This window comes from Anas platyrhynchos, chromosome 1 (genome assembly GCF_047663525.1).
Source record: "Anas platyrhynchos isolate ZD024472 breed Pekin duck chromosome 1, IASCAAS_PekinDuck_T2T, whole genome shotgun sequence".
Taxonomy (NCBI): Eukaryota; Metazoa; Chordata; class Aves; order Anseriformes; family Anatidae; genus Anas; species Anas platyrhynchos.
In genome coordinates this window covers 34927009-35071187 of record NC_092587.1, presented here as the reverse complement: position 1 = coordinate 35071187, position 144179 = coordinate 34927009, and the positions used below count along the sequence as shown (strand labels likewise).

Here is a 144179-nt window from a genome sequence, read left to right as displayed (position 1 = left end):
TTCAGGAGCATTGTGGGGAGGAGGAGGAGGAACAGGATGAAGAAAAGGCGAAATGACTGCAATTGCTAACCGTCCTGACTACTGGCATAAGGCAGACATGCTCCCTTCCTAGCTTTAACTTGTATTAGGACCACACGGCTCAGGCTGATGGAGGGAACAGACAGGCTATCTATCCTACAGCAGAAGGTAGAAGGCTACCGAAGGATAGGGCTGTGACTGTAGGAGGAGCGTGCTCTTGGGAAAACAATCTAGATGGATGTGATGTGGAAGGGAGGAACACAATCAAAACCAGACATCCCAATAACCACACAACATGTAACTATATAAGCAATAAAACATCTACAGATAACAACCCTGGAAGGAGTAACGAGCCAGGCCTTTAACTGGAAGGCTGGATAACGGGGAAGTTACCCTGCTGTAGCCATAAGGTGCCATGAACCACCAGCCTACTATTAGTCCTTCAAATTCTTTTGAACCTCAAAGCTTTGAAGTGAGAGAGCTAAAAAGTTTCATGTAGCTTCTCCAAGAAAACTTTAATTCTGATGGAAATGCTGATCCCTTCTATTCCTTTATGTGCACATCTTATATATAAAATTACAGAATATGCTCTCTGTGGTCTCTAGAGAGAGAAAATCAGACTCTTAAACAAAGACAGACAAATTATTGGGTGTTATATTCACAGAAGTGCTATGCTTCCTTTACCTCCACAGAATATTCTCCCATGCATGGCAGCTGGAAAAATTTATTAATACCAATAATGATTGTTTTTAGCAAGCAGCGTGTTAAGATGGAATTTCTATGGTTGAAATAGCTTTCAAGAAATGTGTAAATCACTCATTTTTAAGAAAAACAGATGACATATTTGGCCAAAAAAAGTCATGCAGATGATAAAGGACTATCCTGAATCATACTGAAGATCTGTGATAATCTTACATCCCTGGATTTAAGAACGGTTAATAGCCCAAACTGTAGCAGGACCAATATGGGTCAATACAAAACATGAAAATGAATATTTCATCTTTTTCAGAGATACCTAGGAATAAAACATATTCCCAAAGTAACTTCTAAGTGAACATATATTTTCCTAAATATCCTGAAAAATCTTCATTTTAGTTTTCTAAACCCAACAATGATATTGTCATTGAGTGTTAGCTGATTTGGATGGGTTGTCTCAGGATGGAAGCAGGACTAATAACTACAGCTGAAAACAAAACCAAAAAATATACTGCGAAGATTATGTTAAGTTCAAGAAACAGCTAAGCATCAAAACACATTTGTGGTGAATAGAGAGTCTTTGCTGTAGTCTCAGTGATCTTTTTTTGATTTTCAGGTCCTCCTATCTAGTATTATTTCTTTCAAGTAATGTTTATAATAAAGGCTTTTCATTCAACTGTCTTATAACAGTACTGGTGAAATTCCAAAAACACTCATTATTACAAATATTTTTACTAACAGACATGCCTCTAAAATTAAGTTTCATTGGTATCTAATTTTAGTCTGTTTTGGATAAGCTGCTATTTATTCATCACTAATAAATACAGCTGTATTTGTTTGCTGATTTTTGTGTTTGCACACAAAAGTCTGCAAACACAAATACACACAGAATATTAGCATTAGGTACTGAAAAACCCTGCTGTTTCCTATTAAAAAGACAGATTAATTTGCTACTGAAACCAACATACAAAAAAATCAGGGAATTAAATTTTTCATTTTCCATATTGCCCTCTAATCTGAGACGCAATTAGATATACTTTAACTACTGCTGAAAGCATCCATAGATGTTCACAAGAGATGGAAGTTCCTTATCCTTCCTAAACGATCTTCTACAATACCTAACCTGCCTTACAGCAAAAGAATTGTTCTCTGGAGCAATCTTTTACCATATTCTAAAGATTTAATGTGTCTTCCTAATAATATATTCTTTTGTTTGAACAAATTAATGGGTCAAATTGTCTAATCTCTGATCATCATTATTTATCCTTTCTGAACTTTCTCAACATGTCCACATCTACAATGTTCCATTCTTGGCAGATTATGCACATACACCTGTCTGCCTGCCATCCTTTTCACAAAGTATTATAAATAAAATATATTTATTAAGTTTCACTCAATTTATCTTGCGCAGAAACTTGTAAGGTAATTACAGGCTTCTAAGTGTACAGCAAGGTAAGAAATAATTTTCCAAAATTCATAAGTGGAGTAGTTTACGGCAGAACTCAAGAGACATATACCTAATAGTGTTCACCTTAACTGAAAAAATATATATATTGCTACGGTTCTGATTAATTTGATTACACGTCAATAACTTTATCAAATCCACAGCAAGCATCCTTGGGAGTACATACAGAATTTCTTGGCCTGACCAGCATAGCTATACCTTGTATTCAGAGCTCATCTTAGCTCTTTCTTGCTTTGACATTTCACCTCTTGAATGAACTCTTTTCTCCTACTGTCTGAAAGTATGCTTTTTTTAAAGTAGAAAAACTGGTTACGTTTTTTCCTTCATTCCTTAGAATCATCTTCAAATAACTAATGATACGGCTGTTTATGCTGAACTCTACTGGCACACTGTTTTACTACTTCAGTGAACAAATTACTTTCTAGTATTTTCCAGCTAAGAAAAAAAAAAGTGTTTACCTTTTAGTAAACAAAAAATCTTCAAATGTATTGGCTAGCTCTGGCCACATACTGTCAAATTTTCCAGAAGATGCATGCTGCCTTGCAACTGGTAGTCCAATGGAGAGAACTTTGAGAAGGGAGGAAACAGCTAGCTTCCATGTGCTTTCCGAAGGACAGGAATATTTCAGACTAAGAGGTATTCTCAGTGTCTGCAAAATACAAGTTCAAATAAAATTCACAGTTGCTCAGAGAAATCAAAGAATAAGACAGATTTCTGTAGATCTCACCAGACATTTACATAGGTGATAGCACACATCTCTATTTTTTCTGCTGGTATATGAGATGGTCTTTTAAAAATATAATTATAAAGACAACTTACCGCATGCCAGCTGGCTAAAGCATGGGTCTGTTAACAAATACAAGGTTAGAAGCCAGATCTGATCCATTACCAATTACACTATGAAACTACCTACTAATTTTCTGTATTACCATCCACCATTTCTGCCAACTCTGACAAATGGGCTCACCTAACATCTACAAGATTTCTGGCAGTTCTTTGTCGTAAGTATATTCTGAAGAGTTTAGCTCTGTCCCTAGAAAGTTCTCTCAAGTGCTCTCAAAGGTTTAAAAGAAAAAAATAATTGAAAAAAAAAAGCCACACTAAATTTAAGCTTTTCCTAAAATGCGAAAGTTGAACTATATACATAATCACTGCAAAACATCTGGTGATTGCTGACTGTTAAACCACAGGAAGTTTAAAAGCAAAGAGTTGATGAAATTCTGTAGATAAAGGCTGCTAGACAGCACAAATGTATAGCAGATTAAAACACAGCAAATTCTGGATAGAAAGACAGCTTCAGTATCTATAAAAGAAACCCAATAACATGTTTAAAACTTCAAGCTTATGTACTATTCGCATTATATCTACTCCTTCTAGCATTGTTAGTCAACAATGAACTAACAAGGAGCTGATACGAAGTTATCTTGGAAATCTATTTCTTTAATTTACATTTCAAATATACATTAACTAAATTTGGGCACTACATGGATGTCCCTAATACCTTCAGGGAAGCTTCTGATTTGAGGAAAGCAAAGGGAGAACTAGCTCTCAGGATTAAGTTAATTAGAATTATTTTTTGCAATAGTTATCAGAGCTAGGATATAACCCTAGAGATAAACTGAAAGTATTCTTCTGATGCTTTTGCTCATATGAGTCAAATCTAATTCTAATATCAACATGGGCTTCAGACACATGAAGAGTCATTTCAGAAGTCTTTTCATCTACTGCAGTAGGCCACAACATTATCAACTGTGAAATTTAGAGAAAAATAGCATTTATATTAGTTTCACCTAGCCCATTAAAACGGAAGTGGAAACCAAATGTATTAATTTTGAAATACAAGCATGTAATTCGTAACAGATTCCAAATAATACCATGTAACTATTTTAAACATATTCATGTTGCTAAATTTCTATACAGGAACAACCTGAAGTCAGCCAAGTCATTGGAAACAAACCTAGGACCCATATAGTTTTCCCAGACATTTAGCATTACTTCCATTATTTGCCAAATTTGTTGGTTAAAAACAGGGTAAAAAAATATGAGTTTGGCACTTTCCCCTTAAAGGCATATCTGTGCACCCATAACATTTTATAGCTACATTAATGGCACACAAAGCCATTAAAAGTAGATCAAAAGTACCAGCTAGAGCACACCTCCAGAAAAATATTTTTGCCAATTTTGTCTTCAGCCTTCAGTCGTATTTACTAAGAGGCCTACATTTCAGATTCAGGTGCATAATACTCTCGAAGATTACTACTGTTTGGCCAAAACCACATTTGTTTATTTTTGTATTAATATTGAAATACTGATGCTGTATCATCTAGCTGAAGACCAGTGCATGCAGCCCAATTAATAGTGTTTGTAGCATCACAAGAAATTATCTGCTGCCTATCTTCACAGAATATTTTTTTAAACTAAAGCTTTAAGCTTTCCAGAAAGCGTTTATCAACACTATCTCAAAATAAAATTATTTGTTTTCAAAATAAACCCATTAACTCAGAGCACATGCAGGACAAAGCTTTACCTTAATAATGTTCTGAAGAACTTTCTCGTTTACAACAGCTTTATGGCAAGCTGTCTTCTGGTATAAGTCCACAACCACTTCCAATGATCTCTCAGCAAATGGTACATAATTCAACGCTACCCATTCAGCCTAGGGAAAAAATAGTAAATTACTGAACTATTTGTGAGAAAATATTAATTAAGGAACAAAAGCTGTATGCTTTGCGTTGAACTCTCAGTTTAATGCATGCAGGGTTTGCTAAGAATATAGTCCAAGCAACAAAACTGCAAATACAGTGTGGTCTGACTATGAAAATGTACTCCACATTGAAGTAAAGTACATTTAAGTAGGAAAGATGTTGCAATCTAGGCAAGACAACTACATTAGGACAATCTTTAAGGAAATTTAACTCACCGGTGCAAATAGTTGTATCTAGTGTGATTCCATTGTGTTGCAGGATGAATAGAATAAGAAGAATTAATACATACATAACAGTTACCTCTTAGATTACACCGAATCAGATGCTCATGCTTAGTGAACAGCAGAGTACACAGATATAAAGAATTACCATGCCCCGCTTCTCTCCTGCATGTGCAATTCAAAAATGTGCAGTTTGAAGGAATTTTCTCCTTTCAAAACTATGGTGCCTTTCTATTTAATATAGTGTCAAATATAGGAGCAGATATTTTAGTTTAATTCACTGGACAAATTCAGACACATTCACTACGTCTGGTGTCCAGGCAAGAATTTTCCTACATGGAGGAATACAGAATATTAAAAAACAACCCAAAAAAAAAAAGTAGAATTGAAAGGGAGCAAAAGAAGATGATAAAAATACTAATAAATCAACTTACTACACAACATGCATAGCAAAATATTTACACATAGAATAAGTGCATCTGGCTAAACAACCTACATCTGAAGGTGAGTTGTGTTCACCAGCCAAGTGAAACAACTGAGACTTCTAATAAATTACCTGATTATATTTTGCATTTGCAATGTGCTTTGTTTCCAGCTGTCCATACTGGGGAGGCTTGCAGGAAAATTCGACAAAAGCCAATAGCTGGTCGAAGATTGCAGGATACATTATCTGCATATTTTCCGAGCCTACACATATAGCCTATAGCAAAAGAAAATACAAAAGCTTGAGCATCAGCATTTAAAAACCTGCCTCAATCCTAGGAGCTCCTACAAAAAAAATCCTTGTATCTGCCTCTTATCTACCTCTGTGAATTATAAGGATGACTATTAATTTAGCTCACAAATTATTTTGCTATACCAACATCATGCTAAAACTGTAACAATACAAGCAATATGAAATAATCTCATTGCATAAATACAGAATGATTACTACGGTATCATGCAGGAACTGGACCACTCAAGATTTATGCTGTATAGAAGAAAATGTACAGTTCTAATAGTTCAAGTTCTTATAGTTCTTATTTAACTTAAAATAAGTTTTGTTATTTTATTACAGAAAACTATGTGGAAAGATAGTAGTATTTACTAATGTATACATGGCCAAGTATCTCATTTTGTCTAATAAATGACACGTTTTCTTTACAAACTCTGCTTTGACATGACATATTTATAGGTCATATACAAGTCTTGACTACTGATTTCACTCAGCCACATCTTCAAGTTCTACTTCGAGCAGCATTTAAATCTCAGAAGTAATTCCTACAAAGTTTCCGTAAGTAGTTAAACTTGTGTCTTACAGAAAGAAACAAATAAAACCAGAATGATATCATTTTGGCATAGCTGAAACATAATCTTGTGTTAAAATGGAAAACATTTTAGGAAGGGTGTACTTAGAGGATGTCAAAGAAATACCATGTTGCCGTAGTATAATGATTTCCTGTTGCAAAATAAATCCCAAGGAAAAGGTAGGGCATCTATTTTCAAAGCCAGACACAAAGATTCTGTGAAGCTATTCCAACTATTTTCCGTCATTTTAAAAGTCCTGCTTTTCCTCACTAGGTCCTTCCTCTCAAAGCATCAAGAAACAGACTATTGCTCCACAGAAAGGTCGTGAGCTTGTACTGTCATTTTCCTCTGGGGAGGAGTCAACTCCTTTTTCCATTAACCAAAGTTCATTCATGACAAGTTGTGTCCAAACTCACTCCAGTGCCAGCAGCTCTGGAGCTGTTTAAGCACATCTTCCATGCTGGGGCTGTGTCGAGCCATTGCGGTTGAGTGGCTGGCAAATATCCTAAGTCCTCAGCTGTGAGAGGGAGCAAGCCGACAGGGGTCACAGACACTGCCATCTCTAGATCATCCTAAAAGCAAGCTGCAACTTCATGCAATCTGCAACCTGCACCGGAGCACTCCATGCATCATTAATGGCCTTTCCCTTTTCCGCAGCTTCCCGCAATTCAAAACATGTCTAATGCCCAAAAACTTAACCTACATTACAAAGATAGTGGAACGCTGCTCCTCCTAAGAAAGCTGTCCTTCTCGCAAGTCCAAGACTGTACTGACCTCATAAAAAAGGCACTTGAATGCTAGATGCTCCCCTGTGTGGCTGAATGCTGAAGGTTAATTGCTGCTCTGAAGTACTCGACACACTGCAAGACCATTTCAGCGGATATGCTGCTGCACCAAAGTCACTGCACTAAATCTTAACAGGTTAATGCAAGATAATATATGTAAGAAATTATTTTATATAACACCACGTGGATTAGAAAGGGAAAAAGAGCATCCAGAAATTCCTGTGTGAGTTTCATACAGATCTAACTTATGTACACATATCTTCAACATCACCATTACCCCCAGAAGACTCGCTTAACATCTGTAATGGCAAAACTTCAAAATAGGCTTGCTGTTCATTCATGCTTGTTAGATTTTTATTATTGTTATTATTACTCATTTTAGGATCAGAGCTTCTGCAGATGCTACTTTTTCTGTACTGGTGAACAAAAGCAATAACTACTACTTAAAGATTATGCACCAGTAGGTTCTTATTCTTAACATTTTATGAAACTGTCGTAAAAATTTTGTTTTACAAATAGAAGCATTTTCTATCCACTCTACTGAGGTATTTTCAGCTCTTAACATCACTTGTACAATACTAAAAGTAACTGACCTGGTACTCCATCCTTACTTTGAAAAGTCACCTATCTAGAGCTGATTTTCAAAGGTGTTTATGTTTCTGACTGACACCAGGTAACTTTTATCTAAGATTATGAAAAATGCAAAAGTGTGTGATCAAGGATGCTGAAAGTATTTTTAAGAGCTGCTTATAAAATAGAGTAGTATTTACTGCATTGAGTGCTTCTGTTTACATCCTTAAGAAAGGAGACACAAAAAGTAATGTTCAGGCAACAATAAAATGCACAGAAACCCTAACACATAATACTTGGCTGATCATTGTTAGCTGTTAAACAATGGATATGGTACTTTAGTTTTAGAAGTTTATGCTCTAAAGCATTCTAGTACAAACCTTCAAATTTTTGTATAGTTTGAGATTTATCTAACAGCTCCCAGTCCAACTACTGTCATAGACAACTGTTATTTTTACAGGTCTCAGTGGCTAAGCCTGTGCTAACTCTGTTGTACATGTAAATATATCCTTGAGCACTGTACCCACAGCTCAAGAGGTTTATGTTCATATTGCCTACAGAAGTAGAATTCAAATGTATCTGATAACCAAATATGTATCTCTGTTCCTCTGCCTGAGGAGCCAGCTGGCTCACTGCAGCGTTGACCTGGAGTGAATGTAGGTGGGCAGTGAGCACAATCACAGAATTCAGGCTTGGGCACAAATTTTAGCTGAGCTAATACAATGAAGCAGGCATTTAGACTACAACAGTGGAAGACTAGAAAACAAATTCTAATGAGGAATAAAAAAGAAGATGAACAAAGGGTCTAAAATGGACTCAATGCGTGGAAGTCTGAAACAAGAACTAAGCTTGCCTTCTGTTCCCGTGTTGTTGCGTTATCATGTCCTTTGCTAGTGCGATCACACAATAAAATCTCTATCAGGACAGCCAGGGGTTCAGTCTTAACATATCATTTTCCAGCTATTCCAGCTGCAGCGTTGTTCTAGAACTACTTACACAGTGAAAACTGACCCAAATCTTTCTATGTTGACAAATAACACAGCTTTAACCTGATCCCACACTCAAACATTGAAGAAGCAGACAAATATTTACATGCTCTTCTTTAACTATCCCACTGGAACCTGCGAGTACCCCTGAGCATTAATTCATTTCAACACAGGAAAAAGACACTGCGGCATCCAGCAAAACCACTTCACAGCCTTTGCTTCACACATAGCACTGGCTGACTGCCTTGCCACGTGAATTCTACTGGGTTACGCAGCCCAGAGGGAAGATCATGAGACTTCACAGAACTTGCTAACCTCCAAATATCTTTTAAGTTAGTTTTTAATGATCTTAGTGATGTTCTACTAGTAGTATTTGTATAGACACCCCAACTATGGGATGTACTGTTTGATATTAGTGTACCAATGACTTCCCATTTGTTTTTTCAAAAGCTTGGACCTGTAATGTTAACATGTTTCTGTTTCTCATAGGGCTTTGTTGCAGTTGTTTTTGCTGTTTTAGAAAACTTCAGCCAGAAGAGTTTAGCACCTTGACAAGAACAAGACTAGAAAAAAAATGTGCAGTTTTTCCTCATATTAAAATTTGTGGAAACCTTTTCTGTGAAAAGTGCCAGAAGCCTGGCTGAGCTGCTGGAATGGAAAGGATACAAAAAGGGTAAACCTGATTGGAATAGGGTGATGGTTTAGTGGATACAATTCATCTTAAAGCTTCATGTTACATATATTCCCACATACAACACAAGTTTAATACCAACTTTGAATCTTATAGTTCTGTTCTCAAAATACATTCATATTTCTTAAACCAACAAACTAAAGGTATGACTGCAAGATAATGATTTTGTCTTTCTTGTGGAGTTGCAATAAGTACAACACAAGCCAACCCTCACTAAGCAAAAAGAAAACAAGACACTGAACCGCTACTCATTAAGTAGGCACTATACATGCTTTGAGCTGAATGAGACAGGATCCTGTCTGACAAGATAATTTTTAAAAACGTATGTCCATGTAGTTAAGCAAAACAGTCTTAACATGAAAGCCCAAAGTGAATGAAGTCAGGTCACATGGACAGTTTTAATTCTGGCATTTCTCAAGTTTTTTTCTTAAAGCAATGCTTAATCTAAACACATGATCTCATTCATTATCAACTTTGTTTCTTTTGAATAAATGTTTTCTGAATGATCATATTTGCAAGGTCTTTTACAACTCCAGCAAAAGAAAGAATACTTTTATGTTTTTTTACTACCTAGTAAAAGGGCACCCTAATTTGCTGTCTACAAATTAATTTGCATGAAGGATGCTCTTTGAGGATGAGTTCTACGTTAAGAATTTTTTATGCAGAGATGTGGCATTTTCTGTAAATGACTAATTAATAAGAGTTAAGAAGGTAGTCTGCTAGAAACCTTTTTAGGCTTTATGCTTTGCATGTTCTCAAAATTCTCATGATCATCACTCTTCTAGACTCTGTTTATGGTAGTGCCAGGGCAACATAAGGAATACCATTTGGGAGATTATTTCCCCAGTTCCATGTACAGACACTCTTAACAGTACAATACTTAAACATTAGCTAGACCAGTAAATAGATATAAAGGTAGCACCACACTTAAGGTATTTCTGCAATCTAGCAAAAATGCATTCCATAAAGATTACACCACTCCTTTGAATGCAGAACACCTGGGTCGCACCAGGAATGGAATTCTGATTGTTATAAAACAGTACACTGTGCAAATTTAAATAAAGAAACACTAAGTCACCGCACTATACTTCCAAGAAGAAGAACAGAGACAACGTAGTTTACCTTTCACCACACATTTGAAGTCCCATTATTACCTTTTGTAAAACATCTAAAGCTGTAAGCACTGCTTCCTGTAAACTTGTCAGAACTGCTTCAGTATAGGATGGAAGGATGAAAGGGGAAGCGTCAGAACTGATCGGAACTGAAACAGCACCATGCAAAATGACACCCAGCTTTTGGAGATCATCCATGCTGAAACCAGTTTTGATGTGTTGGTAAAGGGCTGGGAATATTTGAATTAAAGCTGTAAGAAAAGGCTGGCTGGGAATGAAAGTCAATTTATCAAAATTAATCGGAGGCTTTGTACTTTCTGAACCAATCCTATACCAGCTGTTCCAAGCTGCCCACCAAAGATTCAAATCTTCAATCTCGTCTGTTACTACAGGTAGTTCAGATCCATTGTATCTTCCCATTCTTTCCCCTATGGAGTCAGTTCTCATGAACGATCTGCCAAGACTAGTGGCAGTTGTTGTCCCTACCACCACAGGTACAGAAACATTGATAGCAGGTGGTGTGTCAGGCTTCTCTGAGTCTCGGACAGGAGAAACGATTTGTAAGATTTCCTGGAAGCTTTTCAGAGCAGCCAAGGAAACTTCATTATTTTTGCTGAGTGCTGCTGATTGGATGTGATCAAGAAGAACATCCCAGGCTTGTGAAAAGTCTCCTATTAAAAACAGAAAAATGAAAAAAAAATCAACTTGGTACTGGCTTGCTATTTCACTCACCACCCCATTCCATTTCTGAAAGGCTGTTCATGTACTTGTTCCTCTAACGCAGAGAAATTTCATGAGGTTACAGGACAGCTTCAATGCCTTTCAAAATATATCAATTTGGTTGTAACTAAAGAGAATGAATGCAACAGACAAATACACAAATATGAAGATTGCAATAATAAGAGTGTTTATGCCAAAATTATTCAATATATCATATCACAGACTGGAAAAAAGCATAAGTTTTCTTTATTCAGGATAGTGAAAAAAGATGTTCTCATGCACAGCAGATGCCTGTTGATTTCAAAAAGTGTTTAGCATTCACAAGGAACAAAGGGTCAAATCTATGGTCATGTAATGCATTTTATAAGGAATTTCAAAATTCTGTGATCATTATCCTGTAGAGAAAGATTTCATTTTTGCAGTTTGAGGTTTTTGTTAACCTTTCATTAACCTGTGTAACTTTAACTATATTCTGGCAACCAACCAAACACAAAAATTATTATTGCTATTATTATTGCTATCATGCTACTGTAAGTTAAAGTTATTTGGCACGCAGCGTTGTGACTACTGAGATTTCATCTCAAGTACCATGACATGAAAGATGAAATCGGTATTTAGGATTTTTGGCTCTAAGGAGCACAAATTAAAATTCTATTTCTCATCACATTTGAGGTGAGACAACAGAAACGCACCTCCAAGCTAAGATTAAGATTCTTGCCTGATACTGTAATGGCAAAAATATCCAAAGCTGGAAGTTCATTACTGTATCTTTCAGTAATTTTAAACCATAAATTTTACCTAAAGGCTGCAGTAAATATCTCCGGGTGTTAAATATTCTTGCAACTCCAGCCAGTGTTAACACCCATGTCTCTGCCCATTGTTTCTCAGCTGTATCCCTTGAATGATGGATGAGGATGTTCCCTCCTCCTGATTCAATTTTCTCTTTGTCAGCTGTAGTAGAAGATTCTCGAACCCTATCCAAGAGGTGAAATAAAACCTGCAATAGTCAGAAAAAAATAAAAAAGGATCAACTTTTAAAATAACATTGTTGTATTCTCAGTAAAACAACAAAAATAGTAAATTTATTGTTATCCTTTATGTCACTGTGTCATCTTGGGAATTCCCTTACTCCACACAGTCCCTGCAACAGCTAAGAGTACTTATCAGCTAACTGATGTTTACTTAAGAAGAATTAGAAACAGCATGATCAGAACCACTGAGAACAGTGTCAGTACTAGTAACAGAAGGCTACTGTTAGAGATCTGTACTAATGTATGGATCTCAGATACCTCAACAACAGATGCAGTAGGCAACAGACTCAACCACAGCCCAATTTTTCCACAAGGCACAACCAACATGACTGTGATCCAGAACAAGTTTCTAGACTCTCTCAAAGAAGAGAGACAAAACAGAGGGCAAAGCAAAGTTCAATCTAATATAAGATCAATCCAATCAGATGACTCTCAAATGTCACCGTGTTTTCACACAACAGGAGGAGTCTTTCATCTGTGCTAGAAAGGAATAGCCCTTTTATACAAGTCCTGTGTAAGAAAGAAATGATCAAGATACGAAAATTACATTTTGAAAGAGGTTTTAAGGACAAGAGAAAAGTATAAAAAAATAAAATGAGAAGGCAGACTTCTGCAACCATATGTTATCTTTAAAAGAATGTTGTTAAACTAGCTAACGGATGTTGAAACAGTGTGCCAACAGTTGAATTAGAATTCTCATTAGAATTAGAATTCTCATTAGTTGAATGAGAATTACATTTTAAAAACCTTCAAAAGAAGCTCACACGACATACCTTCCATATCACTGTGTGCCACGTTGAATGTTGCAATAAAGTTCCGTGAGCACCAATAGTGGAAAACAATGTCTGCCCAGCACTCTTCCTAACTGCAGGTCGGGGATCCACACAGAGTTCTCCAAGTTTGGCATACAGACATAACCAAAGACAGTCAAATGGTGGTGCAGGATGAAAAGGTCTGTTCAGCACTACCCCCTTTTCTTCTGCCTGTTTCTGCAACACTGCTTCTTCTTTGTTTAGTTCCTTTTCAATTATTTCACCTCTTTGGAAAAAATAATCGGAAATATTCCACTAGAAAATAAATAAGACATGTTGTTGCACAATAAAAATATTACAACGCACTTAATGATCATGAAATAAATTGTTTCTCATTTTCACATTTAGAAGTATTTTATAAGGTTCCCTACACTGATGGAATAAAATAGCACATAAACGCTCTAAGGTACAGAAAGTAATTTTCTTAGCCTTAGCTTTTAAGCCACAATTATACATGAGATACTAGAAAAAGGAAAAGTTTGTATCAAACATGTGATACTGGTGAACATATTTACAACACAATACTATTTGTTTTATACAACCTTGGAGTCAGGAAGATTAAAGATAAACTGTGCTCATTCAATTTACATATGATTCCAAATGACTGCATGGGATGCCAGTAACAATTTGAAAAATGGGCTTAGGCTTTCATTTGTAGAACAGACTACAGACTGATTTTCATTTGGAATAAAAAAACTGGAAGCAGCATCACTGTAGGCTAACGTAAAACTCACCAACAAACCAATTGACGTTAAGCTAATATTTAGCTCTTGATTGTGAAGTCCAAAGCTTCCTGCAACTTCAACAACGATCTGTAGACAAGTGCATGGCATCGTTGGAAGAAAGTCTGTCACAACCAACTGAAGACACTGGAATGCAGTCCGTATTAAGGACTCTCTTAAAAAAACAAAACAAAAACAAAACACATACACACACTCTAATTTCAAGTTTCTTCAAGAGCACGGAAACTTTTTGAATACAGTACATCAGGAGATAGCAATATTAGAAAATATATATATATATATAAATTTTGAAATGGATTTACAAGATTTAAAATGTTTCAACTAAATTTTTTTGAGATGTGACTTTCCGTTTAAGCTTCAACTTAAAGTATGTACCTAAAGTATGCCAAACGGGTGGGAAAATGTATTTTTATTTATTAGGAAAGATGTATGCTAATATAAAGGTAGTCTTACATGCTTCAATATTATATCATGATAGTCAAAGTACTTTGAAAATATCTGCCATTAAATACGCATTTAATAAATACTCTGCCTTCAGAATTAAATTCTGAACACAAACAGATAAAATTAAAATGTAGTCTGGAAAAGGGTTGTGAGAAGGAGTTCTCCATGAAGGAAGACTATCCACAACCAAAATCTTGTTTAGTGAGAAACAAAATGAAGGAATCATAAAAGAGCAGTGGAGTATAGGTAAATACAAAATAGGGAAGACAAACTGCTACTGCTGTATTTAGATTGAAGTACAGTTTTTATAATGCTTAATATTTAACGTACAACAGAAAAATTCAAAGGTTTGTAACACATAAAATGAGTGTCCTTCAGAATATATATTCCAAGGGGAAAAAAAAAAAATCAAACAAAATCAGAGTAGAGATGTCAATTACTTATTTCAGAATCCTATATAAAAGAAACTTTCTTTTTTTTTTTTCCAATTAATTCAAAATGAACATCATAGGTGGACCACTGTATTGTAACAGCCAGACTGAGATGGAAGCCAGAGAAATGCACACAGAAGTTCACACAGACAATAAAAGTATAACTAATAATTCTACGTAATAATATGCATACTGCAAATAGGCACCCATCCCACCACATTAAGACCAAAGGATATATCCTTGCTAAACTTATGGAGGAAATTTTCACACACTACTTTCCTTTGCATTCATTACATGAGTCTATGAAGTGAAACACACCCAAAACTGCTGCAGTTCCCTCTCCACTACAAAACTCCACAGGTATGTGATCTTCAAGGACTCTACAGGAAAAGGAAAGGAGGCAGGAAATGAAAGTATAGTTACACAGCTCATTTTGAAGAACTGCAATAATGGGCAAGTAACCTCTTTTTCTATATTCAAATGTAAGGTCATTAGAACAAATTCAAAGAAGTTAATTTCCCAATTAATGTCCTCACATTACTATGCATTTCGAGAAAGGTTTCAAAGTTCTTCATGCAAGCTGGAACAGCAACACAGCTGATCAAAATATAAAATTCTCCTTAATGTTATGGATAGCCACCCAAAAGGTAAATACAAATGTAAGAAGCCTAAGTTTAGCTCTTGAAATATTCTGCAGTGCCTTATCTATCCTTAAAATAAACTGACAACCCACTGAAAAGGAAATTCTTCAAAGGAAGATTTCCTTTTGTTTTGCAGGCTAGCATTGTGCAATCAGAAGTGATTTCAGGATCAGTGGCTTTCAAAATGGCATTTTCTGTATTTATAGCAACCTCTCAAGACATTCTGGAATGCAAATAGGTCTCTACCCTGGTCTCCAGGAAGTTCTCTGAGCAGAGGGAAGACACTTGTGAATAAAGTCTGACAGTCAATAGCTTATACTTAGAGTATGGATAGTGCCCGCATTTTGAGATCACAGCTATAAGTAAAGCAAAATATTCATTTGTTTCCCAAGGAAAAGAAGGCTTGCTCAATCTTTTTTTCCTACAGTAGTTGATATGAGGTGGTCAAACAATGCTATGTGTTTGAAGAAAAGCATTCTATATTCTTTATAGGAAGGGAAGCATGGCTATCAAAAAGAGAACACTCGCAACCAAGTATGCCAATATCCTTGGGGATTTTGGCAAGTATTACCATCAGAGCAAGCAATACTGCTACAAGAGCAAAATCCTCCAAGCATCTGAAGAAAGGACAAGACTTAAGAGGTGCTCGTATGGCCAGAAGACAGAAACTAAGATGGATAGAAAAGAGATATATGCCAAAGTGAATTCTTTCAATACCCAAGTTATTTGATGACCTATCATAGTACACAGTGTCATGACTAATACCAAAGAAGGAATAATACAGTCCAAGCGTGTGGAAATAGTTCTTGATGCTTACAGTTCCAGGGTCAGATGTTCATTCCACTGCTCATTTCAAAAGAACTTCTTGCAACTTCACCTCTTACTTTCCCTTGTGGGCAAGAAGACCAGTCATGCTCCCTAGCTATAACAATTATTTTGGTCTTCTGAAAGAGTAAGTCAGTAAAATAAAAGCATACACTACATCAAAAATTACCAAAACTGTATGTCTGTTGAGTAAAATTATGCATAAGCTAAAAATGACAACAAAAACTATGCTATTATCAAAGTAGTTATTAAAGTATGAAAATAAAAAGGACTCTTTCTACTGTTGTCATTTTACATGATTTTAAAATTTTATTTTGACCACTTACCCCTGATCACTTCGGATTGCCCCCATGACTCCAAGGACCAATGGCCAACCAGGTCCTAAGCTGTCACCCTGACTCTGCAAAATCTGTAGCACACACTCCAACTGCTTGATCCTGATATCAGGATGACTAATATTTGACAGTTCCTTGAGTGGATTCAATAAAAGCAGCTGCAGTCTCTAAAAGTAAACAGTAAGTTTTATCAACCTTAATAAGCTTTAACTGGTTCTTAATTATTTTAATGCGTAATATGTGAAACCATGTAATACCAATCTAAGATTCTTAAGAAGATATTTAATGCTGAAAGTCAAGTGTCAGACTGGCCCTTCTAAAAAAGCTCTTTATAAAGGATCTCAGCAGGAAATCTGCATTTTTTCTTTGTTTTCCTACCAGGTCTTCAGGTTCCTCAGGGAGCAGGTATAGCATGCTGTCAGAGTTGCATAAAAGTCATGCAACTTTATGCTCATTCAGGAGGGCCAGACTCAGCTTCCTACTAAACAGACCTTGAAAATACTATCCACTGAACCTCAGTAAAAATATTAGAATGTTTTATTAATAATGCGTTGAATTGTTGTGATTTAGAAGGCTAGGCAATTTATTTTTTTACATGCCACTACATCACATACATACTTCAAAACATTCTGGAATTGTTTTGCACTCATGAGGGTGATCCACTATTTGTTCTAACAAACAGATATGATATGCAAGCATCACCACTCTTTGTTATGTATGAAATGAAATGTTATGTATGTTATGAAAAAGGAAGGAGAGGGTAGCTCATTAGAATGCATGAGGTGATTTCCGATAGTTATAACCGAATGTTACAGCTGTAGGCTTTATAAACTCAATGGTAAAATTGCTTTATGAATGCCTCCTATTCACTGAACTGGAGAAAACTTCCTCTAGGGAAGACTTTGATTTTATGTTCATTATAAGTTCCAGAAAAGGAGGAAAGCAGTTTTTCTGTAAACTTATTTTACCTGATTCTGTGATAATGGAGGATCATGGCTGAATGTCAGACCTGCTTTAATGAGAGAAGTTAACGCCTCTGCTCCCCATTCTCTCATTCTGGAGTTGGGATGCTGACAGACCTGAAAACACAACAGTGTTCTGTTTAAAGGCACTTTTGTTTAACCAGAATTTGAATATATATAATATTTAAAATTGGTATTTAAATTGTAGTGGACCTTAACATACAATATTTTAGTAAAATATTTTACAACAATACAATAAATCTCTAAATATTAAATTTAGGTTTAATAGTAAAAAAAAAAAAAATAATAAATTTTTTTTGAATGGACATACCTTCTGAATAAGGAAGCAAAAGGAAGCAGTGAAAGACACAGAAAGAAACAAATTGAAAACACCAGCTCAAGTCAATACACTCTCCAAAATCAACATACTAACTGCTGTTTCAGATACTGATGGACTAAAAGGTACCAAACAACTCTTCTTAGATTTAACTCACCCTTAAGCTACAATAGAATTCTAAAGTTTCATCTTTCACACACACAGCTTAACATACATAATCACATAAGGAAGCATGATATTAATCAACACAATAAGAGTCTACTTTTCAATGGTCCCAAATACAAAAAGTGACTACTTACTGAATATAAAATAAGTGTTTATACATCAGTATTTCAAAAACTTGACAAAACAACAGTGAATGCTATTTCACACTTAAGTTCAAATATCTTCATTCCTTTCTCTTTGTCTCCTTGTAATCTAAACCTAATATTTTTTCCCACAGTTTTTTTAGAACGGAACAAAATAAAAACACTGTGCAAACCCATTGCATAGATACACAGTATGAACTGTAATCCTGTATCTGTTGCCCTCAAATAAATAAAACATCTACAGTCTCATTGACCTCTATATCATTTTTGATATCCGCCCTTCCAGCTCTAGCTCTGATGGTGTGAGAACCCAGCACTTTTCAAAATCCAAGGCAGGATCATAAGGAAGGCAGGTGGTTTGGACTGGGTTGGTGGACTGTCTCCGTATTGGACACTAGCCAAACTGAAAAGCAGAGCTATGCAGAACAGGTAGCTTTGTGTTAAAAAAAATGAAGAAAAGAAATAGCTATTCTACTGATCTTTTTTTTGTTACTTTATGTAAGATGATAAAATTTTACTTCATTGTGCTCCGAATCTTATCAGATGATCACTTTAAGAGACAGGGAAGAAATTCTTCCCTCGGGCTGTTTTTAACTGAATTTGCAGCTGGTGCTCTCTCCTTCCTCACTGTACCACAATGACAAAGGTTTAAAAGTAAATAAGGCAGTACTTTAAAATAAATTGATATAGACTATGCATTTCCTACAAAACACTGACAAATACCCAAAATGGGTAACAGACTGAACCAGATTGCTTACTAGATGAAAACATGGTGTCCCAAGATGTGGATGGTGAACCTTATTGTCTTGGAGATGAAGAAAGGACAAGAGAAAGAGATGCCTGTGCTTTAAGTCTTTAAACCTTTAAGTAACCTTTCTTTTTTTGCCTAGATAAAAGATTATGTGGAGATGATCTCCATATAGAGGTGGCCAATCCTTCACACTGTTTGAAATAATAGAGTGGTTCGAAGGAAGCACCTGACACTCTGAAAAATGAAGAAGAAAATCTCTCTGCTTGCATTGGGCTTACATCACAAGATTTTGTGGGGGGTGGGAGGCTGCAGGGATGCCCTCTGTGAGAAGAGACCAGGAGTTGCCCTGTGGTGGGCACTGCCAGTTCCTGCCAGCTTCAGCAGGGACCCACTCCTGACCAAAGCTAAGCCAGTTGGCAATGCTGCTGGCACACCTCTGGGACAGTGTACATGTATTTAAGAAAGGGCAAAACACATTGTGCAGCAGCTGTAAGAGAGAAGTGAGAAAATGTGACAGAAAAAAACTCTGCAGATAACAAGATCAGTGAAGGAAGGCGCAGAGGTGCTGCAGGCAGGCAGCAGCAGTTCCCCTGCGGCCTGTGCAGGGAGAGGCCCCTGGTGGAGCAGGCTGTCCCCCTGCAGCCCATGGGTCCCACACGGAGCAGATCTCCATGCTGCAGCCCGTGGAGAACCTCATGCCAGAGCAGGTGAACACAACCTAAGGAAGCTGCAGCCCATGGAGAGGAGCCCATGGTGGAGCAGGCTCCTGACCAGAATGCAGCCCGTGGAGAGCAGCCCACACTTGAGGAGGTTTTCTGGAAGGAACTGCGGCCCACAGGGGGGCCCATGCTAGAGCAGTTCTGAAGAATTGCAGCCCGTGGGACTCAGTGGAGCAGTTTGTGAAGGACTGTATCCCAAGTCATTAGTGTGTACACCACACTGAAGCAAGGGAAGGGAGTGGGAAGGAAGGAGTGGCTGAGAAAGTGCTATGGACACAGCCCCCATTCCCTACACAGCTCGTGGCTGAGGAGGAGGTAGAAAAATCGGGAGAGCTTGGGAAAAGGGAGGGACTGGCCAGAAGGTGCTTTTAGTTTTGGTTCTCATTATTCCACTCTGCTATTAATTGGCAATAAATTAATCTTCCTCAAGTCAAGTCTGTTTTAACCATGACACTAAATGGTGAGCGACCTCCCTGTCCTTATCCTGACCCATGAGCTTTTTTCATCATATTTTCTCCCCTTGTCTTACTTAGAAGGGGGAGTGAGAAGGCAGTGTGTGGGCACTTCGTAGCCTGCCAAGGTTAACTCCCTACAGTCCTTTACTCTCTTTAAATCTAACCCTGTTCTTGTATCTCACTCTTCTAACTAGCCCTGTAGAGAATTAATAAACGTTACAATTACATTGTATATTATCTGTCCTCTGTTTTTAGTTTCAAGTTCAAATTCAGAATTTAAGATTTTTTCCTTGTTGAAAAACATTTTTCATGTAAGAGTCAAAATACTTACTCTACAAATTGAAATGGGATTATGACACCTATGTTGCCAGTAGTCTCTTTAAGAAACCATTTCAAATGTTAATTTACATTTATTAAAAACAAAAAAAAAACTTCATTAGTATACCTAATGGCTTCAATCCATCTGGTATGGACATAAAAACACATCTTAAAATCTCCCTAGACGAATCCCAAATAAAGCCTGTTTGTGTTACTGTAAGTAAAACACGTACATATAAAGATCAACAGCACCATAAAGACAGTCAGTAAGAAGTATAAAATACAGGAATTTAAACATTTAAATTAACTTTTAAACTCAAGCTGTGATGCAATCAAAGTGCAAAAACAACGTGCATAAAACAGAACACCCAAATAAATACACTTCAGATTAAAAGAAATATTTACTCTTTAAAAATGCATTGCCACAAGGTCTTCCTTATTACAAAAACTAAGTTCTAGTACAACTAGTAAAAACAATTAGTTACCTCCAGGAGATGACCCGTCAGAGGTCTCCAAAGGATCTCGATCCTGTGCATGTTAACTAGTCCTGTTTCCAGTAATTTAGCAACAGCAAAAAGCGATGGTTCCTTAGTAAAAGGGAATTTGAACACATGACTTTGAGGTAACTTAGGTAACGTCAGAGCCTTTCACTACATTCTGATTTGTAAATTAAGATGTAACTAGTCTCCACTGGAGTACTGCATTTCACAAGCTGTTGTGACAGCATTCACAGCCTAGGTAGTATGGCTGGGAAGCTTACACAGCCTCTGCAGTACTTCATGAGAAGCCACAAGGGGGTAGCAACAGCCTATCGCAAACAATACTTTTTTCATATATTTTTTAAATAGTTTTCTGCAAGTTTGTACAATAAGCCAGAGCCATAGTACTCCTTCCAAAACTCCCATTTTTACATAGTCCCCTCTCCAATCAGTTTTATAATGTATTTTACTAGCAAACCAGCCTTCTTTCCATCACAACCTTTAAAGTAAAAATTATATATGAACAAATAATATAAAACATTTAATTTAGGACTCCCCTTATGCTTTATCTTCCATCTGCTTCATGAATGCCCTGCAGGAGTATGGTACATTTCCCATTCATCAAATACACATGCAAATATTTATTATAAGCTCCAATAAATCAATAGACATATATTCAAAATTGACGGTTGCACTGGAATTATTCTTCTCATCATTCACATTTCTGCTGATATTTTATTCTCATTTTCAACTGATTTTAAACACACAAAAGATCTTATTTTAATTCATTATCTTTTCTTTGTCTTGTTACTGCAATTGTCAAATCTTATCAAGTATATTTTCTGTCATCATTATCTCTAGTGTAATAGATCGAGTGAAAACTTTCACAAATCCTCCTCTGAGATTAGATTATGACTAGAAGACACATTCAATTTTCTTCAATCACATGGTCTTTAAACTTTCTGAGGTAAGGATTATTTTCTGAGGCTGACAGGAATACTAAAATTTTCCCATGTAAATGAGAATTACCGTTTTACTTAATATCTAAATTGTTACGCTTTACCTGAACCATACCATTAAACAATTTTGAAAATTAGCATCTCACAGAACATACTGTGGCAGTCAGAATCCCTGTCCTCTGAAATTACAGGGACTTTTTAAATTTTATCCATCCATGACCTGATAAATGGAAATACATGACATTCCTTATTGAACAAAAACCACAGCAATAACATGATGAGAGTGTCTACAGGATTTAGTAATCATATGAGCCATTATAAACAATACATTCTTTGGTTCATATTTATTTTTTTTTATTCTGGAGTAAAAAATCCAATGTATTACTGTTTTAATATTAGAAATAGTTAGCTTAAAAGACAAATGCACAAGTCTTCTGCTTTTTTCACAAAAGCACATAAGAGGAAAATAGAGAACTCTTTTTATACCTTATTGTTTCCATAGGCCATATCCATGGCTTCCAGAGACAAGGAGCAAAGGGCATTTATTAAGTGATGTAAAGACACATCATCAAGGTACCTGAAAAATAACAGCTATCAAAACACAACCAAGTTTGATACACATACATTATTTTAATTATAGGATAAGATTTCTTACTGTGAGCTTTCAAAAAGCCTCGAAAGTATGTTGGATATAACTGGTAGATCCGTCATAACTGCTGTGGTCAGAACCTTGAAAAGAGACAGATAATTATCTTATAGGTTGCAACAGAAAATACCGCATAATCATTAACTATAAAATGTACAATCATGCTTACTGTGCTGGGTCCTTCCACAGCTCTTCCAGGTTTTAAGGCACCCCCAACACCAGGTTTCAGCCCCAGAATCCACACAAGATGCTGAAATGCAAAAGGATGATTTTCAGCAGAAAAGCTGAGGTGAAACAAACATTCTACTCAAGTTAGCTTACAGCCTTCCAATGAAACAGAATTCAAGGAAAATGCTACAGTACTTACTCAAGACAATTCAAAGTACACCATGAATAGATTTTATTTTATTTTTTTTGGTTAGTCACATAAAATCTCAAAACTAAAGTACAAAGACATGCAAATAAGAAACCATAAATATTTTGTATCATACCTGAAGAGTAGCCAGGACAAGTTGCCACGATGTACCAAGAACAGCTCCATGGCAGTGAGCTAAGTTGAGTAATGTCCTCATACACTGAATATTTTTTGAAGTCAGCTGGAAAGAAAAAAAAAATCAAAACACTTTTTTTATTATTATATAATAACAGTGTTTCTAGGTGAGCTGGTTTTGGCTGGGATAGAGTTAACTTTCTTCATAGTGGCTCACACACTGTTGTATTTTGATTTTGTGATGAAAACAGAGACACACTGAGATGCAGAAAGGAGCTGGTAAGAAGGACAGATCGTTTTCAAGTTGTACTTACCATTACTGTTCCCTGTGGCTGAAGAGCTAAGGGTTGCCCTACTGCTACAACTTGCTGATGAGACTCACTTGAGGGACTGATCATTTGAACATTCTGTCCCTGAATGGAATATGCTAGAGGAAAATGAAAAAAAAATCCAAATTTTAAAACCAGTACTAACTGCAGTAACAACAGCCACCACTCCTGAGTGATGGCAAACATACTCCTAAAAATGTTTTCACAGTATTAGTTTTAAGATAGCTTACACTTCATTGAAATACTTACCTGAAACCTTTAGTTATATTTAGATTATTATGTCATTACCTTATGGGATTAAAGGAACTAGTAGTAATTTCTCCCTCTCTTTTGCAATATATTAATATATTTGGTGTCAAGACTAAAATATTAGTGCTAAAATGCTAAGGTACGAGCCTCAGAATGTCTTAACTCAGTCATCCATGGTTATTAACTATAAATGGTATAACTGTGCTCTACCACTTTGCTAGTGCCCTCAGATTTAAGGTTTCACAAGTGCTACCTAGTGGAATATTCCCAATAAAGGACTATAGGCAACCCTTTTTATAATTCACTTGTTAAAAGAAGAGTAACCTAAGTAAAATAGTATTAAGTTCACTGCTTCAACTCCACAGAGATTAGTGTAGCTCAGTCACATGTACTGCTTCACAGACTTGTGATCTAATAATACACTTAGCTTGTGAGCTGAAGAAAAGGTTCCATTCTTTGTTCTGATACTATGGTATTTTTGTTTCACATTAAGAGGTCTAATATTAAGCCCATCTGCCTATTCACCACGTAGTTGCAATTCTGGCTACACAGAAACTAATTTTCAAAATCAGAAATAGCGTATATCCTCACATGGCATGCCCTGTGATTTACAGCATTATCTCAGAATATGGGAAGCACCAATTGAATCTCTTGGAAGCTCAATAGAGCTCAGAACTTAAGACCTTTTATTTACTCAGTAAGTACTCCCAATCACTATACAATTGTAGAAAAGACTGTAGCACACCACAAATGTAGGATCTTCTAGTCAGATACTAATTATTTGAGTTTCTTGACAGGGACTTTTTTGGAATTTGAATGCCTTAATTACATATTCTGAGAGATCTTTAGGATGACAGACAGATCTCCTTAGAATATGAACTTCTGATATATGCTAAGCATCCAGGGAAGTTTTAGGTTGACTAGAATGATACGTATCAGATGCTGCAAGACTAAATAGTTCTGGAAAGGAGGCTGTCTAGAACCTGACTATAGATTTTGAGTAAATTTAGTACAGCCAAGTGCTTTATGCCAAACAGTAATACTGTTGTGCATCTTTGTAATCATACCCTGATAAAAATATGGGTACAGATTTATGGACAATATACGGAACAAAATTAAACATATTTAAATAATAAAGAAAAATCCATATACTTACATTTGCTGGACAGAGCAGCAGTTGTGCTGTTTAATACAGTAAGGGCATAGTGAGGAGGCAAGGAACCTTTGCAAATGGCAGTGATAAAGGCATCTCTTGATGTTACAAGACCCAGTCTTCCACAAAGTGCAGCCATGGTCAATTCTGCTTTTAGAATATTTTCAGTAGCAGCTTCGTCAGTGCTGAAAAACAGTATACATTGTTCAGTAAAAATTAACCCATGGCACAGAAGGCAGCTAACCAAAAGTGAAATCAGTGAGAACTCATACTTTGAAACTGGCAACACTATAAATACTGAAGAGCAAGTGTAATCAATCAACAGAATTCTCCAGATCCATTTCCTATAAAACTGGTCCTTAGTTATGAATGACTTCGCAAAGGAAACTATAAGGAGATACTAATTTCAGAAATTAGTGTCTGATAGCAAAAGACTCTTTGAAAGCAACAATAAAGTTACAAAAGTTATTACTTAATAACCAGCGCTTCCAACTGAAAAATTGTACATTAAAACAAGTACTGAGGTATTATTTATGCTTTTATAAACATTAGTCACAACATGAGTAGTATCATTTCAACATGTTTTAACATTCATAGTAATAAAGGAATAAAATTCATTTAAATAGTTTAAATGCAAGTCTGAAAATCTGATTAATTTTTCTATATTGAAATATTTTAAAGGTTTATTTTAGTATTTTGGGGACCTCCATGTAGTTTACTTGTAACAGATCAGTCTAACCATCACTAACCCACAGATGCCTCTCTACTTATGCACTACAAACAGCTCTCTCAAACAGCTGTCAACCAATATAAAAACTCAGTTCAAAATACAACTTGGAATTGAAAAATCAAGACAAACGGAAGACCAAATACCTTGCATCAAGTAGGAGGGATAATGCAGCAAGAAGACCACACCAACAGGCATTGACCATTTCTTCCCAGACAGCTCTGTTAACTTGAATGAAATGCATATAATTGTTTATAGTAGAAATGCATAATTGAAAGTTAACAAAGACAAATATTATCATGAACATTCAATGTTTGCTACCAGAACTTTTCAAGTTTGTGTACACACATATATATGTATGCACAAACACACATACATGTGTACACACACACCATTACCACTTAAACAGTCATGTTTAAAGTAATATTGCTAAAGCAAAAAATGTCTCCAGTGCAATGCTTATTCTAAATTACATTTTAAAAATCCTATGAAGGTATATAGAACTATTTTTAATCTCTGTTTACAAAAACAAGCAGGTGTAAGTTCATAAATGCGGGACATTGGGTAAAAAAGAAATACACCACTGAAATTTTTCAGAGAAGGAAAAATCTCTCTCCACTCACATTTACATTTCCCCAGGTTCTTAGATATTTTTTTCACTTCTCTAGGATAAAACCACTATAACCTAACAGAGCTATAATCTGCCCATATGGATTCCCATACTCCTCCCTCCCTCTGTGAGGCTATGGCAAGCCCCCAGGCACAGCGTGTGCTGCCTGCAGCACCATGGAGAGCTCTGCACTGCTGAGGCCGCAGACCCTGCTCCAGATAAACCCATTTCCTCTCCCTTCTGCAGCTCTGATGCCTCGGTCCAAACTTCAACTCTAGAATCTCAGCTTCCTTGTACACAAGCCAAAATCACTCCATACCCAAGTCTTTTTGTACATACACATACAGAGTCCTCATATGCTATACAAATACGAGATGCAGTTGGTATTATTCCCACTTTTAAAGAAGGTAAGTTCTTCCTAAAATTCTTCCTAAATAAATACTTGCATCTTATTTAAAGTCTTTCAATTAAAACATTTTTCTTTTCATTTTGCTAGTAGAAATAAAATTTTCTGTAATATGGCCATAACAGCCACATTTCTTCCATTCAGGCTGTCCCTTAAGAGCTAAGGACACAGGAAGGCAGAACAGTAGTTCTGGAGAACAGAATGTCTATTATCTCCCTCACATCCCACTTACATGGTATTAATATTGTAGAACAGCATTAACACACCATGAGGAGTGTAGGGCTAAGGTGCAAGAGGACAGAAACAGTATATCAGGTCAAGTTTTTTAAGATAACTGCTGCTCTGTTACAAAACGAATGAACAAACCATTAAAAGTTTTGACATAAGATTTCAAAACAATAAATTCAAACAACAAAGCATCAACTCTCTTACTCCTGCTATACATAAAATTATTGTACGTTACATAGTATTTGCATTTTCAAGTACCTAGCTCTTTGTCTGATTGGTCAGATACAGACTGCAAGTCTTGCCGCTCTGAAGCTTGTGCTGGTAATGAAGTTGTCTCTGTCATGGTTTGATTGACTGTCTCTGCCTCTCCCAACTCTCCTTCAATCATGGTAGTGATACCACGGACAAGATCCAGTAAACAATGAAATGCCACCGACATGGCATAGCCTTCAGGAATTGTAGGTGGCTCTACTTTGTCCAGCATTTCCAAACTAAAAAATTGAAAGCATGACAAGCAATCATGTAATAGTGCAACTGTGAGTAAGAACAGCGACAAAAACAAACGTTCTCAAGAAAATCAACTACTTGACTATAAAGTCACTAATGAAGAGAGTAAATGAGACATTAAATAAAATAGTAGATAAAAGGGTACAAACACTGAATACAGTATTTAGACCTGCCAATAAATATTTTAAGACATTAACACACATAAGCAAGTATCACTGAATGAATTATTCTACTTTCATTATTGTTTCATTTATAAGGCTGTTCCAAAGAACAGAAGCACATAGGAACAACAGAGATGATAGGTCAGAAAGTCATGACAGTGTAAATATTGTTAGAACAAATTGATAACAAGTCAGATGTTTCACGGTCGTTACTTTCGAGCCCATACAATGAGTCCATACAAATGGAACAGCCTGCCATAGGAAGATAATATACGGCCAAATATCCATCACCTATATGCACGGGTAGACAATGTAAGCTACTTGTACAAAGAGGAAACGTTTACATGATTCACTGCTGTATTCATACAGTTAAAACATCATTATTCTGGAACTGCAGCCTCATTGCTACTTTTCTTCATATTTTACCTTAAAAGCCCATAAAGAACTGCTGGGTTACAAATCCAATAAAACTGTAGCTGCCACAGCAGCAGTGTCTGCACAAGGCAAAGTGTTCTGTTACAGAAACCACCTGCTACCCCAACAATTATTATTTCATGATTTACTTTACAAAATGTTGTTAGATGGACTAGGCGTTCCTAGTCTACATACTAGATACAACATACCAGACACTTTTATACTGTAGTGCCACTATTCCTTTCTGCCCAAAAAGCTTTCTTCAGGCTTAACGTCCTTAATGTTTGTCATTGCAGAGCCCACCAGAAGACATTCTAAAATTGTTATACACTATAGCAAGGCCTACAAGAGAAGAGTTATACAACAACAGTATGGTAGAAAAAAAAATAATCCAACAGATGCTAGAGCCATAGGGGATATTTGGATCAGAATCCAGAGCATTTGGACAAAACAGTTAAAAATCAGACCACCTCACCATACAAGAAAAGCCATAAAATACCTCAATGCCAGCTGAACGAACACCTCAATAATCACTAACATAAAACAAATCCTTAGACAAATTATAAATGAAAATATTTGTTACAAACAAAAAGATAATGGTACTTACTAGGTAGCTTTAGCACTGCCTTGTACTGTTACATTCAGGATAGGTATCCAAGTTCCTCTGTACTCGAAGGCAGGTAATACAGTTGCACCGCCCCCCATTCCAAGCACTCCAGGGTTTGTCTGTGCTGATCCAGTGCTCCCAGATGCATTGCTTCCTGTTGAGGAAACCAAAGTATTAAAATTAATCATTCTCACAGTGTAATTTCAGTGATCAGCAGACATCCTTTTTTTAAGTTGAGATGTAGATTAATCTGAGATGCCCTACTCAATACATCACCATCACCAATACAAAAAACTATTTCTGAGCTCCCCCTGCTGTCTACAACATAGTATTATGTGGAAGTAATCCGTTTAAAAGGTGTAGCGGATACTAACTGCTCTACTTTCAGTCAGAATAAAACGTTCTGTGAAAGGCATAGCAACAGCAGCATGCATAAATCACTGAATAAAGTGAATTTAAATAGACTCAATGAAATAATACATATATTATTGAAGTTTCAAACATATTTAAATAAAATTTAAGGACTATTTGAATAGTTGCATTTAGAAGTAGCAGAAAAGTAAGGCTAATCATTCCAAGAATGAAGCTTACTGCAAACTAAAGATTTCAGAAATGAAAAGCCACATGAAGAAACTCAAAGAGAACTCCAGTGTGTGAATTTGCACCATCCCAAGGTACAAATTAACGTCACCAGGGAGGAGCCAGCAATGTGCCAAACAACAGCTAGGGTGGAATAAATTTTGGTGCCAATGCAAGAAGCCAAAAATACAAAGCAAACAAACAAACACAGATGGAAAGACAAGGAAGTCTGTATATATACATTTCCTGTACATATAAAGAAATCTGTATGACTTTTTTTCATACAGAAGAGGTATACATACTAGGAGTAGGTACCACGTGCAGATGCCCAAAAAAAGTTTACTCACAGCACCTAACTTCAGAACAACTGCCATTTTGGTGTGCTCTCTTTTAATTATGTAAAGAGGCTAAACTACTAATCCAGACAATATGAATACATGCAAAAACATATGGGAATACACTTCAATACAGTAAAGCTTAACAGGTTAAAAGCCAATACCATACTGCTAAACTGGTCAACCAAGCACTGCCACTGACATGAACACAACTGCACTGGTGCTGTTTTCTGTGATCTCACCAAGCAGTCACACTTATAAACTATTTTTTTTTAAATCATCTTAACTCCTTACAGTGGTAAAAAGGCTTATACTAATGAAATAGTGGCACAAAACTTGACGCAGCTTTCACCTTCTCCCATGAAATGGCTACCCATTGCAAAACTGAGGCTCTAAAGTCAACCACAATTGAATAAAACAGCCTACTACTACAGGACTACCACTGCAGCCAGAAGATTCAGTTCAAAAATTAAGCATTGGTATGTTCTTTGTTAGAGGTGGCCACAGAAGGAAAAGAGGCACAGAAAAATGCATAAGAAAGAGAGATGAAAAATGCTCAGATGAGAGGAACTGAAAAGGTAAAGGAGAAACAAACTGGAACTATAATCCAGAAAAACAGTGACAGCACTAAGAGTGTGTCCCTTCTGCAGTGCTGTTTCATGCGAAGAAAAAATGTAAGTTTGGAGGAGAATGAGTATTTGGTGAATGGCTTCTTGTGTGTGTGCTGTGTGTCATATGATGAAAATACTCAGTTTTATGCTTTTCTAATTTACTTAAGTGCATTAAACTAACCTAGAAGTAATAGAATTCTTCTATCAGCTTCTATACAGATAACTATCAAACAACAACATAGATTTCTTCACGTAAGCAATGTTAACACCCACTTGTAATTCAAACTTCATGAGGGAACGCTGGGAGGTATGAGTCTAAACACAGACTTTTTAATGTTTGCTAATTTAGTAGTAGACATGAGAGATAATAAACATAATTAAAATATAATTATCTCTTTTAAGAAGGCATGTCAAAAGACACCCTTAGAAATTCTTATGTTGTTTGTTGCTGAGGTTTCTGCTTCCAGAACCCTGGGAATAAGCAGAAAGCCCTAATTGAGATGTGACTACCTGCAAAGGGATTAACAGGAAAACGATTCTTCCTTATGCCAAATATACTATGTGAAACACCACAACCCCGGCTGCAAGAAAAGATAATTAAGTTTAGTTTCAGTAAGCGAGTTTTTTCAGCTTACAGAAAAAGCTTATCCAGAAAGCACAGATCCATCTTTTTACTCTTTGGCTTCCTCAGTCCAATTTTGTCCCTAAAAATCCAGAAGAAATTGCTATCACCTCTCAAAAGAGGAAGAAAACACACTGTCTAACTAACCTCAGTTGCATGCAACCCTCAATGACATCCACCCAAAATCAGACGGAATTCAGTCAAGTTTATAATAGTCAGAAATTAGAAACATATCCCTCATAATTTCCCTCAGAGAAGTTGCAAACCAAGGAGCTTGTAGAAGCAGATAGAGATAGGTAGGGCTGCTACTCTGCTGGCTGTGAGCAGTCCTCTCCATGATACAGGTACACATGTAAAATCATTTTGTGTAACAGACCTGAAAACTAGTTTGTCTCGAGTTATCACCTAAATGAATGCTGCAGTAGAGAACTGTATCAAACCAAATAAATTCTAATTTGATCATTAAAAAATACATAAATAAATAAATAAATAAATAAATAAATAAATAAATAAATGAGAGTAAGGACAAAACTTTACCAGTTTGGTTTGGTGTCACTGATGTATTCCCTGTGCTTGGTACAAGAAATAGTGACTGGATGAAGGACCCCAGAGCATTCACAATATCACGGAAAACTTTTGTGGAATGTTGCTTCATATCATAGGATTGACAAAAGGACCTGAAAAGTATTTTGGAAATATAATAAACATTTGACAATTTGGAGACTAAAAGCACATTTTAACTGCAAATATTTAGGTGAATAATAAACTTCAGTTTTGAGTAAATGTTTCTTTGATGCTGGTGAGACAGAGAGGGTTTGGAATACACAAATAACTGTAATAACTTCCTGGATAATAAGTATTGCCTACCGATTTATACAAAATTATCTTGAAAAGTTTATTGCATGTAAATTTCAAGATTCTATATATTTACGATGTTTTAGGAAGCATTTTCCACCAGAAAAAAAAAAAAAAAAGATTTCTTAAAATGTAAGTAAAAGTGAAATTTGATGTATGTTATACCTTAATAGCTGAGGCTGCACACAAAGCCTGTGAATAGATTCTACTGCAACAGCTCTTAGCCACTGTGGCTTGTCTGCATCCAGAAATTTAACCAGCAATGACAGAAAGATCTCACATTCTGTTACCTAAAATGATATAGTTTATAGCCATTAGATTAAAAGAAAAAGCCTTCTGCAGCACATTTTCCCCCAAAATCTTCTGTTTCATCTTTGTGCAAATTTTGCACAGGATCTAAAAAATACCTTCACTAAGTATTTACTCAAAATTATGCAAAAAACATAACTAATAAACTGTTTTGCCAAGCTAATACATATGCAATTGTATTGAAAGAGTTAAATTCTTTAAAGATATTTCAACAAAATTCATAAACGTTCTACAGTAAACAAAAGAAAATGTAAAAAAAAAAAAAAAAAAAAGCTTTTTTTTAGCTTTTATAAAAAAAGCTTTTAAAAAAAAGCAAATACCTAAAATTTGGGAGGTACAGAACAGCTGAACACGTGTTTTTAATGAACATTCTGTAAACAGCTTTAGCAACAGGAATCAAAAATCTCTTAGCAATTATTGTCAAAACGCAGTAATCAATGCTATCTAAAGCCAGAGAAGCAATATGAGAAGATTAAAAAGGTTCCCAAAATCTTGACTGAAAAAAAGTGAAGTATAGAAGACAACAGTTAACCTACTCACAGAATTTGTATAAGCCCACATTTAATAAAATACTATGTGTAGAATACATGTAAACACAAACACACATAAGAGGAAGACAATATTTAGACCTTTCTTCCCTCAGTATAGGTCAACAGATCCCAGCAGGTAATTAATGCTATTATTCACCACAGTACTAGCATATATCGAGAAAAACAGAATTGCATAAAGAAAATTTGAACATAATCTTACCAGCAAACTGTAAAACTGCTTAATCAAAACAGAAACTACTCTCAGCAAGCGCATACAGATGGGGAAATATGGTTTTTCCACTGGTGCTGGGGAAGATGATGTGCTAGAACCTTGTCTGAATTTGATATTTGGGGAGAAGAGCTTTATAACAAGAGGGCATACCCTTTCTTTAAGAAGAAAACTGAATTCTTGATGCTGAAAGAAAAAAAAAAAAGCATTTTTCATAAATTATAAACAGACACACTTCAGTTGCCTTCAGTAGCTCTGATTATGCATGTTATTTACATTTACTGTTAAGATCAAGTACTCTGAAGTCACGTAAATCTTGGTATAAATTAAAAGTTCATGGAATTAAAAGGAAGAAAGACAACATTTTAAAGCTACCAAAAAACATGATGAAATCACACAGTCAAGTTCATACGTACACTCCTCTTCTTGTATTTTGCAAATTAAAATAGCCTGCTAAAACATCATTTATTATATATCAAACTTCTTAATTTCTCTAATGTCTGCTAAAATGGGTTACTGTAATATTATGGTGCCTTTATGTATCATAGATGCACACAAATCATGGTTGTGATTGCTACTTCTTTGCAAGTGTTGCAAAGGTACAGTTTTCATTGAGATACTACAAATTAAATTACAGAGCTATATCCATAAGTGTCACAAATGATACATGATAAGAAAATACAACTCTGGAGGGGATGCATCTGGCAAAATAAAAAGTTTAACTTAGTATTACATGTTCCACAAAATGCACAAAGTATGAATGATAGAAAAAAATGGACAAAATGCATGCAATACGTCTATCAAATAAAAAGAAAAATCAAGCATAAAAGCTACAGGTCCTTTTGAAGGTAGTATTCCCACTAAATTAAAGAGAAGTTAATGATGTGTAAATATTACTACATACGTAAAGAAAAGACTTCCTAACTTTCTCTGCAAGAACTACTCACTTGTAAAAACACTTGTGGAAAGTCATTGAGGACTGACTCAAGAAGTTCCAGGCCAAATGTTCGGGTCATTTCCGTCATACCCACAAGCCAGTAAGGAGCATCAGCATTAACTAACTGACAAAGATCCTTAAAAAGAAATACAATAACATTGACATCCTCTGCACAGTCCTTTACTGTGATAATTTTTGAGTCTACAAAAAAATCTGCTCTCTGACTCCTAGTAATTTTCCCACTTCAACATAATTTTTCCTCAAATATTTTACTTAAATTATTATGAAATAAAAATTGTTTGTTAATTGACTGGTATCCTTGTAGTAACTGTGTTTATTCTTGCCCTCAAAGATATCTCAAAATTAGTAAATTTGCTAAGACAAGAAGATTTTTATTGGTATGATGAATGTAAATTATTATTTTTCATTATACATTTTACATTAATATACAGTACCAACACAAGAACTAAGACTGTGGTAGCAGTGCTTGGCGAAGGCAAATAAGAATCTCAAAGTTAATGCCAACACACATGCTTAGCTTTTCCAGTCATCCCTCTCAGATACAGCATATCATTGTCAATTACAATAAACACACGTAAGAAGGCCTGAAGCTCTGGTTAAGGACCTTACCAATATGCCAACAGCAGATTCTGAGATTTCTTACAGAGATACAGAAGCAACCAATCATAACTGCAAATGTGTAAGTATATTCTGCCCAACTACCTGAAAAAGCATATATGCATCTTTAGCACATGGCTTCAGTGTACTGACAGATCTTCTGTTACTATTTCCTTGAACCGCAGCTGGCTGTTCGATCGTGTCTATATAAAAACAGAAGTCAGTTTTGTTAACAACAGAACTGTTCAAATTCAAGTACATATTAAGCATTCTTACAAAGAGACCCTAAAAGAATGGCCAGGCAATTCTTCAACAACTTACCATTTGTAGAGGAATAAGGATTAGATTGAATATCAAATATCACAAATACCAAGTAATTCTTTACAATGCACGTTCTCTTGAGAACTGCTACTGTCGCCCATTTCATGCTAGGTAATCTAAGCTACCCTCACTTTATATTATAAAATACTTTAGGTTGGAAGGGACCTTAAGGATCATCTAGTTCCAACTCCCCTTGCCATGGGCAGGGACACCTCCCACTAGACCAGGATGCTCAAAGCCCCATCCAGCCTGGCCTTGAACACTCCCAGGGACAGGGCATCCACAGCTGCTCTGGGAAACCTGTTCCATTGCCTCACCACCCTTGGAGAAAATAATTTCTTCCTAATATCTAATCTAAACCTACCCTCTTCTAGTTTAAAACCATTTCCCCATATCCTATCACTACACCCCCCAACAAAGAGTCCCTCCCCAGCTTTCCTGCAGGCCCCCTGTAGGTACAGGAAGGCCGCTGTAAGGTCTCCTTGGAGCCTTCTCTTCTCCAGGCTGAACAACGCCAGCTCCCTCTGCCTGTCTCCACAGGAGAGGTGCTCCACTTCGTGGACCTCCTCTGAACTTGTTCTAATACATCCATGTCCTTCTGGTGCTGGGGGCTCCAGAGCTGAACACAGCCCCCCAGGTGGGGTCTCACGAGAGCAGAGCAGAGGAGGGGAATCACCTCCTTCAAGGCCACTTGGCCTTGGCCTCACAAGGTTCATGCAGGCCCGCCTCTCAGGCCTGCTCAGGTCCCTCTGCAGGGCATTCCTTTCCTCCACTGTGTCAACTGCACCACACAGCTTGGTAGCATTGGCAAACTTGCTGAGGGTGCACTCGATCCCACTGTCCATGTCACCAACAAATATGTTAAACAGGGCTGGTCTTGATATTGTCCTCTGAGAAACACCATTCCTTACTGAACTCCAGCTGCACATTGAGCCATTGACCACAACTATTTGAGTGTGACCACCCAGCCAATTCCTTACCCACTGAGTGGTCCATCCGTCAACTCCATGTCTCCAATTTAGAGACAGGGACATCATGGGGGACAGTATCAAATGCTTTGCAAAAGTCCAGGTAAATGATGTCAGTTGCTCTTCCCTCACCCCAAAGTCCTTTGCAATACTAACCCAAAGACCATCTCTTACAATTTGAAAAAAAATATATATATATATTTTTCATATATATGTGTGTATATATATACATGTATATATACACATCTATCTATGTATACTGACTGACACAATGGCTGAGGATTTTATCACCTTTGAATACTAATAAATGTATAAAAGACCTTAAAAATGAATAATGTCTGATTGTTTTTATAAAGTTTATAGATTTTTTTACTACTACTTTATCTGAAAAAATATAAACATCTAACGTGTCCAAACAACAGGTTAATAAAAGCAAGCAGAGTAAGAAGTATGCCCACCTTTATATCGTTCATCTTCAGCAACCACTCTCTCAAATACAACAGTAACTACCTGTCGCACTGTGGCTGCTGCAGTGTTATTCGTGATATTATCTTTTGTGAAGTGCAATCGAAAACAAAGTACAATTGCCTGGAAAAAAAAAAAAAAAAGAAAACACACACCTTACAACACCGTATCTTTACCTTTTAGCTAGGAGTCAAGATAGCTGATTGGGGAATATTTTCCACTATAGCTTCTCCAAAGGTTGCCTAAAAAAAATCTTTAATAACTTTAAATCTGAAGAATCAGAATATGTTTATGGATTATCCTAGCTAAAAATCTCTTTAGCAATCCTTCCTAAAAGTAAACTAGAATTGGTATTAAAGACATTATGATGCACCAGTAACTACCATACAGAAAATACACCATAATCACTACCAAACAACTTGTATGAATACTAACGTCAAAAAAAAGACACTGGAATTATAAAGTTAATTGTAGAAAGGTCAGGCAACTCCAAAGCTAAAATTGACATAATCTTACACCATTCTTCTCCTATATTAAATTGCAATAGTTTAACAACCACGTTGGCTGCGCTGCTATTACTCTTCACTAAGGTGTATATTTTAATATGTCACTGTGCTGGCAGTGACCTGAATAGTGTTTCCCATTGGATTTAGTATTACCTCTAACACATTATAATTATTTATTTTATAATTTATTTTGAAATGTAATATCTGTATGTGTGGTGAAACCTGTATTTCTTGTTCTTTTGTCCTTATTTCATGTTCTTGCACAAACGTGAGCCACACCCAGCCATGCTCTGAGCCACACAATACGCACAACTTTCCTTTCTTGTGGACTCTGCTCATATGGCATCCCCCTCCCATCTTAGTCTGAAATTTTACAGTACATTACACACCTTTAGACTTTCAGAAGACATTGCACGACTGTGTAGTTTAACCTAACTGCAATGCCTATATTGAGGGCCTTTACAAGGTTTACCAGTAACTTAATTTCAATCAGTCAAGCTGAAACATGAATATGCAATACACGTCTGCCTCATAGTCATTTTCACCAAGAACTTTTCAACATGGGGGGAAAAAAAAAATGACACAACTTTCAAATACTTCTCAAAAAAATCCTGGGGGAGGGAAGCAACAAACCAATCCATGATTCTACTCATGTTAAGTAAGACTTATATTTGGTTAATGCAGAAGCACTAGTAATTCCATACCTTCATGAGAAGTATGAAGAAATAAGTAAGGGATATTGAAAAATGTGTTTGGGAGACACACACATATACATGTATATATATTTAAAAAAATAATAATAATTAAGTGAATTAGGATGTAGATGTCAAGAACCTAAGGGAGCAGGAGGAAGAGTACAGAGGAAGCGGAATTAGAATAAACAAGGGATGAAATGTGTAGTGATGTGTAGCACATTGCCACGAAAGATATGGGGTATGCAGAAGAGAAAGTTATGGTAGTCTTAAACAGCAATTGTCTCCTGAATTCAAACCTGGTAAAACAACATTATTGCAGGTTGCTAAAGAACATCTGCTACCCAGTTAAAGAACAAGAATCCCATTTTCTAAATGAATTCCATTTTCTTCAAAAATGATGTTTCTGCCCTAGAACATAGCATCTAATTTCGAAAATGAGCATCATTTGGAACAAAAGAAACAAGGTGGTGATAAAGAGCCTGACATAGTTTGCATACTCACCTCAAAATGAGCTGACTGACAAAACCTTCAGTCTTCACTAAGTTTCTATTTGGTATCTATTTTTCTATTTAATTTCTATTTTTTCATTTACACATTATTTTAATTTTCCATTATCATCCTGCGTTCAGCAGACATTTATAACCTGGCTTTGTTCTCTTTTCATGTTTTTATTTTCCTTGTTTAAGTATATTAATAATGCTTTTAATATCTACACATTTAACAACCTGGGTAGTTATTTCTCTAAAACTTGAAGCAAAGAAAAACTGAAATCACTCCAACAGAACATAACACCTTAAAAATATTCTTGAATTCTATTCTCTCAAAAAAAAACTCATATCTCTCATATTAAACTGACACACGGAATGCAGAGCATAACAAAGACAGTAATTCACAATGGTTTGTTTAAAAAAAAATCTTCCTAATGTTGGAGAGAAAACAAATAAAATGCAGTCTAGAAAAGGGACTTAAACAGAACTTTACAATTCACATATGGGTAAACAGTGTTGTTCCACGTCTTGTAATTTAAGATTAAAATGATCAGTATACTTATTTTTTGTCTTAGTTGTGACATAACATCTGAAATTGTATGTGTTTAAAATTTTCATGATGTTATTTCAGTTCAGACTGAAAGAGCAGTAACTGGACTACCTAGGTAAGAGATTCAGGCCAGAGTGGGGGGGCAGCTTCTTCTAATATTTGCTGCAGTAGTGCCAACTTACACTGTGGTATGTGCTAATTTCACAAATAGAAAATTTATAGATACAGAAATAGAAAAGTTAGTAGATCAGAAGAATAAGCATTAGTCCAGTGCTTTTTATTTGAAGTCCTCATTAGGTCAGGAATTTGTTGTTGTGAGGAAGTAAAAAACAGACCAAAAAGAAAGCTAGAAGAAATTCTGTTTCAGAGTCTAAACATAAAGCCAGTAGATAAAACAGAATCAAGATATCTCCCTCTTCTTCTATTATTTTCAAAAGCTTCATATGTAGAATTTCTCCCTGTTTTTTTCCTCTTGGATATAAGTACTCTAACTGCCAGTAACAAATTCTTACCTTGGACAGTGCTTCATCGTGCACAACTGTATTTGTTGTTAAAAGTACAAGAACTGTCTGAAGCAATTTAAGTTCTTCAAGGCTATTTTCCATCAGTTGCCAAAGCATATTAATAATGTTTCCTGCTGCAGCCTACAGAAAAACATTTTGTGCCAATAATTAATATGTTTATATTCTATTTGTATCATGTATACACACTTAAGAATAGCACTCTTGTAACTGTGTATCATAACTGAATTTGTCTGCTTGTCTATGCCATAGGACTACATTCACAATATAAAGCTAATTTCATTGTCAGTCTTCACAAAGTATTTTTTTTTTAATTGACAGCAGAAATCTCTTAATTTTTAGTCCAAATTAAAATAGATACTTTATTTTCTATTTGGAAACATAAAAGAGACTGTACAAAGGCATTTTACCCTCAAAATTCATTCATATCAAAGAAATATCAGTACAATTTTATACTATGCAAAAATACTATACTATACCAAAGATGTATTTTATTATTATTTTCACCAACTTCCTACCACACTCTATGTGCAGTACCATAATATATCAACTGACATTTAAAGTTGCAGGAAATGTACATCCATTTTATTTTATTTTTGAAAGTAATATGTAACAAACACAATATATAGTGTTATCACATTCAGCAACTTTTATGGACGTAATCTGAAGTGTGATGTTTATGAAGGACCATTCCATGTTCCATTCCTGCACTATAAGACTGGCTAAATAAGCCGTTTTGAACATTCATGAGTTCCTTCTAGAAATTAGTATTTTCCCCCACCACTTTTTTTAATAGTCAAAATTGTGGTTTTCTTTTAAATTACATTTTTTATAATCTAAATGAGCAATATAATTTGCAAGCGATGTTGATTGTAACAAAAACGGTCTCCTAAAAAAGTATTCACCATCAGTCTGGGGTCAGTATTTCTCATATTGAAATATTTATGTGTTTATATGAAGATTGACCTTACCTCTGAAACAACTTCATGGGACATGAGCCTTTGGATGGCTGCTAGACAAAGCTGAGTGATCTTTGGTTCCTTTGTTCCACAACCCATGAGAAAAGGCTGAACTACCTCTGAGCTGTTCTCTTTCAACGCTTATGAAAAGAGATATGGAAGCAGTCAATTTTTAACACTCTGAAGAATACAAAATTTGTTAATCATACTTATTAACAAAAAGCAACCTCCAGTCTTGGAAATTTGTGAGTTACTTTTGCACCACAGGGAAGAAAGACAACTGGCTGCCAAAGCTCACCTCCACAGTGACCCCAATGCTCTAATTCCAAGCACCTTCTCTCTCCTTTCTCAACATTTTGCCTTTCTTAGAGCAACTTTCTCTTTCCAAATCCAAAATGTCCACTTAGAATCCATTTGGTTTGTAACAAACAGTAAGGCTCTGCCTACCCCAAAGCTCTCTCCGTCCACTCTCCTTCTGGTAGCCTTTTCCTTCTGCTCTGTGCCACCTCAGAACCAAATTCAGAAGCAACACAATGCATGGCACAAAAAGTACCAAGTTCTCAGAAGGAAGAGGAAGAACAAAATACCATCAATAAGGCCAAAGGAGAAAGAGACTCGAATGTTTGTATGCTGGATACACACACCTAGCTGTGAATTCTTCAACTGGTGTTTCAGTGAAGAATGGCAGTTTCTTAAAATGAAGCATTTTCATGAGAAATTATGAGTTTCAGGATTTTTTTTTAAGAGAAAAAAAAATTGCAATTAACGTAACATTCCACATATGTTGTTGTTCATTCATGAAAACTATCGGAAGTTCAGCTGCTCATTTCAGATACTAAAAATTTCCTCACAGCTGAAAACTGATTGTGTTCTTACACTGAATGTCATCCAATGTGTTTTAGTCTATGTGTAATAATAAACATACATTTATGAAAAAAATAACGCTTTTTAGAGCACAGATCTTACCACAAACAAACAAAACATACATTCCCACATAAAAACGCAAAAATGATCAAGTAGGTATTATACTGAACAATTCGAAGTTTGGTTCTCATGAAGGTTTTTTATAAGGATCACTATAATCGACTTGAAAAAAATGACACAAATATCAGGGTAAAAACTACAAAAACATATTTTAATCATACTTTCAACTGAAGTTCTAGCACATGACTAACAAATTTCTTTGTAAACAATAGATTAAAATAGATATTTTTTTTTGTTATGTAGTAGCTCTCACAAGGTAATACTGACACATAGACAGTCCATAGTCATGTCAGACTTTTCATGACCAGCTGACAGAGGCTGACTTTGCACCAAATGCCTCACCAAAGACAATTAAAATGTGAACACAAACATGAATGAAGACATAATTTTAGGCATCTGTCGGTGTCTAGTGTGAACAAGAGAGCTAAGCTTCCTCTCGAGCCCATGACACACAGCTGAGAGAGCTTAGGAAGCTCAGGCTGGACTGGATACAAAAGCTTCCTTACTCATACAACTTTCCGACTTGCCACCACATCAGAAACTGACAAAAAGAAGAAAGCAAAAATTTTAAAAAGATACCAAAAATATTTTATAATTAATATAAGATTTTAAAATCATTATTTCAAAATCAAACTTGGTATTTTTCCTATAATCCACTAGAAGTAATCTCACAACAGGACATATATAAGCATTTTTACTTTATGAAGATGAAATAAATGTTTGGTCAATCTAGTTTGGTACCAACTGCTACATCAGTTTCAGTCTTAAAACATACAAAAATGTTCTTAATATCCATTTGTGCTTCCATTTCGCTATACCAATTATATATTTTTGCTATACCAATTATATATATTTTATTATTATTATTATTATTATTATTAGTTTGTTTTTGTTTTTTTTTCTCCTAAGAGAGGACAACAAGTTACATCAGTGACCTCAGAATTCCAGCAAGTTAAGCATGTCACCAGACATAGCATTAGTTCTCTACTGTCATTGTTCAGGTTTTTTGTTTGTTTTGTTTTTTTTATGAATGAAAAAAATGCTAACTACATTCTAGCTCAAACCTTACAAATGAAAACTAATGACGAAATTTGACCAACTACCAGAAGGTGTTCCCTCCGAAAGATAAAAGACTGCCAGTCCATGCCCCAAATCAATAACCTTTTGCATCTCTGCACTTCGAAGATTAAAGACAAACAAAACCAAAAAAGACAAAAAAACAACAAACAAAAAAATCCTTGCAGGATCACAAACTAGCTTTCTAAAATGTAAAGATCTTTATGGAGTAATACGCCAAAGAATGTCGCTACTTCCCAAATTGCTACCTACAGAATTCCCTTGTTCATTTATAGATTTTGATGCATAGCTGACATTACCTGGCATAGCTTTCCCACTTATGTCAGCATTCATGACAGCAGGAAAAACAAAGAAAATAAACAAATAAAAACGAGGCATTAAGGTGAAATATTGAAGGATGGGACTGCTACTTCAAGTAACTCTAAAAATTGCCTCCTTAACAATATCTGATTTACAAACCTCACAAGAAACAGTTTTACACCTATTTCATTTGGACCTTTACAATAATTTAACTCTGTAAGGATTTTGACAACAGCTAGGGTAGACACTCAGGCATACAGGAGTATTCAAATTTGGCCAAAGGCTTTACCAGCCATCGATTTACATACTACTTAATACAACTGAAGAAAGTCAAGAGATACTGTTTAAAGCACTTACAAAGCTGCAACTCTCCTGTCCCTCAAGGCAAGTTTGAGTACATCTCAAACTGGATGACCTTGTCTCAGATTAAGACAGATTTTTGCCTGCCAGGTACAAGTCTCCAAAGGCTAGACTCTCACAGCAAACACACAGATGAGGATCACACTGCAGAACGCTACACAGAGCTCTCAACAACAGCTGTGGTGAACGTAGACAGTGAGTAAGATATGGAGAATTTGAAGCCTAATAATTTCATGTTATTTTCCTAAGTGGATAATTACTTTTTGTAGAACCACTGCTGAAAATGGAGACCTTTCTCAGCATCAATATAGCTTGAGCATGATAGAGAGTAGAATTTTTCAACATTACCAGATTTTTTTGCTAGGTGCCAACACGCACCACTGATGTAGCACACGCTAAAAGGCATTTAGGATTGTAACACATAACAAAGACTCATCTTTAATGTTTTGATCTGTAACCCAAGTTTATTTTTCCCATTGTACTGCAAATAGTTACCTGCCAAAATATCAGTGTTCCGTGCAGCTATCGTTTTCACTTTTATTATTCCTGATTCAGCAGCCTGTAGGGGAAGGAAAATAAGTAGTTTAGATGCTATTTCACACATCAATATCTGCAAAGAAATAAACATATAAAATAAATAGAAATGTACAGTCTCAGAGAAAAAATATCTCTGTAGTGTTTTCAGCAAGCGGCACTAATGTAGAATTGAAACTCCTTTCCAGAATTGCACAGAAAGGGGTATAATCTGTGGGGTAGATATTTTAGAAGACATTGTTTTCATTGTATTATTTTTCCAGTATTATTTTTCCACACAAATTCTACCACTGCTCTTCAAGCCAGGTAAGAGCATTTTTGGTTTTAAAGCAAACATTCTTACTAAGATTTTTGGAAGGAAACCCAACTTCCCATGCACTTTGTGTCTGGAATTCCCCATACAAATTAACCCCACGCAGCAGCACGTCCAGCTTCTACAAGCCTTCCTAACAATATTCAATTTTGGCCACCATGCCACACCGACAGCGCCCTGACCTCCCCACGAGCACTACCTGAAATCCCAGCCGGACACCTGGGCAGGAGGGATGTGCGTGGGAGCTGAGCGCTAGCGCTGCACCAAAAGGCAGAGCAAGAAGGTCACGTAGCACCACGGGTTATCAGCAGCTCCCCACTTAGCCTCCATGAACACCCTCCAGAGTAAATCACTGAGTCCTGTTTCCTAACGCAGTCAAGTCAAACTGAAAATTTAGCACTGATGCTTGCTTTCCCTTTCAAAATCAATATTTCTGGCAAGTTTTATGTAAAAAAAAAATAAAATCAAAATATACTGCAAATGGCTCCTGTCCATTTTTTGTAATTCCATTAATACATCTTAAACCTCTGGAAACAATTAAAGAAATTTCAATGAGCACACTGTGCACCAAAAATAAATGCAACAGTTTTTCCCAAACGATAGGACACATGCTTCTGGAGAATATTTTTCTGCCAAATTTGAGAGTACACTTGCACATTCTAACACAGCTTCATGTTTCTGTGTACTTTACACACTAAGCCTTTCCACTTTCCTTCCACTGTTCAGGGAAGTGTGCTGTCACTGTATGAAACCAAGCAGAGAAGCAATCCATGGCGGTAGATATATGAAAGTGAACGTGTACGCAGCTCTACCAAGCAGTAACATTTCCCCTCCATTGAAACACTGTTCCAATGAGATTTCCCAAAAAGCCAGACTAAGATGACTGCATAAACTCAAACTCAAGTATTTTCATTAAGATTTTGTGTTTCTCAAAAGAGAAAAATTTTAAAAATGGAACTTAAATTTCCAGCACTTACTTTGTTTCCCAACATAACTATAGGAAGACTATACACAGCCTTACCACCACTTCAAGACACTTGTGAAATTCTGGGGAATTCCATTAGCTTTGCTGAGCAGTGTTTCTACTTAAAAAAATATTTATAGAATAGTATCAACAGTGCCTGAAGTAACAGGCAACACGCTCAAATGAGCACAAAGCAAGATGCAAACAGATCTTCCACATAATTAAAATGAGGAATGCCAAAGACTATTGTCATTTATTTCAATTATGTTAACTTAATGTGTTGAAGTGTCTAAGTTTTAAATCAATCCGTGTTCTACTTCACTTATAAATGTCAACTAATGGGGAGGGGGGGATCTTGTCACAACAAATTGCTCTTGTTCATTAATATGACGGATTCGTCACAGTCCAACTTCAATTATCTTCAAACTAAGCCTCATCACATCTACTGGTAAGTGATTTATTTCTTGCCAGTATTGACAAATTCCCTCTGAATCAAACAAACAATGAGCTTGCCACACGCATGGCACCTGCACATACTCCAAACGTGGCACAAAAAAGGAAAAAAAACGATTTACAACAGCACATCTCCCATTTATTTGTCTGTTACCTTTCATGTAAAATAGCATAGATTAAAAAAAAAAAAAAGGTAAAACAAAACAACCAAAACAACAGGTGTTAGAGCTTTTACTACTCTAAATATGACAGCTTTTCTCCTTAAGATACATGAATTTCTGTGATTATCTTGGTTATGCTTTCTTTTCCCATTTCTATTTAGAATTCCAAATCAAATTGTTCACTAACTTTGAATTGGAAACTAACTACACTGCACACAACCTATTAAAAACCAAACCAAAACAAAAAAACACTCTACTCCCCTACATATGTAAAAAATAACCATATAACATCTATGAAAAAGGACTTTAGTTGAAAAATAAACAATAGAAATAATGAGACTATAAGTTCTCTGGCTATCCTATACACATCAGTATAAAAGTGCTCTTGGATAGCCTCAGTTTAACTTGGCAAGAGAAAAGAGGTGTTAATAATAGGTACCATGTTTACAAATTTACTTCAGTTTGAGCATTACTGCAGTACTCTATGGGTGACTGCCCCATCAGAAAAGGACACCATAAAAACACCAATCAGGGAGATGGCCAGCACCAACCTGTGCATCTACTGGTATTTATGCAGTTAATCCACTTTCATGTAAACATAAGGCATCATTTTTTAAGAAGTCACAACTTAAAAAGTAACATAATCAGAGTTTCTGTTAGCACCATAATTAACAGCAGTCTAATGAGCAAGTCAATTACCTTTTAAGAAGCAGTAAATACATACGTAATTCCTGCAATGTAAAAAAGCTCAAATGCCCAAATGCCACTGTTGGGTTTTGTTTTGTGTTTCTGGTGCACTGGAAAACTGCAAACTGGAGCACTCGGTTTGGGCAGGAGAAATACCAATGAGGAGCAGAGATTCAAATGAGTCTCTTCTGGATACTTTGATTTGCTTTTAATCAGTCTATAATCTCACAGCAAAATCCATCAGGATCCTCTGGGCTCAAGCACTTGTCCCACCATCACTCTGCTTCCTTGCAACCTGCCACAGATTTGCTGATTACCTGGAAATCACCTTTCCCCAAAATCCAAGGCAAGTGGAGAATTTATCTACAAAAATCAAGGGTGTAAGAGTTTCTCAGATCCAAAAACTCCAGAAGAGAGGCCATAAGGAATAATGGCACGCAGTGCCCCTGAATACATAACTGTGTAATTGTTTAGGGTGGGGGGTCACTTCTCACAAGCAAAACCACCATAGAAGCCCTGCTGCAATGTGGCAACGCAGGTGAGCAAGGTGGGATGGGATCTGACAGCACTTTGTCTGCTCCACAGCGATCCCCACCCTCTTAATCTGGTGTAAGCGTGAATAAGCTACCCTGCCTTCACTGAGAAACAACACCGGTTGGCTACTTTTCCTAAGGGAAAGACAAGAAATTGTAATCCTGAATCTCCTTCTCATCAGTGGCCCTTTTCCCTTTGTCTTTTATGTTTCAGCAATCTTTAAAAGTTTTCAGAAAAGACTTTTAACAGGTTTTATGAAGAGTCAACTTGCTGATCTTCAAAGAAACTGGCGGCTCACAATTACAGCCAGAAGTCAGCACCTTTTTTATTTAAAACCAAAAATGGTATCACCACACAAACAGCCAGGCAAGTACTAATTTCTGCTAAGGACTGACTCAACTTTAAATATCTATATTTTACATGAGCTTCTCATTGGATAGTATTCTTACCAAAACACTATAAACCCCCAAATTCCCACCACAAGTGTACTGAATGGCTATCGATGTTTCGATTATATGCTCAGAGCAAACTGCTGTCTCCAGAGATATCAAAATTGCCACCCAAGTTTTCGATTCCTCTCTTTTGAAAGGAAAAGCGTTCAGTGCTTTCAGGTGTGATGGCCTGTGTTGGCATTCACATCATACTGTTTGCAAACCTTTTACTAAGATTGGATGAGAATAATATGTGTCATTACGGTCACTTTCACAGCCATTACGTGAAATAAAAAGAGCAATTTTTTCCTCTCTGTCGCTTTTTGCCTTTCTAACCAGAGCACTAACCCTATACCCAATAGCTTAGATAAGAGATTCTCCTGCCTAAAGTGCAGTTTCACATCAATGTTATTCCAGCTTGCTTTGCAAGAGCACATTCTGGACCATTACTGCACTGCACAACTATTATTTGGAAAAGGACACGCACACAAAAAGCTCCACAATAAACCAACTCCATGAGAGCACTCGAGTGTACCACTTCTGTGGGAAAAAGCACTGTACCTTCCTTCCACGTTTTTATCCTCCTCCTCAGCAGTACAATCCCTGCTCAGACCATTCCCTTTCACACACACTTACTCCATCTGTGATTTAAACTGGTGAAGTTAGTCCTGGTCTGACAAAGACTCTCACAGGGAATTATTATATTGGATGACTTCATGTGCTTGGATTAGAGCTCGCTCACATTTCACTGGTTTGGAGCAAAAGTACAGCAAGGCCTTTAATGCCATCTCCTATAGTATTCTTATAGTCGGATCAGACAGTGGACAGTAAAGCAAGTGGAAAACTGGCTAAATGGTTGAGCTTGAAGGGTTATTACAGGTGGTATGAAATCCATCTGGCAACTAGTTACTAGTGGTTCTCCTCGGGGACAGACAGTGGGGCTAACGCCATTTAACATCTTTATTAGCAGCCCAGGTAATGGAATAGGGTGTGCAGACAGGTATCCCCTCCCATATAGTGGAAGGTGGGTTTCTATTCAGAGGAACCCAGCCAGGCTGGTAGGAACCTCATGAAATTCAACATGGACCAACGCAAATTCCTGCACTTGGGAGAACAGCCCCACACACCCGTAGAGGCTAGGGGCTGACCAGCTAGACTGATTCTCCAGCCTTGCAAAAAATAACACAGGGGCTCGGTGTACAATGAAGAGGAACGTGAGCCAGCAGCAAGCCCTTGCCACAAAGGTGGCCAACTGCACCTTGGGCTGTATGAGCAAGTGCTGCCAGCAGGCTGAGGGATGGGGTCTCCCCCTCGCTCCTGCCCTTGTGAAAGTGTTGCTGGAGTACAACGCGCAGCTTCGGGCTCCCCACACAGACACTGACATGATGGGGTGAGATGGTCAGGGGGTGGAGAACAGTATATGAAGAGATGATGTGAGAGTTGCATTCGTTCAGCCTGGAGATGACAAAGTTAAGGGGAGAGCTTGTTAATGCCTACAACTCTTGTTAATGCCTACAACCACTAATGGGAGGCTGTGGACAATGTGCACCTGTTGCAATCACTGCTCAGAGGTGTACATCACTGGATATATGTACAAGAAGAGAAAGAAAGCAGGTAAAACTAAAAACAGTAATTATTTCAAGTCACTTCTAACTCTGTAATTCTCACACAAGTTTCTCACTATAAATTGAGGACTGCATTTCAATAAACTGCTTTCACTATAGCAAAACCTTCCTACAAAAGCAGCAGCAGCTAGTTTTTCAACTTTAACTTTGGAATCTGTGATTTGTATGAACCATTAAACAGCCCTCATTAAACAAGAAGTTATTATGAACTTGAAACTGGAAAGTATATCACCTTTATTTCACATTTAGAGACAAGAAATTGCAGCAGATGGTCAGTCCCTATTTATATACAAATTAATTTCTTTAACTGTTCACACTTAGCCTGGAAATAAAATTGTTCTGGTTTATTCTACATCATGATCTACTAGCACTCAATGAAGGCAATAATTAGTTTACATTTCCAGCCCCAAGAACAGGGACTACAGTTGGAGATATCAAACTAATTCATGCTAGACTTGACTCTGCTCAATGATGGTGCCAGTCTCAACTACAGGAACTCCAATGGCAAGAAAAGAATACAAGCACTACTTGATTCTACTATACACTTTCTCCACCAATTCAAGATATGATATTGCAGATTTTTTTTTATTATTATTAACAAAAAATTTCAACTCCAGTTTCTGTGCAACTATGTTAGTTGCCCTGATGTTAGAAGTAGCTATTTCACTTGACTGGAACCGTTACTCCTCTGGTCCATCAATCTTCTGAAATTGTCAGTTTGCAGCATCAGCAGCCAATTCGGGATCCTGAAGGTTAATCAGCAGTAATGCCAGGAGAGGTGCCAGCATTATCTAAATTGCTTCAGAGATGATACCTCTGGAGGTAACACACTTGACGTGAACGTAGAGGTAAAGATAATGCAACGCCAACATTTTCCATCAGGAGTTTTCATTGACAATCGAAATACACCTCAGCTTGAAAGCCATCACATATAAATCAATAGAACAAATCAGAGCGAATAACACACAACAATCCATTACTGAACAGCAATGATGGAGACAGAGGTGAAAAAAAAACAAACAACCAAGACTTGACACAGAAGAAATACACCTAGTTAGCAACAAATTCTTAAGTTACACTTCTCTCTTGCACAGTAACATAGAATCAGGATTTACCCCATATTTAGTTTTGTATTGTAAGTACAAATTACAGTAATATTACACCTATATATAGCGTACAGACATCTTCACAGTGCCCACGTCAAGCATTCATGCGTTTCTGAGAGACCCCTTAAGTAGAACACAAGTGACTATAAGTCACTGGAACACAGCACTTGAATTTTCATGATATACTTTTGTCACAACACTCATCAGCACATGAAAACCTGTTTCAGAGGTTTAGGAGTTTGAACTTGAAGTTCAAGCTAATTCTGCCTTCAGCTTGTCAATCAGAACAGACTGCACTAGGAAACCTCTGCGGCATCACCACAAATAGGAGATTCGATCACCTAGTCACTGCAGGCCCATGACAGCGATGGCTCTTTGCCTGGCACCTGGTGAAAAGAAACAACATTTAACATTTTGGGCTCAGGCAGAGAGCTCGAGTCACCAAGTATTTCCAATTTCTGCTACAGGTTTCCTGTTTAGCCTTCAGGAAGCCAAGGGATGTAGGCAGGGATTCAGTCAGGGATGAAGGTCACAAATTTAAGCATCTAGACTTGCACTGCACTGGAGATGGTTTAAGGAGAGGCTTCAAGAATTAAGGAGCACTCAGCTGGGACTAATCCAGCCGACCCCCTAGGACGGGCTCTGTGCAGTCACCTAAGCTTAGACCTCCGTATCTAAGACAGCTGCATGCAGACGGAAGGCCCGTGTTCTTCTGGACTACCTGCTGGAAGCCAAGCAAGAAACATCGTGTGGCAAAGATACATGAACGTGTTGGTGACAGACTAACCCAATCCCCTGGCCATGCTCCACGGACCGTATCTCCGTAACACAGAGACCCTGTACAGTTGGTGAAGGAAGCTTAGACACGCACAGCTAGGCACCTGCTCTGAAGTCTACCTTGAAAAGCTTACAAATAGACTGAGGCACGGAAAATATCGCTCGCATACTCATTCATTAAATTGTAAGGTATTACATGATGGGGGAAATGGGTCTATAATCATAGTGCCAGCCATTCTTGAGAACATGGTATTTCTTATCACAGATTAAAATGATGATATGAAACTTCAAATTTTCAAGTACTGAAACTCAGAACACATTTGAATAGATGGCAGTCCCCTAGAAACACAGCAGTACATTTTTTAAAATAATGTTGAAAAAGTATTACTGCATCTAGATCAATATTGAAGAAAAAAAACATTGCAAAATTGATGGATCCCAAACATGAAGCTGACCGAAGTGGCAACTGGTAAAGGTTAAGCATTACAGAGGAAACGTAGGAAATATCAGCACTCACCTGTTGCAAGTTATCAGCTCAGCTACTGGCTGGCAACCAAAGAATGCCACAGAAAAATTTCCAGTCACATGCACGAGACATATGTTTGAGTGCAAGCTACCAAATTTTGACAACATGCATTTTACAGCCCACTTGCTCTATTTCAAATGAACCTTCAAACTGTTAGATAAGTGAACACCCATTAAAGCAAACAAACAAAAAAATCACCTCTATAGAGTGCTTGCATCTTTCCGAACTAATGCCGTGAAGACATGAAAATTAACCGACCTTGAAAGCTCACTATAGTTTAGGTTCCCTGTGGACTGTAACTTCAGAATTATTTAATTCATTTTAGTAGCAAAATAAAGCACAAAACCCAACAACTTCATTACTACTGTAAGGAATGGTCTATGTACAAAGATCTGTTCTTTGCCTGGTCTGTGTGATTCTTGCCTTTTTACTGCAAGACCAGCACGAACACAGCTCTCAGAAACCCGTCAGTGCTCACAACGCATCAAAGTGCCTCAGAGACCCACATCACAAGGCATCCCAGCACACCTCTTTCTTCCTCAGCCTCCTCTGATTTGTGTCCTACACTACATTCAACAAACTTTCTGAAGTGTTGTTACTGTTACAGAACAAGCAAGTTTTAAAGTTTGACCATTAGCTTTTATTTTAAACTGTTCCTGACAGCTGCCTTAGGAACCTGAGTATCCCTTAACGTTAACACCCACTGAACCGCTCTGCATCTTTTTAACATGCATTTCCATTCTGCAATACAGACGTGGTTTCATAATTACCCACTGACATCAGAGAGACTCCCTAGCAAGGCAGGCTTCCAAACGAGTGTTTTGGTCTTAGCCCTAAGATGTGCTCATTATCAGCGTTTCTTTGCAGAAGCAGACGGATTTAACCCAGCGAAGGGAGCTGCCACGTGGATCTTGATGGGCAGGAGTGGACGACAGGGAAGAACTAAAGCTGTGTTCACAGGGCACAACAGACAGCCCCTCCAAAAGGAGGAAAAAAAAAAAAAAAAACACATCTATTTGCTCCACAATTAAAGAATTTTAACAAGTTTGTTTTATTCAGAAATTGCTCAAACCTTTTTAATTTTCACTCAAGTAACTTAATACTGTTGGTTGTCTGCAAGTAGGCTTATTAATAAAAGGAAAACGAAATTGCAAAATTGGATTCTGTTATTTTTCCTAGATACAGCAGATCTATTTACGACACTGTCCCCAAAATACGTCAGTATGCCAAAGGTGTACAAAACTCAATAAATAGTTCAACAACAGCAATCCTGCTCCATCTCAAACACAGGTCTGGAAGAGAAACAGCACAGAGGAGGATATCAAAAGCTACCTTTCAGGAGTCTCTGGAGGGCACTTCAACTGACCGAAGCATTCAAAGGGTAAAAAAAAAAAGCAATGCTGCTCTTCCAACAGCCACATAAGGCCGAGGGGAGTTGAACACTATTCCTTTTCCAGACATAGTGCTCCAAAGTACTCCAGCAGCGAACACCCTAAACACACAGACGCCACACGACCACCAAGCACGCTCCTGCCCCACCAGGGCAAGTGTGTTCATAACTGTGCAGAGCTGATCATATTTGTTAGCTATTTATTTATAAAAAAAAAAAAAAAAAGTCGGTTCACTTAAACAAACAAGCCAACCCACTTCAACCTAGCAACTACGAGCCTATTAAGACCTATGTACCAAGGCGTTAGATATGGCTGAAACAAATCTGGGCTTCAGGGCGACTAGAACTTTTAGTATGCTTATTTTACCCCTTTCTGCTCACTTAACTTCTGCTTAATAAAAATATTTTTCCTAACATTTCTAAAGTTTCTCGCCATGTGAAACCGCTTACCCAACTCAGATGCAACTTACTGAGGAGTATTTTCATCCAGTACACAAATCATATTCCAAAAGTTAAAAAGACTTGTTTTACTCAAGTTTTTTTTTTTTTTTTGTTAAATTCAGCCATGAAGTACATCACAGAATGGTTTGGGTTGGAAGGGACCTTAAAGCCCACCCAGCTCCAACCCCCTGCCATGGCAGGGACACCTCCCACCAGCCCAGGTTGCCCAAAGCCCCATCCAGCCTGGCCTTGAGCACCTCCAGGGATGGGGCACCCACAGCTGCTCTGGGCAGCCTGTGCCAGGGCCTCACCACCCTTACAGTAAAGAATTTATTTCTTAAATCACAAAGGATGACAGCACAAACTCTGATAAAGCCAGCTTCCCGCACGCCCAGCACAGGACACCGAAAGTTCAGTCACTAACAGGTTGAAACAGCCTGTCGAGCTCCGCAGGGGTACCACACACTTCAGTCCAGAGTCAGAAGCTAAGCACTGCAATGCTCTAACACGGAGCAAAGTTTAGAGCCCAGAGTATTAAAAACAAGAGAATTAAGAGCTACACAATTCTGTTCTCTAGGAGAAATGTCAGATTACTTAAGATAACAGGAGCGTGACTGATGCTGGTACTAAAGACTGCTTCAGCCTCTGTAATTTCAAACTCCAAAGATACTGCTTAATTCACACTCGCCCTGACAGTTTCTCTCCCATCCCAGGCTGGCGTCCACTTTTACAACTGGGAAATGGAAACAAACTGTGAAAATAAGAATACGTTTTTTTTTCCAGCAGCGTCATTCCTTGTACATCTGCCAGTATAAGCAGATTTGGCACACAACAGATGTTACCAGCAAATCACTCTTCGGTCACCACGTACACGTATAACTTTCATGCCTACTGCACTTCTGTAGTCAGTGCTGAAGTATCATGCAGGACTTCATGCACCTATCCAACAGAAGCAGGTGAGAACACCTATCAATGAACAGGTGAGGGTCTGGAATCAAGCAGTAATAACTATTTGCTGCACTTCTGAGAAACAGTAAGACTACGACATTAATTAGTCCCCAAATATTGCCAGCAACACAATTTCAAACCCAGGGATTCTTGGTGGAGCTCACATTTTACATCCCAAGTGACATCACCTGGGAAAACCAACTGTTGTGCTCACAGGCATGATTTGTCACACAGAGCAAAGATGAGGTGTGGACTCCATTTGCATGGAATAATAATGGATGTACACTCCATTATTTCTTAATTAAAAACAATATGCTAACTAGAGGGAAAGAAGTTTTCCTCATAATTGTGTCATGAGTTTAACACTGAGAGAGAGAAAATATACATATAAATTCAAGGTTTCTTGACAGATTATCAAACTGTCATCATCAACCTTAGAAGCTACTGTTAGGTGATCAGACTTACAACTACATGATTTCCACATAAATATGATTTACAAAAAAAAAACAACAAAAAACTCAACTTTACAGACTCAGAAGTAATTGAAAACTAGGAGATGAAAGCGCTGAAAACAGTGAAGAGCTCAAGTTCCATTTCCGACAGGGTTTGAGACCTTACTTCAGTCTTCTAACAGAGGATAAGATCTCAATGCTACAGACTTCAATAGCCGTCCCCTTCTGCTGGCACGCCCCAAAATCCCATAAAGCTCTTCAGCTGTGTCATCTGCTTGCCTGTTCAAAGAAACACTTCAGTGTTTTGGTCTCTTTGTACCTAATAAATACAGCATTAGTTCTGAATAACATATGCATTAGAAGCACCATGAAAAACTGAAACCTAAAGCCCTACTGAATTAAACAGACGCTAAATCATTTGAGCAACAAGTAGGTTTGAGAACTACACCACTACTTTTAGCAGCAGCAAAACTGTCAGCTACTTTCACTTTGCAGAATTTTAATAATATTAATAAAATAAATGAAGCAGACATCTGTGATTTCAGAAAGGGGTGACCGTACCAAATAGCTGTGAGCAAAGCTTTAGATTACCTCAAATACTGAAAGGACTATCAGAAGCAGTTTACCTGCATGAAGTAGCTATCAAATGTAACCAGCAACTACAGCAGAGCTCAAACCTATAGAAACACTCCTAGCCCAAAATTAAGCTATGACAGTAGGACAGCTTTTCAATGTTACACGGAAGCATACATATTAGCTGCAAGGTAAGCTCATAAACTACACTGGAGGCAGTGGTTGTAAGAAGAGTTTAATTACACTGAAAGTATAAGCTGAGATTATAACTAGTAGAAATTTACTTTAAAAAGCCTATGTTTAAATGCAGTTCAAAAAGCTGGTGCTGCTCCAAATCAGTTGGAAGAGCATGCCATTCCTCTGATGGCTCTAGCCAAATCTAATCACGAGCAGAACAAGTGCATGTAATTAAAATACCTGTCCAGCAGCTGCTGTTTGAGAGGAAAGAAGGATATTTGTTCCCTTAGAGGTGGGGGGAGGCTTCCAGATGCAAGGAAGTCGGAGCATTTCCTGCAACCGCTGTGCCGTCCTCCTGCAGGAACTGCTGCTCACCCAGACCTCCACAGGAGGCCACGACTCGGAGCGGCACAAACTCCCCCTCTCTGCAAACACCTTTCTGCACTGTTCTGTAAAGGAAACCTACCTGAACTCCAGGCAATGCAACAACTTCATTCAAAACACTTCATTAACAAAGAAAGCAACACAACTTTCCGCCGAAGTATAAACAAAAATACGAAAGTCATACTTGCACGTGAACTGTAAGTGTGCTAAACACAAACCAGGAACTGCACATGCAGTGGCTATCCTTACCCACAGCACAGCAAATATAATGAAGTGATATTAAAAACACTAACTTAAGGATTATCTTGCCCATCCCCTCCATAGATCTTGAAGACAGTAAACACCATCACAGGGGGGAAACTTGTTCAGAGACTGAACAACTTCTTTGGAGTCCCACAGTTTGGAGACCGTGGAAGAAGCACCCCAACCCGCCCCCAAAACACACAGATTTCTGTCCAACAGACTGCCACATTTCTTGCCTTCGTATGACAACATCCTATTCCTCAAATCACACGGGCAGTCCCCTGTGACTTATAACCACAGGTATCATGCCCTGCTACGGTGCGTGTGCCTCCGAGCCTTTCCCAGCGAGCACAGTCCATTCGTTTCAATTCATCTGCTGAAGCACGTAATGCTTTACGGGACATTAAATACGCTATCACTTAATTGGAGCAACTGTCAGATTACAGACATAATTACTTTCTTCCAAACTGGCAGAGGCTTTTTAATATTTTCCCAGTTTCCCCTGTGGTTTCAGGGTATAACCCCAGTCAATATATCAGCGTTTTTCCTTCAAAGATATTTTCCAAACCGACCAGTGACCGACTGGGAAGGAGCTGCGCTGCCTGCGTGAGGAGAGAGCCACGCAGTTACGATGTGTGCATCAAACGAGGGGAAACTGGACTTTTTTCCCTCTGCTTTCAAGCACCCCTCCTCCTTCAGCCCCCTGACCTCAGGACGAGAGCCGGCAGCGAGCCGGCACGGGCAGCAACTCTGACAGCTGAGCCCGGGCTCCGTGGGCTGCGGGCGGCTGCAGGGGGCACCCCCAGACCCCTGCCCGCCTCCCCCCGGCGACAACACCTTCCCCGGGGCCCCCTCCGGGGGTTTGGGGCCGGAGGATGCGAGGCCGCCAGCCCCAAACTTTATCCCCGGGCTCCTCCGGGGGCCGCCGCGATCGCTTCCCCCCGCCCGGCGCCGCCTCCCCCCTCCTGCCTCCTGCCCCCTGCCCCCGGCCCGCGGCCGTCAGGGCGGGCCCGGCCGCTCCTCACCTCCTTGACGGGGGGAAATTTCTTGCGGCACTCGAGGCTCAGGCCCCGCAGGTCGCCCTGCATGTTCTCCAGCAGCTTCTTCACGGCTTCGGGGCTGCTGGTCCCCGACATGGCGGCGCCAGGGCCGGGCGCTGCTGCTGCTGCTGACGGGGACCGGGCAGCGCCTGCGGCTCCGCGGCCCCGGCCGACACGTCCGCGCCCCACACCGGAACCCGCAGCCGCGGCCCCTTCCCTCCCTCCTCCCTCTTTCCTTCCTCCTCCTCCTCCTCCTCCTCTTTCTCCTCCTCCTCCTCCGAGCCACCGCCTCCCCGCTCCCACAATGCCGGGCGCCGGCAGCGCGCCGCGTCAGCCCGGGGGCGGGGAGAGCAGCGGGCCGCGGCCTCCTCCCGGCCGGGAATTTGGGGCAATTACGAGGTGTTTTGGTTCAAACGCTGTCCCCCGAAAACACACGCAGAAAGGTGTCCAGCCGCCAGCCGTTGGTTTTCGTAATGCTCCCCGCGAAACCTCAGGCGCCGCAGCGGGATGGGGCTGGCTTGGGGCTGCTCTCGGAGGGAGCGGTTAAATTTCACAAAATGTCCCTCTTGCAAGAGCGATTTCTCCACATTCTGCTTGCTGTGCGTCCTCAGCCTCAAAGGCTGTCTGCCTGCAGTGCAGGGCGATCCTGTTCTAATTCCCTACTTCCACGGAACCGAGAACTTCTTCACCTGTAGTCCATACTTCATACCATAAGAGTCCTGGAAAATTGTCAAGCAAAATGGGGGATAACATTTTACTTGAAATAATTCTATTTTAAATAATGGATTGTCTTCAAACTGTCCTGAAGCCTCCAGTTTTATCCAAACAGTGTTCTAAGATGGTGTTTCGTCTTCTGTGCCTGCCCCTTTCAATGAAAAAAGGAAAATAAATTGTCACAAATTTGAGCAGTTGGTGTTCATTTACTATGATCCACATTGCAAACCATACCATAAACAGGCTGCCAATGTTATTATTCTTAGTAAGCACATCCATCTGTAGATGCAAGTCTTCAGGTATGCAAAAAGTGCAGGATTGTTTGATAGCTAACTTGTTTTAAGATCAGTTCCTTCAGGTAAACAGTTCAGGATTTCACCAATACGTGCAGTCAAATAAAAACCAGGAGTCTACAGCATTTTAAAGATTCAAAATGCATCTATTCATGTATTCTCAAATACTTTGATTTTTATATGTTTAATTTTAAAACAAACAGAAAAGTCTTTTCAGTAGAACTATTTATGTGCCTAATGAGTAGGGATTTTCCTAAGGATTTTCCTAAGCGCTTACAGTTGGGGCTTCAGTCTCAGAGGCAGTTCACAGCCCAATCCAAATACCTCGATAAGAAGCCTGGATGGTTTGCTTGGAGAATGAGGAAATTAATTAAGTCAATTTATGACTGTGCATAGGTATTTCTTAAGTAAGTTTTAATTGTTTACTTCCTTTTTGTTGTTTGGACATTTCCACCTGGGTGTTTTGGACAATTGACTGGACACGGTTAGCTGTGGGCCTGTCAGTACTCACCGAGTCTGCCTGTCTGCCAGAGTACAAATGAATAATTTGTTGTGGAATAAGGGTCTGTAAACTGTTTTATAATACTGCCTTTCTAAAGAAAAGGGACTGGGCATTTTGGGTAGAATTTGAATGAACATCTTGAGCTAGGGTTTCACGCTTTTATTATTATCCCAATAATCAAAATGAGGGAGATGAGCAAGAATGTCATGTAGCCATAGGACCCTATTAACAATTGTGAGACAAGTAAGAAGAATTGAGATTAATCACATTTAAAGGAAGCAAATTAGTATGTATTAGATCGTATGTATGTACTTCCTGCAGACCTTGTTGTTAGCTTAATGAAACAAGAATACTGTAAACAGCCAGTTTAGGTGGGGGACTACTTTTACATTGTGAATGCCTGTTCAACTAACGTATATGGAAGATAGATGACTTTAATCAAAGCCATAGCAGTTGATTTTCCCTTCTTCACAGAATAATGCCTTACTTCTGAAGTAAAAGTACCGAAATAATAGACTATTACTGCATTGGAGTAAAATTGACAAGATGATGTTACACGTCTCTTAGGAGTAAAAGTTTTATGCGTTGTTTGTGTTGTAATTAATACTGTTTGTGTGAAATGATGGTTTCTTGAATAAAAAAAAACAAAACAGACTATTTAACAATGTTAATTATTTTTATAATGTCAGCTCATATCTGCTGATTATCTGTCTTTTCTTATTGCAGATGTGTATTGCCATAGAACTGGAAGCATGCCACAGGCCTATCGTATTTGCAACACCTTCATGGCAACCCTTTCACCTCTATTAAATGTACCATCTAAAAACAATTTTAAGCTTTTTTTTTTTTTTTTTTTTTTTTTTTTTTTTTTTTTTTCTGGCTGATATTCCATCCTTTTTGCTAGTCTTAATTTGTTTGATGCTCAGTGTTGCAGATCAGGAAAAAGAGGACCATATGCTACTCTTTTCACACACAGAAAATATGAATGCATTTGAGTCTTAAAATAATTTTCTCATTACATTACATTAGGTTTATTGGTCTGTTGAGATTAATGAAAAAAGTCTTTTCTGTAGCTCTCCAGTTGTCTATTACAATGTATGGTATTTAGCTTTTAGTTGTCCCCTGTCCTCTCTGCAAATTAACAGCACCCTCCTTTATCTACGTCAAATGAAAACTGGACATAAAATTGTAATAGTACCCAACACACAGAACAAGAATTCAGAATTATTCTTAAAAAATCCTGTGACAGTGTAATCTGAGGAAATTTTTCTGCTACTTAAATTAAGATTATTATTTTTTAATATCACATTTTCTGCTTATACATGGTGACACAATATAAGCAGAAAAGTGATTCAAATCACAAGTGGAGCACTTCTGAATTTGCTGTGACCTGTTGTAATTCCAGGCTTCAGGTAACTGGGCATAAAATAATTTTAATAAACAACATGTCTATTAATTAAAGTTTGCTTTTTTTTTCAGGTTAAGTACAGTCTTCTGTGTATGTTCTCTGAAGGCTGTTGTGTGTTTGACATTTATGTCTCAGTAATTTAGTTTAAAATTTGTTCTATTTTAATTCTTTCACTTCTTGTCCTTTACGTTTCTCCTGCATTATCATTTCACCTGCTGGCCTTGACACTCGGTCTGATCAGTGTAGGCAGCCAAATACAACAGGATTGCTCACAGGTTTGGAGGTGAATCGTGTAAGTGTGTGCAGCATTGTAACCTCCTTCAGACTCGCTGAATACCAGAACTGGGAGCTGCACAGTTCCTGAATCTCAGGCATGTCTCTTAAACATAAGATGATCTTTCTCACCGCTTTGATGTACGCCTTTTGTAAGCGCAGATTAATTAGTTAAGCTAAAGCAGAGTGGTTAAACTAAACAAGTCAGGATCTTTGATCTCACCTAATCAGGTGTGAATGCTGCTTACTGTAGTAGCATGTCATTGCAATCAATATTATTGCACATACTCCTAACCCTAAGTAAAAATACTAGCCTGTCTTGATATGTTTTAAATAAGTCAATTTCTTTTCAAGTACCTTTCGAATCAGAAAGTAGAGCAGGAGAATTGGGACTTTTCCAAGGGCATGTTTTGACTAGCAAGTTAAAAATGCTAGTTAACCAGTTAAGCTAACTTTGTGTTGTGCTGTAATTATCATATTGTTGTTTGCTTTGGTACTAAATTGTATTATTTTGTGATGGGCAGTGGGTGATTGAAATCGTTCCCTGTAGCTTTATTGCCCTAATTACCAACAAAAACGCTCATGAGACCTATTGTGATTCATTCAATTACATCTCAGCACCACTGCTCGTGTTCATTCCAAGTGATGTGCATGCGTCCTTCTGATTCAATTAAAGATGGGATGGCACTCAGCTGTATTAATTTCAGGTGTCTACTCCTAGTTCTAATCTGTCCTGATAGGCATTTACAGATTCAGACCTTGAATACAGGAACAGGGTTCTGTTGCCACAGTGTACAGAAGGAAAACTGACAGATTTCAACATGTTAATAGAAGTGGCTTCATGTTGATAGGATGAATTGTAGTCTTTCCTCTGACTTTGTTTTACCCATCCACCTGTGTGCTTTTGTAACTGCTGTGAATCTATATGTAGTCACAGTACTAAACCATCTTCAGGATATGAGATACCATAAACTTATACACCATAAAGTAAAGGTGTCTGTACTCATTTCCCGTGCTTTTGCCACTGCAGAGTTGAGTTATGATGACGAAAAGTTTGCCTCATAGTAGATTGAACATAGATACTGATATCAAAAGGCAAACTTAAATTTTAAATTCAAAGAGTGAGGGATGGGTTAATACAAAATACTTCTTGTTGGCCTTTCTAAAAAAAATAAAAAAAAAATAAAACGCATTTTATTGCTCTGTGTAAGCAGAAACAAGCCCTGAAGACGTGCAATACTATGGGAACACTGTATAATCTCATTAAATTAGGAACACTAGAAGTTGGGCAAAAGACTATCTCTGTTGTGGCCACAAATGGGTTAAAAGCTGATGAAATATCCTGCCCTCTGGTACCTGTGGTTGTTTTTTTTGTTTTGTTTTGTTTTGTTTTGTTTTGTTTTTTAATGGAGTAACAGACTTGTTCCTTTAGGATATGGCTGTATTGGGAAGATAGATCTTCCAGTACACTGAAAAATATTTTCCAGCATGAGCTCCCCTTCCTGTGAGTTTAGGCTGTTGCTTTTTGTACAAATATGAGTGTGTGTTTACAGGCTATTACAAACTTTGTTTATATATTTTCCTGTTAACATACATTTTATTTTCTTTAGTCAACTGAAAGAGCAATCCCAGCTGTCTGCCGGTGACTCATCCTCTTTGTCATTTGCAAGCTCTCAGTAATTATCTTATATTATCTTTATGGACACTAACAAAAATGTGAAGTGGGAATGCCCAGAATATTACACCTATGACATGCATTAGTGATTCCCTACCAAGTTACAGCACAGTTGCTTCAGTCACTACATACAAATCTCAACCAGAGGCTTAGATGCTTTCCTGACTCCTGTGTAACCAGACAGCAAAGCTCTTTTTCCACTTTTTTTTGCTTGAATCTTGTCCAAACTGATTTTCAGATCAATGTGGTTTTGTTTGCTTGTTTGTTTGTTTGCATTGCCCTTTTGAGGACTGGTAATTGAATCAGGTGAACCTGTTAACATCTTTTCTGAGAAAGAACTGCTGTCCACTGCTGGAATTAATTTATTGCTGTCTTAGAGCTAGCAGTGTAACAGCAGACAAACAGATGCACAATATTCACCAGATCTTTGCAGCAGCTCCCATCCCCTTGGTACTTACAACTGAGGATAAGTCAGAATAGATTAAGTAACTTTTCCTGCTCAAAGGTATGTGGCTGGTCTGGGAAAAACAAACAAACAAACAAACAAAAACTTTGCACATTAAACTGAATCTGTATATTCCAAAATAATATTATTAATTAGATAACTGATTTATCTGTTCAGGTAGCACCTGTGAGTTTTCCCTAGAAGACAAGAAGCAAGAGCCAGCATGGTATGTGACATGGTGGATTCATGTGTTTTCTTCCTGCCAAATGTGGAATGTAGAAATACAGAAACTGTGATGGAGACTTTACTTGACAGTTCATTACACTGAAAACTCTAACGCTGAACATCACTGCTACCAGCTGAGCAATTAGCACAGCATGAGGCGAGGAGTAGAGGATGAAGAAACTTCAGCAATGTTGCACTTCTGATGAGAATTTACTGCAACCTCATGTCTGTTGTCAGGAATTTCACTTTAGAAACAAAGGCACAGATCTGTTGAAGCAAAAATAATCCTGATTCTTGCTGCGTGACTTGATCCAGCCTCTTCTTTACTGGACAGTGGGTTCAGCTGCACTCTCTGGAGAAGTCTTTTCCTGAGCATCTCATTCTGACTGCAGAGTGTGTAACATGAAATTGCCTGTCAGCAGTGTCAGAAATACACATTGTGCTGCAGTCTGTTTGTTTTGCTGCTCTCGCATCTATTTGCCAAGAGTCTCCCTGCATCTTTTTAATCATTTCCTTTTTATTTCTGTTTCAGCATGTATGAGAAATACAGAAACATTTCCAGACGCCTTGTAGCCTACAGGCAATCTACTAATCACAAAGCAGCAGCAGAGAGTAGAAGGGTGTTCCCCTGTGTAAAAATAATTCTTTTTGGCTGCTGCAGCAGAGAGAAAAAGCCACTGTGTGCTTTCCCCAGGCTTTCATGAATCCTTAAAGAAAATTGTTCCATATTGCAGCCCCAGGGCTTCGGAATGATACTATTACTGCAGGAGGGTTTCCATCTACTGAATGGCATAGTAGGGCCTTTGCATTGGGGGTGGCCTCCATCTGTGTCGCCAATGTTGCAGCAATGTCTACAAATACAGAAATTATCTATAAAAATAGACAAACTCACCTAAGTAGGACAGAGGCCAGCACACTATGTAGATATTTTTTTTCTTCTGACAATGCCACAGCTGTGCTGTGGGCACGACCAGCAGGACTCAGCATGGTCATGTACTTCTGAGCACCTCCAGAACAGTTCATCCCAAATACAGTGTGAGCACTCAGTTATTTTACAGGTGGCTCTTTCTATACAGCAGGGTTAGAGATTTCTCATGGAAGAGATCTTGATGCAGAGCTGTTCAGTACAGAGGCATTGTTTGGTACAGAGTGCAGACCTCTTCTTAAAACAGCCCTTTCTACATGTTTCATTCAAAGGACTTTGCCCTTTATACAAATATTTGCATAGCTGCCTGTGTGGTTGTGTTTATAAGCAGCATCTGAAAGAAATTTTGTTACTCAGGTTGAGCCAAAAGAGATAAACAGAATGAACACACTTCTCAGGGAGTTTGGAAGACATCCAAAGAAATCCAATCTTGAAGAGCCAAAAGCTTCCTTTGTAGTACACCGACTACACCGATCACTTTCACACGTATTTGGGATATGCATAGCAGATGAAGCAGGGCTGTACCATAGCAGGTGTCTGTATCCTGGGCTGGGTGCAAGCAGGTGTATAGGTAGCCAAGTATGCCTACATGCAGTAAGTTCATAACAATTACTGGCATTTTGAGAGCATTTCCAGAAGTTGCGTGGGGTATTTCCCAAACGGGAGGCTATTTTTGGTATTAGTTCACAGGGCACTGTGGATGACCTTGTTCGCCTCCACCTGCTGATGTGTGGATGGGTTTTGGCTGGCCGCTAGCTTGAGCATAGGGAATACCTGGTCTGAACACTCCCTGCTCCAAGCAGAACCAAGTCCCGGAGCTACTGAAGGGATCACTTAGTGGGTTCTGTGGGGAGCTCATCTGAAACTTGTGCAGCCAGTCTGAGCCCTTATTTCCCCTTTGGCAGCATAGTCATCGGTAGATTCCTACGGCCATCTATTTTTAGGGGTCTTACACCTCTGCTCTTGTCTTACCTAACAAAATCTCACCATGATCTAAGATCTGATAAACTTATCAGTTTATATTATATTTATAGATATATCAGTTTATATTATAGTTATAGAATAACAGCATGAACCAAAACTAGACAAATTCTCCATGAAATGGCTGTGCTCCTGATCAGCCCAGTCACGCTTGGCATGCAGGATACGCAGGTGGGCTTGAATGTCTTACCTTGCTGGAGGCAAGATCATAGAAAGCCAGGACCAGCCTTACTGACAGAGTTACAGCAGTGTTTCAAAGCACTTGACACTTCTTTATTTTTTCCCTTGAAGACATTTGGAGCCTTCCATTGTAAACCTGTTTTTCAAAACTATCCAATACTTGGACACACAAACTGCAGTTTTCTAGGTTAAGATTAAGTGAGGACTCGTCACATAGTATGGTTCTTCTGTTACTGTCTTATTTAAAAAATAATCTCATAATGTACAAGAATCACTTGTATGTCAATCATTTTTTCCTTTCAAGTAGTTTTCTGTATCTTTCACTAAGAAGTTAAATCCATTGCTAGAAACCAAGTTACTTTTGTTTTATTTCTCTACAAGGCAACTCATAGCTATCAAAGATGTTGGTATTTGCCTGTCAGTGACTTATTTTTTTTTATTCACAGGATGCTATTTGTTTGTTTGTTTGTTTTGTTTTTAGAATGTATTTGAAACCCCAGGCCCATCCCTATAAATATTCTACAGCTACTTTCTCATTACATTCATTTTTTCTGTTCATGTGTGGTTTTTTGCTTAATCCTGCCCATATCTCATCTGTGATTCATTGCCTTTATATACATTCACAGTTTTGTACCATTTCTTCCTCTTTGCTATGAGCTTTTTTTTTTTTTTTTTTTTTTTTGCCTTTCTACTAATGTACAATCTAATTGGATTACTTAATATGTTTGTTCAGGAATGGAGTAATGGAGTATGTAAATTTAAATTTTTAGGTCTCATTTGTTTACTTTTTAACAGCACATTTGTTCATTTTTTTGGAAGATTTTATGGATTAAATAAATTAAGTTGGTGTGTCTATACAGGCTTTTTATTTCAAGGAAAGAATTACATGTCAGTCAAATTCTAATAATATTGTCAAATGCTACAGGGAAAACTGAGATATTATAATCCATCACACTTAATATTAAGGGAGTAATTTGCATCATAAAAATGAGGTCTCTAAATGACAATCGCAGCCTGAGCGTGATGTTAACCAAACAGAAATCCAAAGGCTGTAGAGAGAAGATGCTTCCCACAGTGTGTAATTCTACAAACTTCTTTGATTTATCTCTTAATCTTCACCATCTTATTTAAAATTATTACCGAAATGTGTAAGGTTACATTTCCTGAAGACAACATCTAAGTCATCATTTCCTATAACAGAAATCAACATGTATGTCTATTTTCCTCAAATTCTATAAAAACAAATTAATTGAACAATTCGGAATAAATGTTTTATGAAGAAACTTCTATTGTCTCCATCCCATCAGTTGATCTTGGTTATTGTTTATTGTGAGCATCAGAAATCCAAATATTTGTATTACATTTCATCAAAACATTTCCACTGACTTTATTGCCCGGAAGTGTACTGGGCTGGTCTTAAAAAAAAAAAAAAAAAAAAAAAAAAAAAAAAAAAAGTCCTGAAAAATGTCTGAATCTGTGTTTCTGTTCTACAAACTCTTGTGCATGAGATTATTTGTGTTTGAGCTGCTGCTTTGTGAGTGTCTGAGGGTGAAAAACTTGCATGTGCTAATAGGCTTAACAAAGTTGCACAGAAGTCTAACAAGAACTGCAAATAATTTTTTTTTGCCCACACTCCAAGTTTCTCCTGTTTCCAAATCCTTTCAGCATTTATAAATACACCACAGCTGCTTAAACTGCTATAAACCCCCTACTGTAGTCAGGAGTGTATTGGAAAACCTTGCTGTCCATAGTTCTTTGATTCCAGGGGGCAGGGTGGTGGCACCTGGTGCAGGAACGTCTGGAGCAAACCCTGGGGTGCTGCAGCATGGGGACAACCTAGGGAAGTGCTTGTGGAGGCAGGGTGCCTGCTATGAGATGCATGTCACAGCCTGTCCTAAGGGGATTTCAACACTTACCAGCTGATAAACACACAGAGACATGTTCATCCGTATTCATGTTTAAGAACTGGACATCTGAAGACTGAACGAGGCGCCGTCTCAGCTTACTGCTTATGATCCTTGTCACTCAGGGCCAAATTACCCAGGCCACCAGCCTCACCAAATAAATAGGTCATTCAGACACTGCATTTAATTCACTGAGCAGCTATTAGGTCATGCAGAATCAGTCAACACGAGACATTATGTGCTTTATTCGGTTTTGCAATGCAACCGCAGCGCAGCAGTGCTGGGTAGCTTTTATTGACCTGCTTGCTTGTGGCTGACACCAAGCTTGTGGAAGCTGCTGCTTCACCCTGGATGGGGGAGCAGAACTACAACGGGATCCAAGTGCCCATTCCTCTCTACAGCAAGTTGCAGAAGGAAACAGGCACTATGTGAGCACTCATAAACCACGTCTTCCTTCAATACCACCGAGGAACATCTGTCTGAGTCGGCAGAAGACACGTTGTTTGCAGTAGCTCTTAATAAGTATAGATGGTTCAGAGTTACTAATTGCTGTCCCTTCTGTCTGAGCATTTTCTCCTCAGTCGAGACACATTTACACAACACCCCCAGAGCATTTTGTGTTTTGTAGCTTCAACAGATGTTAAAAACAAGCAAAACTCATTTGAATTCTATCCCCATGCTTTTCATTGTGTTTTAGAGAATGGTTTCCTGCCCTCAGACCCAGCAGCAGACTTTGTTTTGATAGCATGATTTGTAGTTTTAAATTTTTATTTCTGAGGACCCGTGTATTTTTCACCATGGGCATGTCTGCATCTGTCATTGTTCATTAACGGAAATTTAACAAAAATAGCTGCAATGCTCATCCAGCATTACAACAAAAGAACAAAAATGAAGGTACATCTGCCAGTTGGGGAAGTAACCTGGCCAAGTGTTATCTTTGGAAAACAACAAAAAAACAAAGCTCTCATTGGTCATGCAGACAGGATTTGGTAGAGCTTGATGAGTATGATTTATATTAATAGCAATAGTGCGGGGAAAAAAATATCTTTTTGTATCCTGAAGTAAGAGTACGGGTTTTATTCCCCAAGAAACAAATACCTACAATGCCAGTGAGTGAAGGCCTTGACTCAAACTGCATTGAGCTCAGAGGAAATAAATGCCTGCAGGTTCGGGCCTCCATTCAGAGCACCTCATAGATCTTGTAAGAGGTGTCACTTGGTGTGAACAGGCAAGAACATTCCTCTGACAAGAATGTGCTGTTTGCAGGTGCAGGGATATTTAAACTAGGGTAGATGAGGCAGATGGAGGTCTCCATTCTGGCACGGGTAGGGCTGGTGCCATCCCAACTGCCTCTCTACTTGGTCTAAAAGAGGTGTCCAGCCCAGATTTAACACACACACCCACATTTACTCTGGAGTTGTATCTTTTTTTTTTTTTTTTTCAGTATAATGTCTCCCAGGTTACATCTTACCATTTAAAAGGTCAAAACTCACGTGGTGTATTTTCCTAGGATCCTTACCACAGACTTAGGAAGACTGAACCACCCTCTTATACCTGCTTATGTATCCAAGGAGAAGTTCTTATGCTAGTTTTTCACACTGGAGCTCACATGGAATTACTTGTCCCCTAGGGCTGCACGAGATTTCAGGTATTTGCTACTTTCTGGGGTAGTAGCAAATACAGGTTATCACCCACGTTCTATAGCCATGATCTGAGTATTTCATACACTGAATAAGAACATTAGTTTTAGATCAAATGCCACCAATGTCTCCAGTAATGCCCCTATTCCACAATGATTTCCTAAGGAAAACTGTTTGGAGACTGCTGCTTGGTTCCTACTGTTTGGAAACGTATTGGGTGATACCACACGATATGCAATGTGAAATTTGGTATGATAATTAAGTGCCAAGCACTTATTCCAGGTGCACTTGGATTATAATATTCATCAATGCTAATTTGCACTTAAGAACACCATAATATCTAAAAGAAAAAATAAAAATAAGAAATAATGAAAAGTTTCCCATTAAGTTACATTGACTGACGTGAATTCTTTATCATTTGAGCCTTGCGTCAGCTTTTTGATGATGTGGCCCAGGAGGACTGTTAATGCTGCCTGGCATACAGTAACCCAGTTCATTCCCTACCTAATGGGATACCTGGCTACAGATTTGTAACATTTGTTTTCTTCCAGTGTTTCCATGCTATTCCAATATTTCATTTTTTTCCTGTGAGATTGCTCCCTCTGGATGTTTTAGGAGCATGCGGTGCCCCTTCACCACTGGAAATAAGAAAATGGAGCTGTTTTCACAGTTTGTTTACCCAACCAAGGAAAAGAACGAAAAATCTGAAGGGAAAGAGCAGTTTGCCTGCACATTAAGAATATACTTATTCTGTCAAATATAGCTTTTGTATTAATTGTGTCTTACTACATTTGTAGTGATTTTCTTTGTCAAAGTAACTAGTATTTAAAAACAACGTGAAAACATACTCTGAAATTAGAGTCTGGTATCACAGATTAAGGCATAATTTTTGAGGAGTGTTGGTAGATCTGCCAATTAATTTCTTTGCCTGTCATACTGACTTTCCCCTGACAATTTCACTTTAAAAAATACATTGCACTTCATAGCAGAGGGTGAATTTGGTGGGAAGGCTATAAGGGGTTGAGTCTTCCCATTAGCAACTAGCTGTAGATGCAGAAGATGTTCGTGCATCATCTGTCATGGTAATATCTGACAAGTTTTCCTGTCTGTCATCTCAACTGTAAGTCACAAACATTACTTCAGTGCGCCAGGAAGACAGGCAGGGCTTCAGTTTTAATGGATGACAAAAAAGATCAAAGGACTGGTTGGCACTGAAGCACCCAGAATGCTGGCTGAAGCCAACTAAAACAAGAGGTCACGGGCAATGGCTCCTCACCTCTCCTTGCCCCTAGCCAGGCTTTAAATAATAAGTCACTGTCAAAAGACCCATGGAGCAACTGGGAATTGCAAGCTGTCTCCTGCCTCCTACTCTATTTTGTTTCCGTGACTCTCACATTAACAAGGTTTACTGTATGTTGCTTTTCTTTTTTTTTTTTTTTTTTTTTTTTTGATATCATGCTGATTCTTACAGCCATTGAAAAGCTTGCTGTCACTGTAACTGAAATAAAAGAAAGCACGCTGGAGGTTTTTTGTCAGAAATGATTTGTAAAAAGAAATGGCAGGAACCACTTTCATGTCCATTTATAAGACTAGATGAGTGCCAATAGCTTTTGATAGACATTGTAAAGAATAATGATCTTTCTGTAGTTATAATTTTAAGCATGTCCACACCAAATGAATTATGTGTGAATACATAATAATTTTACCAAACTAACAATTTGGCTAAATTCCCGGAAACCTTTGAGACATTCACATAGAAAAGTCATTGATTTTTATGTCTGGTTAGGAAGCTTACAAATTCAGTGTGTTAGAAGTCAAGTTAAACATAACAGAGTATCTCTTAGAAACTAAAATATCTAAGTATTTCTTTTCTAATTGACATTTTCCAAGAACTTCCAAAAGTTAGCCTGGGCATCTTATAAAATGTCCTAAAGTACAGAATCCTGCCTCCTCTCCCAGATTATGAAAGTGGCATTCTGAGAAGGCCTGCTGGGAACAGGCTTTAAAAGCAAAAAGTGAGCCTGTCTTTAACTTCCAAAGAAGACCCTCAAGTACCTGAACAAAGAACAAGATTCACAATAATGAACCCTAGCCTCACAGTTGCCATTGCTATAGGAAAATTGCATTAACTCAAGAAAGCTTCCTGGAAACTTTTCACCCAGCACGTTGAACATGTAGGTACACGTGTCTCTGTGTATCCTATTCTCTTTCCCAGATGATACAAATCATTTAGGGAGCATCAAGAATTAAAAAAGAGCAGGAGAAAAACAAGTTTCTTTATCCCAGGTCACACAAACTTAAAGCAACTATGATCTGGAAAGAACAGCTGGGTTAGAGTGGTAGCGTGCTTGAGCTGCTGTAATGACTTCTCACTTCTTGCTTCAGGTGGAAGGCAGTATGAAAAAATCAGTTTCCCAACCAGATGTCTAACAGCTAACTAAATAGGTAAAGAAATAAATATGCAGCCGCGTGCAAACTGCAGCAACATGCTCCAGATCTCTTCAATGACAACCACTCATACCTAGGACTTAAGAAAATCTTAAACTACGCAATAACCACCAAGAGTAGGCACCTATTTTAAGGGACCAAGGCTCTTTATTGTAGTTGTTGATGTCAGGTTGGGATCTTAAAAAAAGGAAGAACCTCACAGAAAATACAAATATTGTCATGGATATTTTTGTTTGCAAGACTGAGGAAAAATGGGGTATGAGCTATCTACATAGGCTCTTCTTAACCTTTTTATTGAGGACTAAGAAGTATGCATAGATACTGTTCACATGAATTATTTCAGTCACAGTCCTCTCCTCTCAGGCGAACTAACTAGGTTTGAATCAAGATTCTAATTTTCAAACTCAAATCGAGAGTTTCAGTATCTTAACATTCTGTCAGCCTCCAAACAAGCTGCAGAAACATTATACCTCGGTGGTCCAAAAAGGAAAATCCATGCAAGACCAACCAATACATCGGGGATGGGGAACTAAGTGTCCTTAGCCACATAAGCCCTCTTTGAGGTCTGAAGCACAGAGAAATCATTCAAATTAAATATAATATAAAATTGCTTTGAGGTTAACACAGTTATGTTAAACGAAGACAAAAGTTATCAGGGTATCCTGAAATGAAGCTGGGAGAGGAGAAAAGGAAGGATCATAAAATAGGTATGATAAAGCTTTTAGAAATGGTAACTGCTTTATCACTTGGTGTATATATAGAGAGAATACTGGGCAGGTAGAAGCAGAGAAGACTTACATTGTGTTGTAACAATCAGCATCTCTATCAAAAGCACATTAAAACAGGTATTTTACTGTTTTGGTATCATCTTTTGAAAGGGGCTGCTCTCTTTGCAGCCCTTTGCTATCAGTGGCAGATCCACAAAAGACATTCCCAGTGCTGATTTTTTTTCCTCCTTCGTTAATAATCTGAATGAGTTCGGGTGAAGGTGGTTAAGTTTCATCTAAAGTGTTTCTATAAGAACATCTGAATTACTGGACAAAGTAACTCTGATTTCGTGACACCTCCATCTAAAACCAGGGTTCTAATTTATTCTCTTCGGGGGAGATTTCCTATGGACTTGAGTTGGGACAACCCTCAATATCAATACAGGCTAGGTGACAAGTGGATTGGAAGCAGTCCTGCAGAGGACTTGAGGATAGTGGTGAATGAAAAACTGAGCATAAGTCATCAGCGGGCACTTACAGCACAGACAGCCAATTGTGTCCTGGGCTGCTCCAAAAGCAGCGTGGCCAGCAGGGCGAGGGTGATTATTATCCCCCTCTGCTCTGCTCTCATGAGACCCCACCTGGAGCCCTGTGTTCAGCTCTGGGGCCTCCAGCACCAGGAGGAGATGGACCTGTTAGAACTAGTCCAGAGGAGGGCCATGAGGATGCTCAGAGGGCTGGAGAATCTCTCTTATGGGGACAGGCTGAGGGAGTTGGGGTTGTTCAGCCTGGAGAGGAGAAGGATCCAGGGAGGCTTTATTGCAGTGCTTCAATATATGTAAGAAAAACTTTTCATCAGGGTCTGTAGTGACAGGGTATGTGGCAATGGCTTTAAACTGAAAGAAGGTAAATATAGATGGGATATAAGGAAGACATTTTTCACGATGAACATGGTGAGGCATAGGTTGCCCTGAGAAGCTGTGGGTGCCCCATCCTTGGAGTATTTAAGGCCAGGCTGAATGAGGCTTTGAGCAACCTGGTCTGGTGGGAGGTGCCCCATGGGTTGGATTAGATGGTCTAAGGTCCCTTCCAACCTTCATCCCATGAATCTTTGATGTGTGAACACGTTTTACATCTGGTGCTCAGGCAGTCTGGTACTATTTATTTGGCACATCCATGTACATGCAGCAGTGGAGCTTCTAGGAAAATTTTTTTCAAGTTACAGTATCAACAGAAATAAAATACAAACTCCTCTAAGGAAAGTAGAGGCTAACATGACATAAAAAAACAATGAATGAAAGGTGCCCTTCTGTAGGAAAGTAAATTTGTGTGTGGTATTCAAAGAGGTGGTTACTTCTCCAGCATTGCTTTCTCTACTAGACACATCATCCTCTCTCAAGTGTTTTTATTAACATTAGTAAGTTCTCCTGATAAGCTGTTTTCATTTTGTACTTAATTTTGTACTGGGCTGCTATATTCTACACATAAATATGAGGTTTTAAACAAAAAAAACATAGACCATTTTTTCCCCACCATGTCAGTTTGTCTAATCTTATATATATTGCCTCAATCCACAAACTAATTCAAGGTTAATAGTTAATCTTTCCCACTTGATAATTATTACAGTATTCTTTCATTTTATCACATCTTTTTTTTGCCTTATAAATGCTTTTTAGAACCAGATGACAGAAGAGAATGTTTCACACATACTATCTCATGGAAATGCTATTAATCTTATTCTGTGTTGGTAGTTAAACAGACATTTTGTAACTGATGATAACAGAAATCTTCTGATTAGACAAAGACTGCCCACTACACAAATACTGTGGTAAAAGTTTTTGTAAGAAACTGAAAGACTAAGTAAGGCCTTGAATAGCTTTATTGAAATCTGTATAAATAAACATGCGCATTTCAAATGTAAACCCAAGTGAACTCAAGTGCAGACAAAATTTTAACCTCTGTCATGCAGGAGGTTAGTTTACATTAAGAAAAAAAAAAACTCAAAGCAGCTTTAAAATACCAGGATGAAACACCAGTTTTAATATCAAGGTATAAAGCAAAGCCATGTCCAACATACCTCATTTATATCCTGGTCAAATGCAATTTTTTAAACTTTTTAATGCTAACATAAATAAATAATTTACCAAAATGTGCACTCACAGAGTGAACTTTTATTTACAATACACAATTTATAACCTATTGTATTTGATTAGTTCAAGTGAAGAACATCATACTTTTTGCTTTTTATTTTTTTTAATTATCTGTTTAAACAGTGGGACACAAAGCGATTCTCCAGGTAGTAGATATGTGAAATGTGCCCCTGCAGTTAAGGGTTCCTCTCAAAGGCAGTATTGTATACAAATCAACAATACATTCTTCCAACTAGATCAACGGGAAAGCAGCAAATTAAAAAAAAAAGTTTCAAACTGTCACACTTATTTTGGCATCCTGGACCCCTGAACATAGTCAACTAAAATCCAATTTGAAGTTTTTATGCCTTATATACTGTACAGGTTCTGACTTGAACATGCAAATGCCAATTCTCTTATTATAATGAGTTACCTTTTCAGGTATGCTGTAAGGCTATGGTGAATTCCATCAGGAACACACACAGAAAATCAACAGGCCTACCTTTAAAACCAATTTGTTCATTAACAATTTAAAGGCAGGTTATATTGAAAAAAATCTCACCTAAGCCCGATGCACAGTCATTACTATTGATACAGAATACTATTAAATCTGACCCTATTACAGAGTAGTTTGCAAGCTGTCAGACTATGAAAACTGGGGAGAGAACTTACAGCACAATTTTAAATTTTGGACTGACATCAGATTAAAATTATGCATATCTTATAAGCAAGATAACAGGAATTATGTCTGCAGCGTAGATTCCAACAAGCAACAAAGGATACTTACATTTAATTGAAAATCTTTTTGTTAATGCAGCATGACATCCAGAACCTGTTCCACAGCAGCAGTAAGGTGAACGTAATATTCTGGATGCTCAACTATATCACAAAAGGTTAAAACACCTTTTCAAGCTATTTCTTCTATCATGATCGAATTTCAAAAAAAATATTAATTTTTAGGGAGAAACAAAAATTTGATGTTTCAAGAAAACTACTGCTTATATATTTATGACATTTTTACTCGTAGTCTGTGTGACAGCCTAAGGTACATGAATGTATTAATCTAGGAACTAGACTTGGCAGTAGTATTCTTGCAGTACTAAGAAAATAAATGTCAGAAGTCCACAGATTTAACATTTTAGTTATTAACTCACATCCAAAACAAAAGAAAACATAATCCATCAGAACAGCAGCAGAAAACTTAAAAGGGGTTTATTTGTGATTTCCTATATATAGCTTGTGAATACAAGACTAAATGCATTAGAGACAATTTCTGTTAAAGGTTTTATTGTTTCACTTCAAGTACTGCACATGTTAAAATGTAATAAAGATTTACATTCTGTTATCTGAAATTCCCCATCTCAGATTTTTATTTTTAATTTGTTGGGCAATTTCACTCTTTCAATAGGTATCCCCAGTAAGAAAGTCTCTTTTATGGCTTCTAGTTCTTCCATTAATTAGTGTGCATACAATTTTCATTTTCTATATCATTATCATTTTCATTGCTGTCTTCATCACTTTCTAATGGGATGCCTGTGGCAGCTGAAGCACCTTGTTTAGTTTCCCGGTCAAGAGGAAAAAAGCCAGTTCCACTGATTGTGTCCTGTCTCTGGTAGAAGAGTACATATGCTGCTTTGGACTGTAAAAGAGAAGAGTATAATATGCTGATGAGACTCCAGACAAAACATTTAAAATCAGTCCTTCTTTTCTTTTTTCCTTCTAAGCCCATAAGGTAAAATTATATAGAAAAACAAAGCTTTCATAATAGGTTATTTTTGCATGTTGAAGCAAACAATTGTTATTTTGCATGGTCCTTTAAAATGAGACAAACTACTCCCTACAAATTTACTGCAGGGTTCATGACTAACACTTCGCTTTTCTTCCCTCAAGTTAGTATCATCAACAGTGTCAGTTTCAGAAAAATGAAAGGTACTTGCCACTATTTGGTCCTCACATGCAGTTGACACACTACTGTCATCAAAGTAGTACCATTTTCCGTCATCTTTATTTTTTGCAAAAGCAGTATCTAGAACAACAAAAGTGCAATGTTTAGGGAATTTTTACCTTCTTGGATTTACTGCAATCAGTTGCTACAGTTTGTAATTGTTAAACACTTGACTTCTAACCACTAAAAATCTGTTATCATTATTAGAAAATCTACACTTTCACACTTTTAATATTCTTTTAAATAACTCTTAACCAATAACATTCCCCTTCTAAAGAGAATGTATATAGAGAAAGGATGGTTGAAATAAAACTCCTCCGTCACTTTTTCATTTTTCTCTCTCCTTTCAAGGAGATGTACAATGTACAAAAATACAGATGAGTAAGACAAAATAAATTGTCTGACTACAGTAGTTCTTATGAAGCTCCTAACCCTTCTCTTTTCACAATATCAATAACTAGAAGCATAAAAGAACTACAATTATCCTTGAAAGCTCATTTCATACATTTTTTTTTTATTAGAACACCTGTGAAAACATTTCAAGGTAATGAAAAAACTATCCCTCAATCATTAAAAAATGCCATTGACTGGAAACGATCGATACTTAAATAAACATAAAAAGTTGCTACGTAAAATGATTATACTTGAAATAACTTACAATGCCCTCCTCCCATTCCTCCATAGTGGTTGGAGACAGCAATCAAGTTGTAGCGGCAAGGCCCTGCATTTGGATTAATAAGGAACTCTGACATGTCCAAGTCACTGTTAAAAAACACAAACAAAAATAAATACTAGTTATCTATCTATTTATCCATTTTGCATTTTAGTGGTCTTTAGTAAAACCCTTTACTTTATATTTTCCACAAAGCTTGCATATATCACACTGTACTGACAGTGCATCTCTTTCAGTCTGAAGAGTGGAACCAGAACCAGTAATCTTACCCAAATGCTTGGTAGAGCTCTCCATACTTATCTACTCTAATTGTATTTTTATAAAATTCATGCTTTTTATCATGTACAAGTATTTTATCATCAGTAGTTACTGGATCCACGCGTGGAAGCTGAGCACAAAAACATTCTGCACAATTGTTGGATTAAACATATGTCCTCCTCATGCTGTTACCCTTCTAGCATCAAAACACTTAGGTTTCTTACTTTATTGGAAAGTCAACCAATGTGTCCAACTTGTCCCTCATGTATCTGCTGTAGGAAAAGCGCTTCAAATGAACTACCAGTACTGGGGGAAGTGACCACAAGTCTAACTTTTTGGTAGCTTGCTGATGTTCTTTACAGTTTGGACAATACCTAAAAGAAAAACATACTAATTAAATAATTGCAGTCATTATATATGTTCAATACATTGCCATAGAGGAAGCCAGCAACATGGGAGGAACTGAATGAGCAAAAGCTTACACACACCGATACTGCTTCTACTTTAAAACATGAGATACTGCTGTGCAAGAAGGCTTACAGTGAAGCTTGACAGTGTTTAGAACACATTAGTAGCACCCCCCACTACAGCAATCTCTTCTCCTATAGTAGTCTCTGTAGTCTTTACTTAAAGCAGTTTTCTCACATTAAGACAAAAGGTCAAGAAAACTCACTATAAGAGAGTCCATAATTAACAGGCAACTGTAGTTCTTCCAAGTTTCAATTTTCAAATCCATCCATCTCCCATCCTATCCCCCTCACCACTAAAATGACTACTGTAACCTGCAAAAGCTCTCTAAATTTATTCTCTAATTAGGCAAGTGCTAAAAAGGCTGTGACTTATAACAGATGTTTCTGCTCCCTACTTGAATACTTGAATCTTTCAAGAACTAAGGCTCAAGGAAGAAAGCAAGTAAGAACCATGCATGAAAACAACTCTTCTGTAAAGCTGCCTATGCATATGTTCTACTTCTTGGTGTCTAACAAGTAAAGATCTAGGAAAAGAAGGTGAGCCCTTAATTAGGAAGGGCTGCAAAAGACTGCATTGCACTAATTGTAAGGGAAGGCTGTGACTGTGTTCTCATTTGTCTGAGAATATCTGCAATACAAATATTGCTGGACTAGGAGTGATGAGACCTGGGAAGACCAGACAAATGAAGAAAAAAAATGTGATGAATAACTTCTTGTGAAACGTATCTAGAAGCAGCTGTTCCACTTCAGCAGCACCAGTATTTTATTTTATTTTTAATTTCCAACACTCTACTTAAAACATGTTGCAAAAATGGAAGCACTTCATGGTACTTGAGCTATATGGTATCTCAAATAGCTTGTCCAGTGTTGTATAATCTACTCAACCTAAAAAAAATGGTAAGTTTTAAGTCAGCCTTCTCCCCTGCCCAAATAAAGGAGGATCTCTGGTTAAAAACATTTGGAATTCTCCAAAACAAATCCACAAAAGTGGCAGACCCTCTTTTCAAATCAAATTCTGAGCTTCAGGTGTCGAGGAAGACTCTTAACTGTTAGAACAATCCTGGGGAAGGATGATCTTATGGAAGCATCCTATAATTGTAAATATTCCAATATCCTTCCAATTCAGAATTTGGAACAACCATGAATCACAACAACAGTCTCTACCAAAAAGTTAATGGCATATGATCAGAACATGAATTTGAGATGTTCTACTGATTACAGACACCCCTCATTCTTTAAGCCTGTTAAGCACGTCCCTACTTCATACTTTACGCAAAACAATTTATATATTTGCATAAAACGACCTCTAGTATGCACCAACCTTTCTCATCTCAGAAAAGAATACTTTTTTAATCCACTCTATTACACCTGGCACAGTATTTATTAATTCACTGTGGATCACATTTTACAGACTATGATATCTTGTGGATCTCACCCTTCCTTCTAGTTCTAATAATCATCTCCCATACAAACATTATCTTCCATATACAGTGACAACTTTTAGTTATACAGTGAATTAATATAGAATATTATTTTTGAGTATAACCATGCTTGGAATTTAATACATGGAAAGATTCAAAGAGACCATAAGAAATCAACTAGGTATTTGTGATAATTGTTTTTGAATAAATTTGAGAAACACAAACCACAGAATGGGACAATTTTAATGTTTTGTCCTTACCATGGGTCTTCAGCACCTAGTTTTTCCTTTGTTGTGAACAGCTCAATGCAATCTTTTAATTTCACAAAAGGCTTTTTGGGAGGCTTATATTCCACACTCTCATGTTTTTCAAAATCCTAAAGAGAAGTATTTCTTGAGTTAAGAGAACAAATGAAACAAAACTCATTTTAGTGATGTCGTCTTACTATGAACAGTATCTACATAGCTCCTATATATGGAAAAACTGATCAGAAACCATTCAAGCAAAAGCAGTTTTCACAGTTTCATATTTATTTCTGAATTAGTAAACCTCAGATTTGGTAATTACTTACATGTGTAAATGAAGTTTGTTTATGGTAACATTTACTATCAATAACACAAAAACCTTAGATGCTTCTTTTGAAGAGTTTTACTACCTCTATGCCACATGAAGTAAGTTGTATCTTTCACATTTAAATTTTATTAGTGCTGGAAAGGGGAGCAACATGAGAAGCTTACCTCTGCTGCTCTATCATCAAAGTATCTCTTCTTCAGTTCAGGATCCCAATCCAAAGCAAGGAAAGATCTTTCTAAGATTAAAAAACATGTTTTATCTTAATTTTACTTCTTGTTTTACATCAGATTTTATCAACTTCGGGCAAACACTCAAAATGAATTAAACAAAGCTGACATGAATTTAAGATGAAAAACTGATGTATAGACAATTTCTGCATTTCTAAGAGTTAGTTACAAGAACAAATTATTTATACAGAATTTTGTCTTAAAAGGTTTATCAAATAGCATACAGAAAGAATGAAACATTGTTCTGTGAAGTGAGAAAAAAGCATCAGAATCAAATGTTACCCAACCTGTTCCCTGTGACTTACCGTCAAGCCTAGGTTGCCTGTCATCAAATCTAATATGCCTGGTATCATCTTTGATGTAATTTATGTCAGTATTGCCTAAATTATTGAACTGGAATGTAAACAATCGCTTTTTGTGTCCCGTGAGTGGTTGACCTTTGCAAGTATCCTCAGTACATAATCCATTTTCAGAGTCATTGTCACCTCCAACTGAGTCTTCTGACTGGCTGTTTTCATTCTCTGAAGGAAGTTCTTGATCCTGGCTGGATTCATCATCTTGTTCATCTGTCTCCATTTCACCTGAAACAATTGAGGAGGGAGAAATGAGGCAGAATAGCAGTAATTGAAAGACAATACATAATTAACTTCAATTTTAAATCAAACAAAAAACACCGTACAAGTTTAAGTATTCAGTCTTACTTGGAGAACCTTCTTCATGTATTCCATTTGGGCCATTACCATTGATACCATGGTCCTTACAGCAATGTAGGGATCCTTCAGTGTCTTCACTTTCAGTGCATGTTTTTACATATCGGCTAAAGGTAACAAATGAAAGCAACACTTAGATTCAGTGGATTTTTTTAAATACTTATATTGTTCAAGCCAGAGAGTTAAATGGTAACAGCAAATACTTTATACTGAACTGTATTCCTGAAATCCTGTCTAATTTAATCAGAATAAATAAACCTACTGCCTAACATGTCTATTGCTACAAGCACATCTGAAATTCTGTTGGTCTGTGATCTCACATTTTTGGCAGTTATTTTATAAAACTTGATTCTTCTATCAGTTTTAATCTGATGAGTAACAATCTCTTTAACTGTTAACTAACTATATTTTTAAAATAAGGAATATATGGGTTCATAATGGGGGAAAGTTACATCAAGAGAAAATAAAGCATAGATTTCAATTGGAGGTTATAGAACTAATTTCTTCCATTTAATGCCACTTAGTCCAGTCTAGTTTGAAAGAGTGCCTACCATATAGTTTTACAATATCAACTAGTATAGAAACTTGTATAGTAGATACAGGAGGCGTAACCACAGCAGGCTAATTGACAAAACACTTCTGTTTTACCAAGACCTAACGGATATGAATTACTTCTGTAAACTGACAAATACAGATCAACTCTCCACCTACCTCTTGATTTTTGGATGAGGTCAAGCTAACAAAAAAAAACAAATTAAAATCCACACTAATTCATATCTTAAGTGGCTAAAATTTGAGATTTAATACATTTAGCAGAAAACAAAAAAATTACTGAAATCTAATCAATCTGTTAGCAATGCATGTAAAAATAGGTACCTACTGACAATAACTATTAGCATTTTTCTTTTGTGTTTTTCTTTAAACAATAACCTTACCACATTCTTAGCAGCAGCAAGTTATACAGTTTATCTTCAGTGTTGTTTCTAGGCACTGCTATGAGAAAAGGTTGACCAAACAGTGAAGAACCACTATGGCTGTAGCTGGTGTGCCTGCACTTTTCCCTTAAGCAAACAGGAATTATAACTTGTTCTGTATCTTCTGTTCTATTGATAGCAATTTCAAACCTAAAAAGAAAAAAGAATTGCAAACAAAGGGTAACTATTATTTAAAAGATTACAAAGAAAAAAAATGAAGAAGCCATAATTAAGATAAAAAAAAAAAAGCCATGATTTGTCTTTATCTTATGTTTAGGTTTTAATCTTATGCAAATAACTAAAACTGCAAAGAAGTCATGAAGCATGCCATCTGTACTTACACATAAATGTCATCACGTTCCATAATACTACTCAAATTTTCATCCATGGCAAATATCCTGTGGAACCTGTGATTGTATATATCAGTAACAATCATCTAAAAGAAAAAGGAGTATGTATGATTAAATCAGGCTGACATACGTTGAAGTGTTCAATGTTGTTCCTTCATATAAGAAGTTTTTCTCACCTTATCTGCAGCAACACCTGACAGAACTGACAATGCTGTGCAAAGATCCAATATATTTCCAATTTTTGGAACAACTACTTTGTACTAAAAAAAATAAAATAAAAAACACTTTAATTCCTAATAGATCAAAGATACATGAGAAAACAAAACAAAAACCTTAATACATGTTCAGTATACTTCATACACATCTTTCATTCTTGAACTTAAGATACGAAGTATTTAAATCAACTAACAAATTCAGTAAGATGCTGAAAAATATAATAGTTACCTTCACAACTTACACAAAACTGCACACTTTGAATGCTTTTATTGGCCTATAAAGTGCTTTTTTAGATTTTATTTTCTCCATAAGAAGATTTAATAGCACCAATTACTTGTACTTCAACAAGTTATTTAGGCACCTAAATATTATGCACACTATTGACTATATTCTTTAATTTGGAACACAATACAAATTGTTTATAAAATACTACCAGAATTTATTTTTATTTTAACTTGTTCTATGAAAACATTTTGTCCTAAACTTCAAATGTAAGAAGAAAGGAAAGAGAACAAAAGTGAAGCATTATTTTGTGTACTCTTAAAACCAAAGCCAAAAATTTTTGGTAGGAAAATGCAGGATATCTTCCCCCTCCTCCCCCCCAACCTCGGGATGGTTATACTCTGGAATTCTTTCCTGATTACTAGTCTTAGCCACTGATTCTCCAAATATCTCAATGGCCTTTACTGAGAGTGCCACATGGATTGCTATTGTGTTAACAGCTTTTTCTTTGGTGCTTTCTGCCTGGAATGCAATGGCTAATGGCTGAACTACATAATTTCATTTGCAGAAACAGAACCTGATAATTAACAGTCAGAGAAAACTTCTCTGTGGCTTCTTAGTGCAGTACACTTGCAGTTGGTAATGAAACTCCAAATAGCTGAGTTATTTGCATAATAAATAAAGACGCAACTGATTAGATATAAACAAAATTAGAAGTAAGGCATTATAACTTTGTGATTAATTAACACATGCAGCATATATTTGGTATCTCATTAAATCTTACAGTTTGGAAAGAGCATGAGTTCAGGTGCACTTTTATGAGTCAATCTCTATTCATTCTTGCATTACCATCTCATGTCATACAGGGGTTATCTTCAAATACTGTGTATCACTTGTGCAAATCCATTCAGATTACACCCCACGTTTATTTATTTTTTTCCTTAATAAAATATATCCTGTTCTCATGACTTATTGAATTGCTGGCAGACTCATCTCCCATTAGTTAATATCTGCTCCTTTACCTTTGATTTTCCTAACTCATATTGCCTTTGAGAACACTAAAGCATTTTTGAAAGTCTGCCTAAAATGTGTATTATTTTATTTCATGTATCCTTCATACAGCCAAAACAATTTAATTATTATTTTGTTACCATTACTCTATGTACATTTTTTCATGCCATTCTTAGGTGTGCAATGCTATCCTTCAAAAAAAATAAGGCAACGGAAATTATTTTATTAACAAATCTCATCTAAAAATTTTTCCTTTGACAGTTAAGTCAAAGCATATTTTGACTATTAAGACAGTATGGGACAACCTAACTTTTTTTTTTTTTTTTTTTTTTTTTTTTCATCACATTACCAGTCCTCTGATATTTTTCTTTTGAGGCTAATAAACTCAGGAATTAAGTCTGGATTAAGTCCATGTATACATATATTTTAAAACTTATACATCCATTATAGCAACATTAAAATCAAAAGTGAAGAAAACATGTATTTTAAAGATTAAGAAACCATATTAACACAGCCATAAATAAATTACCAGTATCCTCCTTAGAATGGACAGAAATATAAGGACATATTTATAGTCTTCCTCAGATATTCTAAGTGGCATTTCAGAACATATGCCAGAAAACCAATAATTTGTTGGATTTGCTTATTGTACTTGTAAATTTTAGCAATATAAAGGAGCTTAGTTTCACTGTTAATGCTGCATGAATCAGGCATTTCATACATAAAGAGGCTTACCTGCATAGGCTTAGCTAGTGGATCCATTCTAACTAAATAAACTTCCAAAGTGCGTTCTTTTTTCATGGGTAATGGAAGCGTCAAATAACAAAATGGATCAAAAGTTACAGAAATCTTAGCACATTCAGGACAGACTAGGGTGGATTTAAAAAGGCCATGAAATATATCTACAATGATGGAATCATTTCTTTTTAAATGGTTTTCCCAGGCTTCTTCAGCAACTACCTGTAAATAAAACACATCTTGGGTTATGATATGCAGTAGCAAATGAATAGTAAGAATTACTAATAATGATATTGGTAGAACATTCTCAGTTACCACCAAGGCATTGAAATCTTACTCCAAAGGGCTCTGTAACGTATGTTACTACTACCAAGATCACAGTTTAAATGACATATGCTTTTCCTAGGACAGAGATCCTTTCAGTTTTGGGCATCACAAATCCTGAGAGAGAGTTCAAGAGGCTTGGGGCCGGACAAAAGAACATAAAACTAAAAATCCCATCTGTAGTTCCTCATACTACAAGAGAAATAACTTGTATGTTTGTAGCTCAATGCTAGAGGAGTTTCCCTGAACTAAGGGTGTTAAAGACGGAACAGTGCATACTACAGAGATAAAAATAAAGGAACAATAGAATGGAAATTGTTTTTCCAACTGAACTCAGCACTGAATTGAACAAAAAACATTTAAAACCTCTCTCATGTCTCTTCAAATGAAACAGAAGTGTACGTATATACTTGAGTAAGATTTCCACGTAAAGGTCTTGGCTTATTTTCTGAGGTCTCTTCCAGAAAAAGCAACTCCTCATCAATGTCCCAACCCTTCCGCACACACTTATGCAAAAGTATCTTGCAACTTATAGCTTTGACTAAAACCAAGAAGTCCAGCACCAAAAATACTACCTTGTCTGGTCTGCCATCTGCATCTTTTAACTGAATATAAGGCTTTTTCCTAATTCGATTCAAATCCTCATGTAAGCCATCCAAGAGAAAAGCCAGTAGTTCTTGACAATCCTGTTGCTGATAACCAGAAAATTGTGGTGCAAATCGTCCCACTTGTGTCTAAAAAGAAAACCAGGAATACTTCTAGCATCTTAATTATTATACAGAACAGCTACTTATGAGATGCTACAGCATAAAGTTGAAAAAACAAAACATTAAGAAGATAAGCTTTTCAATGGAAACAGGAAATCAAAACTAATTTACAAGGACCAAACCACAATGACAAATGATACCATTAACTGGTTGTTAAAAAGAAACTTGGATATATATTTAAATATATGAATGGACAATACACAGTTGAATATTGCTTCAAATTCTTATTATTGCATATTTTTGTAAGTTTTGCATGCTTAAATTACAGAAACAAACCTAACGTTTTCCATTCAGGTTCAATTCCATACTAACCTTAAATGCTCTTGGGGTAACATAACTGTATTTTCCTGACCACATTTGCTTGATGAGCTCTGCATAAGATTTTGCTATTTCACCTCGCATTCCCAAAGGATTGTCAAAATTCAACTCTTCTTGGTACTTATCATTGAGAAAATATTCTGTAAGAGGAGGTGTGTTGCTCAGACACTGTAAATAGAAGTACAGAATCTTTAGAATGACTTTATTAGTTCAAAAAAAAAAAATACTATGCTTGAAGTTTGCTAAAGTAGTCATAAAAAGTACTTTGAACTGTAATGCTTAGTGCCAGAAAGTAAAAAAATTATTATTTTTTTCTTTGTTCCCTCTCCTACCCCCCCCCACCCCCCCGAAATAATGATTTTAAACCAAGACTGGCTATGGCTATCATCACAAGTCATGTATGGATGATGTTTCTTGAATGCTTTATGTCAGAATTTATTATATACACTAAACCAACCAAGCAAAGTGTGACAACAATTTCTATCCAGGTTCAAAACAAACAGAAGGTGGTTCTTGACAAATGAATAACAGTATTATGAAACTCCTTGCTGAAAGATGTTATAAATGCACAAAGTTACGAGGTGTCAGAGACAATAAGAGTACTTGGAAAAGACTGCCAGTGGGGCTTTTTAAATCAAAATACACAATATTCAGAAAAAAAGTGAGCTGGAAATTGTTGGAAACACTTTTTAGCAGGGATAGGAAGGAAGTGAATGTGAGGATGTTTGCCTAATTCCTTCTCCTCCTAGGCATCTGCCTATGGATGCTGTTGAGAACAGTCAACTATGCTGAATGGACCCGACTCTTGATCAGAATTAGCGCAGCCCTTCCTATGTTTTTTTTATGTTTTGTGAAACGTTCTTTTAAATTTTGTGAAGCTGTTCTTTGCTAAAAGTACCTCGAGGAAAGCAAGGGCCTTAGTTTAGACTGAGATAATCATTTATCCTCTGTACCAGTTCCCATTTTCTGTCAGCACTTAGAAATAACAGGATGTAATCACTGCACTATCATTTACAATTTTAGGAAACCACTGAATTTGAATTTGTGTGCACTACTCCTTGCATTTTGAAAAAAAAAACCACACCACAAACAATGTTTCTATCACTCAGAAATGCCTCAGCATTATAGATTTGACTTAGCTTTTTCATCACATGTTATTAAGCTTTCTGCATTCTTTATTTTATTAAAGATTCTAAGAAAGATCAGATATTTCACCTGCCTTTCTGTAAAAAAAAAAAAAAAAAAAGGGGGGGGGAGGAGGGGACACAAAAATTTCAGTTCACATACATTACTGTGTAAGATACAACAATTGAGACTGGAAGAATTACAACTTTATTAAGCAGGGCAAAAAAAGTTATTCTATTTCCTGCCTGCTACACTTGTGAAATATTTCAAAGAAAAACCAGATGTATGCTATAGAGAGCTAAGTTTCATGGCCATTTCACGCTCCTTCCTCTATTTCCCTCATCACCTCAGGCTTTCACAACCCATGAACATTACAAAAAATATCCTTATGTTATGGGCCTTTGAGGACAGAGCATTGACAAAAGCTCATTTCTCTCTTGCCAAATGGCAAAGAGGTTTTATTCCTGTTAGTAGTCATCCCAAGATCCCCTGACGTCACAGACCTACGTCATCCGTTCTGAACTGATCCACGCTGCTAAGAGTTAGAGAAACATTTGGTCTCTCAAAGCCATAGAGAATTGGTCAGAGCTTTCAACAGATTATTTTTACTACCAACCTGAATGAGTGAGTTGACTTCCAAGTTCTGCCAGATACCTGGAAACAGTACAGTGCAAACCATGCTAAACTAACTATAAACTACAGCTCACGTAAAATTGCATGTTCTATCTGAGTGATACAACAAATCCTGCTGGTATTCTCCTCTGCTGGTTCTGATAGTCATCTGATTGCACAATAAACATATTTATCTCACTAACCTGTCCAAAAACTATTTTTCCTCCTCACTTTTCTTCTGGTCTGGTTTAGGAGATCAAATCAGTTCAGCTGATCAACTTAGTGTGAGGAATGTCCAGAACAAGGAACTAAATAATGCAGAAATAGCAAATTTTTCTATATATTTTTAGTAAAGCACTGCACTTAATGTGCTGGCAGTTTGTTGTTTCACCAAAAAAAAACCACAAATACATGTTTTTCCACTTTTCACCTGAAAAATTAGTTTTGTCTCTTTCTCAGAATATTAATTTATATTTGTACATATAAGGCAGGAAGATTACTATAGTATATTTCCCTTTTTCTTTGTAACTACTTCCACATTCCAACATAAATTGGCATTAATAGAAGAACTGGAATGCACAAATATCTACCTGAATGCAGTAGTTTCTGAGATGGAGAACTGCCATCTTATCTACAATCTCAGATACCACAAGTTTTAGAAGAGTAACTCCTAAAGGAACTAATACAGTTGGCCACATATCCACTGATGCATAACGTATCAACATCATTGACAAAGCTAAATAACTGCAAGCATGTTTACTTCTTGAAAAGGCTGGCAAAGGAGGCCTGTTTATGGTCATGACTAACCCCAGAAGGGAAAACAAAGCATCCAGAAGCCAATTTGAAAGGAAGCCTATATTCTTATTTTTTCCTTTTGATGTAATGTATTGTAGGTATCAAGGAAGCCCTATAGAAAGCATCAATTAAAAGGAGTTATTACAACCAAGGCAATCTACTAGACAGCAAAGTCACCAGATTTACACGCTCTGTTCAGCCTATTTTTTTTGTTTCAAAAACACGGAGATAGGTAAACTAGCATATATAACAATGGATGAAGAATAACAGAAAATAACAATAGCTAAACAAATATGGTAGAACTACAGAAAACTTTGTGAGCTAACAAGTTAACAGAATGGCACTTAATTTCAGGCACCAGTCTCCATAAGCTTTACTTAATCCACAAATTTTCTGTAAAGTGTTTACTCTCTGAACCCAAACTAGTACTTGAGCTGGGTGATCACAGGAAAAAAAAAGAATACAACAATGCAGAAACTCCAAGACCAATGACCAACTATAAGACAAGCCACAGAAGAAGTATCAGCCTTCAACATGACAAAGGTTAATACTGGAATTAAGAGTCCCACACTGCATATTAATTACTTCGAAAAAGGAAAAAAAAAATCTGTAGCAGAACAACCTGCAGATAGCGACTACTTACATCATCAGTATGAGAGGATCATAATCAACCTCTAAGAAATGTAGAGCAAACAATGCAACTGGACAAAACAATGCTTTGTGCACTTTGTGCATCAGCTGCATTATGCAACACTGTGCTCCTTGTTGATGTACGTGCACAGGAACAGCCCATAAATACTCTAAATTACTGAGTCAAAAAGGAGAGCTAAAAATTTATAAAGACATACAGAGTCTGCTGTTTAGAAAGCACAGGTGTAACTGGCAGTGTGTGGGAAGCATTAAGAAGCACAGGAAGCTGAACAATAAAGATTATTTTTAGTGCTTTACTGTGGTGGTTTTACCCAGCTGGGCAGCTGAGCTCCACCACAATTGCTCTCTCACTCCCCCTCCTCAAAAGGAACGGGGGAGACAATGTGATGAAAAGAACTTGAGATAAAGACAGTTCAACAATTATTGTCACAGGCAAAACAGACTCAGCACAAGGAGGCTAATGTAATTTATTACCTCTTACTAACAAGCTAGAGCAGTGAAGAACTAAAAGCAAACTAAAAACACCTTCCCCCATCTACCCTATTTTACCTCCTCTTCCCCGGCACCGCAGGGGACCAGGGAATGGGGGCTGTGGTAAAGTCTCTACACTTCATCTCTGCCACTCCTTCACAGTCCCTCTCTGCCCTTGCTCCCTGTGGGGTCCCTCCCACAGGATGCCGTCCTTCCCAACCTGAGCTTGCGGGGGCTGCCCACATGCAGCAGAAACTGGCCAGAAACTGGCTCTTACTATGATGCCTTTATGGGGCAACTGATTGACTCTTCTCACAAAGGCCAGCCCTGCAGCCCACCACTAACAAAACCCTGCCATGTAAGCCCAATGCATATTATTTCTGTAGTCTCACTGGAATATTTTAATTCCAACACTAAACTATTATCTTGTTAGTGATTCTACCTGTCATCCATGTCCGTCCAAACTTCCACATGGGTTGAAACTAAAAAGTCAAGCTATCCTGCTCTAAAACCATACCTTAAATACTGGAACACTCTTACACTTGCAAGGACCTGATTGTTTAACTGATAAAAAAGGAAAATGTATGAAGAAAGAGAGCCACCATGACGGTCAGTGGGGCTAGAGCACTTGCCCTGTGGGGAGATGCTGAAGCATCAAGGCTTGTTCAGCTTGGAGAAGAAACTGTTTCAGGGGGACCCAACAGCAACCTCCCAGTACCTACAGAGAGGCTAACGCGAAGATGGAACCAGGCTCCTCACAGTGTTAAATAGTGGGAGGACAATAAGCAATGGGCTTAGATCCTCAGTGTCTCTTTTTTCAATGTAAGGTAAGAAGTTTTCACCATGTGGACAGTAAACAGTGGAGCCAGTTGCCCAGAGAAGTTGTGCAGCCTCCCTTCTTGGAGGTTTTCAGAACCCAACCAGGTAAAACCTTTGGTAACACTCTGACCTCAAATCTGACCTTCCTTTGTGCTGGAGGTTGCACCAGTGTCCTCCTAAAGTCCCTTCTAATCTGCATTATCCTATGATACTAAGGTAACCAGGAAATACTTATTCACATCTCAGAGGGGATATTATATGGGAGTGATAATAAAACTTCAAAGCAAATTACCTATTATGCCAGTAAACTGTGGAAATGAGGAGACAATGAGATCATGAAATTAAGCTAAACATTGGGTATTCATATAGGTATCATGCTTCTTGAGCTGCCCTACTTAATACAAGTTTTACACAAGGGACACTAAAATTTCCTATTTCAGTTGCCTAATATGAGACCAAGAGCTGACTGACTGAAAAAGAGATCCCAGTTGTAGAAGAAAAGGTGAATTACTTTACACCTGTCTGTCCTACTTTTGTCTGAAGAGCTTAGTATCAGATGTGGTGACAAAAACATTCAGCTAATGCACTCTTTAACCCAGAGTCTGTATGCCTATGGCAACTGAGACAGAACAATAAAAACGTACTCATTTCACGTTTTGGTGAAAAGCATTGTTTTGTTTGGATAAAATCATTGCTGTAACATTGATAATCAGAAGGCTGGAGCACCTCTCCTACGAAGAAAGGCTGAAAGAGCTGGGGCTGTTCAGCCTAAAGAAGAGCAGGCTCTGGGGTGACCTCATTGTGGCTTTTCAGTACTTATAGGAGGCTTATAAAAAAGAGCGACTCTTTTCCTCAATGAGATAAAGACAGGACAAGGGGGAACAGTTTTAAACTGAAACAGGAGATTTAGGATTAGAGGTTAAGAGGAAACTCCACTTGTAAGGTGGTCAGGCAATGGAACAGGCTGTCCAGAGAAGCTGTGGATGCCCTATCTCTGGAGGTGTTCAAGGCCAGGTTGGATGGGGCTTTGGGCAACCTGATCTAGTGGGTGGTGCCCTTGGTTATGGCAGGGCTTGGAACTAGGTGATCTTTAAGGTCCCTTCTAACCCAAGCCATTCTATGAACCAACCTTAGAAGGAATGCCTTTCAGCTTTCTGAAGAAAGAAATTTCCTGAAATACTTCATTTCAAAATTCTCAACAGCTGCTGTTTAAAAGTATGCATAATCATAGTGATGGCAAAAATAAATAAATAAATATATATATAAACTTATAAAGTGTTTTTGTTTACAAAAATACTTTAATTCTTCTCCTGTTTTTGCTTCACAAAATGTAAACTGGGAATTCTCAGGTTTTCACAGCAAAAGAAAAAAAACTTTACCCACTGAGATCTTAATGCTATTATCACACAATAGGGCAAAGCAATACTTAGGAAAGATCCACAGGTGGCAGCACAGCAATACTTCAGAAAATACATTCTCAGTGCTGGGCGGATAGAATGAAGAGCAGAAAAAAGTGGGAATCAGCAGAAGTGGATAAACTGTTTCTGTTCAAGGAAGCTACACTGGATATACTTCAGCGCCGACTGAATGGAAGGGATCAAGACAGAGCTTTTGCAACAGAACATACATGAATGTAACTGGAAATTATTCCAGCACTTAAAACTCTACATCAAACTATTTAATGACAGAGTTAACCAGTTCCTTAATCATCTTTTGTCACCTTTCAATTGCTCCAGTATGCCCAGGTCTCTCCTGTACTGGGGAGCCCAGAACTGAACCCAGCACTCCAGGTGTGTCTCGTCAGGGCAAAGTGCTGAGAAGAGGACAAGGCTCACCTCCCTCGACCTCCTGGCAGTGCTCCTCCTAATACAGCACAGGAGGTCAGTGGGCTCCTTTGCCCCAAGGGCACATTGCTGGCTCATGCTTGGATTTTTGTTAAACAGGACCCTAGGTGCTTCCCTGCCAAGCTGCTTTCCAGATGGTGGGCCTCCGTTCCTCTCTCAGCATGTACTGGTGCCGAGGTTATTCCTTGCCACATGCATGACTTTGCATTTCCTTGTATGAAACTTGAGGAGGCTCCTGTCTGCCCATTTCTCCATCCCTCTGAATGGCAGCACACCCATCTGGTGTGTCAGCCTCTACTACCGGTTTTGTATCACATCTCAACAAATACAGCACACTCCATCATCCAGATCAAAGACTACAGCATCCAATATTCCCAAGCACAATTCCCTCGTTTCCAATCAACACACCCCCTCTTTGAGCCCATCCCCTCTTTGCTTCCAAGATCAAATGTGTTCACAGTGCTTTGGCCATAGGCATTACACATTACTAAGCAAGCACTAAATACCTTTAGCCCGAATAAACAAATGTTAACCCATTAACAGTAGAAGATAGAAGTAATGGCAAATTAACACGGGAAAATCTACGGTTTCTGTGTAACTGAAAACATAATTGGAAAAAATGCAAAATTTAAGTGGTTGCAAAAGGAAAAAGACAGCAGACTTTGCAGTGTATGAAACTGCAGCGTGTTAATAACATGTCATACTCCCAATAAAAAGCATTTTCATGGATTTCTTGGATAACATTAAACTCTGAAAAATCCTTTCCTTGAGAGATATAGTAGATAGAACTGAAAGATACGTCACACTTCCTTGCAAAGAAAGCTGCCGAGTAATGCATTTGAAATAAATGTACTGCCAAGGACAAATGAATGGTAGCAAGCCAAACTAAAAGCTGCATTGCTCAAAAAACACGAGTCCTTTTAATTTTCTTACCATGGCACTGTCTTGTGAATCAGCAAAATTCTGTTTATTCACTTACACTACAGTTTCTTATAATTCTTATTTAAACACTCAATTCTTTGGATAGAACTGAAAAGCAACGAAGGCTGGCTTGTTTTGGAATGTAAACATCAGAACGTATTTTCGAAATCCTGTTAACACAGTGGGATGCTGATGTAAAGTGTAATAAGCTGAATAAGATACCTAAGCACAACAACCCATGCTAATCATTCTCACCTCAAAGTTTTTATATCTACATGTATACAAATTCAAATTACAATCAAAATTAGCTTTGTTTTTAATCAGTCTAGCCTGATAGAGAAGTAAACTTTCATTAAAAAAATGTTTTGCTACGTACTAAGAATATTCTGAAGCCTCTAAGTTGATTCTGGCTCACTCACTAGACACAAAAACATATTCTTAATTTTTTACTTTAAAGTAAGTAGTATGATGATGCAATTCAATAATCAAGAGAGGTTACATATAGAATTTTATTCATAGAATCACAGAAGGGTTGAGGTTGGCAGGTACCTCTAGAGCTCATCTGGTCCAATACCCTGCAAGGACACCCAGAGCAGGCTGCCCAGGACCACTTCCAGGTGGCTTTTGAAGAGCTCCAAGGAGGAGGCTCTACAGCCTCTCTGGGCAGCCTGTGCCAGTGCTCAGTCACTTGCACAGTAAATAAGTGCTTTCTGATGTTTAGACAGAACCTCCTGTTTTCCAGTTTGTTCCCACTGCCTCTTGTCTCAGCACTGGGCACCACTGGTTCTGACTTCTCTGCATCCTCCCTTCAGGTATTTATACACATTGACAAGTGTAGCCCCAAACAATTACTGATGTCTGGGGCTTTTCCTGCCCACATGCAGGACTTCACACTTCTCCTTGCTGAACTTCATGAGCTGCTTTTCGGCACATTTATATAAACCGTGGAGGTCCCTCTGTGGGGGACCTCCGTGGAGGCTGTGAACAATGTGGAGCCAGACACTTCTCAGAGGTACACAGTGACAGGACTACATGCAGATGCATGCTGAATGGATGCATGCAGAAGACTGTACCTATGATCATTCTGAGATCCCTTCAAAGCCAAATTATTCTTTGATTTTATATACCAAAAAAAGGATAGAAAACCTTCATAGGCTATGCATCTCTGGAACATTTCCTTCTCTGAACAAATTTCAGCAACTTCATAAACTTAGATTATAAACGTATCTGAAACTACTACTTTCCTGAACAGGATAAAGAAGAAATTCAATGTAAGCCAGGAATCTCTGTGATGGTTATTGAGATTAAATCTGAAGTATCCTTGGTAAAGACCCAGGATCTTTACACTCAATAGGAAAAACTATGAAAGAGAACTTAAGTACACTTCACAGTTTTTTGACCTAAGACTGCTTTGGTGACAAAAACATGAGTTCCAGAATTAAACAGAAAGAAATTATTAGGTCCTTCTAATCATTAATGAATTTAATTTAGAGAAGAGAAGGCACTGGGGAGACCTCATAGAAAACTTCCTTTAAAAGGGGGCCTACAGGTAAGATGGGCAGAGACTCCTTAGTATGGCGACAAGGCAAGGGGTAATGTTTTTATACTAAATAAGGGCAGATTTAGACTAGAAATAAGGAAGAAATTCTTCACTATTGAGGGTGGTAAGGCACTGGAACAGGTTTCCCAGAAGCTGTGGATGCCTCATTCTTGGAAGTGTTCAAGGCCAGGCTGGATGGGGCTTTGGGCAACCTGGTCTGGTGGGAGGTGTCCCTGCCCATGGCAGGGGGTTGGAACTGGGTGGACTTTAAGGTCCCTTTGGACCCAAACCATTCTGTGATTGTCCTACTGCAGCTTCCACTTAAAAGAATTGTAGTCATTTCACTTTTTTCTTTCCTGTCCCGGTAGGAGTACAGGTATACTAATATTTCTATTGCAACCATAGCAAAGAAACTAGCTTTTAAATTCCTGTAAAATATCTCATCTATGACATCGTAACTATTCAAAGGACAAGGGTGATGCGGAAATATATTTGAAGGTTCTCTGCATGTTAACCTGTGCACTAGAAGTCTATAACAATTGATTAGAAATTAAGGCCTAGTAATCCACTGGTCATCTACTTTTTGACACTTTAGCCCTACAACCAATACACATGCACATTTCAAAATGAAAAAGTATTTTTCAAAACACGTCTGCATGGCAATCATTACAAAATCAATAAATCCCACTTAAATGTTCATTCATCTAAAACGCTGGTCAAATCTCTTTCTGACAGTGACGACTTTCTCCACTGCAAGAAACATGGGAAACAATGAACGCAGCTACATAAATCAATTTTCCCAATACACCAATACAGTTGTATTATTTCTCAGTATTAATCCTATCCTGCTTCTGAATGGAGTCTTTTAATGTTAGTTTCCAAATATGGCAAAATATAACAAAATATTTGTTTCCAAATAATAAGACAAGCTCATTTTATTCCAAAGTACATACCTGAATTGCTGAATTCATGAAACATGTATTCCCCAAGTTACTCAGGCCACATAGGCCTGGTTGCTCATTGTGTCTTCCTGGCTCTGAATAATCATAATTCTTATAAGCAGTATATGATGGGAGACAATAGTTTGAATTTTTCACACTGTAAAAAAACAAGACATCTTTTAAAAATGTAAACATGTACTCTATAGTACTTCCACACATACAAGTACATCAAATGATGACAAATTTTAAAACAACTTCTGTGAAAAAGAAAGGATTTTACAAAATGTTTAACACTGGTAATAACATTAATTTCAGTTTAAAAGCCACCTCTGCAAACAGCCAAAATCTAATGTACTGCAATAACTGCAATTATTACATCCCTACCCCTTTTTGACTGGAGCAGCTTCACAGCTTACTCTTTTCTTCGTTCCATCAAATTTAACACACTCAGACTTTAGACACCACCAGCAGCAATCAATCATTTATGTCTCTTTTGCATCCTGCTACTGCAAGAGAGCGAGGACAGTGGGAATGTGAATGCAGAGTTACAGGTGAGAGCTGAGATTTCCAAGGCCACTGTGGCATAGCTGCTTCACTGCATCAGGCGGTCTATAAATAGCTTCCATGCTAGGGCTGCACAATCCAGCATGCAAATGCAGGAAAGCCTTGAGAGGTAAAAGAATGCACAAAGTGCCTTGTAACAACTTCCTTATTGATCTCTATGATGTGTCTACTTGGAAAAACTGGACTGAATTAGATAAAACAACAAGATTCAAAGCAATTTGCTTCCAGGTGAAATCATGCAAATACTAAATACAGAAGAACCCCCCAAGAAGTGAAGTAAACATATTGGAGAACACTAGAAAAGCAGAAGACTCTTGTAAGAGGATGCTCTGCAATATCACAGATGTTTAAAAACAAACAGAAAGGTTAAACTCTTTCTTAAACAATTTCAGGCACTGACCATACTTGAATCTGCCTGATGGCTTTGGCTAAAGATCGAGAGCATTTCTGCAGTCACTGAGCGTTGTTCACATTAGAAGAAATGCAAAAAAAAAATAAATCTGAAAGCTAACTCTTAAGGATGACAAGGAAAAATACGCAGTGCAAATAATCAATCTTGATAAATAATTGAGATTTATAATTTTAGAAGTCTGAGGATGCAGCAGTTTCCCTTGGTATATACTCCAGCCATTATTCCTCTCATAGTGTAACACACTTTACATCCACCTGCATTCCAGCTGTCCCCACAGTGGATAATTACTCACTTCTCACAAACAAGAGTTGTTTTGTTTTAATCACAAGATTTATTGAAAATTTCAAACAGAAGGGGAAGAAATTTGCCTCATATTTTGATGGCCTCACAAATCTGTGTAGTTTATAGCTCTACTACTCCCCAGAGACATCGTTCCCAAACTTTTACATCTGACCATTTCTATTTAATAGTTAACTTTCTAATCCGTATATATCTATACCTCCCTTTTCAATACTTAACCATTTTCTTCACTGTCTGTCTTGCCCCAAAACTGGCTAAATGGCATTTTGTTTACTGGCCATCCTCCATGCAAAACCCCTGTAAAGCTAGATTTGCCTGTTCAATGTAAGACTTCTGTCCTTCATCCCAGTTTAGAGAGAGATTTTCTGAACTCCAGGGCCCCTTTACCCTTTTCAAGCATGTTTCTGTGGTCAGCCCTTCCCCATCATCAGACCTGGGTTCATCCAGGGAAAATTACCTTGTCTCCCCTTGGTAACTGCAGCCCAACTACTGCAACCAACCCCAACTCCCTTAAGCTGGCAGCCTCTGTTCCCCCAGGAAGAAAAAGCACAGTCTGGTCACTGGTGCAAAAGGAACGCGCTCCTCACAAGCTGCACACATGCAGGGTACGCATTAACCTCTGCTCTCACCCCTGCTTGCTTGCTACTGCTTTCTGCATATGACTCAAAGAGCATGAATTTCACATGGTTATCAGGAGACACCTCTCTGAGAACTTTAGGAGCTTTAGTAGGGGTAATAAACAGAAGCTATGAAATGCAACGGGTGTCTTTTGGTTATAGTGCATTCATGTGAAAGATTTCCCTAAATTAGCCGAGTAACATCATGATATTGTAATTTAAGATAATTGTAATGCAGACAGATCCCCGGTGTTGGTCTGCTGTAAGAAATATAAACTACCAGTGGTCACATAAAATGGAAAGCCATGCCTCTCTCATATTCTGTACTGGCCCACAGAAGTACATTTTAGGATTTTAGAGAATATGGTTACCATACTCATCCCTTGAGTCAGGTGTATTCATTTATTTTTCTTCTCAGGGGACAAATAAAGTCACAGAAAAATCATAGAAAAAATAAGGTTGGAAAAGACCTCCACGATCATCTGGTCCAACCTTACCCCTACCACTAATGTCACCCATGTCACCCTAAAGCATGTCCCTAAGCACCATGTCCAACCTTTCCTTGAACACCCCCGGGACAGTGACTCGACCACTTCCCTGGGCAACCTGTTCCAATGCCTGACTGCTCTTTCTGAGAAAAAATGTCTCCTAATTGTTTTAATTATTGAAGAGTAGTGCTCTTTGTTCAATTTTTTGTTTTAAGTGTTGAAGAGTAGGGGCATGGTGTTTCCCTATTTCCAGTCTCCAGGGACATTGCCTGAATGTCAGGACTTCTCCACTATGATGGGGAGAGGCTTGGCAGCTACCTCAGCCAGTTCCCTCAGGACCCTGGGATTCATGTCATCAGCTCCCATAGACTTGTACCTGTTTAGATGCATCAGGTGGTCTCAAACCTGCTCTTCACTTACAGCGGGTGGGACTTTGATCCCCCAGCCTCCATCTACAGGTTCAGGGAAATGAAAGACTTGGGAAGCCCGCCTACCAGCGCAACTGAGGCAAAGAAGCTGTTGAGTACCTCATCCTTCTCCATGTCTGTTACCAATTATTCAGATATAGAAACTCACCCCTAATATAAGAAATTAGCCACCCATAATCACTTACACGCTACTATTTTCACCCCTCAGTCTATTTTCACAAATGTTAAAGGTGCATGGTGGACCCTGGGGACTCCTCCTGTCACCCCAGCGCAGCAGCTCAAAGGAAGCCGGCTCCTGTCTTGTGCTCTTCGAAAAGGCTCTGTGAGGAAGGGATGCCACCTCTCGCACAAGGGCTGGGGGATGGATGGGAAAAAAGCACTCATGCAACCCCTGAGAATCGGCAAGTTCTTTACTGCCAGGACATCTTGCAGGTGAGGCTGCAGGATGTCTGTGGTGTTTGGTCACTTAAACTTGTTAAGTCCTTACAAATCACAAGTGAGGAATAAAGATAGGACATCAGCATTCCTCAAGAGGGAGAAGAAACATGAAGTTGGAGTTAGAATCGAACACGTCCTTTACAAACAACACACTGTATTGTAGAGTACAATGTGAGTGCATGTCTAATGACTTCCCTCTCCGCACTCCCAGTTGGATTACTAGTGTCTTATCCCTGTGCCCCACAGGATACCCGTTTATAAATCATATGCTGGATTCACCAGGGGGGTTAGGAGCTTCAGCTGAAAGTAGGGTCCTCTGGTGGGAGACCTTAGATACTCCTCATCCTCTTCGTAACACAACAGCATTGAAATGAGTAAGAGGAAGGAGACTGAAGCACTGAAAACTGGAAACTTTTGTTTAAAAAAGCTTTAGCAAAGCCAGGAACAGCAGTCAGGGTGTTTGATCAGCAGCCTTGTGCCCTCAGTAGGAAAGACCAAGCAAGCAAGGTTGGTCTTGTGCTAGGGCAACAAGAGCCACAGTGAAACACCCAACTGGATTTCATTTTAAATGGGAGCAAAAGAGGCAGGATAATGAGGAACTAAAAACTTCTCTCCCTCCAACTGGACATCTGAGTGCGACTGAACTCATCCTGGAGAGCATCCCCACCTTGATCAGACAAGAAACAAGCCACCAGCACCCTTCTGGGGCTCTCCCCAGCCTTGGGGACCAGGAGCCAGACATTTTGCCTGATTCACACACATCACTGTGGTTTTCTATAAAGAGCTCATCTACGTGTCTTGCTACAGCTCTCAGGCAGTGCCAAACACTTTCCCAAGCTGATACTAGGGCTGTCACCAGTAGGACAAAGTTTTGGCCCACCTCCTTCATAACAGGCTTCACAACTTGGAAATCAGTTCTGGGTCAATCAGAAAACTTTTGGTCATCAACACTTTGGTCATCATAAAGCTTTTGCAGACTTCAGAGAGATTCTTTAAATATTCATGCCCCCTTCACATCAAAGATCTTGCATCTCCCCTGCTAGCACCAGTTCCTGCATTGGACTAGCAAAGCTTGGAGGATGCGTGCATGCAGCAGGTGTAGCAGAAACAGCACTAAACAGCACTGAAAATAAGGATAAAAGGGAATCGCCTGCAAATAGCAGGACTTTTATTCTGCCACCACAAATACTGGCATTCCAGTGACCCTATTGATATCGCAAATGTTCTGGAAAGTCTTCCCAGCATAGGCTGCAGCCTAAAGGCCACAGGAACCCATCTGATTATTGCATGCAACCCTACAGTGTTAGGCCAAGAAATGCACCCCAGGCTCCCTGCATCAAACATTCACATCTCCTGACTGAGATAGAGCTCTTCTTCTCAAAAGGCACCTGATTCTTGATTAATAATCCTTTAACTCGTGAAATAACTGTACTACCTGATTTAGGAATTAGTTTGACAATCATAATGGGCATCAATGGACTGTAGAGGATAGCAGGAAGCCCATAAATCCCTTTTCTTTTTGAGTTAAATACCATACACATGCAGAAACTGTCAGGTTTCAGAGATATTTCATCAAAACACATCAAGGAAAATTCAGTGCCTACTATGTGCAGGAGACTAGGAGATTTCTCTTTATAGCTTTTATAGTCTGTAAACTTCACTTTTTCTAGAAGTTATTTTTGTTTAAACTACATTGTATTTCTTTTCATTCCTTTAAGACTGGACAAAAAAAACCAGCATTAATAACAGCCATTAGTAAACGGCTAAGAATGGAAAACAAGTAAAGATGCGAGGCAAGCCTACATCAACTATTCAAACAGAAATGCCCTAGAAAAAGTAACTTCTCATAATTTGACCCCACGTTTTCTTTTCCTGACAAACCTTTAGAAAGCTGCCTGTAATGAAGGAATAATGCATGGAAAAGCGAAGGGGTAGTACAAGAATGGGGGCAATCAAGTAAGGGCAAGAATGGAAAGAAAATCCTGATGGCTCTTAAAAGAAATCGCTGCTCAAAAAAGCAAGACCTGGAGGTGGAATCTTAGACCCCTGAACAGTTAGCCAGAATTCTTAGAGTAGTGAAAATGGTGATAAAATATCATTGAGAAACCTACCTATCTGTAAGCTTATACATTTTGAGTTGAAACTACTTTTATACACCGCCTTTAAACCTCCCAGAAAACTTTAGATTACGACACAGTAATGCAGAGCACCCATTGTATAGCTGGAGTTCTGTGAAGTGTAGCTTTACTACAGAAAAGTTTGGAACAGCATCGCTAGCTTTGGAAATGACACAATTTGACAGTGCAGTGCTCCAAAAAAAATGTGAGTAGCAAGAATGAACTCAGAAGATGAAAAGTTTGGAGTACTTACAGAGCCCTATAATATTTCAACCATTTTAACGTATTGCCAATGTTTTTTTGTGACCAGCCACTTTAACAAATGCATAGCTAGGTTCTATCAGTTTTTGGAGATGCCTGAAGCAGCAGAAGTGCATGTCACTATGCAAATACTACTACTGTCTTTCATATTTTTCATGATCATCTGGAGAAAGATGATAAAAGGTAGCATTCTCACCTATAGTTACGAACATCATGTTCCCCATACTATTTGCTTGCATGTCAGGTGCTACAAGAAGAAAGTGTTTCCACGGATGATATGCAATTAACATTTATACATCTTTAAATTTATACTTTCCCACCTAGAATACTGCATACAGCTCTGAGGCCCCCAGCATTAGAAGGCCATGGGCCTGTTGGAGTGAGTCCAGAGGAGGGCCACAAAGATGATCAAAGGGCTGGAGCACATTTCCTATGAAGACAGCCTGAGGGAGTTGGGGTTGTTCACAGCCTGGAGAAGGTTCCAGGGAGACCTTACAGTGGCCTTCCTGCATCTAAAGGGGGTCTATGAGAAAGCTGGAGAGGGACTCTATCAGGAAGCATAGTGACAGGACAAGGGGTTAACAGCTTTAACCTAAAAGAGGAAAGATTTGGATTAGATGTTAGGAGGAAATTCTTCACTCAGAAGGTGGTGAGGCCCTGGCACAGGCTGCCCAGAGCAGCTGTGGCTGCCCCATCCCTGGAGGTGCTCAAGGCCAGGCTGGATGGGGCTTTGGGCAACCCGGTCTGGTGGGAGGTGTCCCTGCCATGGCAGGGGGTTGGAGCTGGGTGGGCTTTAAGGTCCCTTCCAACCCAAACCATTCTTTGAGTCTATGATCAGTAATTTAAAACAAAACAAACAACCAAACCAAAACCTTGTGCTATATTCTACTTTATAGAAATGCATACCATATAAAGAAACATAATACTTTTCAGAGTGTTAACAAGATGTTATTAACATGGCCACTCTATAATGACTGCAATAACAGACTTGTAAAGTACTATCATCTCTATTGCTACGCATACCCTGCTGTTTGCTTTTTCTGCCTCACAGATCAGCTGTGTCAGCTAAAATTATCTTCAAAAACAAATGCTGGTATTTTCTTAGAGTCACAGTGTCTTATATCCATATAGAGGTGCCAATGGATCCTAGAAAGCCACGAATGCCTTATTTTGCTTTTGTTTTGAAGATAATGTGAAATGTAAAAGACAATCAAGGCATAAACATGAAAATAAATTCTGGGCAACACTGACCTAAGTAGTTATTTAAGAAAGCAATGAAAAGATGATAGCATAAATTAAAGGAAAAGTACTTTTTTAGAAAAGGAGGTATTTGGGAGAAGAGTAGAAAATAGGAGAAAACTGCTGCTCTTAACCCAGAATTATATAATTAAATACATGTACTTTTTGAAGACAAAAATTCTTCATGTAACAGTACATAGCATATTAATAGATGACTTCTCTATTACTGACCTGGTCTGTCTTGAATATATATTCTGACAGAAGTTCTACTACAGATTTTCATGTATTATCTATTTTAGCAAATTGTAAATCTGTGGATTTTATTTTTTTTTTAATTCATCATAAATAGATTATTTCATTACAAGGAAAAATACATGCTTCTGAATTGAGTATCTGCTTTACATAACTGTCAGATATACAGTGGTTTGCGTTACAGCAGAAAAATGGCTGGTGTTTCCTAACACTACGGAGCACACACACCTATTCTAATTTAAGTTTTCTGATGTTATATTTAAGGCACTTCAAATAACCAATACCTCATCAAATCTCAATTTTATATCACTTCCTTTTAAACATGTATTTCTGTTGAAGATCTTCAAATTAAAAAATAAAAACAAAACCACAACCAAAAACCACAACCACAGCTCCCATTTTGGCTTCAAAAGAAACCAAAAATTAAAATCAGCTAAAGCAAGTGGGGAAACTGTCTTTAAAAGCTGCAAGAGCTGGCAACAGGTTTCAAACCTGCTTCCTAGAAATAACTAAAGCATCACTAGAGAGATGCTAAATATAAATAAAGAAAAAAATGCTGACAATTTAAAATGGGACATCACTAAGAAATAGTGACTGCTGAGCTTCGCTTTTGGCATTACAACTATCTTTTGCATATGCAATGGGGGAGAGAGTTCAGTTCTCAGCTAGAGGCTCAGCTCTAGTCGAATGTTTTTTTCAGACAACAATAGGTACCATATACTTTTTATTTACTACACACTCACACAGAGTACAACAGACTGCAGTTAATTACATGGATTTCAAACTGAGACTTGGGGCTTCTCAGAATTGGTAGAAACACAAGTGACATGTCACCCCTTATGAAAAATCACTTCTCATAAATGCAGTATTTAACTGGAAGATACTGTATTTAATATTTAATTAAATATTTAATATTTATATCACCTTTTTAATACTTAACATCTTCATGTTTGATCACATAATGCATGATTGGAAAAATATTTTCATTTTGAAGGTATGGTAAGAATAAGCCTCTTTAATTTCCCCCAGCTTACATTAGAGATGAGTGCCTTCTGGCGTCAAGTATTTGAAAGATGCTCTATCAAGTATCTGTTAAAGTGAAATAATTCCATGTTTTTCTATATTCACCAACTTTTTACAGTTGCCACATATAAAAAAATGCACACAAGGTTGGCCACTGGATTATGAAAGCTCTTCTTTTAGATTTTTATCACAATCCTTACAAAATTTCTACTTTGTCACAGAAAGGAGAAAACTTTTAAAAGTGAGAAGTCTCTTTTGCTAAGCTTCTGTACATTGCAATACTTAAGCACGTCAACTGCAAACAGATCTCTGAAGTCTCCTAGCACTAAGACACGGAATTTATGCTGCTGATAGTTAATCAATGCCTATAATTACTGCGACAATAATTACTATGACAACCATTACAGCTAAAACAATTCAGCCACCGTGGTCTCAAATCACAGTGTACTATCATACATCCTGCTATAACAATTTAGAAACAAATAAGGGAAAACCTTATTATCACAACTATAAGCAGTTCATACTTTTTTTGTTCCCCATCTAAAACTAGACCGTATAATAATGTATTTTGGAATGATAAAAATCTAAATAAAATCTTTATATATTTTCTTACAGTGCTCAGCATTATATTTAGCATCTGAGGGCTAAGAGTTACCAAACATTTTAATTGAGTTTTGTTTCCTGCTATCATGCTTTACAACACCTACACTGCAAAACAGTGACCAGTAACAATTCATAATCCAAATACTGTCCAAACAAATCAAAATTCTTAAGCTAGGTAACATGGAAATCTGTTTATATCCCACTAAGGTGATTCAATTAAATAAAGGTTTTAAGATATGTTTGCTTACTTTCTGTTGTTCATGTTGTTATAATTATTTGATAGAGATGGAGAGATCTTTGGTAAAGTTGAAAAATTGGATGCACCTGGGGACCTTTAAAAATATGAAAATGGTAAATTAGATAAAAATGCTGAGATATTAAAAACCTTGAAAGCAAGCTAACAAAAGAACAGTGCATATAAACAAGCATGGAAAAGAAATATTTTTTTTTAAAAATGGGCAAAGCACTAAAAATACTCAATATACATCTCTCAGAAACCATTTTCTAAAACTTAAAAAGCTTTACAGTTTCATATTATGTTGAAGAAACAGTGCTATTAAAACAAAAAGCAAACAAAAATCACAGACCTCTGTGCTAAAAAAATGCTTTCAGTTTACAGTAAGACAACAGATATTCTGATGTTCTACAACCTAGAATGCAAGGCTTCCAACATAAAAAAAATTATGGATTTTTCATTTAACCATAAATGGATGTTGAGACGTTACATCAAAATGCTTAAGAGACATATTCCAAGGTTAGTTTAACAGCAGCATGAAACCATTTCATTAAATTTGCCCTATTAACATTGTTAAAAGAAGCCCAGGATATTATGTGGAATATTAAGCAAGCCTTGAAAGCTCTTTAGCTAAAAGTAGTATCATCAACGCTCATCCCCACTGGTTAAATAATTTTTTCTTAACTATAAGAATACTGAATATTTCAATCATAAAAAAAAAAAACTTAATTTAACAATTAAATACAATACACAGCAACGTTGCTGACTTTTTCTGCTGGTTTTTTCCTTTTCTAGATCTTACAGAAAACCATGGAAAAGGCTCAATGGTTTTTAGGCATCTTCATGCATTTTTTTTTTTCTGTGGGCCCTGTGCAACTCCAGCTGGGTTGGATAAAGCTCCAGCTGTCCTTGGAAAGCTTTGAAATACATCTCACAACATTAAGACAAGAAATTCTGCATGCTCAGGATATTTTAAGCACATTTGAAGCACTAAGCACTGCAAGGAGATAGACATATTTACACAAGGAATTTTTCCAAGTACATTTTCACATTTATTTTAAACTTTTTATTAATAAACCTCTTCCAAAAGAAAAGCTCTATTACCACATGAAGAAAAATGTTACTTAAAAGCTTTCCTGTAGATTTCCATTATCAATCTAAATCCTTTGAGCATTATCTTCAAAGAAGTAAAATACACAGACTATGTCCACAAGATAAAAATCCGAAGTCAGTTTAGCCCTATTTGAATTCAAGACAAAAGTTAAATTATGCACGTTCGTTATTTTAAAGAAGCTATTTGAACCAAGTCATTTTGAATGGAAACCTGAATTTTCAGAACAAATTTGAAGCCTTTTCTGCAATTTAAGCCAAATTCTAATTCAATATTGTTTAAAAGTTCAAAACTTGATGCATAATAATTGTTGTCTAATGGTTCAAAGAAACCAGAATAAATTGCACAAATAAAAATCTGGTTTCCAGCCAAAAACTAAAAATAATTTGTTTCTTAGAGAAAATGACAGTTGTTTTACTCCTTGCTGTAATGCTCTGCCAGAATGATAAAATACCTAGTTAAAACTCAGCATTTGTTATCAAATATGAAGCCATGACATGTAAAACAGTAAGAGATTCTACAACCCTGAGGTGTGCAGCCTTTCTATTTGCTTACAGCTGCTTACATTGCACAAAGATGAGCGGAATTCATTCATAGCTCTTAAGAACTTTTAATAGATTTTAATACTTGTCAGAAAACTTGACAAGAATATTGGCAGAAATCCCCCCATTCACTAAAAAGATGAAAACAAGAATAACAAAAAACCTCAAAAGGACAATAAGCACTACAGCTGAAAGTACTGCCCTACCTTCCTTTCTTTAACATTATACAAAAAGAATGACAAAAGTACACATTACTGAAAAACAAACAAACAAAAACCAACCCTGCAACAACCTAGGAATTTCCTAAGCAAAAATGAGCCACCAAGCATACAACAAAAATTCAATTCTGTTTTAAATACAAGGTTCTAAGACAAAGTATATATTTTTTTTTTAGGAGTGTGCAAAATTCAATATACATGTATATTAGTGTTACTGTGGTATTCAACTACCACCAAAGATGCCTAAAGAATATATGTGAGCCAGAACATAAAATGGAAAGCAAAGGTCTCAGGAAAAGGAAGGGGAAAAAAAATATTTCCTCTTAAGTTGAGAATTTCTCAACTGTATACTTAGTAATCAACGTTTCTGGTAAAAATAAAAAATTCATTCCAAATATACTAGATTAAATGATTAAAGTTAGTGCAATAACTCTTTCCTGCATTTAGATATAAAATAAACCCTACATTTTCTGTGACTGAAGTGGCATTATTTGCATTACTGCACTATTTGTATTTATTGAGGGCTTTTTGACATCAGAATATAGAAGTTATGTATATGATAAAAATATTTGTAATATAAAGCAAGAAATAAAGCAAGAGCTCCAAAGTAATTTTCAAGTCTCTAAATATTTCAATGTTTGATGTAAAAATCATTCCATCAGATTGACTGCTCACATGTATTTAACCTCTGCTTCAACAGTGGTATGTGCTTTAGTTTCTTGTAATCAACTATACAAAAATTGGACTTCGTTATTGAGTCGAAAAGTATCCTACATAATTTTCTTATCTGTATCATTGCTAGTTAAATTATATTATGAAAATTGTATGTGATCAGCAAATACTTAATATTATGCTGAAGTTTCAAGGATAATTTAATATGTTGCAAGTTGTATGGACTTCTTAAAAGCATGTATCATGGTTCAAGCCACCATCTTAGGATTGATTTTGATCTTATTATAGGACACAATTACAAAGAGATAGTTGAAACAAGCAATATTTTGGTCTTTTTTCACTCAACTTCACCCTACTGCAAGAAAAAAAAACAGCATTAACGAGTTGTTTCAGCATTCTTTCTTGTTAAACAAAAAAATAAAAAGAAATATGACAATATTTATCATTCCTATCTCAAAATTTTGTAGGTATCTATTTAACATAGTAACATAGTCAACAATTGAACTCAAAATTGTTGAGGAATGTTCTTTTATACACTCTGGTGGGCAGCTAGCCTATGCTTTCCAGACTACACTCTCTTCCATGGCCAAGCTACCAGAAAGATTCTGAGTAGCAAAACCAGAGCAATTCTTGCTCTGAATTTCTGTTTAGTACGCATAGAAGACAAGAGTTTTGGCTAGAATTCCTTGCCTAAAGCATTTTGGACTTATTGGCAGAGTACATTTTATGTTATGTTTCATGTTTAATGTATTAGATTGTATCAGCAAAATGAAGCAAGTTCCCTGAAAAGCCAAAGACCTATTCTCCATTGCCTGTGTATCAGCTACAAAGCCATCTTAACTCCCATTGTTAATGTGAACCATGACTTCAGTCTTCTACAGGCATATTTTCAAGAAGCACTTTGCAAAGAACTTACTCTGTTCATTCATATTTACAAGCACATCTTTGCAGACATACACACGTGGCTCCTTGAAAACACATAATCAAGCAAGCAATAGAAGACGACCATCAAAATTAAAAAGGGAAAAAGAGTTGAGAAAAAAAATAAATAACCCAAGCACAGATCTCATTTACCAGTTATTCTGAAAAAAATAAAACATCAGGAGTGAGTGATCAAATCACAGTATTCCTGTAAGAGCAGAGGCTCTGCAACACTTGAGGGGAATAAAGCCAGCCAGAGTGTACCTGGGGGACAGGTCTGATGAAGAAAGAGGCAGAAGATACAGATACTATAAAGGTAGGAAAGAATAGCCTGTGTACCTCATGTTCCTCTCTTCACAGCCCCCATGCAATCATAACCTGTTCTTCACTAAAGCTTGGGTTTCAGAGAGACCCTTTTAGAGGTTTCTGAGTTTTGTACTGCCCCTGATTTCAACACATTTCAAAGTGATTTTTAAACCTCTGTAAGGCACAAGCATATATTACTTCTTTAGATATTTCACTTCTGGTTAAAAACGCTAGGACACTGCCTAGCAAAACACAAAATGCATATGTTCTGCAGCAGAATGGTATGTATTAGTAAATGCAAGATTTTCCATACTTCTTTTGATAGTAATTTTCTTATCTTTATTGCTAATAACTGAACCTCCTTTCACAAGGAAAACGCTGGAACTGCATAAAAACATACAGTCTGAGATTGTAACTGGCATTCTGTTGGTATGACTGGAAGACTGCTACGTAAGTATTTGTTAGTAATTTGAAATGCAAGTGTAATAGTCAAATTCTCTCTATAACAAAAATAATAAAATATATTAATTATTATACATATACAATATAATATATATATTATATATATTAATTAATTTTAATATAATAAAAAGCAATTCCCTTTAAGAAAAAAAACCTTTAGCAGGAACACAGAAAAATCTGATTGCCTCAAACCAAATCTACCAGCAGTGTTCTAAGTAACTGTAATTTTATTACGTTAGATCACATTTCTGCACATAAATTCTAAGACAACATCCAGCAAAACAAGGTAAACTAGTGAACAACATTAAATTACTTAGGCTTCAAAAAAGTTTCATGCTAGACTTGTCTTTCATTGGCTTATCACAAGAGCTGTCTTAATTAAATGGTATCACCACAAGTTGTACCCTCTTTGCCCAGTTCATTTAAATCAGTAGAACAATTCAGAGCTGACACAAAGAGTAGAGACACCAAAAAGAACAAGACAAAATTCAAGTATTAAAATTCAGATCAAAAGCAAGTGTCAATGACCTTTGCAGGTCCCTTCTAACTTGAGATATGTTATGACTACCTCTGCATGGCATGGGACAAGCAGCCACCTTATTTCTCCACTCTCAAAACAGACTGCGTGGTAGGGCAATAAATTATAATGTAAAATGATTCAGTACTGCTTTAAAAATGATATAATAGGCTATAATGAAGATACTAACTAATCACTTGAACAAATGACAAGCAAATACATAATCTCATACCTAATCCAGATCTGTGAAGGACTTGTACAACTTCTCTTTTCCTGAACTAATCCTGATCAGTTGAAGATGGTCAACAGTCAACAGCACAACAGTCACAAACCTGTTCCTTTTTGGCAGACAGCAGTTGGTATTAGCATCCAGAGCTCACCACAGAAAGTCAAAGACATTGAAACTAGTTTGATACATAACAGTTCCCCTACCAGCATGAGAAGGGCAAGGAGGTAAAGGACCTTACAAACTTATTAACAGGATACAGAGAAGTTTCTGTAATCCCCAGCAACAACACACGCTAGGGGAGGAATGGAGGCCCACCATCTGGAAAGCAGCTTGGTGGAGAAGCACCTAGGGTCCTGGTGAACAGAAAACTGAGCGTGAGCCAGCAATGTGCCCTTGGGGCAAAGGAGCCCACTGACCTCCTGTGCTGTATTAGGAGGAGCACTGCCAGGAGGTCGAGGGAGGTGAGCCTTGTCCTCTTCTCAGCACTTTGCCCTGACGAGACACACCTGGAGTGCTGGCTTCAGTTCTGGGCTCCCCAGCACAGGAGAGACCTGGGCATATATTGATCTGGGTATATATTGAAATACATGAAATTCCATCTGAACATAAGGTTATGATCACAAAAAAAAGAAAGTGATTAAACAATCACTTTTTTATAGCGTGAGTGGACAAACACTGGAGTTGGTTGATCAGACCAGCTGTGGATTCCCCCCCTCCCCCCCCCCCCCCCCCCCGAAGATATTCCAGCCCTGACTGGACACAGTCCTGGGGAACCTGCTCTAGCTGCCCCAGCTTTGAGGATGGGGACTGGACAAGATCATCTTGTGAACTCCTTCCGTCCTCACAGACTCTGAAGGTGTGGTTATAACTAGGCTGACATGGAATTTAATATCTTAAAGCTAGCTTTAGTATTTTTATCCTACCTCAGTTTGGACTATTCTCGTCTTACAAAAAAACACACTACCAACAATTAATTCAGTTAATTGTATTTCTTTGGGAGTATGAAAGATTGATATTCTAACAGGCAGCAACCAAAAAAAAAAAAAACCAAAAAAACCTGAGTTCAGAGCATGCATTTGTTAGAGCCTCTCAACCCTGTATTAACTGGTATTAATGACCATGTTTGTTAAACTAACATGAAAACGTCTCTGTTGTACATTACCAATGTTTGATGTTTACCCACAGGGGCTCAGACACATGGTTATTGCAGTTGAACAAGTTATTATGCATCAGCAAACCGCAGGCTAGCTCTTGACTCACAGAAAAGCTCTTGCTTTTACAATTTAAGACCTAAGAGTAAGTCCCCAGTTGCCAGCTCTGTTCTCCACAATTATCTTTCTCCCAGCAATGTCAGCAGAAAGGCACACCTGTCTGTGCATCAACTGCTTCGGGGAAAAACACTAAAACCTGTGGTTTTAGATACTTTTCATTCCAATACACAAGCAGTTTTTCTTTTGAAGAATTATGGGTATTTGCTTCCTAAAAACTTAGGATACGCAAGCATTAAATTATTTCGGAGGGGATAGCTATTTATCTTTTATTCCTTTTTGTTTCTGTAAAAAACAAAGATCCAGCTCAGAAACAAAACAAAACAACAACAAAAATCAATCGAGAGCCTTTAGTGATTCTCCAAGATAAAAGCATGTCTCATTTGGAAAGAGGAAAGAACTTCTTAAGAAAAAAATATGACTGTTTCCAGTTTCAAATTTTTGTATGGTCAAAAAGATCAATGTATCCCCTTTTACATAGAAACATATTAAAGCTAACAGCACTCCATCTGTAAATTATGCGAAGAAGTAGCTAGCTATTGGAAGAGTTAACTCTACAGTGATGTCTAAAAAAAACACAGGCCAGAATTAAATTTATTACTTTTATTGTCTACAGATATATATGATAAACAGGAAATACTTAGGCTTTTGCCATGTAAGAAGCATATTTGAATTTAAGAACCAGATGGATTTAAGTTAATTAATGCTTGTTTATTAATTTTTCTATGAAAACAGCATACAACACCTTTCTAAAATTAGAAAACAAGTTTTTACTAAATAGTCTCTTTCTATGTTTCTCTAACTTGCTTTTATATATATATCTGCATATAAACAGGTAAGAAGTTCTTAACAACAACTTAATAGAAAGCTTATCCTGGCTATTCATTTGTTACCCAACGGAACTTCAAAACTTAAGTTCATTTCTTCTCCTTGTCTCGTTTTGGAATCACAGATTGTATCAAGATTTTAATTGTTGCAGTTTTTCCTGAAAAAAATATAGTTTGGTTTTGTAGTAAAGTTGCTTCAGTTATGCAAACTACAGCCTGAGATTTTTGTTATCTTAGTTTAAAACATGTCAATGACAATAAACTACTAAAATATTTTTCCACACACATCCCAACCCCCGCAACCGTGAAATGATCTTCAGCAGAAGGATACAAACAGTTAGTTTAACACAATTTTCTGCAGAACTATCCATTAATGCTGAATAATAGCTATTTTAAGGAACAGATGACAGTAAAGACATTTGAGGAGAAGTCACTATGAGCTCCCTAGAAACAGTTTCACAGAAGCCAAACTTCCTGAGCAACAAAATCCCAGTAGCTGATAGCGTTGATATAAACAGAACCTTGCAGAGTGCCAAAAATCCAGCTGTTCTCAAGGCAGAAGACTGACTCTGTACACATTCTAAAAAATGTACACCAACCACATTCATATACTTCCAGAAAAAAAAAAAATCCATTTTACAAGCAGTGTTAAACTATGAGACAGTAGCAGGTATCAGTAGACTTAAGAGGTGAGGTTTTTTTTTTTTTTTGTGTGTTTGTTTTTAAAATAGGAGATTTTGCAATTGCTTCCAAAATAACCTAAGTTCAGAAGTCAGAACAACAGTACACATATAACAAATCTAAGCACTGATAAGCTTGGACATAGAGCTGAAATTCTCAACTGCACAGCAGAGTCTCTCATCCTACATAAAAACAATCTCAAGCCTAAAATCAATTTCTCCAAGTTCCTTTATAAGAAAAAAACAATTGTTTTGGTAATAAAAAGCTCACTAATAAGTGAGCTTGTAATCACTTATACTGATTCATTATGAGAAAATCATAATTATTTTCCAAGGTGTTCTTCTCTATAGCAAATTGATGTAACAGTTTTGCCTCTTTCAAAATAAGTATGTTGTTGCTGCAGAAAAAGATGATCACGCATTTAACATGCTTCTTAAGGAAAAAAAAGCCTCCCTTCCATCACCTACATTAGGTATAAAAGCTGCCAATGGAAGCAATCAATGTAGAGACTGTTTGTTATGCTTCTGCTATGAAGAAAAAGGCAGGGAAAATGTGCAAAACACTTTACTATCTGATTTTCAACTGTCACCACACAGGCTGTGCTGCCATTCAGAGGGACCTCTGCAGGCTGGAGAAATGGGCGGAGAGGAGCCTCATCAAGTTTCATAGAAGGAAATGCAAAGTCATGCACGTGGCAAGGAATAACCCCGGCACCAGTACGCACTGAGGGAGGAATGGTTAGAGCCAGGACTACTCAGTCTCGAGAAGAGAAAGGCTCTGGGGGGGATCTTACCAACACGTATAAATACCTGGTGGTATAAGAGACCTCAGTGGTGGACACTGAAAGGACATTTCTTGCAGATGCTCCAAACCAGATGGACACAGACTCAAGCAGCCTGTTTCAATGGACCATTCTTTGAGCAGATGTTAGGACTAGGCCTGCTCCCAACCTCGGCTATTCTGTGATTTTATGAAAAGCTCAGGTGATGTTTTGGAAACAATCCTGGCCTTTTCAAGCGCTAGAAATATTTCACACTTTCCAGAACTCTACATTTTGACCTTTTAAAATATGGCATTTTATCATCTGGCCTCAGAAATTATATTTGCAATCTGTACTCTTCTAAAAGAGGCACTACAAAGAGCTACTCCCTGCTCTCAGTGAATGCATGTCCTCAATGACAGGACTGTAAGAAGGTGCATGGAGGCATACTACTGCTGATGACAAACTAATATTAACAATCCCAGTGTATCTCACACAGAAGACTCAAAAGCAAGTGTATTATACTTTTACCCCTCTAAACATTTTTCACAAGGTTTTAGACAGATGTAAAAACCTTGGCTCAGTACTACCTGTTTATAACTTCTATGTGAATCTACTAAATATTGCAAACGCTCCATTATTACAGTGCATCTGAATACCAAATTTCAATGTTTGTGACAGTTGCCAAATCTCAAAAACATACCCCCATTTCACCCTCATTTTCCGATTTACTTATAAGCCTTCTCTGACACCAGAACTTTCTATAGCCATTTTACTTGTCCCCAAGGAAGGATTTTCCAGATGATATACATTAATTTACATGCAGTTTCTCAACGCCTTCTAAAAAGTGTAATGAAAATTTGGCAGAATCAAAGCAGTTACCAGTACCGAGAATATCTTGCTATCAAAACTTTCAAAAGAAGCCATGATACTCAGTTACCTAAATGCATATAAACTTCAAAATCTACATTTAAAATTTGACTCAGAACTTACATTTTAACTAGATGCTTTCTGAAGTCAGAGATTAAACTTCAGTTATTTAGCATCCTGTTCTTTCTGGTGCTCTACATTCTCAATTCTTTTTGTCATAACATCTTGCTAAGCAAGATGATACTGTTCATATTAAGCTTAAATTGAACAACTCAAACTTCATTAAGCAACTTAATATAAGCTGTTGCTCCCAATAAGTGCTTGAGATAAAATGCCAAGAAGATTAAGAATCTCCGTCCTTCAAATGATAAGCAAAGATTCTACAAAAATGTCTTAAAAACAGCGAATCTCATTACATATATTCAGAATTAAAAAAAAAAAAGAAATAAAAGGAACTTAAAAAAGAACATCTCAGTAAAAGATATGCTTGAGAACCTATCTACAAAGGGGAATAAACAGTTAACTATTTGTAAGGCTGGTATCCTGCAAGTTTACTAGAAGTTCCAACTGTTCATCAAAATCTGTGTATATGACAGAGAATATGATTTATATCCTAGAAATAAAATTTACAAAAGTATCTAGCTAAATGAAAAAAGTCACACTTAAGTCTTCTTCTATTTACTTGCTGTTATCAAGGTGCTGGTCATAATGACCACAGAAAAAAACAGAAAAGAATAATAACATCATAATCTGTAAATTGATGACAGCCCAACAAAGAACAAAAGCAACATCCTGGCAATGCAGAATGAAATTTAAGTAATATTTGTGTGTAAGTATTATGTGCTCTGAAGATAAAAGGACAAGATAATAATGAAAACATTTACACTTAAGAAAAATACTGATAAAATGCATGCATCTATGTTATCCTAGCAAATACACTTGAAATAGAAATTTAAAATAAGCCAAGTTTGACAATTTCCTACTACACTTTTTTTTTTTTCCCTATTTTTAAACAGGACAAAGTGTATCACTGGCCTAAAGCAACAAAATTATGCAATGCATATGCAGGAAGTCACCATTTTTATGTTATGTTCTATAATGTGCAGCACTTGAAACAAATACAGTATTCTGCATTTTTTTCAGCTGAAACATCTAAATGTTGATTTTAAAAATAGAACACCACTTTTAAAACCAGCTGTGTTTTAGAGCAAATGAACATGGGAAAATAGTTAAGCTATAGCGAACGTGGCAAACTCACAACTTACTTAGGAGTTGAAGGACCTCTTGGCCATGTTCCATCCTCATTCTTCTGTTCTATCACCAGTACCTACCATAAGAAAAATAAATCATAAAAACACTTTGGGCAACCTTCAGCACATCCCTTAACATACCTCAACAGTTTTTGAGTAAAATGGTAAGATCTTAAAGAGGTCAGAAGACCAATCTAAACAGAATCTATGAATCTGTAGAAATCATGTCTCTACAACAGCCCTGTTAAAGAATGGAACCAAAGGAATTTTGCCTCACATAACACAGGTAAGTAAAAAACAAACAAACAAACAAAAACAACATTTTTCCACCTTGATATTCTGAAAATCATAGTCTTGAGGGTTTTTTTGTTTGTTTTAAGAAGCATTTATCTAATACTGAGTTTCCAAACAGGTCAGTTGTCTAATGAAATTCATTTAACTCAAGTTGTTATTGGTACAAACGGGAGCACAGAACACTCAGTCCCAAACACAGGCAAGTGCCATTTGAAACGCCTTTGGGTATTTGAGATATCTGCCCTATGCTGGCAGGCATGACACAGGACCTACAAAAAGCTCATGCCTTTCTGGCTTGACAGCTGGGATAGCCGAGATCATCTGAAATGGCAACTAGATTCCAGTATTTGAACTGAATCTAACTCTTCGTTTTCAAATGAAAATAATTCTCCCTAATTTTATGCCGATATTTCAGGACACTAACTGCCAAGCTATATCTTTGTGTGTCTACACACAGACATGCATACACATATGCACTTGTCCTCAAAACCTTACACAAATCATGCTGCCATTTGAAGATGAAATCATATTTTCAATCTGAATACATTAAGACATGCCATTGAAAACCAGCTTTCTACCATGAATAATTTTCTGTCTGGAAGATGGATGTTTGCTGTCTTTGGTCTTGAATGCTAAAAAACAAGTTCTGCCAATATTTCCTTTTGGTTCTCAGAGACCACTAAATTAAAGGAAGATGCAGATGTAAAAGTTCAATGGAATCCTTAAAAGCTCACTTCAAAAACAAATTGAAAAATTCAAAACAATTTATAGTTTATAATTACATGGAAAAAAGTAACTATTATATTAGATAGACTAATAGGATAACTATCCTTAAATTAGGAGTCTTGACAATAAAATTAACAATCTTGTGTGTCAGCAAGTACAACTGACCCAAACACATGCTCTGACATGGTATTTAGCATTTTCAGAAACCATAGTTAAACTCTATTTTGAAAAATATTTGTTCTGCTGAAAGTACAGATGTCACCTGCAGATCTTTTTATGGCTATATTAGACCACGCGTGCTTCACAGTTAATGTTTCACTGGAATAGAGGCTATTTGCATGTTATATCTCTGAGGCAAATCTTTATTGGGTCCTTACAGCAGGAGCTCTGCATTGTGAAAATTAACTGTGTGAAGGTTTAAGTGCGCGTGGCATGAAGTTAAAGGGCACAATAGTTCAAGCTGTTATTTTGGTGCACTGATTACTTACCTTCCATGCCATAAAAGAAAACTGAAGCACAGCATAAAAACTGCTGTTGAGTAGGCCAAAGCCAAGTATTTCAAGGTAAAAGGAAATATTTTAACACAATCTTGTCTACAACTACTGCCATCAAATCTTATCAACTCATATTTTGCACCATGATCGCATGAACCACAGCTGCTGAAAAAAAGCCAACTTGATTTGAAGACTAAGAATCAATGTAATCTGGAAAGATATTCTGATGATAAAATTCTTTAATCAGATCACATTTATATTTGTATAGCTTTATTCTCATTTGTAAAGTTAAAAGCATTATCTTGTAAAAATACCTTTATAGGAAGATTTTTTTAAAGTAATGATGTAGTCTCATGCAAAAACAGGCTTTTGAGCTCTTATCTCTATAGTTTTTATCTGAAAAAGATTTCATTTTTTCTTAACTTCTTTCTGAAATCTAGACACTGGAATTTGAGTCTTCTATTATCCTAAATTTAGGTTTCATTATAGAAACATATCCTGGATCCTAGGAACATTTTATTTCAGGTTTTTACTAAGTTCAAGTCAGCAATGTAACATTCATTTACTTCTAATTTAACAGGAGTGATAAACTCATCTTTAATTATGAAAATACACCTAAATACTACTTTTATTCTAAGTTGTTAAAAAAAAAATCCTCTACCCCTGACACCATCTATTAGGACAGGAGTTAAACTGCACTTAAAAAGATGGAAAATGTATTGGAACGAACTACATTTTCATGAGCAAAAAATAAATGCATAAAAAAAAAGGAAATGATATTACATATTACCTGTCCCTGATATAAACCAGCATCTTGTATGGTACTATCTGGTTTATTCAATGGTTCAAAAGTATTACTCATGTATTTGTTCCACAATCTGGTCTCCTTTTCACCTGGAATATTGAAGATTTTTCTTATCTCTTTTTCAATTGTATCTGTTTTGAAAAGGAGAAAACAGAAGGTTAGCATTTAAATAGATAAACACTATTAAGTCAAATAAAACATCAGAATTACTATTTTTTTAATACTGAAAATACAGATCAAACTGTAGAAATGGCCATACAACTACATCATGCTGTAGCAAAAGCAGGAAGTTGCCAGTTAGCATGCCTTTAAGATAGAAATAGTCAGAGGTGTATTTTATTCCCTCCTGAATCTCCTAGGAAAGCATACCAAATAAAGAAAAGTGCGTAAGTAACAGATGACAGGAGGTACCCCTAGGTACTGCCTACTCATTTCTCAAAGTGTGGTACCACAGGAGTGTGGGTGAATAGGGAATAATTAGACGTGAAATTGGTAACAACAACAACAAAAGGGGCTGAGAGGGCAAGTCCTTCTGTTCCTCTTCTTAAATCAATACGATGTTTTTTTTAAACCTTCTACTACCCACATTCCAGTGGAATTAGCACTGACCACCACAAACACATACTAAATTTAACTCTCACACTCACAGAAATTAAAGACTACTCTGCAAAACTGAAGTACAGAAATATATTCTAGAAGAACCATTAAAGATTTGATGTTCCTGAAATATTTGTAATGAAATGGTCTGCCATCTCCTACTCTACTTGCCAGAAACATAATTTTGAGGTAGCCTATTGCGTACAAATGGAGTTTAAGTTCATAATTAGCTCCATTCTCCTTATGCAAAGTCAAATTTACGAAAGAGTGCTTTAATTTGAACTAGTATGTGCAGTGCTACATCAACAGCAACCTCACTTCGATGTTTTTAAATTGGTAAATTCATAAAGCCCCGTGGCAGTCAAGCCTTGTAACAACTAGCACAGAAAACAAAACAAGAGTCATGAAACATACAGTTGCCTTCCTGATGATCACTGAAAACACTACTATTCTCAGGATAAAAACATCAGTGCTGAAACACCAGAATTCCCCTTGCCCTCTTAAGATTCTCTTCTACTATCACTGTGCTAAATATGAAAAGTCAAAATAAGACCTGATGCTTAGAAGTATCTTTTAAAAATCCAGCCATTGATTTGTGAAATTCACGACAAGCTGTCAATGATATTTGTGATATTGCAGACAATTGAATACAATTTCCTTCTAAACTAGTCAACTTATATTTTAGGATTAAAGCAACTGTTTAACTGGATCATCTGTTTCTGTAAGAGATATATGCAAGGTAGGAGCTATAAGCAATGCTTTTTGTTGGCTTTTTGGTCAGAACCAGTTCAACCAATGCTTTCAAATAACTTATCTTTGAATGTGAGAATGAATCTAGCTGGCACAATCTTAAAAAAAATATATATCTAGATTTTTCAATGGTGTTTACTAGAATAATTACAAAAGATACTTTTTCATTAACTTATTAATAACCATGAAAATTAAATATTTGAGCATTTCAGCTCTTACTCTTAGTAAGTATTAAATTAGTATCTCCTATTCCAGCTTCAGAGAACTGTTATGGGACAGGAAGCATCAGTCCCATCAGATGAGATACAACATCCACTATGTCTGAGACCATGGGAAGAGTGCATTCCCACCAAGTACCACTGAACTGCTGGCTTATGGCCTAGGATGTATGTGCCTGTTCAAGTACAAATATGAACAAAAAGGAAAAAAGAGAACAGATGCACAATCTAAGCACTATTCTGCAGCACTATGTAGAACAGTCAGGGTGAGATGATTGAGTTCAGAGGATCCTAATCCAAGTACACCCTGGCTTCTAAGGGCTAGTGCTATTACACGCACTGTCTGAAGGAAACTGCAGCAAGATGTTAATCTGTACTAAGCAGCAGTAATCTCAGCTTCCTAAAGAAGGAAAAGGCTGGTAGTCACTGATTCCACAACAAACTGTCCTCAAGGACAGTCCTTTTATTCTTTTCCATTCCATTCTTTTATTCTGCAGAAAATAAATGACAAAGACAAGTCATAAAGCCATTTACTGGCAACAATCCCCCAAAAAACATAGATTCAGGGCCTCTGGTGTAACCTTCTATGAAGTTTATCAGCTCAGTTTTGGAATTGTTTTAAGGCACTGCAGATGCAACTTGACTCTTATTCATCCGTAAATGAGGCTACAGACAGTCTTTCTGTCATTTTCTCATTTGTAAAAGTCTTAACTAAAGGTAGAAGAAGTCTACAGATTAGGTGGTAACTGAACTGTTTTTACACATTTATAAAAAAACTCCTCAAGAGTTCATTAACTCATTTTCACTCAGAAGTCCTAATGATCAGCAACAACCAGACTGAAGTGCTTCCTGAACTGTGTCTAACTCCCTTTCTTTTTATACTAAAACAATCAAAATAAAAAAGGCTTGGTCATCAGTCTTTAAGATGTGGTGCCTCCAAGGTCAGAGTCCTCAACTGTAGGAGATCTCCAAGAAGGTCCAAAGAACACATTGGATATGTCCAATACAATACCAAGAAAGTGACTGTCATCATCAGGTCTGTCCTCTATAATTATTTTTTTCCTACCTTGTACTAACTTGCTGACATACAGTCTAACTTGTTTTTCTGCTCAAGTAGAAACTTAAAGGAACTGCAGGAATAACACACATTTGAAGATCAGCAGGTGAATGTTATATTGTGCTTAGAGTATTTAAGGTTCTCCAAAACCTTCTCTGTTTATAAAAACTAAGGAAGGTCTTGTCCTGACCTTTAATAAATAATATAAGTAATTATGATGGGTAGAGATACTAAAACTTCTTGAAAAGACCTAAGTACTTTTTCTCCACTCACCTCAGTGAAATTGATACTGACTTCTGCACTACAACACTTCTGCAGCCCATCATCACTGGCATATGCAAGCAAGGGTGAACAATATTCAAGGTTTTGTAAAATTCCTCTTGCATATTATTTATTGATACAATAAGCATCTCTGCTCTGCTACAAGCTCTATGAATACTAGAACTACCTTAAATATATTTAATGTAAGGACAGAAAAAAAAATCACGTTATTAAGAGATAAGAGAAATGCAGGGATCAGTTATTCTTTCACTCTTAAAACTGGTCTTGATTTTTTCTGGTTCTTTTTCTGTGATATAAACTCTTTTGGATGTCCTGGCTAGGATGGCACAGCTTTCTGCTCTCCTTAAGAAGATTCAGCTTCAGTAAAGAGATGCTTTTAAGGCTTCCAAGAGCTTCTCATCCACATCTCAGGAAACCAAATAAGGTCAGTGTCTCAAACAGGGTTGCCAGTGAGCCTGATCATTACTTATTACCCTTTATGAGAATTTTTCTCATAATTATCATTCTCTCTATGCTAAGAAAAAATGAACACACATCCAAGTAATTCCAGAATGGTTGTTCCAAAATGTCTTGTTTCTGATTAGAGAAAGCAAATATCAGAAACTCATCCATTACGTATAATTCCAATGCTAGAATTTAATTCAATATAGCTGTAAACTAGTTTGTATTTGGTCCTCAGGGAAAGATAACATGAAATTGTTTTTTCTAAGTTTCTAGGTTTGCTTAGAGACTAATGAAGTACATCTTGCCAATATAAACCAGATCCCAAAAAGGCCAATTAACACACAACATCGAAGCCTTGTTTCAAGGACAGATTTTACATTTTTTTTTATTCTATTACAAGCAGATGATTATCTGTTTATCTTGAAGATTAAAACCTAATGAGGGAAAATTATTCTGTTTTTAAAACATGCATTCTGCAAAAAAACTAAAGGGTGGCAAGTATAAACTACTACAATTTAAAGCTGAAAAGACTATGCTGATGTCAAGTAATTAAGAGTAATGGCTGGGCTTGACTTTATGCCCTTGGCATAAAGCCCAATTTTAACTGCACAAATATACTTTGAAAGAATCTTGTCTCAGAAAGACATAAAAAAAATAAATATACTAAAAAAGTGAGCTTATGTGATCAACTATATCTTTGTATACATTCTGATTGCTATTTTCAGAGACAAATATGTTTTTAATATGGTTTCAAAAACTGACACAATGTTTAAAGAGCAGGCAAAATAAAGACACAGATTTAATACAGGACTCAGTTACTCTATGAAAGCGTGTCTGGCCTGCCACTTCACAGCCCAAACAAGTTTACTTTTGTAAGTCACCTTTACGCATTAATTTACAAATCCAATTCATTCTTGTGTTTTGTAATATACCCTTCTCTTTATGCATGACTAATGAAATACATCTATGGAAACATATGAAAAATTGCACTTCTTATACACCAAAAGCCAAGAAAAAGCACAACGGAATTCAATTAAGGCAATGAAAAACATTTGCACTTTTCAGAAATCGAGCAGAGTATTCTCTAGAGTTAACACAGCTGTCTAGATAAAATACATTTTATTTTTTTGAATTGTATTAAAAATACTATTACAATTGTTTAATTTCTCATTTTGACCCAAACAAGACTAGTCTCATTCTTTGTAATGGTTACAATGCCCATCTATCATTTTATATAGAGATTTATTTATTCAGAACTCACTACAATGTACTATTTAAACAAGTAAGAATCATATAATGTTAAAATAGTTCCCATACCTATTGTATCAGCTTTACTAAATCTTCGCGTGACAACATTGTTCATATTTCCATTTTCACAAAGCTTTAATTCTGTTAGATATACTTCTACTTTGCAGTGCTTTACAAACATACCCTGTTCAACAACCTGAAAAACAGATTAACATGAAGTGTCAGTCCAAACATATTTTTATAAACACACACCAAAACATTTGAGACCTCTTAAAAAAACTAAGTTCAGGAAAAGCAAGACACTTAATAAATGTCAAAAACTAGAACTGAAATTCTACTGTAACTTTTTAGAAATACAGTATACTGAAAAGTAAAAATTTTCTCACAACCTTTGTGTCTTATCTGTGTATAACACCACAATTTTCACAGTCTTAAGTACAGTGGAAATCACAAATACTCATACTTATCTAATGGTAAGATACTTAATCAAAAGATAAACACCAAAAGTTATTTTTTATTTCAGAACAAATTCATTGTATGCTGTTTCATCAAAACATGGAGAACTAGTTTTCACACTTAATGAATACTTTTCAAAACCAATACACACTACTAAATTCTGGATATTGCATAGCTGATTTTTAAACAAATCTTGTATTTAGAGAATACCTACAAATATCAGCTATGTTCTGATAATGAATACATTCATTTGAAATTTCAGCTACTCATTACAGTTGTTTGTAATTGTTCACTTTAGTAACTCCTATTACAAACTAGTAAAGTATACAGGAATTCCTCTTTTATAAAAGTAAAACATAGAAAAAAATATTCAGGGTCACCTCTTAAATGTTTTTCCTTTTGATCTTCCAAAGTGTAACTGCAGTACTTAGTCATGTAGACTGTTCCCAAAATAACCATCACCCTGATATGTGATACATCTGACAAATATGGTTAAAAAAAAAAAAGCTACCAGCTAATAGCTAGAAGAGATCTGCTGTACAAATATAACTTGTAATATAACTTGTATGTATGTGCTATAGGAACAAAAAAAATAGTGAACAATTCCACTGTTGTTCAGTTGTTTGCCTTAACTATCATGGCTGGCAGTCATTACATTTAAATAAAAAAGGTGTCTGAAATTGAGCAGCTTACTCAGGTTTTCAGCTACTAGTATAACAACAAAATAGTTGCAGTAAACAAAACTGAACAATATCACTAAGACATTTCTGAGAATAAGATTTACAACTTAGTAGATGTATTACTATATTTAAGTTAATGTTATTTGACATGGATAAAGCACAACTTTGTATCAATTTAAAATTTGAATTCACATTTCAACAAACACCTTCCTCGTGTCCCCCTCCTACCCTAAAAAGTAGGGGGTAACAAAGGAGATGAAAGAAAAGCATCAAATTATCATGCTATTACTATGAAAAAAAAACATTGAGACAGATAGGAGAAAGAACTGATGAAACAAATGAAAAGAGCATCAAAAAAAAAACCAACCCAATTTGAACTGGAATATGTATCTCAGATGACAACTTCTGTTCATACTGGCAGAACATAATGAACCTATGCCAGTCTACCTGGCGACTCATTACACCACATGCATTTTCCAGTCACTTCCTTCCAAGTACAAAGCAAGATACTTTCATTACCTTCTCTCTCCTTCCATTTCCCTCTAAAATCTTAAAATTGCTGAACATTTACAATGATGATATAAAAGCATTCAGTTTCCTGAAACTCATCGTCAGGAACAACAGTACTAAATTGATAATACATATATATCTTTAAAGTAGAGCCATTCTGATGGATTTCAGCTCTTACAGAACTAAAGGAAAATGGAGACATTCTGGGCTTGTTTCTGTAAAAAAGAATGTCTCTATGTCTCTTAATGTACTAAAGAAAATGTTAAAACAAAATTTCCTTGCTGACCAAATGGATCTTGAAGACAAAAATTATTCTATAGCTAAATCTGACAATTGTTTGAAAGGAACACATCTGAAGTAAGCAGACAGCATGCATGTATTTATACCATATTCAAGTCAAAGAGGGAAAAAAATTTATTACACCAAAAAGCATATTGAACTATGTTCTAATTATAATAGATTCTTTCAGCAACTTTTAAAGAATTGAAATAAAGATCTCCATAATTTAAAGAATATGCCCTAAAGATCAATTTAAAATACATTTGGGTATGTTTGCCATTTCTAAAGCTTGGTAATTCACTCCAGTGATGAAGCAAATTAAATCACTATTCTGAAAATATTGAGAAATAACCCAAACAGAAATAATTATCTCATCAATAAACTGGTAAAACATTATATTACCAATATTAACAATAAGGATGACAGGTTCTAGAGCAAAGTCAAATATGTTAATTTTTGACAGTCTCATACTGATACAGGGTCACAGTATCCAGTGTACCATGGACTAGTTATATTCAGATAACTTTTTGTTTTGTTTAGCTTTTTGCTTAAACAAAAAACTACCATAGGAAGTTGCTGAACACAGAAGATTCTGCTCATCAGGAGAGAAGCAACCAATCACTCTGCCAGTGTTAACACTATTAGAACTAGACTTTTCACTAATACAGCCAATACAGTTTTAGGGTTTTATACTTAATTACAAAATCATTTGCATTAATAGACTTACAAGCTTCTAAAGCAAGATCTTCTTGAAAAATTAGTGGGCTTATTTCCAGAAAAAAAGCATTATATTCTTTGCATCTTTTTTTTCTCAGTTTTCAAAATCTGAGTCTCTAAAATGTGAATAAAAATTAGGTATGTATAAGCAACGAAAGCAGGATTTGTCTATATAGTCATCGCAGGCCAGGGCTTAAAACCTTCTAGTAAATACAACTCCTAATGAATTCCTGTGGAATTCCTGCATTTTGCAGGACTACATTTGAATCACATTAATCCCAGTGGGTAAGTTAGGAGTACCTTGCGAGCTATTGGCTCTTGACCTTCCATCAGCGTGTACCAGCTAACTAGCCTATTCCAGCCTTCAGTTGGCAAAAGGATGTAGTCCAGCTCATCAATGAGATGTTCCTTGAGAGACTGAGAATCACCATCTGTAAGAGAAAGATATTTTTACTTCAGTACATTAATTCTGCTAAGCTTTTAAAGAAACGTTATTTTTTCATATAAATAGCAAACAGTATTTTCTGAGTCACGGTTATGTCGTTCAAAGCAAAACTTTTGGAACTATTCCGGCATGCTATCCAGTACACGGATATCATACCTATTACAGGTAGTATTCCTGTTCTCATGAACGCAAAAGAAAACCACATGCAATCATGAGCACCTATCTTGTGATTGCACACAGCTTTCAGAAAATCCAATCCATTTCCCCACCTTTGTACATATTTCCACATCACCACGGACACTTCCATTTCATGTTACTGCCACATCTTTAACTGAATAGGAAAGAATGGGTAGCTACAGCAGATTGCGGCAAAGTTCGAAGTTATTCACTCCATGACAAACTGGGAAAATGGCCTGGTACAATCCTCCTATTTAAAGGATCCTACGTGCTTTGGAAACACAGTCCCTACCAAATTCTTCACAGGGACAGTGAGGCAGCACTTGAACAACATACAGCTTGGCAACCTCTTACATAAGTGGCATGCTTTTAGCTTTGGTTCAATGCTTATTACAGTAGCAAGAGAGCAGCTATTCTATATGTGTAAGAAGTGATTCTGGATCTGCACCGCTGCAAGCCTCAGACAATGAAGGCAGCTGTCTATCCGTTTGGAAGTATACAGCTACAGGGCAGCAAACACCCCTCTATACACAGTGAGATCAAACAGGGAGACCCAGACATTTATCTCCAAAGAATGAAGCAGGATAACAAGCTTAATTAAGTATGAAGATATACATGAAGAATAGACTGTAATAAGTAGACAATCTATTTTCATTGTCCTACAGGAATAAATTGTAGAAAGTACACAATTAAAACTGAGTGTAAAAGGCTAAATAACCTCAAATTGCTTCAAATATTGTCTCTCCTCTTGGAAATATTTTTGTAAATAGTATTTCTAAACAAAATGAAGATGGTTACCTACGTTTTTCTATAAGGACAAAAATAAGATCTGAATATTATGTGCACATGAAAAGCACTAACGACTTCTCTTGTGTCTCCTCTGCACAGATTTAACAAACAACATAAGGCATCCTCACTTAAAAAAGATCTCTGAGCATCAAAAAACATAGCATTTTAAAAAAGTAATCATCCTTTAATAATAACTATCTTTTTTGTGTGAATAAGAATTTAGTAAAACTAGTTTTAACAATAACTTTTCTAAAGGAGGTCAACACTATTAAGGACATTTAAGAGATGCATATTCACTTTCTTGTGGGAGGAGTGAACAAGATTCCAGCTCACCAAGACTCTAGGAATCTCCCTACTCCACTGTATATGCCACAGCTTCAGTTAGCTTAAAGCATTTGTGGCTTTATGGGAAAATGAGGGAAACAGGAACACTTCTTGCTTGAGTCACTAGAATGGTGAAAACACAGGAAAAGAAGGATGCAAAGCACTCTTCTACTTCTTTTAGTTTACTGCTGGTTCTGACTCCTTCTTTCTCTCTCCAGCCAAGTACTTTGCCATGTGAGCAAAACATCATAGAAACAGATTGTTCTCAGTTCATGCATTTTTAAGTGTGTGATATTTGTTACTAACATTTAGCTCGGAGATGACAAAAGGATACTGTTTTGATAATACATAAACTATCTAGACTAAAGATGACTTGGCGAGCAGTCAGAGGGTACAAATGGTTTGCATGCATTTTTCTGCAACAGAAGTCATAAATTACTTAGTAGGAAGAGCTAAACAAAGGAAACCCAACAACACATCCCCTAAATACAACCAGGCAGCTATTAATATTATGAAGTTATTTAGAAGAGGGGATAATGAAGTTCAGAAATTGCTAAAGTATTTGTTGCAATTTTAGCAGGAAAAATCACGGGCTTCAACATATTATCTTTGCTTAACTACCTTGCTCCTAACTACTTCAAAACTCTTCAGGATTTTTACTTCTCAAAACCAATGTATGATTTCAGCTACTTTTTCTTAATTTTTCCATATTTTTGAGTAGCAATAGCAAAGATCGAAACACTGTTACAGACAAGTTGTCAGATACCGTTTAATCTGTTGAAGTATGTGCAAGAAGTGATTCTAGATTTGCTTACACAAAGACAGACTTTTATATTGTGGTATCAGTAAATCTGGTATGTACTTCCTATCTGGTTCAATTATAGAAATCATTATGGCTGCTGCACCCGTGTCCTCTTTTTGTCCAAGAGCTCTGCAAGACTCAGTATGTCAGTCAGAGAAGAGATGGTAAGTATTAGGGATATCAACAGGAGCCCAACACAGAGGGCAACGAAAGGAAAGGGGAAGAAAACCTCAGATTGTGGATTCCACTTTGGGAGCCATAATACATACATTGTTGAAGCAAAAAGTAAAATGGAATTTCACATGAACATCTCAGTGAATACACAGGAAAATCAAAACACAATTATTTATGGAAATAAATATAATTAATGTGACCTAATAAATGAGATGTCAACCAACATGCCTGTTGAAAAAAAGACTTTCTTCTTTCCTTCAGTCTATTTCAAACTATCTGCGAAAGTAACAACTTCCAAGAGCTTCAAATTTTGATTCAAAACTGTCTTCACTGATTAGGAAAATCTATATTCAGGAGTTATATCCAAGAAACATTTGCTGAAACAACTTATGACTTACACTAGCAATTCTTACTTGGCCCACTCCATGCTATGCTTCTGGTGGTTGGTAGTACCATAAGACCATTTTACTGTAACTGGGAGTAGATTGCAGAGAGAAACCCATAAACATGTATTTGGGTCCAAATATCTCTTTAAAAAATTCATAGTGCATTTCTGTACTGACCTGATATTGCTAAAAGGGTATGTAAGTAGAAGATAACATTTGGATTCCATTCCATCCTTCCGGAGCCTCCGGCATATTCCTATTATAATTTTTGCAGATCCTCATTCCCCCAAAGAATCCCTCTGACACTGACAATTCAGTCCCTCATGTGGAACAGTTTTCTAATTATAAACAATCAGCTATTCTAGATAACTACTTCCTTGTTGCTTGCTTTGCTCATCTAATGTTGACTATATAATTCTTCTTTTGAAGATGGTGTACTTTCATCATATCTGAGTATCCTGGAATTAACTGCAGTCTCTACCTGTTAATTTACACTGCTGTCTCTTCATCTATATGTTCTGGAAATAAGGGATCAGCATTTAAGTAATATGAGCACAACATGCTACATCAGTTTTCTGAAATTATTTTCTTGAATTTAGTGATAGTTTTCCTTACCACTGCGTTGTACTGAAGAGCTTGAGAAAGCAAGCCCATTTTAGATGAGTAAATCAGGTTCAAAGAGAATACTATGATAACAACCAGTGTATACAACATACAGCTTTATTAAGTGTCAAAGACAGGATTAAAAAACATAAGCATTTTCAGGTTCTATTTATACTACACTAAAAACCTAGTACAGTGTATTGCTGCTATGCAGTACGTGAAGAACAGCTCCTACTTGGTGATTGCTAATGCCCTTAATTTTAAAACTTCACACAGGAACAATAGCTGCCAGACAGTAACTGGATGTATGGTATCACTGCCAATGCAGAGCTACATTTTTAGAACCATGCCTAAGCAAACAATGAAGTTCATAAACCCCAAGGTTGTGTTTATTTTGAAAAGGGTGTGTCAAAATGATACTAAGAAAAGTCTGTCAGGAATTTTTAGCAAAAATGGCTAATACGACTTTAGATCTGGATGGCTAACCCCAACACAGACTTCATGTTCAAAGTAACTTCAAGCATAATATGAACACATATTAGATTAAGTTATCAATAATCCTGCACAGTGCCTTGCACATCTAGAAGTCACCTTTTTTTTTTTTTTCAAAGTGGTTAGACACTGAAGAAAGAATAAGCTGTTGCTGCCTCACTGAGGATAAAAAAGGATGTTGCTACATCTGATTTCACCGACAACTGGCACCTGAACATGACTGCCTCACTACCAGATTTACTACAAGATTGTACAAAAGAGCTAGATCCTCATACTTCAGAAAAAAAGTCACTCACCTGGAGCAAAAAGACCTTCAAGATTATGAGTGAAGAGAGCGTATGACAATACAGCACCTCCTTCAAAGGCACTGATACTAGTCACTGTCAGACATGCACTCACAGTGACAACTAGTGCAACATGGTATGACAAATCCCATTAAAAAGGCAATTGTTTTTAACATAACTTGTGAAATAAAGAGATATGAATTATGGTTGAGAAGTTTTGAATTAAGGAAGTCATAGTTCATCATAAACCCTATCAAGTTTTAAAAATTTGCACTACTACTCATAAATTATGTAGTACTATTATATTTTCTGTAACTACAAAGATGAAGACCAGTTAGGTATTGGATTTTGTATCCACTACGTTTTACAGATTAAATAATTGTAGCTTTAATGCCATTTCAATACTAGACACCGAATATAAAATTTGACCTGAGGACTAATTTTTTAAAGTATCTGGGAGATAATTCTGAGACCTACGCCCACAAATCTGACAGTTCAGCAAGAGTCAGCCAGAACTGTGCAATTAAAACAGTGACAGAGTTTAAGCATACTTAAAAGACCAAAAAGCATCAGGAAACTACCCTCAGTCATTTCTGACCACTTTATATTATCACTAAATTATATAACACCTTTTCCTTAAATATTCAAGAATCAAAGTAAGGGTTTAGGGCTCGTTTACAAAAATAAATTTTATACTTCAACTTAAAACGTTATCTTCGACCAACTATTTTAGGTCAGCTTAAAAAAAATCTTGGTTAACTCAGGCTAGCTATTTGTCAACTCAACTAAATTTCATCTCCCGAGGTATTCCAAGCCAGCATAACAAACTAGTGATTTTTATATTATTAAATATTTGTTACCATTGCAACTGAGTTCCTATAATTTTATAAATAAAGTTTTATTTCACTAGGGAAAGCTACTCTAGTTCTCTTGTCACTGTCTGAAAACAAACAAACAAAAAACAACGAAGGTTCACCTTCATAAATGCTGTAATTTACAGCAATTTATTAATTTACACTATTGACTATAAAAAATGAACATTCTGTGACAAATTTACACTAAGCATTAGTATTGGCTTATGACACGAACAGAATCAGTTACCTTTGAGAAGTCCAGAATTATCAATAGGACCAGGGTACACATTCTGATCTCCCATCTGGTATTTGTCCCAGCTGTCAAAACCAACATATTTTTTCCACTGTTTGAACCAGCGACTATCCACTAGATACCTGAAATGGAAGAAGACAGGTAAGCTCATTATTGGCAAAATCTGAAGAAAAGTTACAGTATTTTAACATAATTAAGAAGTTACACATAATAACATAATTTTAGAGGGAGAATTTGAGTGGCATCTCAAGTGGATGTTTCTACCACAGCTGCTAGACTATTACACCTTTCATGTATAGTCACTTCAGGTATTAAAAAAGGAAGTTAAAATTCAAAGATGAGTGTGATCTGTATGCCAAATCACTCCTATTAATGCACCTGTATATGTCAGCCTCTGAAAATGAAGAATGTTTTTGTGCTTGCTAAACATTATCAGCATCTCCTACCAAAAAAGACTTGTAAATTGTGAGGAATTAAAGATCCCACTAATCAGTGGGCAAGCACAATTTTGCAAGACCACTGATACAGCATACTAGATGTTGAAAAATAGCAAGTTTCACAAACATTTTCCTTTTTAGCATAAAACATCATCAGTTTTAATTCCCGTTCTCAATTTGTGAATTCAAGAGATTCAAGTTATTATACCTTTAAAATTAGACAGTCCTTTAACAAATGAGAGATGACTTTCAGTAAAATATTTTTTCTGCTGTAGTTTTATTTATACCATTCATATGCAAGCCCCAAAACTTTGGAATTCTGATGTCCTGTCTAGAACCTGAGCGTCTAGGTGTCTTCTTTGAGTTAGCATCAACACATACAGTAAATGTGCTGCTTTTGAGGCTGTACTAGATGTTCCTGCTACACACAACTAACAACTTCACACTTCCATATAAAGGAAGCTCTCTAAACCCAGCTTCACAGCATTTCTACCCAGGTTAAACTATTGCTAGCTTGGCTTTTACTGAGTCCACTGATATCTAACATTTTACATTTCTTTTTAGTATAGAATTTCATTAAGATACCAAATTTCTTTGGTGATCCCATTTCTTTTTCCTAAAAGCATCCATCTCATCTCTTTTGTGTACTAACCCTTTTGCTACTAACCTATTACATGCCAGAATACAATTATCAGGATGAACGACTGCATCAAACTAGAGAGCATAGGTAATCTTCATTCTTTTCTCCAGCATTTGACTACTGAGCTCCTATTTGCAGCACACCAATAACATCCTACTGAACCTTTAAGACATCTCAAAACGCTTCCTGGTGATTCAAATTCCAGTCTGCTAACGCGCACAGCTTTAGTAGGCATTCACCCCGTCAGAGTTACTTACAAGTACCATGGAACAAGAACCCAGAACAAAACCCGTAACACTCCCAGTTCTTGTAACTGAAGAAGTTGTTTACAAACAAAAACATTGCTTGGCTACGCACTTTTCTGAACAGGTTTAAAAAAAACACATTACAGAACCTTAAATCTGCAGTGACAGTAAGAATTAGCAAACCAAAGATAACCAAGTCTTGACTTATTTCTTCTTTTCAGGTCCAGTTTTACTCCCTTACACACACGGATCAAGCCTGGAGACAGCCTCAGGAAGGACTGATAGCAAATTTCTGCTAAAGGACTCTCCTGAGTAATACTTTGAAGCAGAAGGCTTAGTAGTCAACTCATCAGATTCTCCTCTCAATAAGCCCCAACTTTTCCGTTTCTATAGAATGCACTTCTTAAGCATATGGATCTATAGATTAAAGCCCTTTACAAAGTATGAGGTAAGAGGCATTAGATACCCGTATATGAGATCATCACAGGCTTTTGGATGCTTACTTGCCCTATATTTCTTCACAAACATCAAACACCAAGGTCTGAAAGGCAACTTTCCAACATCTGTGACAACATCCTAATTTACACGGTAAATAGTCTTGATTCAAAACATGATTACATCAACACTAACAACAAGTCTGTGAACAAGCTACTCCTAGCATTAGGAATAATTACGAACCACAGCCTTAGTTTGTAACTACCACATGCACAACAACATAAATAGCAGGGGTAGAGATGTGGCTCAATTGGCACAGATGGTGGTTAAGGACCAGCTCTCTGCCTCACCACACCACTGCCAGCCCCACTCTGCTGCACGTAGCTCAGCCATCTTGCAGTGTAACACATGGTCTTGGGTCTACTCTACTACCATAACCTGCTACTGCTGGTCAAAAGTTATCCCTACTGCTAGTTGCTGTCTCTTCTGAGGTTGTTCAGTACATAACTTTGCCCTTGTACTTGTCACAAATGTTTTCCTTCTGTAATCTTAAACACTTAGCAGTCAGACAATGGTCTCAAATTGCTTTTGGAACCAGAACTTAAAAAACAAACAAAAACAAACAAAAAAGTTTGGTTTTAAACAATATTACAGAAATGTATATGAATAGTATTTTGCTGCAAAAACATCATTTTCCACCCTCCCAAACCTGGGAAGTGGCAGTGACTTAACAGGCTGTTTGGGGCACACTACATCACATCAGACTTATCATGAACCCGCATGGCTGAAGCCCTATTCCAGAATGGTGAGATACTTAACATGATTTTGCAATACTAAACCCTTCCAAATTAGCCTACCCCAGCAGGCTGGTCATCTTTGCGGCCCTCCTCTGGATTCATTCTAATACATCCATGGCCTTCCTGTGCTGGGGGCTCCAGAGCTGAACACAACTTCCCAGGTAGGGTCTTACGATAACAGAGTAGAGGAGGGGAATCACCTCCCTCGTCCTGCTGGCCACACTTTTGATGCAGCGGGGCTGCATCTTCTGATAATCAGAGGGCTGGAGAAACCTCTCCTGTGAAGAGGGGCTGAAGAAGTTGGGGTTGTTCAGCCTAGAGAAGAGAAGGCTCCAGGGAGACCTCACAGTGGCCTTCCTGTACCTACGGGGGACTACAGGAAAGCTAGGGAGGGACTCTTTGTCAGGGGTGTAGTGATAGGGCAAGGGGAAATGGTTTTAAACTAGAAGAGGGCAGGTTTAGATTAGATATTAGGAAGAAATTATTTTCTCCAAGGGTGGTGAGGCACTGGAACAGGTTTCCCAGAGAAGCTGTGGGTGCCCCATCCCTGGAGGTGCTCAAGGCCAGGCTGGATGGGGCTTTGGGCAACCTGGTTTGGTGGGAGATGTCCCTGCCCATGGCAGGGGGTTGGAATTAGATGTTTTTTTAAAGGTCCCTTCCCACCCAAACCATTCCGTGATTCTCTGCACACAGAAAAACTAATTTTGCAACACAAGTACCCACATAAAGCCTTATTTTCTTATGTTAAAGCCTTTGCTGAACTCACCTTGTCAGGTTCCAATAGTACCATACCAGATTTAATAATCACTGCAGCAATACATATGTACCAAACCTCAAACTTGTGAAATTAAAAGAGAATCAGCTTCTACTATCAAAAATGACAAGCCTGTGAGAACAGGCATATACCATGGAGTGAAGCACTATACACAAGTGAAGCAGCATCACAACAGCTCCCCTGTATGCTTTACAATATTTGGTATGTTTGTTACTAGAAGCTCTCAATTATATTTTTACTACCTTAAAGTCCTCCTAAGCAATACTTGAGGAAAAAAAATAAGCAAAATAGGTTTAAATTTTACAAAGATACTAAGTACCTCTGTTTCTTAAAATCAATAGATGCAGATATCTTAAGATTTGATTTGGTTCAGTGAACACAAGAATGTTTGTGGAGGTATAGACCCAAAAGAGAAAGCATTAGGCTTTTAAAGTTTCTCTTCTAAACAAATTCATGAGCAAAGTATTTTTCTATTACCCACAAATGAGTGGGGAAAAGAGAATAGAGTGGACAGAACCTACATTAGGCAATTTAACTTCCTTAATTTAAAAGATCACATGAATAAGAATTGGAAAATTCAGTGAGAACCAAATAGAGTTCACTTGAAAATTACAAAAAGAAAATCAAATCTCTTACAAACAAATTTTCGCTAAACAATAACTAACCACTGCAATCAAATGAGCATTACCTTCTGTTTTCTGGAACAGAAAAACACACACTAGACCCTACCATGGAAGCCTGAATTGGTACGATAAAGTTAAATGGAGTGACTTCATTATACAGAGTTCATATGTAATTGAATATAGTCTGATATTAGAGATAATTGTCCTGGCAGACCCAGGGCAAGGGAAAAAGGCTGATAATTGAATCATTGGTATTTGTGTCTTTGTCTTTTTAAAGTACAAGTAGCAGCAGTTCTTCCCACATTTGCAAAAATCCAGTCCTTTCACTCTGCCTGTACAAATCCCAATTCCTTTTACAACTGACTCTTAATACTTGAGTCATTTTTCTTTAATAAATGGAAAAAGGGATACTGAACATGATTACTGTGATATGCCATCATCTTTTGCTTTATACACAAAGTTTCAGTCTTCCAAGCACCCTAAAAGCCAACAGCACTCTCATCTTTCTCCTGCTCTGCTGTGGCCTCCCAGCACTGTTCCCTAACAGCCACAGAGGTGTGTTCATGAACACAGCCACCCTCGGGCATCCGTTCTCCCAACAAACCCGCCAGCCTTGTCCCCCATTCCACCCTATGGCCTCTACTTAATTCATCTAAATTTGAATGAAACTATGAATCTTAAAAAAGCAAAGCTATAATTTTACTCAGAAGGGAAATTATCACACAGGCATTCATTAAAACAATGGACATGTTGCCTAACAAATTACTGCTCCTGTAGAACCACACTGCTTTCCAAATGCTTTGCATTAAATGTCTGATCATACAAATAACAGAAAATTTTTATTTTTGGACGTAACAGTGCAAAAAACCTTGGGATCCATTGTTCTGGATTTCAAATGTTCATTATTACCACTTCAACACTTCATCAACTTTTATTCTTCCACATTCAATTAATTGATTTTGCTACTGATCAAATTCTCCGCTGCAAGTTCTCCTTACACTGAAGATTTCCAACGTTTCTGCTTCCTAACACAAAAATGAAAGAACCTAGAACACCTCTTTTCTAATCTCAGAACCTGCATTTACATGCTCAAATAATAGATTCATATATCTAGCACGAAAAGATCAAAAGCCATCTATAAATCATCAATGTATATATGACTGATAAGAACTATAAGACACAGTCAAGTTCTTTGCCTGGAAAGAAAACCTCTTAAGAACAACCAAATCTTAAAAAAAAAATAAAAATAAAAAATCTAAATTTATCTAAACAGAATCTGTCCAGTAGTACAATGTAGAAAAGCAAAATGAAAAATGGACAAGTGCCAAAAATTTGAAAGCTACTTAAATTATTTTGTCTTTATCTCTTTCCTTTTTTCTTGCTTTAATGCACAGTGAGCAGTACTTGGTTTAGCTGGTGTATTTTGGACGTGAGGACAAAGACACGATGACTAATTGAATAAAGAAGTTAAACTGGTGCAAAGCACTATTCTTAAAATTGAATTCTGCAGCTATTAAAAATAAGTTAATATCTATTAAGCATCAGTAAAACTGATTACTTGCAGACAAATAATTGGTTCCATCCTTTTTTTTTTTTTGCAGGATGCATTCTGAAGACTAATGAAAAGATCATGTAGAAAGAAGGGAAGATCATGTAATTTGCGTGCACTCAAGGGCAAAGCTTTATACTTCAGTTAATACAGCGTGTACTATGAAGCTGTATATATCTGTACTTGAATAGTAATTTTTAAATAGCAAGATCAAAACAAAGAAGATCTAACAAAATGATCTTCCTGGTTAAGGGAGAAACAGTGCAATGCCATAGTTAGGACTGCTTACAGACCACATCAAAACCTAATAATCAGACTTGGATTGAAACTATTATAGATTTGATAAGGCTTCATACAACCACAGAATGGTTTGGGTTGGAAGGGACCTTAAGGATCATCAAGTTCCAACCCCCTGCCATGGGCAGGGACAACTTCCTCTAGACATGGTTGCCCAAAGCCCATGCAGCCTGGCCGTCAACACTTCCAGGGATGGGGCAACCACAACCTCTCTGGGCAACCTGATCCAGTAAAGATTTTTTTCCTAATACCTAAATGAAACCTACCCTCTTTTAGTTTGTAGCTATTCCCCCTTGTCCTATCACTGCACTGCCTGACAAAGAGTCCCTCCCCAGCTTTCCTGCAGGCCCAACTGTCCTTTAGGTATAGAAAGGCTGCTCTGAAGTCTCCCCAGACTTCTCTTCTGCAGCTTGAACACCTCCAACTCTCTCAGTCTGTCTTCATGGGAGAGCTGCTCCAGCCCTCTGATCTTTGAGGTCTTACCAGAGCCTACCCATGACAAGAAATTATAAGTTAGAAAGTACTGCTTTATTCATTATCCTGATATTCAGCTCTTAACACCCTTTGTGAACAGAGATGAGCAGGATATTTATATAAGAAGTCTGGTAATGAATTTAATTTCTATTTAGAGATAATACCCTTTCATCAACTCAGGATCCACCAACATTGTTTATGCTTCTTATTTTAAACAAGTAGGGAGTTTATTCTCAGACAGATATTTTTAAGAGTGAACTCAGTAGACCAGCTTTACACAACTGTGAGATAACATACGCATTACACCGAACAGAAGGTTTTAGTGAATTATGTAGTCAAGAAAGGGAAATTACAGATATAGGGACAGATTTTGAAAAATGCTAACAAACACTGTAGCTGCAAGTTCTTACAGTGAAGTACTGGCTGTATGTATGTACACATATGTTTTGTATGTATTAGGCATGTTAGCATTGCCATTGAAGTAAAAGTAGGCAATCTGATATGGGTAGGAGAAGTTGTTTTGCTTTACTAGGGAACACAGTCCCAGTATCTTAATCTCGTACCTGCACAAAAACTTGTTCTCAAGCAACAGATGAAGCAAGGAATCTTTTCAAATTTTCATTTTCTTCCAATTTTTCCATTAGGAAAAATGGAAATTTGTGTTCAAATGCCAGACAATTCCCTCATCTTTATACAAGAAGGATTTAGCATGTTCAAGATTATGCTACAGAAGAAATGCAATTGTAACATGCTCAGCTTAGGGGATGAATCTCCTAAAGCACTTAAAGAACACTAAAATCCAGACTTCTTAGCACTACAGGAAAAAGGGAAAAATCAGAAATTTTAAGACTATAGGCTTTGATCTTACAAACATACTCAATGCAGCATTCTCAGCAAGATCAACAAGACTACTCACCTACACAAAATAAAGCAGGCAAACCTTACAACCTACTTTATCTTTTTGTTACTGTTACAATACCCATGATATAATCGACCATCTGAAAACAAAGTATTTACCTATGCCAGACCTTCAGTATTTTCAGGGAAAAAGACATACCTCAAGTAAAAACAACTATGTCCACTAAAACTGCCTTTCTTAAGTGAGTTTCAGCACATTTTAGGGGAAACATCAAAAACTTTCAGCATGCACCCGAGACTAGATATGCTTCACTGAATATGTACTGTCCCAGATACAAAAATAGCATACCGTGCATTAGTAAAACAGAGATAGAAAATGCCTGCACATCAGGCTTGTTACGATGTTTTGCTTGTCTGTTTGTTACTATTACCTAACCAAGGAAGGGTTCCAAACCAGCCTAACGCTGCAGCAGCTTTCCCACCTCTGGAGCTGATGGAAAACGCTACCCCAACACATCTTGGCAAAGTTCAAAACTATGGATTACTTGTTTTTTAAAACGGTTATTTAAGTTATGTTTGTTACTTGTCCCTGGTGGAATCAAGACTTCACTCAAACAGGAAACACAACATTTCACTCTCAGACAGCGGCAGCCAAGCTAATGGACAGGCTAACAAACCCAGCTTTGGGCCTAAAAGGCACCCAGAGGACTTGTAGCCAAGACTGAAGGAGAAACTTGTCTCGGATTCCTAGATATATGCTGGGGGGTTAATCTTTAAAGCCAAGACAACTTCACAACAAACCAATTAACTTCAAAAAGCAAATGCTCAGCATTTACAGGTATAAATAAATCGCTCACCTCACATCACTTGGTTAGAACATAAAAAAAACCCACACTGAAATGGTCCCAGTTCAAGTGTGGCCTACTTCACTGCTTCTGACTGGAGCTTCAGAAGGCTTCAAAAGATGAACCTGCTCCCATTTGTAAAATGGGATTTGTCGGTCTGAAGGAGATTGTAACGCACAAGGCACAACTTATACTCCAGTCCACTGAGATGCCACTTGCCCTTTGAAAGGCAACAGGTTTTGATTCCGCATGGACTCAGTGTCATCACCACAAAAGGCAAAAAAGCTGAAATTTGCAATCTTGCACCACAACCTCCAGCAACACTCCCCTCTCAGCAGCTGATGACAAAAGGCCTTATTTGAACCCTTTGTCCTCACTTTGCATTTGCTCGTCTTCGAGTCGTAATTCAGGCCAGTGTGAGCTTACTGATCATGCAAAGGGCTTGAAAAATATAATGAGGATGTCCCTTCATATCTGCTGACATTACAAAATCGACTACTTCCTCAAAAAGCAATGATAACTGTTGGTCATACCTAGCTCATCCCATACAGAAGCAATTTTGCAATATTAACTTCCCCATTTGGTATAATTTTTCTCTAAGTAACTCTTTTATTTGAAGGATTTCTTGACAAGTATTGACAATTACAAAGCACAATATTTATTCCTCTTCCTCTTTCCCTATGCTTGGGTTGTTTTCAAGATACACATTACTTACGACCTTAAAATATTTTAAATAATATATACCTCAAAGCTGTATTAAGGCATGTCATCTTTTACTTCACTCTTATTGTTAGAAGCAAACAAGGTTTGTTTAGAAATGACGTAAACCAGCATTAATAAGTGAAAGATGACTACTTCAAACTTGCTTCAGCTGAAGACACTAAACAGACTAAATCTATATTTAGGATGAGTTTAGATCAGTTATTCTGACCTCATCTAGCTCCTACAGACAACACCACTCAGCAAACGGTTCACTGCAGGTGTTGTTATTCTTTGGGTCCCATTAAAGCGAGACAAAGTGGTGAATATTTCCAGCATCTACAAAGGACTGCTGATCTCCCTGCTGCAGGGCCATCACTCTGGTTCCTGCTTGCGTTCACTTATTCATTACTGGACTTGCAGTTTCTTCAACATAACCTATGAATTATATGGTACATAATACTTTCAGTATGTTTTCCCAATATATGGATACCAGTAACAAATATTTTGTTCCTCTTAGCCCTATGTTCAAATATGAAAACATAATTATCAGTTGGTAGCCATGCATTATATTCAAATGTGTGTTCATATTTGGTGAGTCAATTAAAATTACCAACAAGGCTGCATCCTTAGGAATGATCAAGTGTAGAGAATTTGGGCAGGCAAAATTGGGATGACTTTATAACAGCCTTCAAACACTACCAAGAACAAAAGAATGAAGCTATTATAAAAAAATCAACCAATAATAAAAATTAATAATAAATTTTCTAAAGCTTTAAAATTTTGCTGCTACGTGACCACGTATGGGCATTGTTCACTTAACAGTGAACAATTAATACAACTAGCAGGAAAGCTGCTAATTGATTTCTAAAATTCTTTCATGGTCCTATGGCTTTTTGTGTAATTTAACTTCACCTGTGGTTTACCACACATTTTGATGCAATAAACCTTAACATCAACATCGTAGAAGTATGACTGGATTCATTCTTTCCCTTAACACACGGGTTGATAGGACAATGCTTCTCACAAAAAATGGTGCATACCAAGATCATAATCATACTGTTCAAACACTCTGAATACATTACTCAGCTATATACTGAGACAATTAACAACAGGTAACATAACCTAAATTTATTTATACTACCCAGTAGGTCGGTCTTTCACTTTCAAAATCAAAGCAGTTAACTTTAATGTGCTACTGAGATACTTTGGAGAGACACACTCATTTCCCCACTGTGTACTGCTAGAACATCAAATCTTCTGAACACAAGCAATCATAATTTTAACAGCAAAACTGTGCGAATTGTCCAGAGAGATAGCTAAGGATTTTTTTTTTTTTTTACCCTTGTCACTGTGCATGAGTATAGATGAAGCAACAGTGAGGACAAAGTGGAACGGTGTTGCTGAAGGCAAATTAGGACTCCTGTTTAAAGACACAACATCTAATTTTTGTTCTTTCTTCCAACTATGAAAATAAGAAAGATAATAAGGACTTTGTACCTGTATTTCTACTTTGATTAGCCTAGACAAAATTGCTTGACAAGGTATACCCATGATTAACAAATGCCTTCAAAATTCAAATTTCTTTCAGAATTAACAAGTGCTTGAAAGTTCAAGAAGGCAATTACTCTACTTTATTACATAAAAATTAAGCCATCAATTTATTCAAAAAGTAGGTAAATCCACAGGAAAAAGTGGGTCAGAGAAAAAAAAAATCACTTAAATCAGTTTTAAGAACTTGTAGTCCATATTTCACATCCCTCCTCTGAAATTAAATGTTTGTTGAATGAAATGCACCCACATATTTCCAAATCAACTTTCAGTCAAATACCTGTTACAGCCCCCCCACCATGCTCAGTTCTCATAATGTGCTGCAGTAGCCTAAGCAGCACTTCACACATAACACACCAAGAGCTTACCAAAACCCTGAGTAAGTCAAAACAAATGGGTGTATTTGTATGTTAAATTTTAAGTTACTTGTGAACACTACATTAACAAGCGCGTATTTTGAATATGTGCACAAATTCTCCACTTAAGTGTTTAAGGGTGTTTCTAAAAAAAAAAAAAACACCCAAAACCAAACATACAAACAATAATTTAACTCTTAAATCGATGTTTGACTTCTTGTTTTCAGGTAAAAGCCTAACACAAACATGCCTTTCTCACCCTGCCCAATCAATCACCAGAAGAGATTTGCACCTACTTATTTCCATTGCAAGCATTCTCCCAGAAGAATTTTAAACAGAACACTTTGTACATCTCCATAAGCTGGTGGTGAAACAGTGCACCATTCCACAGCCAGTGAAATAAATTAAACACAGAACTTCAGCTATAAGATCTCAAAGCCAAAAAATCAGCAATTTTTGAAATGACCATTTGAAAGAAAAAGATCCCAAATGTCAATTCTATCTTTGGAAAAGTAACAGTAACAAGTTCCCTATTTCTCATCATACTGGTTTCTCATTGTAACAGTTCAGGATGTTTTTCCAAATGTGCAGATCCATTACACTTCACCATGCTGTCAATGAAATCACATAAAATCTTCCATTACTGTTCAATCTAGAGTTTGTTAATGCACAGCACAATGATGGATGATCAAACATGGAAAACACTAGCAAGACCATGGTATAAAATGCTATTAAAGCTAAGCACTTCAGCAGCAAGGTTATCATCAATGACGGGCACTGCAAGGTTTTCAGGTAGGGCTGTATGTTCCCGCTTAAGACTCAAGTTTTCTTTATAATCAGCATTTAAATGCTTACAATTTTTTTTGAGCGGAAACACTTTAAAGTTGTGTTCCCCCCTTCTGGAGGGGAAATCCTTTAAATATCAACTTCCCAAATCATTTATTGGAAAGCATTTTACCCCACTTAAAATTTTACCTATTCTCTTCAGTGACTAGGACTTTTACAATGAGAAACAGCCAATAAAATTCCTACTGTGTAAAAAAATGAGCATATGTTCTTCACCTTCTAGGAAATATACTCTGTCAATAACAGTAGCACCCCTCTGGAATCACCAGAACTTCAGAAGTGATGTGTATCAGAGACACAACTGGAAAAACACAAAATACTACACTTCTGTAGTTTTTGTAATTTGCAAGTCTTAAAAATCAAGAACAGGTTGAGCATTTGTCTCAGCATTAGGTAAGCTGAAGAATGGCACCAAAATTCATTGGCTATCACAGCTAGAAATCTTTATGTGCTAGCTTAAAAACCCTTATCCTAGAAGATGTCTTCTTCTTAAGAACCTTTATCCTAGAAGACATCTCTTCTTCTTAAGAACCCTTAGCTTAGAAGACATCTTCTTCTTAAGAACCCTTAGCCTAGATGTCTTCTTAGTAAGTACATCAGCACAGCACTCAACAACCTATTGAAATAGACAAAAGCTATTAAGTTCTTTTCCGTTAGGCAAGGATTTCTCCTCCTCTATTAAAATTTGAGAATGCTGACCTCATTCCAAATGAGCACTTTCTGTGACATGCAGGCACCAGAACTGGGTATCAGAATGGTATCAGGAATATATTATTGTACATCTCTACACTGCTACTCAGTATTCCCTATTTAAGCATCTCAAGATTGCATTTGTTCCCCTAGACACCAAATAAACTCATGGTAGTTATCTGCCCACTGTAACAGCCTATTTTTTTTTCCAAGTTACTGCTTTTAGAAATATAAATGTCATTTATATTCTCTTCTGTTAGATGAAAAAAGCACATTGGGGAAATTCTGTGAGAAAGAGAGAGAAAAGTTGGTGAAACTCCCTAAATCTATGCTGTTGGTCGCTATTAGTCACTGCTACCCATTACAAAGTGAACCATTTACTGGCAGGTGGTACCTGAAGGTGAGATATGTGGTCTCAAGTCTAGACCACAGAGGGTCAATGCACATAAGAGTTAGCAAAGTAAAGAGTATGAAAGCAACTGTAATGTCTTATTTAAGCAACTGAGGCAACATTGCTGACTAAGAGAGCTTCAGCAGAACAGGAACTACAGGGAAAGCAGGGCTGAAAGTGGCCTTAAAGGTAAAGGCAACAAGTTGCACCTCAATATGAGGGAGAAAATCAAAGATAATCACACAGAAGGAAGTCACACACAAGAACTGACAGAGCCTTCAGCAACCCTTGGAGAAAACTGTTCCAAGATCAATACCTTTCAGTGTTGAAAACTGTATCTCAGTGACACTGTAAAAGCAGAAAAACTTGGCAAGGCTCATAAGAGTAGCACTGCAGCTCCAAAGGCATTAAATGACAACATTAAGACCACTTGGTCACGTAAAATATTCAGTGATTAAAAACTGATGAATGCCAACAGCTCTTAACTTTCTGAGGGTGGATACAGGAAGACACTGAATTCATATTTGTCTGCAGTTGTAACAACCATTTTTTTTTTTCTTTCTGAACAAGAGGTTAAAATCTCCACAAACCCTAAAAATTCTTCTCACTTCTCATCAGCAGAACTACAATCATACGTGATCCTAACACTGCGAGATACAAGATGAAACTGAGCATTCTCTTCTGAAACAGAATGATAGGTCTTTGAACCGCAGAACCTGAAGGACCTTTGGAAAACATTGAAATATCTATAATGCAAGTTCTGAGGAAAGACTGTGTGGTTTTAATGCTGAATTCACGAACAAAAGTAGTTAGCACTTTATTAGTTGTTTCTGAAACAACTAATAAAATAAGGAGGTTCTTGCTTGGAAAAGCTTACATTTGATGTTTAATTATTTTATCTGTTTAGAAAAACAAAGAAAATGAAAAGATGAAAGAATCCTCAATCTCTCCTAGTTTAATTGTTTAATTTATTAACTGCCTATAAAAAAAAAAAAAAAAACACAAAAAAGACCACCTGGACAGACTAACCCAGATTCCTGTCCCTGAAGACAGAACAGTCAGAAGATACCAATCTTGTCCATCCACTGAAACAATATATTTTTATCCATACTATGCCCAAGGTATTTTTGAAAACATCCCATGAAACAAATTTTACAGCTCATGGTTTGTTCAAATAGGGTGTTTGAACATAACTGTATTCTACCAAATATTTTTTACTATCTAATCTTAGGAACATTGCATTTAAATTAGTTTCGTTTCTTTCTCTCTACAGTAAATGTGAAGAACTAATGAAGAAGTTCATTGCCCTTTCTAGACAGTAAAAGGCTTGCCTCTCCTTGCTCTATTCTTCATTTCCTTTTTTCTTAAGGGGAACCCCCCAAAGCTTTATACTTTATACATAGCTACAGTTCTCCGAATTCTTGGGAGATTATCTGTGTAAGCTGGTAATTTTAAAAGCACTGTATTTAAGTACAGTGCTTGAAAGCTCAAACAGCTATCAGAAAAAGCTGATACAGCATTGCTCACATTTTTCAGCAATATTTACTATTGAATGAATGAATGAAAATTGCAATTCTGAATCATGACTTACAGCACTTTAACTATCATGTTTCCTTACCAATGCCCCAGAAGAATAAAAAGCTACTACCAAAATATCTCTGAATAAAGCACTTGGACTAAATACACTCCTTAATATGTGAAGTTAAATACATAGCTCTAACTATTAATCCTATGAATGTACCTGTATATGCATTCATGTTCCTAGATGTAATAGTTCATAAGTCAAAATTAATGGGACTTTGCCATAGCTTATTCAGCTCTGCAACACTGGATTAATATTAGTGTCACAATCACATTGAAATATACTTATTTTCTGAGAATGTCTAGAAGCTTATTTCACTTAACTGATTTTTCCATTTAAAAATATTTAGCGTAATAAAAAAAAAAATACAGCTTTGCCCGTAAGTGCACCGTGTTAGTCATTACACAAACCAGTCATGAAGTTAGTTTCACTTTGAATAATACTAACTGTTCAAGATTATTTTTTTTTTTAGTACTCAGGAAATACTCAACAAAACCATTAAAAAAATCTCTTAGAAGATTACATGCCTAAGCACTCTTGTACTACTGCCGGTCATTTTCAACACTACCATTCGAATTGATTTCCTTTTTCTAGTTGCTTATACTTTTTCGGTTGAAGAGCAGCCTGCTCAGATGCGAAAAAGTGAACATATACTCAGCAGTATTTGAATAATGCATCAGAATGTATGCTTCTGACACATGCTGCAGTATCAACACTGTTAAATATAGTCTTTTATAGAACTGGAACAGTGAGTGATGACAGCTGAAACGAGGTGGGTTAGCTCTACTTTTGCGTATTTGTACTTAATTTTCAGTAAGTTAACACTTCAGCCTTTGTCTTTGGTGACAGCTTCACGAGGAAAGAGATGAAGAGGTTGCGTGGTGGAAAAAGTGTCAGTTCCCTTTTTTCCCATTCCCTCAAAAAACCCTAACAACCCCCCCCAAAAAAAACACCCAGCGTGCAACCTAGCCTCGAAGCACTACAACTCGAGACGCTGGGTTACCAGGCGCAGGCTGGCAGGCCGTGTTTATTTAACCCAGATCTTTTCGGCCGCGGGTCCTTGCGCTGACAAGCCGTGTGGCCCCCAGAAGCAGCGCTTCGTGCCAGGAACCCCGTGCGGCTGCGGAAAACGCCACCAGGCCGGGCCTACCCGCACCTTCGGGGGCTGCTCCTTTTTTTGGGGGGTAGGGGGGGGGGCATCACGCGTTGGCCGTCAAAGTTTAAACGCCAGGCGTGCAATGACAGCCGCGGACGGGCTCCAGGACACCCCAGCGAGGCCAGAGCTGTAATTTCTGGTTAAAAAAAAACAACACCCGAGCCGCTTCCTCCCTTCGGGGTGAAGAACCGCAGGAGCGCTGCCGGGGGGCTGCCCTCCCCGGGCCTCGCAGCTCTCCCCGCGGCCTCCGGGCCCCGCAGAGCCCGGGGCCGCCCCCGGCCTCACCCCCCACCCCCCCCCCGCTGCCGGTGCCCCCCAGACCCGGGCTGAGGGCGCAGAACGGCGCCGCCCCCCCCACCCCCCTCCGCCAAGCGCCCTCAGGGGGAGGCCGAGGGGCAGGGGGGCGCCACCGGGGGCGGAGGGAGCCGCCCGGCCAGCCCCGGGTGCCCGTCGCCTCCCTCTTTCCCTCCCTCACCAAGTGTCGCCCTTGCGGAGGGCGGTTTTGAGCAGCGCCGCCACGTCCGTGCGCTGGGTCTCCAGATCCGCCGCGCCTCCCTCCGCCATCTTCTCGCCCCGGCGGCAGCGACAGCGGCGGCGGCGGCAGCGGCAGGGGCAGGAGCGGGCCGCGCTGCATGCTGGGACTGACGCCGCCGGGGAGCCGCCCTCGGCCCCCGCCCTGCCCGCGGGCCGCGGGGAGGGGGCGCGGGGAGGCGCCGCGCCGCGAGGCCGCCTGGCGGCGGGGAGGGCTCGGCGCTGAGGGGCCGCGTCCTGCCGGAGGGGTGGGCAGCAGCCCTGGGCCTGTGTCCCCGTGTCCCCATGTACCCCTATCCCCGTGTCCTCGTGTCCCCTTGTCCCCATGACACTGCCAGAGCCCGGCTTGCCCCCTGCAGATGGTGGTCTGTGAGA

The 144179-nt window shown here is 37.3% G+C and overlaps 2 protein-coding genes across 7 annotated transcripts in view; both read right to left on the bottom strand.

Annotated features, from left to right (window-relative positions):
• MON2 (MON2 homolog, regulator of endosome-to-Golgi trafficking) overlaps positions 1–56158 on the bottom strand; it is a 71244-nt gene extending 15086 nt beyond the window's left edge. Inside the window, exons 1-30 of one of the 2 annotated variants that reach the window (XM_027456469.3) lie at positions 55897–56158; positions 42648–42711; positions 39444–39571; positions 38464–38595; positions 35706–35835; positions 34064–34161; positions 33351–33476; positions 32395–32589; positions 31501–31625; positions 31018–31157; positions 28334–28487; positions 26903–27135; positions 25547–25628; positions 24677–24858; positions 23257–23369; positions 22944–23048; positions 22622–22702; positions 22462–22535; positions 22293–22383; positions 20854–20955; positions 17487–17597; positions 16510–16685; positions 13834–13996; positions 13061–13354; positions 12055–12253; positions 10579–11207; positions 5662–5805; positions 5100–5117; positions 4707–4835; positions 2638–2828 (exon numbers count right to left, since the gene is read on the bottom strand). In XM_027456469.3, the coding sequence (XP_027312270.2) occupies positions 2638–2828; positions 4707–4835; positions 5100–5117; positions 5662–5805; positions 10579–11207; positions 12055–12253; positions 13061–13354; positions 13834–13996; positions 16510–16685; positions 17487–17597; positions 20854–20955; positions 22293–22383; positions 22462–22535; positions 22622–22702; positions 22944–23048; positions 23257–23369; positions 24677–24858; positions 25547–25628; positions 26903–27135; positions 28334–28487; positions 31018–31157; positions 31501–31625; positions 32395–32589; positions 33351–33476; positions 34064–34161; positions 35706–35835; positions 38464–38595; positions 39444–39571; positions 42648–42711; positions 55897–56007 (4520 nt within the window). In that variant the 5' untranslated portion in view covers positions 56008–56158. The remainder of the gene's footprint in view (positions 1–2637; positions 2829–4706; positions 4836–5099; positions 5118–5661; positions 5806–10578; positions 11208–12054; positions 12254–13060; positions 13355–13833; positions 13997–16509; positions 16686–17486; positions 17598–20853; positions 20956–22292; positions 22384–22461; positions 22536–22621; positions 22703–22943; positions 23049–23256; positions 23370–24676; positions 24859–25546; positions 25629–26902; positions 27136–28333; positions 28488–31017; positions 31158–31500; positions 31626–32394; positions 32590–33350; positions 33477–34063; positions 34162–35705; positions 35836–38463; positions 38596–39443; positions 39572–42647; positions 42712–55896) is intronic. The other variant, XM_038173264.2, reaches the window with a different exon arrangement.
• A 17397-nt stretch (positions 56159–73555) lies between these two features.
• Positions 73556–143929, bottom strand: USP15 (ubiquitin specific peptidase 15). Of its 5 annotated transcripts, XM_027456482.3 has the most exons (22): positions 143749–143928; positions 128022–128149; positions 122745–122875; positions 119872–119998; positions 115192–115337; positions 112903–112964; positions 102267–102350; positions 93289–93433; positions 83552–83725; positions 83048–83206; positions 82146–82370; positions 80138–80221; positions 79953–80047; positions 79573–79761; positions 78629–78744; positions 78233–78508; positions 77865–77935; positions 77388–77503; positions 75461–75610; positions 74964–75067; positions 74298–74386; positions 73556–73999 (listed from the first exon to the last, which is right to left on the bottom strand). In XM_027456482.3, exons 1-22 carry the CDS (start codon positions 143835–143837, stop codon positions 73814–73816), a joined length of 2946 nt encoding a protein of 981 aa, XP_027312283.1. In that variant the 5' UTR covers positions 143838–143928; the 3' UTR covers positions 73556–73813. The 5 variants fall into 5 exon arrangements, 4 of the variants coding, with proteins under 4 accessions (XP_027312283.1, XP_027312292.1, XP_021135453.1 ...); XM_027456491.3 differs by lacking the exon at positions 102267–102350 and having other exon boundaries at positions 143749–143929; XM_021279778.4 differs by lacking the exons at positions 122745–122875; positions 128022–128149; positions 143749–143928 and adding an exon at positions 120639–120731.
• Between the last annotated feature and the right edge of the window lie 250 nt (positions 143930–144179).

Coding starts and splice junctions, on each gene's coding strand:
- USP15 (XM_027456482.3), bottom strand. CDS start 143,837: ATGGCGGAGGGAGGCGCGGCGGATCTGGAGACCCAGCGCACGGACGTG. Junction 115,338..119,871: donor TAGTAAAGCTGATACAATAG/GTATGGGAACTA, acceptor TTTTCAAAACAG/ATACAATTGAAAAAGAGATA. Junction 74,000..74,297: donor CATGTGAGGACCAAATAGTG/GCAAGTACCTTT, acceptor TCTCTTTTACAG/TCCAAAGCAGCATATGTACT.